Genomic DNA, 144179 nt, shown 5'->3' on the forward strand with positions numbered 1-144179 from the left:
AAGAGAAGGGTTTGGAAGGATTGGGGAGAGTGATGAAAAGGACATCGATCAAGATGCATTGTACTTATAAATTGATTTGTTGAATAATCACTCCTTTGTATAACTATGACAATAAAATATAATTTTAAAAAGCTAGATGTATAATAGGGAGGCACAGGCACCAGCATAAAACTCTTAAGATCAGTATCATTAAGAATTTGGATGAGAACACTAATTAGCTAACCATATCCTTTCTCAAGGCCTAAATTTCTTTAATACTAATATAAATTGCTCTAAGAGTCAGCTGACAAAATTGTAGTAATAATGGCCATGATTGTCATGAAGTTCTCTGGTTGGATTTTCTCACATAGTTTACCAGCTTACTATAAATAAGCCAAATCCTTAGAGTGGTATGCGGGTGCTAGGAATATTCCTGATTCTTTCATACTAGCATGAGATAAACCAGTTACACTCTTATTTTTCTGAAGTCACTTTTTATAAGCTCACGTTTTCTTACCCCAAATGCAAGGATCCAGCTTATATTGTTACCCCTCAAGATTATGCTTTTACTAAAAAGTACCAAATAAGTTGATTTGTATGCATTCTACCTCTCTTCCTCTAGGCTTACAGCATTTTGGGATCCTTTCTCATAATATATTGGTACTGGGTTGTTTTGGAATATGAATAAGTTGGAATAGATAATTTCTGGTGTTCCCTTCACTGTTAATGCTTTCTAGTGATTTTCTCAGGCTTCACAAAGTAGTTACCTTCATTATACAGCAATGATTTTTGACTCCCCTCACACATGCTGCATAGAGCCACAATTCTATAGCATGGTGGACCTTTGTGGTTTCTAAACATACTGGAATGGTGACAGAATAAATACTACAGAGGAAAAAAAGAGTAAAGGAAGATACAATGATTATTATTGACAAGTTGCGCCATAATTTATAGTTTTCAAATAGGAAGAGAGCAAAAGGTAGGGATATTAAAGGATGAAAAATATCAAGGGGCATCATACACACAGAAGACATGCCCATGCATGCACATGCACATGCACACACATGAAAAATAAGGCAAAATGGGTAGGGGAATGGGTCAAGTGGTATAAAGCACTTGCCTAACAAATGCACGGTCCTGATGTCAAGCCCCAGTCATTTCCAAAACATTAATGCTTATATTGGTATAAGAGTGTTATATTGGTCATCAATACTGTACTGTACCTGCCATAGCCTGGTCTTGCACCTTAGCTTAACAACTATTCACACACACACACAAATATACATAAATGAATGCAGCGTAACAAAACCCACAAAATGTTGTTCGTAAAGCGAGGAGAGAGGAGGGAGAAGTGAATGTACATATAATGGAGTGAATTAATTTGTTCAAAGTACTGTGTATATGCATGGAAGTATCAGAACGAAATCCCCTTATAAATGTATGTTATTTCAAAAATAAAGTAATAAAACTCATGTTAAGCTAAGTGTGGTTTGTGCCTACAATTATAGCATTCAGGAAGTGGAGGGCAGGAGCATCATGAGTTCAAGGCTACTTTGGGGGATAAATAGCAACTTATTGACCAGCCTAGCTACATGAGGAATACCTGTCTCAACAAAAATTAGGGCAGGCACTGTAATCCTAGCTACTCAGGAGTTGGAGATCAGGATTCTGGTTCAAGGCCTGCCTACACAAACGAGAACGGCGGTGAACAATATAAAAAAGAAAAGAAAAAAGAGACCCCCATCTCTGGCATGGTGGTATGTGCCTGTGGTTTGAGCTGTATGGGAGACTATAGGTATGAGGATTATTGTCTGAAGCCTGCTCTAAGAAGAAATAAGAGATCATCTCCTCTAATGAAAAATAGCTAAGGCAAAATGAGCTAGGGGCATGGTTCAAGTGGTATAAATCACTTACCTAGTAAGTGTGTGGCCCCAATTTCAAGCCACGGCCATTGCCAAAAAATTAATACTTGCATTGGTATCGTCATGAGCGTGTTATGATGGTCAGCAGTATTCCATACCTGCCATTGCCTGGCCTGGCATCTAGATCTAACAAACTCTTATTGTGAAAACAGATAAATACCTCATTTTAAGTAAAGTAGGTGTAGATTTCTCACATTCAGAAGAGAAAACAGATTCAGAAGGTGATTGTCTCAGATCACTTATCTTAAGCAGATGATTTATGATTTGACTGTTCTTTCTATCTCTAAAACTTGTGCTTTTCTATACCATCATCCACAGTATGGTAGATTACAAAGAAATGGCCATGAATTCTTTGTAGCTCCTCCACCCAAAATGTTGGGTCTTTTCCCTACCCACTGAATTCTAAGGTTGACCACTTAATTTTCTTTGGTCAATGGATATTGGAAAATATAAATGGAAACTTAATTAAAAATACTTGTACACTGACCTTGCCTTTCTTGTCACTGGAAACTCTTCCACAATCATATAAAGAAACTTGGAGATTGATGAATCATAACATGGAAAGAGGTGCCCTAGCAAACTCAACTGTCCACCCATCCCAACTAAAGCTCCAGACATTTAAGTCAGGGCATTCTAGACCATCCAGTTCCAAGAAAGCTAGTTCAGAACAGAAGCTACAGAATCTTAATCATGGTTCTTTTAAAGCTACTAAATTTGGGGTTTGATTTGTTACACCCAAAAGCTGACAAATACAAACAGCAGCATTTCACTACCAGTGCCTCTTATGATGGAAGAATATTAATTGCAGAATTCCATTTCAAGCTAGTAAACATGGAGAAAAGGTATAAGAAAAGGAGCACAAAGGGTGAACCTCAACAGACCAACAGGTTTTATTTGGTAGGAAAGTCTAGGAAGGGCAATCAAATTTCCTTTAGCTCAGCTGAAGGGGAAATGGCACACACACCCCTACAACTAGGGTTCATTTAAATATTAGGCAGAAAAAATGAAGTCAGGGGTTGGAGGGCAGATGGAGGTGGGGTGAGAGCACAATCTTCTTTTGACTGAGGAGTTTAAGGTTTCAACAGCATCTGTGTCTGACAGGGGTCTCAGCATCAGATATGACCTAGAGCTGGCTCTTTTCTGAGGCTATTGGGTATATTTGTTCAGGGGATATGATTCAGTGGAGTCAGCAGCAATGAAAGTTCTAAGATATGGCTATCAGGGGGAAAGGAAAGTGTTTTCAGTTTAAGTCATTTTCCATCAGAAAGAAGCCTCCCTCCCCCCATTATTTTCTTTTTTGTGCTGGTCCTGAGGCTTCAACTTGGGCCCTGGGCGATTGGAGCTTTTTTGCTCAAGGTTCGCCATCTACCACTTGAGTCACAGTGCTACTTCCAGCTTTTGGGTGGTTAATTGGAGATAAGAATCTCGGAGATTTTTCTGCCCAGACTGGCCTTAAGCCATGATTCTCAGATCTCAGCCTCCTGAGTAGTTAGGATAACAGGTGTGACCTGGTGGAAGCCTTATTTTTTGACTGTTTGCACAGTAGCCCCTCTTTTCCTGTACTTGGCTTTCTCTGTAATGGGCATGTGCAGGAGATTGCAATGGTGTCATCCAGGCCACATACTACAATGAGAGCATTTGGCTAAATGTGATAATAAAATACGAGTATCTATTCCAGAGAATGTGTTCTCTGTTTTTACAGTACAATTTAAGAGGTGAGAGTGCCTGTCATTAATGAGTCAGTAAAGTTCAGGAGAGAAAGCAGGGAAGGAAGGAAGCAGGATTGAGTAGTAATGTTTGCTAATATACCAAGTTCAAAGTCTCTGCTCTTTTTCCATTGTGCAATCAAGAGTAATTCAAGAAAATATTTGCAATCACAGGTCACTTTCAAAAAATTTTGGTTCAACAGTTGTAACTTTGTATGTTACCTTATCACTCCATTAGAAGAATAGGCAGGACAGGCGAATGCCCTACCTCCACCAAAACACAGCAAGTTTGATGAGAAAACTTGGCTTAACTGTCGAAGAAATAACCTGAACCTAAAGATGACAGATAACAGCAGACAACAAGGAACAAGAGGCAGCAAACACCTAGCTTGATGATGATGGCAGTTCAGTCATGGATGGATTCATACTTCCAAACATGAACTGTCCCCAAATGAGGCTCATTTGGAATTAGTTTAACTTTTCTCCCTTGAATATCAATTTTATTTCAAACACGCCAAAAAGTTTAACAAATTTTACAGTGAACACCAAGATTCTACAATGAATATTTGTTCCAGTTTCTTTCTTATATATTCATCTTCTTTTTCATTCATTAAGTCTGTCTTATTTTTGGATACATTCCAAAGTGAATTACAGTCATCAATTCACTTTCCCTAACAAATGCATTTGGATACATAGCCTTAACTAAACTTCAATTTTTTTTTTATCATTTTCCACCTCTGGACCCTTCAGTTTGTCTTGTAGTTGACTAGAGAATGTTTGCCTACAAATTGCCAAGGCTGTTTCTGGCCTCAAGTGAAATTGAATTTCTCCCCTATCAGCCCAGGGTTGCTGGCAACTTAGGACTTTAAGATCAGCTTTGCCATGTTCCATAGAATCCATGTGGCTAGTCACATATATACTATATGCATGGATACTCCAAACACGTTTTGAAAACATTAAGAACCAAAAGTTTCCTGCTATAACACATGGGAAGTCTGGATAAAGTACTGCCCTTCCTTAAAATGTTCAAGTAAACTCAACTTGGAAAAAAGAGAAATGCTTACGTTCCAGGTGAGAAGGGGGAAATGAAAACCAGATTAGTGACTAAATGCTGATATGGTGTTCCCTGAGGAACTTCAGATATGGGCTCCAAGGACCAAGATGGGGCTTTGACATCTTCCCCCACAGCAGTTGTTCTGGTTGCAGGCACAGTGAGAGCTTTAAACCTTCATAAAGCTGGGAGACTCAGAAATATCCTATCTATTAGAGGAGTACAGAATTATTCTTTCCAATGGAAATACTTACTGTGTTCTTGGGCCTCAATCAAGTGAATTAAAAAGGCACCTATAGAAAGAAAACTAACCCACTATTTTTTTTGTGGATGTGAATATAGAAAACCCGAGATGAGAAATTAACATAAATACTTGTCTAGGATTGGGGAGATCTTCAAATCTTTGCAAAATCAATGTGGAATCTGAAGACCACAGGTATGCACACAGAGGGAAATAAAGCTGAAGATATGCTCACAATAACAAAAAATAATAGCTGCACAAAGAAATAAATTCCATAGGGAAAGTATATTAATGAGATTGAAAGAAATATGCATAAAAGCAACCTGATTGGAAATAATAAACTTATAATATCCATAATGGCTTGTAAAAATAATAATTAAAATTTAGAGTTAATTTTATCATCCCACAGCACAATGTAAGTGAAATAACTTCTGTAATATTGGGTAGCATAAAGAGACTAAGAGAGAAAAGGAGAAAGGGACAATGAAACACCTAAATGGTAAGCTCCCAGAGAGTAGATCCACACACAATTTTCTATTTGATTTTTCATTTCCTTGCATGTCTAGCTAACACATTGACTTGAGAGGTTCAAAAAATGTTTGTTAGCTGGGTGCCAGTGGCTCATGCCTGTAATCCTAGCTGCTCAGGAGACTGAGATCTGAGGATCACGGCTCAAAGCCAATCTAGGCAGGAAAGTCCGTGACATTTTTATCTCCAATTAACCACCAGAAACCAGAAATGGCACAGGGGCTCAAGTAGTAGAGTGCTCATCTTGAGCTGAAGAGTTGAGGGACAGCACCCAGGCCCAGAGTTCAAGCCCCATAACCGCCAAAAAAATGTTTGTTGAATGAATGCTGTAACAAACAAACATTAAGCTGCAGGATTAATGAGCAATGGGGAAATTTTTCCATAGGAGCATTCTACACTAAAATATACTTCCTTCCTTTAAAGCCCAATATACCTACGAAAACTCATTCCATCTTAGCAATGACAGACATTCATGGGTCAAGGTCATTTATAGACATCTACAGACAGCAGATGTTTTTCTAGAAAGTATTTGCAGAGGGTTGCAGATGAGTTCATTACCTTTGTAGATTTTGATCTCACTGAGAACTGCACTCAGATCTGCATGGATCTGAGCAAGAGTCTAGGGGAAGAGAAATATCTCAGACAATAGAAACAGTTGGAAAAAATTATTCAGAACAAAGCAAAAAGGCTATGCTCTGAACACTGCACATTTGCTAATAAAAGGCCATGAAGTGCCTGATCTCAATGGCTTGTCAGTAGAAATATGATCTGCCTGGATGGGACTGGTAGCATATGAATGTTGAATCACATCAAAGTAAAATGCAGAGAACCTGTTCCAGAACCAGTCCAAATACACACTGATAGCTTATTCATAACATTAATAGTAGGAAGTAGTAGCACTTATACAAAAATCTACCCTGACATGTTGCTTCAAATTTTGTTCTCAGTTTATCTTTTAGTTTGACAGAAAATCCACAAGATTTTCCCCAGTTATCTCTGCTCAGTAATGCTCCTAATGCTCTTAGATTACTCAAGGTATTAAAGCCATGGAAACAATTCCCATAAGGCAAAGCAACAATAAATTCAGATGTTATAGGCAGCACCATATACACTTCATAAGAGATTATCATTCTAGATGTCCATGTTTCTGGGCCAGTTGAAACAACATGGAGATATGAAATATGTCAGGTGACTTTCTGGTCTTTCATTTTTATCATATGTAAAATTATAATGAAAACGTTCAGGGCATAGATTTTGTCTTAGGCGGAATAGGATTTGAAGCAGTCCTGTCCAATCACTAGTTAAGTGACCTAGGTGGGTTACCTAAACTTTCTAAATTCAACTGAAAAGAAGATAAAAAGTATTATCAATTGGATTTCCTTAAGTTGTAGTATGTCCTGACATGATGGAGCAGCTGGGAATACAAAATGCCATAATGCATGTGATTATAGTTACTCAGAGCACCATGAGGACCACTGTGAACACTCACCGTGTAGTTATAATGCATAGTTATTCAAAGTCCCACGTGGAATTGGAGAGTCCAAAGTTCTCAACTGTAGAATTCACAGTATATGTTCCTTTCCACCTCTTAGCCCAACAAAGCAATAACGAATCTATCCCACATTTCAGTGCATAGATTCTTATACATGGAATAATGTACTTTCAGAAAACACATATGATTAAATGCATACCAGAGTGTATTAGAAGTCACCTCTAAAGCAGTGTTTTAATATTTTCGAATGTGACCTTGCAGTACATTGAAGATAACGTTGCAAATTCTTTACTATTCTGAGAAGTGGTGTTTAATGTCCCACTTGTTTTATCTGAGCTCTCCCTAATAATTTGATTGGCAACAGTATACAATGGAAATTACATTCTGGAACTTCTGAGACTATATTATGGGAAACTTTGCAGTTTCTTCCCAGGTGTCAGGATGCTTGCTTATAAGAGTTACTGTGTTAGGAGTCCAATTATCCAGTGGCTATCACACCATTAGAAAAGACGCTTGCAGTGACCATGTGAATAGGCCTCAAGGCCACAAAAAGAAAGAAAAAGAAGTGTCTAACTAGATCATAGGCCTTTGGATCATTCCTAGCTGAAGTTCCTGGAACTTAAAGAGAACAGTCGTGTTGTCCAATCAAGCCCTGCCTAAAGTGCAAATTTGAAAAACAAAAAGTACATGTTAAATTCTGCTAAATTTAGTGAGATTTATTACAAGTGATATGGTTTGAATATGAAATGTCTTCTTACAGGCTCCTATTTTGAATCAGTGGTTCCCAGGTGGTGGCATTATTTTAGGGAGTTCTAGAAACTTTAGAAAGTGAGGCCTAGTGAGAAGAAAGAAAGTAGGATACTGAAGGTAGCACTCTGGAAGTATCTTTTCCCATCACGTTTCTGTCTCTCTGCTTCCTGTACACCATGAGATGAACAGCCTCCTCTTCCACAAGCTCCTGCTGCCATGATATTCTGCCTTACCACATGGTCCAAAACATGGATCCAAATGACCACAGGTTGAAAGTTCTGAAACCGTGAGTTAAACTATAAATTTCTTCCCTTAAGTTGTTGTGTCATGTATTTTGGTCATACTATGCAAAAGTAACTAATATACATAGAAATACATAACTACTAAAGAATGTATTTATTTATTGTCTGATATAAGAAATGTATGAGTCTTTTAGTTTAAAAATAAAAGAATAAAAAATGAAAGATAAAAAGAAAAGATACCTAAAAGCCAACACACACCTGAAATCCTAGCTACTCAGGAACCTGAGATCTGAGAGTAGCAGTTCTAAGCCAGTGCACGCAGGAAAGTCTGTGAGACTCTAATCTCCAATTAATCACTAGAAAACCATAAGTAGCACTGTGGCTCAAAGTGGTAGAGCACTAGAGTTGAGTAAAAATGCTCAGGGACTGCACCCAGGCCCTGTGTTGTTCGAGCCCCACAATTGAAAATTTTAAAAAAAGATATCTACTCTTCATATCATTAGCCTCCCCAACAACTTTCCTTCACTTTTCACTTAACTTGGATTGTAAGAGGTTAAGCTGTTTTCTCTTCTGAAGAAAACCACTGTGTGATGTCTCCTTTTACCTCCTGGAAAATAGATCCTGTTCCAAACAGCCACAGGTACAGGGCAAAGTACTTTATAGATTCTAAGATGAGACCTTGATCTCCTTTGAGTCTGTTAAAACATCCCAGATGTGTTCCCATGCACTATCTAGAGTTATCTTGATTCATAAACTGATTGACTGAAACCTTGTAAAAAAAAAAAAAAAACAAAGGAAGAGTAATTTTCTCAGTGTGTAGAATCTGGAACCAATATGGTGTGATTTAAGAGAGGGTCAATCCTGCCTATTAGGAATGTAGTCTTTAGGACTATCTCAGGGACTTCTTCTCCTTAATTGAAAGATTATTCATGTCACTTCTTAGCTTCTGCCTCCAGAAAACAAAGGGGCTTGACCTGATGGTCTTGTATCCCTCTTATAGTTGTGGAGTTTAATGCATGAAGCTAGAAAAGAAGCCAAGGTCTTACTTTGCAATGTCTCTGGCAAATCAACTTGGAAAGGAGAATTCTGGGATGTGATCACAGACAGAATGTACAAGTTTCAATGTGACCTTAAGGAACCTTCTGTCCTTCCTCTATCCCTTTTTGTGAAGGCCCAAAGTTATATATAAAGAACTTTTAGAAGTAAAGGAAGTAACAATTTGACATAAGTCTTTGTATTCTAAAGGGGAATAAAATGTAGTTGTCATTTTTCGAAAGGAAGATTTGGTGTTTGTGACACGCTAAGATAATTAGAGATTGGAAATGATGGCTTCTTGGTAGCAGAGTGGTTTGGGGATTTCTGGTGTTTCCTGTACTGGCCATTTTCTATTCTTCACTAATCAGCTTCTTTTCCTAACAGTAAAGCAGGAAGGAAGCAGATTTCTGACAGATTGAACCTCCTCCCCGACCCTTTCAGTGTAAGAATTCCCTCATCAGTTAAATGGAAACTCAGATCACCCACTGAATTCTAATGAGGCAGCCTCCTCACCTGTCAAGAGTCCTCCCTGCTGAAGAAGAAAGCAAGCCAGAAAAAAAGATTGCACACAACATACTGAAGTTTACTTTCCCATACCAAGGGACATGAATAGAACAACTTCCATGACATTTATACTCACACACACAGCAGCAGAAAACAGTGGAACAAGTTACCCTAGGTCTTAGGATTCTTGCAAAACATGGCTGTAGACAGACAAGTTTACAAAACTGGCTAAGAATGTAGTCATAACATTCAATGTATATCCTGTGAAAGTAGGAAAATTGAGGGGTTGAGTGGGGTTTGGATGGATGAGGGAGAAACATGAAAAAGTGATATTGATCAAGACGCATTGTACTCACAAACTGACATATTGAATTGTAACCCCTTTGTACAACTACTTAAAGATAATAAAAGTATAATTAAATAAATAAGAGCTTCAAAGTATGGAAAGGGGCTCATATTAATTCATCTCCTGAAAAGCTTGAGTTTAAAATATACATATAGGCAAATCATCCTTTGAACACCAATTTGGAATTGAAATGGCTGATATTTCAACCTTAGTCCCAAGAGCAACTGATTGAAGGTCAATTTTACTATTAGCTGAGAAAGCCAGTGAAACCACTTACAAAGATAATGCTGAGAAATCTAGGAAGTACACCAGAATCAAAGTGGCAGAGGTCCTAGACTGACCTTGGGTACTGGTTTTCTCATTTTGGGAAAGATAGGTAAAGAGTAGGCCTGTGAAACAAGGGATAGCAGTGATTGGTGAGCCAAGGAATAAACCCTACAACTTGCAAAAGCAAGTATTTTAAATATTGTTCCTTTGCCATTTGAAAACTCTTCTATTTTGATTTGTTTTTTGTTTGTTTTATGGTAGTATTGGGGTTTGAACCCAGAGCCTTGCCCTTGCTACTCTCGTATTCTACCACTTGAGCCACACCTGCAATTCCTGTTTTCCATTAGCAACTTGGTGAGATATCAAGCAAAATGTTAAGTACACAAGAATTTTAGCAAATGTATGTGCCTGTATAAAAACCACCATGATGGAGCTATAGACTATTTTCATCCTCCTCTAATTTTTATTTCTGCCCCTCTACAGTTAATATACCCTCCAGCCCCAAGAAACTGAGCTGATTCTAGTGACAAAAGGACAAAAGGAGATGGCCTCTAAGTTTCTTTTATTTCTTTTATTTTTTTTTGGGGGGGGGGGTGGGATCCGGTCATGGGGCCTGAACTCTGGGCCTAGGTGCTGTCCCTCAGCTCTTCAGCTCAAGGCTAGTGCTCTACCACTTGAGCCACAGTGCCACTTCCGGCTTTTTTCTTTTTGCTTATGTGGTGCTGAGGAATCGAACCCAGGGCCTCAGGCATGCAAGGCAAGTGCTCTACCACTAGCCTCCTTACCAGCCCCTGTTTCTTTTATTTTTAAACTAAAAGGAACATGCGTTGCTTATAAAAAGTCAGATAATACAGATTCAATAACTTAGATATAGCTTTTGGGAGGTTCATTTAAATGAATACAATAGTATGTGCGATTTGATGTCTGGCTCTGTTTGCCACAATGGTTTTGAGATACATTTGTTTTGTGCATCAGTTGTTTATCTTCTTTATTGGTAAGTAGCATTCTAGTGTATGAACATAGAAGACTTTTAAACTGGTCTCCATTGATGGACAGTTATGTTGTTTTAAGTTTAAGCTATCATTAAGGCCTCTAGAACAAGTATTTTTTGTACTAGAACTAGTACCTTCTGTACAAGTATTTTTGTGGACACGTTTTCATTTCTCATAAGAGAAGGATAGCTGAGTCCGGTGAGAAATCTAGGTTTAATTTTTGTAATAAATGATTTTTTTTCAAAGTACCCCTACCTCTATACATTCCTATTGGCAACTATTTACATTAAGTACAAATAGAGTTGACTTACATAATGTATAGAGGTTTCAATTCCTTACGAAAAATCTTTAAAAAATTATACAAGGTAATAGACTCATGTTTTGGAGTTTGCAGCATTGTAATATATGAGTCTGTCTATATGTTGTATATTATATTTCCAATAATCTGCCTATGCCTGATTCAGTGGTGCATGCCCATAATACCAGCACTTAGAAGGCTGAGATAGGATGATTATGAGTTCAAAGTCATCCTGGGTTGCATAGCAAGACCCTGTCTCTAAAACAGAATAAATAAAACCTCAGTAATAATCTGCACATGTACTTTAGTATTTGTAGCAATTGCTAACTGTGTTTGACATAGTATAATTCTGCCTATAGTTAACTATAAAGATACAGTAATAAGAGAAGGCTAAAGGATGGGAATTTAAAATGTTGTGTTTAAAAATCCTTTCTGCAATTGAGAATGAATCAAGTGGTTTATTTGTTTTTAGCACTTGCCTCACCCTAAGGAAGCACAGTCTGAGACAAAGGCTTATGTACAGGTAGTTTATTTGGAGCAGGAGTAAAGAAAAATGGAATAGAACAGGGAGGCAGAGCACTCCTTAATAAGGATGCATTAAAGAGTTGGCCACCGTGACAGGTGACAAGTGCTTTAGACGGCTGGATTCTTTGGAGCCTTATGACATATATACCTCAAAAATACCTGCTCAGGGTACAATGAGGGAGCATTCATTTGTCAGGCTTAGTTCACTCTGATGAAGGGTAATCCAAGGGCATTTACTCTACTGTACTTCGGATAGTATGCATCTGAACACAGAGTGCACCCTTGCACATGTTCCACACCACAGCATCAGAGAATGCCTGGGCCAGACAGACTTCATTAGCCCATGAGACAGGCACTGTCTCATTACATCTGCCTGAAGCCAGTCAAAACCAGCAAGGAGACAGACCCTGGTGGTTCTCACGTTTCAGAGTAGCTACTGAGGAGGCTGAGATCTGAAGATCACAGTTCGAAGCCAGTCCAGGCAGGAAAGTCCATGAGACTGTTATCTCCAATGAACCACTAAAAAGCCTGAAGTGAAGGAGTGGCTCAAGTAGAAGAGTGCCAGCTCCGAGTAAAAAAGTTTGGGGACAGTTCCCAGTAGCTGAGTTCGAGCTCCAGGACTAGCAGAAACAACAATAGCAACAACAAACCAGCAACCTTACTTCACAAGAGCTTGTTCAAGATCTGGGGCCAAAGTGGAATCCAAATTACAGTACATTACACAGGAGGTATCCTCCAATCATATGGTAATCTCCCTTCTGTACCTTCTGGTATAGGCAGGTCTGTCTCTTTTCTTTGCTTTTCCAGTCAAGGATACCTAATATAAGCTGAAGTACTTTTAGTGAGTGTGTAATGTGATTCAACTATATATGAGGAAGTACATTTTTTTGAAAACGATTTTTGAGATAAAGCCAGACACAACAAGTTTGCATTTAGGCTATTTCCCCAAACCCACCAAAGTGACAGGTAGCAGGGGTAGGAGGAAGGATATATCTTCATTGTTTGTTAGTGTTTCTTCCTATTAATGAAGGTTCAGAGAAGCTTTTGTGGTTTCCAAATTTAAGTAAGACCTTTTTGATGATTTTGTTTCTCTTGGATATTCACTCTTGAATAAAAGTGTGTAATAAAAATATTGCTTATTACATGCATACATAAAGCCACAGATTCTTAATCGTATAGTTGGTCTATCTGTGTCTTTGAAGCCTTGAAACATTTGCAAATTAATGTAAGCAGAATTCCACCACCACTGCAATTCCAACGACATTGATTGAAGATAATAGATGATATTGTTTTTTGCTGAAAAGAAATTGCAACTGGCACTAAGACTCTAAGAGGGAAGATTATAACTACACTACCACAGGTTAAACAATGGCTTAATTTTTTTCAGTTCTTTGCAAATTATTTTCCAATTACTAGGAAACCTTGGCAAAAGCAATGTACATTCAATGCAAATACTTGATTTACATATAATGTCTGCCTTTGTCGTTTTTTATTAGGCAAGACAAGTTAAGTGGAAATACTTAGTGCAGATTGGGACATAAACACCACACACACACACACACACTGTCAGGTGTCACCATTATATCCCCAGGGAGTGAGAGGAGGGAGGGATGGGAGAGAGGGAAGGTGGAATGAAGGCCTTGACCAGAAGCCAAATACTTTGATCTGAAATGAAAGACTCCTGCCTTCACAAAATAATCAAATATTTGGAGCCAATTAGACAAAATACTGACTTTTTAAAAATGTTTGAAGCTCTCAAATTCCCATTTGGCTTTTGGCAAGTGTAGACACAACTAGACACAGTCTGCAGATCTCCTCAGGAGAGAGCCTGGGAATGCAGTGAAGCTGCAACAACAGGAGGAAATTAATCAAGAAATAGTGAGAAAGCCTGGGAATATGACATTGCTAGTGATGTGTGGTTTGTTCAACAAACAAATAGAAAAGCTCTAGGGAAATGAAATTCCTCAGGACACAAAACCAAATGTGCCTTGTCAGCAAATGCAAAGGGAAACAAAGAAGTAAGAACTCTCTAATGGGAGGATGGACAGTACAAGAGTTTGAGGACACTAGAAGAGAATGTAATAAAGAGAGCTTAGAATTTCAGTGGGATGATCTAGATGTAGTGGCTCATGCCTATGAGTGACTCAGGAGGCAGAGATTGGAAGGATCGTGGTTTCAGGCCAGCCTGGGCAAAAAGTTAGAGAGATTTCATTTCAATCATCAAACCTGGCTGTAAATTCAGCTATGAGATAGGCATACATAGGATGATCACAATCCTGGATGTCGTAAGCATAATTGTGTGACTCTATTCCTCTAAGACTAGCCACTGAAGAAGCTGAGATGTGAGAAATGTAGTTCAAAGCCACCCTGGGCAGACAAATCTGCCCTTATCTTCAATTAACCAGCTAAAAGCCAGAACTGGAATAATGGTTCAAGTGGGAGAGAGCTAGCTGTAATCGGAAAAGCCAAGTAAGAGTATGAGGCCCTTAGTTCAAGCAACAGTACTCGTGAGAGCATGCGTGCGCGCGCGCACACACACACACACACACACACACACACACACACACACACACACACACACAATATGTTACACCAAAAATAACTACATGAGGGAAAAGGACTCCTCCTCAGTTCAAGCAGCAAAGTGCTTGCCTAGTAAACACATGCCCTTGAGCTTACCAAAAGAAGAATTTGAGTGGATTGGTACACTTATAAAATATTTCCACATCAACTCCATTGCACGGATAATAATTGTGAGCTCCCACTTAAGAGCAAGAAACTGATGTTCACAAAAGCAAAAATATTTTCCAGTGGAAAAGATACTTTCTGACTCTCTTGAGTCATAAAGAGAAGAACTTGAGCTGAGATGTCCTGTCTCCTGGTTCAAGCTCTCTCCAGTAAGCTAAAAATCAAAGATCCAAAGACAGAGCAGTCTAGTGGTTAAGTGTATACAAGATAGCCAAGAGTCTAAATGTAGCACTCACTGCCTGGGGAGATACCTGGCACATCCTCTTCTTATCATCTCATTATACAATGAGATAATGCATGTGATAGAACTCAGTGCTTGGCACATAGTCAGTTCCCACTAAATGTAGTTATTATAGTGCTAAGAGTATAGGGATTATGCAAGCCAATGTAGACAGAAGTGGATGAATTATAAGTAATCACTGAACCAAGTTACCAAAGCTTTGAGGGATCAATATAACTGTATAGCGTGGACACAAATTTGATGATAAAAGAGTTATAAAAAAATATAAGAATATACCATAGAATTGTGGCTATTAAAGAGTGGAGAATGATAGTTCTTACCAAAGGGGAATAAAAAAGAGAGTTGGGGACCAAACTGAATAGCAAGATTAGATTGGAAAAGTCAACATTAACAATTACTCTTTTATGTTGTCATTCAAATATCTCATGTGTAAAAGAAAGATTAGTTAATAGATGATTTAAACTTGCTTATTACTGTGAATGTAAGGAAATTCAAATGAAACTTGTAGATACTTTAAGTACACTGGATTGAGGGGGAAATGTCTAATGAATGAATAAAAGACATTTTGTAATGCTCTTCTCAGGTAATTTCAATTCTATCCTAGTCTCCATTTATCGAGCATCCAGGTTTTGGACTGTTTTGGTCTGCTCTTTGCTATATCATTGAAATCAAAGATGAAAATTCTTAACTCCTTCCAATCTAGTAGCTGCTTTAAAAATATGACCATGTAGCCGGGCGCCGGTGGCTCACACATGTAATCCTAGCTACCCAGGAGGCTGAGATCTGAGGATCGTGGTTCAAAGCCAGCCCAGGCAGGAAAGTCCGTGAGACTCTTATCTCCAATAAACCACTAGAAAACTGGAAGTGGAGCTGTGGCTCAAGTGGTAGAGCACTCACCTTGAGCTGAAGAGCTGAGGGATAATGCCCAGGCCCAGAGTTCAAGCCCCACGACTGACCAAAAAAAAAAAAAAAAAAAAAAAGTCTGCGCTAGCTTTGAACCATGGAGCAATGGGGTAATATCATAGTCTTCCCATAGTGCTGGGGTGTCTGCATGAGATTTGGAAGACCAAATTATTGGCTCCAATTTGTCAATTCTCTTATTACACATGTATGTATGCAGCTTACCATGGCCTCCCTATGGGTGGAGTACTTTGCAGGCTCCTGGAATCTTGGGCTTAGCTATGTGATTGACTTATCCCAATGAAATGAATAAATATGATGTGATCAGAGACTTAAAATGAACTTTCCCTCTTGGGCTTCTCATTGGCATACAAACAATATGCCATCTGTGTTTTGTAAGTCCAAGCAGGATAAGAAATGAGAGATGACCCATTTCCAACTCACAGTCCAAAAACCAAACGCAGCCTAGATTAATCTCTAGCGAATTCACATACACCTAGGCAACAAGTCATTGACTCTGGGGACAATTTGTTATACAGCACTGTGGCAATAGCTGCCTGAAATATCTCACAGGGAATGTGATGGAGATAAACAGGAAGAAAGCTTTATTGTAGGTCTTTGCTGCCAGCATACTTCCCCACACTTCCTTCACATAAGCACATATGGCAAAGAAGAGTTGTAGGAATTCTTGCCATTGCGTCTGTAAATCACATTTTTGCTTCATTTGTGTTGAGCCAATGGTGGACCCATGTACAAACCTTTCATAAATGTTTCTAGAGCTAGGCGCCAGTAGCTCACTCCTGTAATCCTAGCTACTCAGGCGGCTGAGATCTGAGGATCGTGGTTCAAGGCCAGCCTGGGCAGGAATGTCCATGAAACTCTTATCTCCAATAAATCACCAGAAAACCAGAAGTGACACTGTGGCTCAAGTGGTAGAGCACTAGCTTTGAGCTGAAGAGCTGAGGGACAGTGCCCAGGCCCAGAGTTCAAGCCCTGTAACACACACACAAAAAATATTTCTAGAGAAAAAGGATAAGAAATAGAATCTCAAGCTTCATCTAATTTGAAGCTCTCTTTCTTGCTCTACTGAAACTGATGGCTCCTTCAGAAAAGTATGTGTATGGTACTGACTGTAAGTAATGCAGTCACAGCAACTCCATCAACCAGGAAAAGCTGAAGATGAATTGGCCCAGGAACTGTGGCCAAATTTTTGAAATTGTCCTGCAACCATGCCTAATGCAGAAAGTAAGCCATGGATGGAAAGTAGTTATACTTCTCTCCTGGCAGAGAGAGTGGGGGGGGGCAGTTAAGAAAAGCTAAGCAGAGTTCATGATGGTCAGGCAGGGTGGGAAGAACAGTAGTAAGACAAATTTAACTCATACCACAATGAATATGGGACTATTCTTTCCAGAGCACTGAACAATATAGGATGATACACATTTCAGATGCACAGGGTTTTTTTTGTTAGAAGTTTTCTGTTAGTTAATTTAAAAAAGAATTTAAGGAGAGGGTTTCCAACTAAGGCAGATGAGTCCCGCAGTATTAATACAGTTAAGCAAATATTGGAGGATCATAGGAAATGAGGTTGAATAAATTACACGTTTTATCAGACATCTTTGGGCTTTGAAATTGCTGACAGCCCACTGTGGAATATTAAATCTCACATTTCTCAATTTGATTTTTTATTGATGTTGGGGAGGAGGTTGTATATGAAAATTTTCTTCTCCCAACATTTATAAAATATTATGTATGCATTAACATATGCGTAAATATTTATTTTTGAATGTGTTTTAGGCTAGATGCCCACGAGGCTGCCCCAAGACAAAGATTGGGTGAAAGTAGCTTATTGAGGAGGTGATTCCAAGAAGCACTGGTCTACTGGCTGAGATGTAGGGAGAATGCATCAGGAGGGGAAATAAGCCAATATAGTCCTCATTCATCACCACATTGGGGAAGCCTGAGATCAGCCCTAATTTAGGGACCACCAAGAGATGCTATCGAAGTTTGTCCTATCTGAGAAGGGGGAAGCTAAAATTTGTACAATGAATTCCCAGCCAATATGAGGATGTTCCCAGGGTGCTAACATCCCAGCACTTCCAATCTGTTCCATGATTAGGGCCTGAAAAACACCTTGAGGAAGAGAGTCTGCAGCATATGCAGTAGGATGTGACTGGATGACAGGATTGTGAGTCCTAGAGGGACAGAGGCCAGCTACCAACTGTGTGTGCTATAAAGTGAGTAATTAAGTCCATGTGTCAATGAAAAAAGATATATATATCTATATATATTATAGATCTATGAAGTCATCTACTTGTCTAGCCCATGAGTAATGTTCTCTTGGACCACACTTAGAATCTGACTTGAATTACAAAACCTTTTAGTTACCGGAGGTTCTTGGGAACAGCCAATATAGTCCAGGAGAATGAGGAAGTGGCAATGTACAGAGCCCAACCTTGTCAATGTGTTAGGAATGAAGAACTCTGGATCCATATTTATCTGCTGACCATAGTCGCTGAGCTAAGTAACTTGTCCACAGATACAGAGAGGTAGTGTAGTAGGGACTGGAGTATACACTTCAAACCTCTGTCTTTTCCTATCAGACAGTTGTAGGAAGAGCATGGGTGAGTCAGGCCCCAATTTCCTTTCTCATAATAAAAAGGAGCCATATATTTTGCGGAAGGAATGATCCTAAGAGACCAAAAGCATGAAAGGCTTCATAACACCTGCCAGGATGGGGACAGAGAATAGACTTCCTTGGTTGAGGGAGCTCATTAAGAAAACTATGATTCTCTTTCCCTCAACACAAACTCATATGAAAAAAAATCAGTGAATAGGTGGATGCTGGTGGCTCACACCTGTAATCCTAGCTACTCAGAAGGCTGAGATCTGAGGATCCTGGTTTGAAGCCAGCCCGGGCAGGAAAGTTCATGAGACTCATCTCCAATTAATCACCAGAAAACTGGAACTGGTGCTGTGGCCCAAGTGAGAAAGCCCTAGCCTTGAGCTGAAGAGTTGAGGGACACAGCACCCCACTATTGACCAAAAAAAAACAATCAGTGAATATTAATTCAAGAGCTGTGTAAATCATCTGAAGTCCTTTAGAACAGCCTTGGTTTCACTACAAAATGGTTATGAACTATTGATATTATGTGGGTTGTGATTTTTAACACTTCCAGAAATAATTTTTAAATTTAAGAAAATTCCTCAGGAAGAGATTTTTCTTAAGATTAACTCTCTCCCAAGATCAGTTCTATATTGGGTCTACAATTGTATCCAATGCAATAGTCTTGAGTAGCCCCAAAGATTCCAGGCACTCATTCATGATTAGATCTGGTAGGTTTCTTCCAGTCTCCACTTATGCCACAAACTCTGCCTATCCAAACTAGGTCAATCAATGTCTTTGAGAGGTTATGTCAAATAGACATTAGCTGGGATCAAGGAATATACCAAATCGATTAAGGAGCTTATATCAGAGAGACTGAAGCATTAGAAGCAATCAGAGTGGCTGGACTCCATACTCCAAAATAGATGTCTTTCCCAACTCTTACACATTATTTAGAAAGTTGCTATTCTAGTAGCCAATAGGACTTGAAAAATGTAGTTCAATGATTCCAGGCAGACTTGATGCCATGTCCTGTGACACCCACAATTCACTGTGATGATGGGCAAGTTAGGTTATCTCTTTTCATATCTGTGCTGTTTTCCTTTCAAGGCTGATGGAATTAAAATGAGAAATGAAGGGAATGAGTGTATATGTCTTGCCTTCATTTAAGTGTGTCTTGGTTCTAATTCCCTTATTATCATAGCAGTCATGTCCTGAAATAGCCTAGTGATACTTATAGTGAACAAAAGTAAAATAAATTAAAGTTAAAAATGAAAATGTTTCCTTGATTATTCCTGGGTTCATCTTCTGCTGAAGACATGTTTACGCTGGTCAGAATTAATTGCCACAACTCCCCCTGGAAGAAAACATTTATATTGAACTGAGCTCCAACTCTTAAATGATAGTCATCTTATTTCAACCTACAGTTACCAAATTATGGAACTACTGAGATAGGTAAGAAGAAGCAAAGAATGCTTCTAATTTTACAGTGAGCAAGTAAAGCCCAGTGTGGTTAAATGTCTTGCACAAGTCACACAGCTATTTAATGACACAGTGGAAACTGGAGTTAGATCTCTGAATTTTCAGTCCTCGGTTCCTTCTGTTATATGATGTATTAATAATTACTAATGAAATTAAAGCCCAATGAAAGACAATTTGAAGTCCCTTTAGAATTCAATGTGATGAGATGTTATTTGTACCTAGAATATTCTTGGGAGAGATTGAATAGGAAGTAAGTGATGTGTAGTGATATGTAGTAAGTTATTCAATATGTGGTTTGGGATTCTCATTAGTTCCATCTGTTCTGACATCTGGATCAGTCCAGTCTAGAAGCAGGTTACATGGGTAGTGGAGAAAGCAAGCAGGATGGCAGACTTGGAGTCTAACTCCAGATCTTACCAATTTAATGTGTAAGGTTACAAAATGTCCTTGATTTTCCTAAGCCCCTGTTTATTTATCTGTTAAATAAATGCTCCCATGAATAGATGTTTCCAGATTCTCATGTTCAAGTTTCCCAAGAAAATGTCTATCTTCTTCATGGCCTTATGCAAACTGTCTTGAGAGTCTGATAGCTTATAAGGGAAGAAATGACATCAAAGTTAGAAAGAAGAGGAGAGACTGAAAGAGAACAGATCTCTGTGGGCACAAAGAGAGAAGCAAGTGTTGGAGGAGGTGAAGGAGCAATGGAAAGGTAAGGTGCCTTCCAATTGACCTGTCCTCAGGGAGGCAGCAGCTTGAGATCTGGCTTGTAGCAGTATTTATACTCAACACCAAGACAAATTCACTTATGTTCATTTTCCCCCTCTACTCTGTCATTGCCTTTTCCTTTCTATTTAGTAACTTCATTGCGATAGAATGCCATGTCATATAATTCACCCATTTAAAATGCCAGATTTGGTGGGCTTTCATAGATTCAGTGATGTCATCATCATGATAGTCACTTTTAGAATATTCTCATCACCTCCAAAAGAAATGTTGAACTGAATATTTACCTATAATCCAGTACTAATCCAGGTGGCTAAGACAGGAGAATCTCAAGTTCAGGATCAACCTCAGCTGTGTAGTAAGTTTCAGATCAGCCTGTGCTACATAACAAGATCCTGTATCAATTTAACCAAAAACATTTACTCTTTTACTATATTCCCCCATATTTCCAACCTCCTTCCTAGCTCTCAGCAACCACAAATCCACTGTCTTCATAGATTTGTCTATTCTGGACATTTCATATAATGCATGAATTGAATCTTACCATATTTGGCCATTTATAAACTAGCTTTTTGCTGACCATAATATCTTCAAGGTTCATCCATGTTTCAGTAGGTGTCAGTACTTTATTCTTGTTAATGGGTATATAATATTCTCTTGGAGGAGTATACCACATTCTGTCTGTCTATTCATCACCTGGTAGACATGTCGTTTGCACTGACATGAACGTTTGTGTCCAGCTCATTGTGAGGGATAAACCAATTTTTGAGGCCTGTTTCACAGTAAAGTTTCTGGGACCTAGACATAACAAAAACATAGATAATCATTGCTCTCGACAAAATTACAATCTGAACGGAGATATAGCTGAGTGTTAAATCACTTGCCTAGCATGAGTGAGACCCTGGACTTTAGCCTCAGTACTGAAAATTTTTAAAAAGTCTTTACGAGAGAGATATATTTATTTCTGCAAAGCTGTGATAAGTGTCATATAATATATGGGATGCTCTAAGACAGGGAGAGAATTGATGCTTTATATGTGTGTTAGAAGTTACTCAGCTTCTAGTAATGGATAGAAGAGTGTGAGTTACAAGTTATAAAAATGACATGTGCAAAGACACATGTAAGTGTCGAAGAGAAGGCCGTGTTTGGGTACTTGTAAGTAATATCTATGTTATGTTATCTTCTATGATGTTTGCTATGTATTTTGTACTATTTATAACACTTTATTTGTAGTAGTAACTCATTCACTCCCCACAGTAGTCTTTTGAGACATCATCCACTTTTGTAGCTCAGGCTGGCCTTGAACTCAGAATCCTCTTGCTTCAAGCTCCTAGAGATACTGGGATTACAAACATGAACCACCATGCTCAGCCTTCACAGTAGACCTATGGTCATACTATTTTTTTCTCCATTGTCCATATGGGAAACGTAAAGCATAGAAAATAAGTAACTTTTCTGAATCTACAAAACTACTGGGATCCTAGATTCAAGCCAAGAGAATCTGGTTCCAAAACCTACAATATGAGCCACAATGAAGGCTATGTCTACTGATTTCCAAGTTGTCCTGGGAGGTTGAGTCATAAGATGTCAGAATGGGTCTGAGATGATGACATTGGAAATGGTAGACCATGCTAAGACATGTAAAGCAATTCTGAATCCTAAAGCAAAAGGATAGCATAGAAGATTCCTGTATGAGACAATGACAGAGATGAGAGTTTCATTTAGAAAGACATATGGCAGCCACAAGACTATTGATTGAAAACAAGGAGACACTATGGGTCTGTTTCACTGTGTTGGTAATTACTGGAAAGCAAACAATGTCCCTGCCACCCTTTCCCATACAATATGCCTATTACAGGTGTGAAATTGCAAAGGCAGTATTGGTTGTGCTCTCCTGCATGCAATCTTTTCAGAAGAATGCCACAGCCCAGACTTTCCAAGAGATAGTTTTTATTTTCCCCTCCACTTTCCATATTGCAGAATTGAACCAGAGTTTGAATGAATCAGAGGTGAAGGTTACCCTAAATCTAACCTTGCAAAGGGAGAATTTTCAGTATACAGGATTTCAAAATTACAACGAAACATGATGCACACAAAAGGTTTGTGTGCCAGAGGACTGTCTGATTGGGTTTCTTCTATGCATACATTATTAAAGTCTTTGGCTTTCAACACATCAATACCTTGTTTCCCCTATTCTCATGATTGAGATTTCATTGTAGGTGCACCTTCCAGCAGAGCCCACCTCGAATACAGAACAAGAATGGGAGCTCCAGGGGCACTCTAGAATGAGTTCTAATAGAAAACAGGAAGTGACTATAATACCTACACAAGGCACACAGAAAATGGGCCCTCTATTGTTATCCTTGTGCCTTATAATCAGGTTGTTTTAGGAAATGTAGAGGATGATCTTTGTTCCAGAAAGAGTTCATATTTAACTCACAAATCTTCCAAATCCTCTTATGAAGCCACTGTGATCATTTCTATGGCACAGATGGAAAGTCAGAGACAATAAAGGACTAGTGGACTGATCTATCATATTCAAAATTCTGCAGGTAAAATATATGAGACTGGGTAAATAGCACCTCATCCTCTCCTCAGATTTTTCTATATTTCTGTTAACATTATGAAGTGTTTTCTTAGCTCAGCAACTGCAATACTTGTTATACACATACATAGAGTCTGACCATGTTAGCTGGACTCAGGAGAGATTTGCAGCAACTATCTATGGAATGAATTAGTAATAAATTCTGGGTGTGTATATGTGTGTGTGTGTGTGTGTGTGTGTGTGTGTGTGTGTGTGTGTGCACATATGTATACCCATAGAGATATGTATACCCATAGAGTTGTGGGCACAATCCCATATATACACACACATATATATACATACATACATACATACATATATATGGTGATTTTTTGCAGTGCCTTTTGTATGCTCTGAACTGAGTTTTTATTTTGGAACAAGGCTAAAAATATATATATTAGCTCATTTGGTTCCCACAACAACCATTTGTGAAAGGCATCATTTTTTCTATTGTACAGATGAAGAAATTTAGGCATAACAAATTTAAACTTAAATAATTTATTTGCCCTTTTCGTGTTATTAGGTGGAAAACTAAAAATCTGAACACAGGTAACCTGGCTCTATGTCTGAATTATTTTTTCCTGAGTCTTAAATTAAAGATAATAGTAACTTCTGAAATTATTGAATAAGAGAATTATATGAATTATAGCCATCTCAATTGCTATTTGGTTTCCCCAAAGAGCAATTGGTCATTTACCATGTATGCCTTGATAACCTGATTGTTTGCAGTCCAACCCAAATAAAATGGGGTTGCCTTGAGGCCAGTCTCTATCTCAGCACTATGATATATCCAAAAGAAACAAAAATCTAATTACCAAGAGTCTTTAAAAGCATTAATGATCTCTTGAGGTGATGAGGATGAGAGAATTATATCATGAAACATACAAGAAGACTAATTAAAATCTAACTCATACAACTACACTTTTGAAACTCTGTCTTCTTTTCCTCTGTACCTCCACCATTCTAGCCCTAATGCTGGCTCATCTTAATCTCTCTGCATTATCTGCACTCACATAATTCTGTCATTCTCCTTCCCATCCCTCCTTACTCTTAAGTAGTTGGTAGAGCTCTCACGAGCCAAGTAAGCAGTAGAACTTTTCTTGCTAAAAGACCAGAAATGGGACAACTTAAAAACACTTGAATATTATTTCTTTAATTTGTAACATATGAAAAATGGAAGTATGGAAAAGTAACTTTTCAGAGAGAGACAGACAGAGAGGGAGACAGTGAGAGCGAGTGAGCGAGTGAGCGAGCGAGCGAGAGAGAGAGAGAGAGAGAGAGAGAGAGAGAGAGAGAGAGAGAGAGAGAGAGAGAGAGAGAGAGAGAGAGAGAGAGAGAGAAAATAATCTGTTGCCTCTAGAATGTGGCCTCTTGGGGATTTGTATTCCACTTTCAGGAAGACATTCCCAAATTGTCTTGAGTAAAATATGACAGAATGTGGACCATGCCAGATTGTATTATTTACTATGAGAAGATAAGCACTATGGGTCTAATGGAAAGATGGCAGAGTGTGAGAAAATTGTTAAGAAATTGTTAGAATATAAAATTTCAGACTTTGAACACATTTTTCTTGTTCATACCCTTTAAAAGAAGCAGATTTCACTGAGTGTTGGTGGCTCATGCTTATAATTCTAGCTACTCAGGAGGCTGAGATCTGAAGATCATGATTCAATGTCAGCCGGAGCAGAAAAGTCTCCAGTAGACTACTCAGAAAAAGCCAGAAGTTGTGCTGAGGCTCAAGTGGTAGGCACAAACAGGTTAGGGACAGCTCTCAGGTTCTGAGTTCAAGCCCTGGAATTGGCAAAAAAAAGAAGGAAATATCCTATCTGTCCAATCACATGTAAAATTGAGCAAGAGAGGAAGGAGAAAAGGGAAGAGGGAGAACAATCTAAGCAGTGAAGACAAGCATGCTACTCTGACATCTCACCTCTTCAGAATCCTCTAATGATTCCAAGACCTTGAGAAGCTTATCTTCTCTCTACTTTTTCTATGTCAGGGAGTATTGTTAGTGGACAAAGGAAAATGAAAGGTTGTTAATACTAAACACTTGCAGAGGAGGATTGAGAACATATCCTATACTCATCCAAAAACTGTTAGAAAGCCTACTCCTTATAGACAACACTAAGACACAATAGTTATTGCACTAGGTTAGGACTTGTTCAATTTCATGTAAATAAATCCCAACTCCAAATATTTCAATTAAAATAAAAATAATTGCCTTAGATGACTAAAAAGTCTAGAGGTAGAGTATCAGTCCCTGCTGTTCAACTCAGCCCTACTTTCTTCCATATTGCTTTATTCCTGTGAAGCTGTTATCAATGACGAAGCACAAGGAGGCACATGCACAGTAGGTTTACATGGTTTTTACATTTTACAGTCTTAATTAAAGTACCATAAATGACTCTTATTGGTCCAAATTGGGTCACATATCTATCCCTAAACCAGTTACTATAACCAGTGGGATAGAGGAGCCTAGTAGATTATGTGAGGCCTTATGTCCTCCATGTAGAAGAAATAGGACATTATAGTTGACAGCTCATCAAATAGAAAAACAGTTTCCAGATACACAGTACCTCTGCCCTTAGGAGGTTCTAAGTTAAATGAAAGTAATAGCCAAGTAATTAATGGATGAGCACTGTGAGAAAAGGGTAAGTACTGAGTGCCTTAGTTCCTTAAGGACACAGAATACAGAAGGAGTGCCTGTGATTCGCTTCAGAAAGGAAATAGCATTTCCAAAACTGTAACAAAATAACTAAGATAAACAAATCTTAAGAAAGAAATATCTACTTTGCCTCATGGTTTCAAAGGTTTCAGTTCATTGTCATTCTAATAAAACATCATGGCAGAAAGTGCATTGGTGCATTGCTAAGCTATTCATCTTATAGCTTCTGAGATGCAAAAAAAGGAGAGTTGGTGGGTGTCAGTATCTCCTTCAAGGGATCCTTCCAATGGCCAAACTTCTTCCCACTAGATCTCAACTCTTAAAGGTTCTACCACTTCCGAATAGCACCACAGGCCAGCAAATCAAGTGTTGAAATCATGGCCTTTGGAAAATTTTAAGATTCAAGCTGTAACAAGGAGCTTAAATGAGAAAATAATGAATTCTGTTTTGACACACTTTGAGTTTATGGGGCCTGATGGTAAGTCAAGTGGAAGTATATTCTAATATATGTGACAAGAGAGATATATTTGGAAGATATCTGTAGTGAGAATGTAAATAAAGCCTTGGGATAAAACATTGCATTGAAAATATACTGAATGAAGAGAGAAGAAAGAATGGCTATAATCAAGAACTCTAATAACAACAGATGCTGGAGGGGATGGGGACAGAAGGGAACTTTACTGCATTGTTGGTGGGAGTGTAAACTTGTTCAACCACTTTGGAAAGTAGTATGGCGGTTCCTCAAAAAACTCAACATAGAGCTCCCCTATGACCCAGCAATCCCACTTTTGGGCATTTACCCAAATGATCACAAACAGGACCATACTAAAGCTACCAGCACAACTATGTTTATTGCAGCATTATTTACCACAGCTAAGATATGGAACCAACCCAGATGCCCCTCAGTAGATGAATGGATCAAGAAAATGTGGTATATATATACACAATGGAATTCTATGCCTCCATCAGAAAGAATGACATTGCCCATTTGTTAGGAAATGGAAAGACTTGGAAAAAATTATATGAATTGAAGTAAGCCAGGCCCAAAGAAACATAGGTCCCATGGTTTCCCTTATTTGCAATAACTAGTATATGTCTGAAACAAGCAGAAACGGTCAGATAAGTTGATGTTAGGTGAAATGAACCCCAAGATAAGGACTCAAATTTTTTTTCTTTCTTGCTATTGTTTCTAACATATTTGTAAGATATTTCTTTGTTGCTTTGTATATCCCTCTCCCACGGTATAACCCCTGTTTTCACTGTATTTGATGTTGGTATAATTTGTGGAGAGGAAGGGAAAAAACAAATTGTTTAAACAGGGATACAGATGGACCCATTGCAACAATGACATGTACAAGACATTACATCGAAAAAACAAACTTTACAACTTTGGCAGGGGGGCAGGGGGGGTGATGATGGGGAGATGGGAGGGCAGGGATGGTAAGGGGACACAAAGGCGGCAACAATGCTTGATAGGAAATATACTCATGACCTTGCTCATGTAATTGTAACTCCTCTGTACTGTATTTTCACAATAATAATAATAATAAAGAACAGGTAACTTAAAAAACAAAGAAAAGTAAGAATGAATCCTTGAGGAATGTCAATTGATAGTTATTGAGCAACTGAATAGAGTGACTAAGGGTGTTTATATCTTTCAGTATCAGGTGGATATGGGGCTGTTTGGAGAAGTAAAAACACACATTGAGAAGAAAAAAAAGCAATTTGGCCATGGATTGTTTTCTTGTGATTTTGGTGGTTGTTATTGAGGTATATAGGTAATGTCACACTGTAAAGAGGTAAAACAGACACTTTAACAAAATCCTCTTGGAAGAGTGGCTTATGTTGAGATCTTCTCACAAGAGTGCCAAAGTTAAGATGATATGTTTAGAATTTTGAAACCTGGTGAACTACATATTTTTAGCACATCAGAGTCTTTCCAATGACTCAGCACTTGAGAATTACCCAGTCGTAAGGAAGAGGCTGAGCTTTTCTTAGGACTAAATTAGTTGTCCCAACAGGGAAAATTCCCTTTTGTTTACAAGACAAACAAGAATGAGATCAGGGTTATATTAAAAGCACAGTTAAAGTAAATTCTCATCATTTAGCATAATTTTACCTTGCCTGATAGTACCATCAGACAAGTTAATTATAAATTTGTTCTTCAATCATCTATTTTTCTCCTTTTATAGAAAACTTGAAAATGAGGTTTCCATTTGGCCTCACATTTTCATGAGTCACTGAATCACAAAATTTTAGGCCAACTTAGACCTTAGAGTTCAACAATTTTAGTCTGTACATTTGGATATAGATTTCAATGCAAAGAAGTTAAACCAGAGGTCTTTAGTCAAACAGATCAGGCAGATAACCTCACTGAATACAGCTGGCCTTGAATTTTCTTTTCAAACACCTAATTTTCACTTTCACTATGAAAGATGCCCTCTTTCATTGTTCTTAAATTTCTGTGGCCATTGTGTTCCAGCCACTCCCTGCATCGCAATAGTGATATCAAAACACTCAATGGTGATATCAAAACACTCAATGGTGATATCAAAACACTCAATGGTGATATCAAAACAAAATAAAATGTCTAACTAGAGGGGGTAAAAAAAACATCAGAAGGATAAAACAAGATAAATGAGATATAGCTTTGGTTTTAAAGCTTTGTTATCAACTAAGTAGACCAGCTCTGTCCAGAGTTCAGCTTCTCCCCAGCTTCAGTTAATAGTTGACTTGACAGACTATGAACCTATTTTGTCAACACCTTCCAAATACATGTACTTCTGAACCTCTCTTTGGCCTACAGGCTGTTGCTTCTGCTTTTCATACGCATTGATTCATCTCCTGAAACTGGGGTGTTGATTATGAAAAAAACACTGACAATTTTTCTAGCACTTTCTTGTTGTTCTTTCAGAAGCTGTTTTTCTGTTAGGATGGACAGAGAAAATTCTAGTTTTCTGTAGCCTAGGTCTTTTGAAGCTTAACACTCTTATTTTGGTTTTGGTTTTCTATGTCTCCCCCTGTTTCTTTCCATGTGGGTTTTCCTGCAATAATTGCAAACATCAAACCAGACAGGTTTTAAAGAATGATGTAGTGGTTTCATCATAGTAGATAACGGAGTAAGTAACCCAAATGGTATGACAGGGACATTTTTCCAGAAATTCATGGTTTAAAGTTACATATGATTGTCAGACAGTTCAAAATGTATTTCCTTCTTAAAACTAGATTGCCAGTATCTGTACACTGCAGGTAAGTCCCACATTAAAAGCCAAGTTTTTAGGTATATTATTTGTCTATTGCTATTACAAATGACTCCAAAATTTAGATGCTTAAAACACCATAGTTATTATTATAGTTTCTGTGCATTGGGAATCTAAGAACAGATTAATTGAATACTTTGTTTTAGGGCTTCTCATGATCTGCAGTCTAGGTATTGGCTAAATCTCTGGTCTAATTCCAAGGCCTAGCTGGGAAAGATCCATTTCCAAACCTATTTATGTAATTGTCAAGTTCTAGTTCCTTAAGGGTTTTTGGGCTGGGGTCCCCAGTTCCTTTCTTATTACATGAACCTCTCCAATATGACAGCCTGATTCACTAAACCAATCACTGAGTCTTCTAACAAAGGAAACACGTTTTTGTAATCTAATCATAGAAATGACTTCCCATCATCTTTGTCATATTTGGATTGGTAGAAAAAGTCACTATGCCCAGGCTATACTCAAGGGAGGAGATTTTACAAAGATGTAAGTTTCAAGAGCCATTTAGAAGTCTACCTACTAAATTATGGATCCAAATTAAAATTGTTATTGTAAAGGTAACGTACAGAGGCGTTAGTCAGGTAATGAATACCCTTCTTTTTGGTCTAGGTTACCTCAAACATACATTTTTTCTTAGGTCCAAGCCCAGAACTCGAACTCAGTATCTGACATTTTCACTCATTGGCTTGCATTCAACCAACTGAGCCATACTTCCAACTCCCAAATATACCTTTGACTATATCAACTAGAGATAAGACATTCATGAGTATTGCTGTTGCATTTGTTCTACCCTTGTATTTTGTCTCAACATTTTTTGTTCCCCCTCCTTTCCCTAATTCAGATAAATATATATGCAATACCCAGGGTACCAAAATCAAACACAGTGGCAATAGTGAATAAACCCTCCATAGGGGGAAGAACACATAAAAGAAGCAAGATACCATGTAGTACATTAAAAACAACAAAGGAAAACCTCTTATGTCCATGCCTTGTGGTTCATTTTGCTTAGCATCATCTTATATGGTCATATGTATATAGCTATTGAGCTATTCTGCTCATCTGCTAGGATTATCCTAGATATATACTAATTATTGCAAATAAGGGAAACCATGGGACCTATGTTTCTTTGGGTATGGCTTACTTCACTTAATATGATATTTCCAAGTCTTGACGGGGAGGAAAAGTGGGAGAAAAATGAGGGAGAGGGTAACAAGTTCAACAAGAAATGTACTTATTACCTTACTTATGTAACTGTAACCCCTCTGTACATCACCTTGACAATTTAAAAAATGTAATAACAAATAAAGAAAATAGTACCCTGCTCCATGTGATTAGCTGTCTTGCTACAGCCTTACTCAAAGAAGAAAATATATTAACTTAAAATATTTCTCATGAATTAAAATGCAACAGGAATGAAAAGATTCTCAAGATGCGTAGTCTTCAGGGAGATGCACATCAAAACCACACTGAAGGGAAGGGAAGGAAAGGAACAGAGGGGAGGGAGAGTGGTTTGGAAATAAATGTTAAGGACAATGGAGATATTGAAGCCCTCATACACTACTGATAGAGAAATAAAATATGCTGTCAATATGTGTGAGAAAACTTCTGAAAAAAAGAAATTTGGACTTTTTCATAATACTTGAAACTATAGGAAGCTTCTTAAGTACAGATATGTTAATTCAGATAACACTGGCCATTGTAACAAATAACCCTGCAAACATTATTGGTTGCACACTTACTGCTAATATAATAATCATGCAGTACGATGGTCTTAATCAAGTGAGTTTTCTTAAAGTGTTAAGTCAGAGACACATGCTCCATCCACTTTGCTGTTCAGTTATTTTTTTCCTGGTCCAGGGGCTTGAATTCAGGGCCTGAATGCTATCCCTGAGATTTTGTTTTTTATCCTCAATCAAGTACTCTATCACTTGAGCTACAACTCCACTTCCAGCTTTTTGGTAGTTAATTGGAGATCGAGTCTTACAGACTTTCCCGCCTGGGCAAGCTGCGAACTGAAGTCCTCAGATCTCAGCCTCCTGAGTAGTTAGGATTACAGACAGGTGTGAGCCTGGCTTGTTCAGTTATCTTTAAAGTGGCCTCCAAGGTCATTCTGAAGGTTGTCTCTATTCCAGGAATCCAGAAAAGGGAGAGGAAGAATAACAGAAGTTTCTTTGGGACAATTATAACATGAGAATTTCACTCGATTCTTATTAGCTACAAATGCACAGGTCATTGCTAGCCACAAGGAAGGGTAAAAATTATAGTCTGTCTGTATACCCAGGAATAAAATGAATTAATTTGGTTAATAGGCAATGTTTGACACAGAACTGTTATCAAATTCATTGATTTAACAAGATCCTGATAGGTGCTAGATACTGCCCTAAATACTGTGAATGGATAAATATTTGAAGAGTCTTCTTGTCATATTCTTGAATTTTCTTTCTGTGTCACTGCTATTGTTGTGTCATTTTCTTCACCACTTCATTCTATTTGCTTTTTCTATAATTTGGTATATTATAAAGAGAGTTGACAACTAGTCTTCTCACATTGGAATGCATGCTGCTGCTTTCACTCAGAAATAGAATCTCTTTCCAAACCATATGATCTATAGCAATAGATAATTAAAAATAATTCATTCATCTTTGTTTTCTTCTATATTCTTCACATTGCTAGTGTGTTTACCAGATGAAATTAAGATAGAATTACCTCAGATTATAGGAAAATAGATAGCACATATTAGCCAGTTTTCTATCATTATGAAAAAATATCTGAGATAATTAACTTACAAAGAAGAAGGGCTATTTGGGGCTTATGGTTTTAGAGGTTCCAGCTCCCAGTCAGGTAGAACCATTTTAGTCTTCATGTGGGGATACTGGCTGGCAAAGATGAGAGGCACATATGAGAGCAAACTACTAACTTCGTGGGCAGGAAGCAAAAGAGGAAGAGGAAGGATCTAGGGTCCTACTACTCCCTTTAATTTCACCCTCCACCATTGATGTACTACAAGCCATCCACTGAGTACTACTTCCTCAATGTTTCACCACTTACCAATTTTGTTACCTTATGGAACAAATCTTTAACAAATGGGCCCATGAGAGACATTTGCTATCCAAAGGGTAACACATATGGCAGTGTAGAAATGTACATAACAGGTATCCTGAGAAATCCCATTTCAAATCATTAAAACAGAATGGGTAAAAGTGTTTATTTCCTTTCTAGAAAGTATAACCATTAATAAAATGTTAAATGAAATCTGGGTATAAATTGTTCCCTTCTTAGGCTGTGACCTGTGATAACCACATACTGGAGCTATATATATATATATATATATATATATATATATATATATATATATATATATAAATAAACTGTACATTCTATAGTTCAAAAAAACAAAACTGCAAGTTGGTACAGTCATGGCTTCAGAATGTCAATAGTACAAGTAATTTGAGATTGACATGATACCTCATTCTTGACTTTACAGAAGCATAAGTGCCCCCAAATACTGATGTCCTTCCTTTATTTTGTCTGTTTCTCCTGAGCTTAATCTGTATTGCTTACTGAACTTTGAAAAGGGAGATATACAAGAAGGCACAATTCCAAGAGAAAACTTGACAGAGATATTGCTGTCTCATGTCAAGTCCTATGAGCAAATATACCCTCTTTGTTTGCAAAAAGGAGAAATGGCTCTTTTCCAAAGGATGAGTAGAAATGATTCTACCATTGGTCCCTCTCCAGCTTGAGCTAAGCTTTTCTCATTGCTTCTGTCCTTGAGTACCCTGGATGGACATTTCTCTAGCATCTCATTAGCTATTTGCCTCAGAAAGGTAGAGTGACAGTAGGAAAGACAACACCAGAAGGCACTCTTTATTTGCCTTTCTCCTATAACATTATACCTAATTCATAGGCACCACCCACCCCTCAGACTCTGAAGGGTTAAGCATCACCGGGCGTCATAACACAATCTGTCGTTTGTATAACATTTTCTTCTTCTGAACAGTTGGTATCCTATGTTTACTGTACCTGTAATAACCTAGACATCCTCATTACAGCAAATTGTCATCAGCCAACAAGGCAAGACACATCTTTTTGCCATGCAGGAGAAACACAGAATGGTTTCTATGCCCAGAATCTCCATATCAAGTGAGAGTCAAAGATTATTTGAAGCAGGAACAACCATCTAAAGAGAAGGAGATGTGAAGAATGAATAATTTCTGTGCAATGTTAACTGCACTTGTATGGGTTATAGGAATTGAAGACCACAGGGAATTTCTGCTTTTAGATCCAAGGGTGAGAATTTCAACATTTGTAGTCAGGTAGCACCTGGGACAGGAGTCCTCTGAGCTTAACATTCAAGATTGACTTCTTTTTAACATAGATCCCATGGTTTCCCTTATTTGCAATAACTAGTATATGTCTGAGTCAAACAGAAAAGGTCAGATAAGCTGATGTTAGGGGAATGAACCCCAAGATAAGTATTCAAATGTTTTTTTTTGTTTTTTTTTCTTTCATGCAGTTGTTTCTAACATATTTATAAGATGATTTCTTTGTTGCTTTGTATGTCCCTCCCCCATGGTATAACCCCTGCTTTCACTGTATTTGATGTTGGTATAATTTGTAGAGGGGAAGGGAAAAAAAACAAATCATTTAAATAGGGATACAGACGGACCCATTGCAACAATGAGATGTACAAGTTGCTATGTCAAAAAAAGAACTTTACACCTTTGGTGGGGGTGGGGGGAAGATTGGGTGGGGGGGGGGAGTATGGGAAGGGATGGGAAGGGGAAACAAAGAGGAGACAACAATGCTTGATAAGAAATGTACTTGTTATCTTGCCCATGTAATTGTATCTCCTCTGTACGGTATTCTCACAATTAAAAAAAAAAGATTGACTTCTTTAAAATTTAAATTTTATTGCAAAGGTGATATACAGATGGATTACAGTTACATAAGTAAGGTAATGAGTACATTTCTTTTTGAACAGTGTTACCCCCTCCCTCATTTTCTCCTACTTCCTCCCTTCCGGCCCCCCAAGACCCCAAGTTGTAAAGTTAATTTCCAACATAGTATCTCGTGAGTCTCACTGTTGAATTGGTTCACTTTTTCACCCACCATTTCTGTGATTCCCCCTTTCCTTCCCCAAATTAAATAAACCTATATACAAGAAAATGGGTACAGAAACCCAAAACAGTGACAACAGGGAATAAACCAAAGGAGAAAAAAGAAAAAAAAAGAAATAACTGCAAAGAGTACAAAAAACCCAACTTGTTTCAATTTCCTAGAGTTCATTTCGATACGCATCATTTTATATGGTCATATGCACATAGCAATTGAGCCATTTGATCCTCTTCTAAGAATATTTTCCTTTGTTCCCACTGTGTGAATGCTTAGAGTGCTGTTTAATTAATCATTCCAAGTGTAATTATTTGTCTTTTACTATTCATTGGGTTAACTTGTAGATTTATAGACATATTCTAGTTATTACAAATGAGGAAAACCATGCAGCCTAAACTTCTTTAGGTCTGGCTTACCTCATTTAATATAATTTTTCCAGGTCTTTCCATTTCATTATGACTGTGGCAATGTCATTGTTTCGACAGAAGCATAGAATTTCATTGTGTATATATCAAGATTGACTCCTTTACCTAAATATTCATTCCAGTGTTGTCTCTGTCTCTTTCTCTTTCTGTCTCTGTTTTTGTCTCTGTCTCTGTCTCTTTCTCTTTCTGTCTCTGGCTTTGGCTCTGTCTCTCTGTTTCTGTCTATCTGTCTGTCTCTTTCTCTCTAACTCTGCCTTTCTCTTTTTCTCTCCAGAAGAATGGTCTAGACTTTTTACAGGGAAGTTCAGAGTCAAGGCAAATGGTCATACTTGACCAATATTCTATTGGTCAAAGTAGTAGACATTAGCCCAGATTTGATGGTGAATAAGAACAGTTACCACCTCAAAATATAGAGCCATAGTGTGAATTACAGAAGAGAGGACATTTTGTGGGACAGATGATTCATGTCCCTTTTGTTGTCAAATTTTCCTCATTTATAAAAACTGTATCTTTAGAAGTCAGGAGAAAAGGTCTACTTGAAAGAAAGTGATAGAATATGAGGGGCATCTGGGGTTTGGAGAATATTCTGGTCATTTTACCTAATTGTTGATTGCACAGACATATTCACTCTGTGAAATTCATCAAGCTGTTCACCTACAATTTATTCATTAGGCTTTATGGATGTTACACTCCAATAAAATATTTTATCCAAAGTGAAAAATAGCCACAGATAAATTAGAAGGTTACTAGGCCTGTTACCCAAGTCCAGACTACATTAGAGAAGCCAATGAATTCTTCTGAAGTTGAAAGTGGAGAGAGACCATGATTGTGGAGAATGGGGCACTCAAGTTTTAATGTCAGTCAGCAGACTGTCCTGGGGAAGTATAAAGGTGCAAGCCTTTAAGCAAGCAGTCGTTCTGGGAATTACCAGCACTGCTAGTATTAGAGGAGACAGAAAGTACACACATTTTCCCTGTGACAGGTGTGGACCCTGGAAGTGAGCAGATTTGAGTGACCCAAATTTGACGTTTTCCATAAGAACTGCTAACAAGGAAAGTTGGCTCCACCAAGCAATAGACTGCCCCCAAAGTAAGGCAAGGGATTTGAACCTTCATCAGAGGCTTGCTAGTGAGAGATTCCCAGCCCCAAGGGACCATGAAATGTACTAAAATAAGAGTCAACCTTGAACATTCTCTACTCTGTCCCTGTCCGGTAACAACTGCTCATGTCTAATGAGAGGGTTTCTGCTCAATCCTCTCTTCCTTCCTATGCTCCAACTATGGAAGGACTAAAATTGGCAGCTTGGAGACTGGTGGGGGTGGCAGTGAAAGGAACAAAGCAGAACATGTCTTAGTCAGAGGCAGGCAGCCCAGAATAAGGGATCAGAAGGTGTTTGAAATTGAATAAAAGATTGAAGTTTTCAGGTGAGACTGGATGGGACCTTTTATGTACTGAAATTAGATTGCACTTGAGACTAAAGGGGATTGAAAACCTATGGGACTGCCTGAGATTTCATCTAGCAGGGAGAAAGAAGTATCTGAGAAATCATGTTTGATAAGACGATGTGAAGAAGAATGAATTATTTTTTTTCTTACATCCTCACAAGTAAAACACAAGTTAAAATCTATGTCGCAGACCCTGGTAGGTAGTAACTTCAAGTAAGATGGCAGCTCTGCATTCTGCTCAATATTAGGCCGTCAGACTGCTCCAACCCAATTGTCAGAATTAGTACCCATGAAAACATGCCATTCCCTAGGTTATTTGGGGGAGTACCCCGTGGTACTGACTCCAGTGTACTCCTGAAGAAGTCTCTGTTTCTCCATGCATACATCCTCATTTGCATCTTATGCAATACTAATGACTGAGCTACAGAAGCTATTGTGTGTCTGAGCCCTATACTTGGACAAGAGGAACAATAATCTTGGAGTCTTTTTTTCCATCTGCCTTGACTGGGTGGTGGCTTTCATATTGTTTGGGGGATAGACAGGTGGATTGGTTTGAGTACACAGATCTAGGGACAGGAGCAGGGGAATGGGAGGAGGGAGAGCATACTGGAGGAACAAACAGTACTAGAATGAAGGACAGAGGTTTTTTATATCTGTACAAGTATCAAGATTTAGTGTTTCTCAGACAGTCTCAGAAGAAATTGCCTAGGCCAGGGCCTGGGACAAAAGTAGAAGCCACCAAATATCATTGAAGTAAGGAGAATTAGAATACATTGAATAAAGGTAAGTGAGAATCTACTACTCAAAGACTTCCAAAGTAGACACTGTTCATTGATCAAAGAAAAAATGGCAAGTGCAAATAAGGCCTTCCCCAACATTCATGTGATTACCCAATATGTTTGCACACATACTCACAGAGGGGAATGAGGCAATCTCATACAGAACGAAGCAAAAAGAATAATAGACAGCTCTCACACTGTTGATACCTATGTGCTTGGTACTCTTCAAAGCACATTCATAGTAACCATTTTAGCCTCACAGCAAATAAATGAGATATTATTACCACTTTATGGGTGAGAAGAACTGAGGCACAATGTGACATATCTTGATGAATAGGCTTTTATATTATAATTGTGACAGGGTCAACTGAATCCAGTACCTGGTCAGAATTCCTCTGTTAAAATGTCATTTTCCGGAGAAAGTTCTGGAAAAAGTATATTCAACTTCACTAATAATGCTTAAAAGGAAAATGAACTCAAAGTGTAAAACTTAAAGCCTTAAAATATGTGCTTCTATCCTGTTTATTCCATTGAATTTGACTTAGGCTCACAGTCTCTGGCATTGTGGATGGATAGGAAGACGGATGAAACCACATAGGCTGTCATAAGAAAGAGTAAGGCCTTCCTTCCCATAACTCTCACCTGTCCCTGCTCCAGAGAATAAACAGAAAGTGCCAAATAGTCTCATTTTTAAGATTCTTACAAGATGTTCTGACTTATCACTGACTGGCAGCCACCCCTGAGCTATGCTCAGCTGCTTAATCAGCATGGCCCTAAAAGTCCCTTCATACCAGAGCAGTGACCTGCCAAATATAGCAGACACCCTATTTTTAAAAAAGGTTCAAATGAGCTTGCAAAAGGCTGGCAATTCATAGCATTTACTCCATTTTATAATATGCAGACCAGCCCATCTGCATGGCATTCAAATGCTAAGACACCACAGTAGCAATAGCAAGAGTGGCAATAAGACAGACTTGTGCTTAGTGACAGTTGGCTATTGAGGAGAGTCTCTCTTTTCATCTTGGCAACAGTCCTTAGCAGAAGTTTTATTGTCCCCAATATACAGATGGAAAAAAAAAACAGTCTCAGAAAAGTCAAATGGCTTCTCTACTTCACATAGCCAGTGATCTACTAAGCATCTGAGAGCCTTGAGCCATTTGTTTTATTTGTGACATCATTGTGGTTCATACAAAATTATCAATACAGTCAAACTGGCCCTGGGCAGCTGCCAAAAAGCATTATGTGTCTGTCCAGTCACTTATCAAATGATTTCATGGGTTTCACATTGCCTGAGGGTTGGACATTTCCCATCCCTGTTCCATGTACTGAAGACCAAAAAGTAGATGAACCTACTGGCAATGTCTTTTGCTGCCAGCCTGCCTTCACCATCAACATGAACTTCCTTCTGAGTTGTTGGAGGCTCAAAGGCTTCAAGAATGAAGCAAGGATTCAAATATAAAATATTAAACAATAACATTTACAGGGATGAAAAGGGGGAACACCTCTGTAACATTGGAGTAGGCAAATATTCCTTGATAGCAACAACAAAATAAACCATACATCATAAAAGTAAAACTAGATAAATTGGTCTTCATTAAAATGTAAAATTTTAACTCAAGAAACACCTTTACGAAAATGAAAACTGTAAGTCACAAACTAGGAGGAAATATTTATAGCTCATATATTTGACAAAGGACTCACATCCAGAGTATATAATTCTTCCAACTCAATAATAATGCAAGCAAACCCATTAAGAATGGGCAGATACATTCTCAGAGAGAAATACACATGATCAACATGTACATGAAAAAGTGCTCAACGATAGTTGAAATTCAAATCAAAGTCAATGGGGTGGCCATCTATACCTGCTTGTAAGGATAAAATTAAAGGTTTGACATATAAAGTGTTGACAAGAACATAGAGCAAATAGAATTTGCCTGATCTACTGGGGAGACTGAAATGTTACAGCTACTTTAGAAACAAGTTTGCTAGTTACTTATAAAGTTAAATATACAGTCTCCATATGACTCCATTGTACCACTTCTGGGAATTTGCTCAAAAGAAATGCAAATATACATCCATCCTTGTGTAAAAATGTCTGTAGGCTAGGAGTAGTGGCTCACACCCTTAATACTAGCACTCAGGAGTTAGAGGAAGGAACCAGAGCAGCCTAGGCTACACAATGAATTCCAAGCTATCCCAGGCTGCATAGTGAAGTCCTATCATACATAAAGAGAATAATTGTAGAAGTTTTATTCATAATAGCCAAAAGCTAGCAACAATTCAAATGTCCATCAATGGAAGAAAAGATTGCATACATTTTGATATGTGCACACAATGAAATACTATTCAGCAATAAAAAGAAACTATCAAGGTATGCAACATCAAGGTAGATTCTCAAAGTAATTATTCTTACTGATAAAAACCAGACAAGAGGAAAGAGTGCATAGGGTAAGATTCCATTTATCTAACCTTTGAGAACAAACAAAATTAATCCATAGTGACCGAGAGCAGATCAATGGGTGCCTGGAGCTGGAGTTTGGAGTGGGGGTAGCTACAAGCTGACAGACACAGGGAAATGGCCATAGGCATGTTGGAAATGCTGATTGCTTTGGTTATACCCACATACAGATTGTAGCCCTTCAAACTATGCGTTTTAAATGAATGCATTTCACTATATAGCTATAATACCTCAGTAAAATAATTTGGAAAAAAGTATGTAGAGAAAGGCAGTAATTCAGATATAAGGAAAGGAGAATTGGCAAATGAGTGGAAGTATGTAATGAGAGCAGAGGAAGCTTCCAGTTCTGGGTGCTAACCCAGCTCTGCCATTTGTCACTCAGACCTTCAGCCAGTCTGTGAGGCTTTGGGTAAGGAAATTAACAGTGAGGGTGGTAGATTTATTTCCAATAGTCCCTTCCAAGGCTGGCTGCCTTCAGATCTGATGACCTCCTGGACTCATTGTGGCTTTTGCATCACAAAGCTAGCTGCTCACTGGTACCAGACCTTTTGCACTAGAAAGGCAAGACTTCTGAGAAGCAGGTGATTGGTAGGAAGCATAAACCCTACTCCTGCTAGTTATAGCAAAAAGTAATTTTTCCCAAGGATATATGCAGTTACACATCTGCATCCATTCACCCATTCATTCATTCTTCATTTGAAAAACATCTGTAAGCTCCTCTTGGGCTGGCTTTCCATTGTTTGTACACCATTGGCCCAGAGCCTGTGCCTTGTGAGGCAGGTGCTAAAGGCAGTTACCAGGCCATGACAGTCTGGTATGGTAAGAGCCAGTCTTCATTCACATTCCAGCAGACCCATTTTACCAGTTCCTCTAGAGCCTACACTCAAAGCTCTTTGATTCATGTGAAGATCAGCCTAGTCTCTTTGTCAGAGCTCTGTTCTCAGGCTGCTGGATAGAGCCTGCTTTGCCTGTACAACAGAAAGTCTGAAATGCCTGAGAACTTTGCTTTCTATTCCCTTAATGAATGACTGTTGGATGTATAAATACTTCATAAATAAATAAGTGCACACACTCCAGATCCTTGCCCCCAATGTGATACTCTACAGTGCCTTCACTATCTCCAAATTCCTCCTAGGATGGAACCAAAGTTATTCACCCCTTTGAGGGATTTGGTTTAATAATGCACCTGGTTCTACTTCCTCCTCTTCTGCTTCCTTCTCCTCTATCCCTGGAATACTTCATACTATAATGTTTTCCCAAGAACCTTCACTTCAGAGTCTTCTCTTAGGAAATGTGACACATGTTTTCAATTAAAGAACACCAAAGGAGTACTGCATCTTGTATATACATTTTTCTAATTTGGGGAGGGGAAGGGAAATAACAAAATGTTGAAATAAGGATGCAGGTTGGCCCATTTTAACAATGACATATACAAGACACTATGTTGAAAACGAACTTTACAATTTCGGGTGGGGGGAGGAGTTTGGAGGTGGGGAAGGGAAGGGATGGTAAGGGAAAACCAAAGGAGGAGGTAACAATGCTTGATAGGAAATGTACTCGTTACCTTACTCATGTAACTGTAACCCCTCTGTACAGTATTTTTACAATAAAAATATATATGAAAAAAGAACTCCAAAGGAGGGCTGTGGACTAGCAGTGTATTAATTTGATGTGTGTCTGTGTGTATGTATATAAGCACATCTGTGTGTATACTTATGTGGGGTAGGTTGAAATGTGGGATCAATTTGTAAGCAAAAGGACAATCAGGTCCCAAGGCCTCAAGTTGTGGTCAACTTAGGAAATAACAAGTAGTTCATTTGAGCTGTAGCACAACATACCTATGGCAAGATGTTGGGAGATACACTGAAGGGATTTATGGACTAGAAATTCTGAAACTCAGGGTCACATTGAGAACTTTTCTTTACGGTGATAGTGAGCTGTTGATGGTAGTGGTAAGGTCAGATTTACTATTTAGAAAGATCCCTATTGTCAATGGGATGAGCATATTTCAAAGGGAGAAAACCAGAAGTCTGAGAGCCGTTAGGAGACATTTGGACCATAACTGAAAAGAGACAGTAAGAGTAGAGTGGGAATCCACAGAAAGATCTTTCCAAGTCACAACGGGCAAGGTACAAGTGTTTATTGACTAAATGATTATGTATGTACACACACACAGAAGCACGCGCTCGCACGCGTGTGTGTGTGTGCGCGCACACACACACACACACACACACACACACGGGAAAGTAGGGTAAGACAAGGGTTGGAAATGGTTCCTAGACACTGTGACAGGTCCAGCTCTCCAGGTGGAAGACTCTGGTTGTGAGGTTAGTAGTATGCAGAAAGTTTATTCAAAAGTGCCCTCAGGATTAATCCCTGCTCAGGGTAAGGGAAGGAAGCCAAATGGGGCAGAGGGAGAAGTTAGAATGTGATAAAAAGTAAAAGATTAACATGAACAATGAGAAGTGGCCCAGATACACAGACTTCTGGGGTACCATACCAGCTTTCTCCAACTGGATCCCCACTGAAGCCAAGGAGGAACTAGCTGCTGTCAGGGAACTTGGGAGTTTTTTTTCTTTTCTGGCAGAAATTCTGAGTTCCCCAGCTACTAACTGCTCTGACAATTCAAAGACCCAATGGAAACACTTGGGGTTGTCAATTGTTGGTGGGCAGTTTGGGAAATTAGGGCACACCCATCAGGGTGTTAGGATAAAAAGGGATAGTTAACCATTCATAGATTCAGTGACAGATCTAAAAAGTACCTTGAGAAAACCAAGCCACTTGCCTTTGTGCCCTAAGAATGTCTCAATTAAAATGCCATTTGGCTAGAAGAGGCAGCAAGAAAAACCAAGCCTCTCAGCTATAATTTTGCACTGGGAAGTTACATGCAAATCAGTCATGAGTGTCAAAGGCCTCAAGGTCTGGAGCTGTTCTCTTGCAATATTTACCCATTGACCATTGAAACGGTTGACCAAGTTCCTTCCGGAAAATGAAATTCTAAGTCCAAGTAGCAAGTTCAACCACTTTAAAAATAAAGTGTTTGGCTTGAGTGAAGCCATGAAGTCTGGAGAGAGACCTTACAAAGGCAAGGGGGTTTTCTCAAAGTTGGATTGTATTGGTTTTTGTGGTTGTTACTGTGGTTGTCAGGTTTGAGTTTGCTCTTCAAAATATCTCTTGCCCTTGGCCAAGGAGTTGTCAACCTCAAGGGACAAAATACAGTGCACACAGATCTGAGGAAAGGCTAAAAGGAACTTGGTGACCTTGGTAAGAGGTGGAAATGAGCAATGCTTGCAGTAGTCCCTGCACAGCCAAGGCTTGATAAACAGCTATGTGGTGGAAGCTGCTGTAGCTGATATTTTGTAGGCAAAAACCACAGAGGCCATTGCCCCACACTGGGGAGAGTCAGATGGGCTGATATGGCTCATGTGTTTATTCATATCTTTACTAGATTATTAAACTTTGGAGTGTAAAGATTGTAATTCTTATGGCCCTCTGGCCCATGCTCCTATGTTGACCTAATCATACACATGCATACTCTAGGTTGTACCCTAGATTGATCTATTGCTCTATTACCTTTTATTTACTTTATTTTTTGAAGATTTGGGTAAAACAGAGATGGGGGCTCACAGATTTAAAGAAAAAGCAGAGCTCTGGGTTACTTTCATGACTTTCTACTGCTGAGTAATCTCAAATGAATTAGTAAATTCCTCAGAGTTAGTTTTCCCAACCAGAAAATGGAGAAATCCCCCCCCCCCCATTTACAAAAGCACTCTGGTAAGACAACTGGAAATATAATCAAAAGTTTATCAAGTGAGATCTCTCAAGTAGAATAAAAATTAAACCATGACATTTGGGATAAAACTCAATATTTTGTTAGTCAAATTCCATTGAAATTATACTTAGGTACATTAACTTAATTTGAGAACTAGTGGCAAATTATATTACTATTTGACACATAACTGCTCTGCATAATTATTCAATCAGAGCTCCCCCGAAACAAATTAATGCTGATACAACCTAATTTTTTAAATTTGAAATAGTTCAAGAATACAGAAAATATCCAAAATAATATAATGAACACCCATACACCTGCTATCCAGCTTTGTTAAACATTTTACTATATTTTCTTCACACATTTTCTTGTGAAATCAAATATTTGAAATCCAGATGAAATTCCCTGTAGAGCCCTTTATCATCCCAGGAGTAAGAACTCTTCTTGCTTAGAATAAGAACTTAGAACAAGTGAGACTGTGTCACGTGCCCTCAGTACTCCTGTCTCAGCTATTTTGGCAGTACCCCACTACCAGGACCCAAGTTAAGTCAGTGCAAATCTTTTCCATAAAAAAAAATTAACATCACCAGAAGAAACATCAATCAAGATGTATTGTATTAACAAACTGATTTATTGAATAATAACTACTTTGGAAACTACTTAAAGATAATAAAAAATACTATTTAAGAAAGAGCCTCTTCAGTAAATGGTGCTGGAAAAATTGGTTAATCACCTGTAGAAAACTAAAGCTAGATCCTTATATATCACCCTGCATCAGGATCAATTCCAAATGGATCAAAGACCTCGAAATCAAAGCAGAGACCCTGAAAACATTACAGAAAGGAATAGAAGAAACCATAGATATCCTTGGTACAGGCCAAAATTTTCTTAATAGAGACAGAGAAACACAATAAAGCAAAGAAAGGCTGGACAAATGGGATTGCATAAAGATGCAGAGCTTCTGCATGGCAAAGGACATATCTAGCAAGATCAATAGAAAGCCCATGGATTGGGAGAAGATCTTCACGAGCCATACAACGGACAAGGGTCTCATATCTAAAATATACTTAAAACTCAAAAAATTAAATCCCCCAGCAACAAATCCCCAAAGAAACAACTGCCCAATAAATAAATAGGCTAAAGACTTAAAGAGAAACTTCTCTGAAGAGGAAATAAGAATTGCCAACAGACACATGAAGAAATGCTCAACTTTTCAATCCATAAAATAAATGCAGGGGAAGTATGGGAAGCCATGGGAAGAAGAAACAAAGAGGAGGCAACAATGCTTGATAAGAAATGTACTGGTTATCTTTCCCATGTAATTGTAACTCCTCTGTACGGTATTTTCACAATAAATAATAAAAAAAGAAATACAAATCAAAACAACATCGAGATACCACCTCACCCCAGTTAGAATGGCTATAATCAATAACTCTAATAACAACAGATGCTGGAGGGGATGGGGACAGAAGGGAACCTTACTTCATTGTTGTTGGGAATGTAAACTTGTTCAACCACTTTGGAAAGTAGTATGGAGGTTCCTCAAAAGACTCCACATAGAGCTCCCCTAGGACCCAGCAATCCCACTTTTGGGCATTTACCCAAATGATCACAAACAAGACCATACTAAAGTTACCAGCACAACTATGTTTATTGCAGCATTATTCACCATAGCTAAGATATGGAGCCAACCCAGATGCCCCTCAGTAGATTAATGGATCAAGAAAATGTGGTATATATATACACAATGGAATTCTATGCCTTCATCAGAAAGAATGACATTGCCCCATTTGTTAGGAAATGGAAAGACTTGGAAAAAATTATATTAAGTGAAGTAAGCCAGGCCCAAAGAAACATAGGTCCCATGGGTTTCCTTATTTTCAATAACTAGTATATGTCTGGGACAAGTAGAAAATGTCAGATAAGATGATGTTAAGTGAAGTGAACCCCAAGATAGGGACACAAGTGGTTTTTCTTTCTTGCTATTGCTTCTGACATGTTTATAAGATATCATGTGATTTTTTGTTGCTTTGTACATCCCTCCTCCATGGTATAACTCCTGTTTTCACTGTATTTGATGTTGGTCTAATTTGGGGAGAGAAAGGGAAAAAACAAATTGTTTAAATAGGGATACAGGTTGGGCCATTGCAACAATGAGATGTACAAGATGCTATGTTGAAAAACGAACTTTACAATTTAGGTGCGGGGTGGGGGGGGATGTAGTTGAGGAGGTGGGAGGGAAGGGATGGTAGGAGAAAAACAAAGGAGGAGTCAACAATGCTTGATAAGAAATGTACTTATTGGAAGTGGCGCTGTAGCTCAAGTGGTAGAGCGCTCACCTTGAGCTGAAGAGCTGAGGGACAACGCCCAGGCCCAGAGTTCAAGCCCCATGACCGACAAAAAAAAAAGAAAAGAAATGTACTTATTACCTTGCTCATGTAACTGTAACCCCTCTATGCAGTATTTTCACAATAAAAAACTTATTTTTTAAAAAAAGAAACACCTACCAATGGAGAAGGTACCAATAGATAGTTGTCCATCATTGGTTGTAGAACTGCACCATCCCACCATGCCAAAATCCACAGATGTTCAAGTCTCACATAATATGGTATTTTATTTGCACAGAACCTACATATATATATATATATATATATATATATATATATATATATATATATACACTGATCATTTCTACATCACTTAGAATACCTAATGCAATATAAATGCTATGTAAATAGTTAAAATTCTGTGTTAAGAAATAAGATGAGAAAAAATTTATATTGGTTTGGTGCACATACATCATAGGCCTATTTTTTTTTCTTTTTTTCTTTCTTTTTTTATTGTTTTGGTCGGTCATGGGGCTTGAACTCTGGGCTTGGATGCTATCCTTGCACTCTTCAGCTCAAGGTGAGTGCTCTACTTCTTGAGCCACAGCGCCTTCTGGTTTTCTAGTGGTTTATTGGAGATAAGAGTCTCACTGACTTTTCTGCCCAGGCTGGCTTTGAACCATTATCCTCAGATCTCAGCCTCCTGAGTAGTTAGGATTACAGTCATGAGCCACTGGCACCCAGAAGGCTTAATTCTTTGTGTGTGTATGTACTAGTCCTGGGGCTTGAACTCAGGGCCTAGGCACTGTTCCTGAGATTTTTGACCAAAGACTAGTGCTCTACTTGAGCCACAGCTCTATTTCTGGATTTTTCAAAGTTTATTGGACATAAGAGTCTCATGGACTTTTCTGCCTGGGCTAGCCTCTAATAGTGATCCTCATATCTCAGCCTCCTGAGTAGCAAGGATTACAGGTTGAGTTACTGGCCTCCCACTTTAGGCCCATCTTTAAGGTTTTAATTTGTTTGGTTTATTCATTATTTTGATCTTAGGAAGGAAGATGTGTCATGACATTATATGATCATCTAAGATTTTGCCACTATGATTAAGAATTTATGTCTTTGTCAGCATATAATCATATGACTATAGTAATACATGTAACTGTGTAATTTCTTAATCAGTGAAGCATAACAAAGTTTGAAGTACAAAAAGTAGTGAATTCAACTGAAGCACTACCAGAATTCGTGTAATTACATTTTTCCTGCTAGCACTCGTATAAGAATAAGAAAATAAGGAGCAAGTAAATTAATTCAAAGAGCGAAGCAGTAAACTCAAGGTATCTGTGTAGTGATCTAAGTTCCACAAATATATACAATTCTCATCTTTTGGATTGATGAAATAGTATATTTAACATATCATAGCTAAGTTGATTGTAAAAAAAATACCATTAGTGTGAATTCACATAGCAGATTAGTGATGCTGTTCCCATCTGTGAACATGCCTAGAAACTAGTAAATGTGGATCTCCTTCTGGAAGAAAGGAGACAGAGAAACTCATTACTCATCTTTGTAAAGGATGCTGGCTTCAAGGGCACAGGAATCATACTCTGGGCAAAATGTCATCCTGCCTAGCTGATCTATACACTGGAGAAAGTTACAAATCACTCTCTTCTGCTTTTAGAGGCATAGAATCATTATTAGAGCTGTCTGAAACATTCACCATTTCACACAGAAGATGAATAAGCTTCTCAAACTCTGTATTTGGAAGTCCGAGTTGATGAAGAATCACTGGTGAAAGTTGGCCTGTATTCTGTAGATAGTGCTTTAGCAAGGAGGGTCTTTCCAATGAGTGGTAAGACCAATCATCAATACTCCTTTCCATAGCCCTCTAAAGGCCTTTAAGACTACAAGCATCCACACTTGTACTCCTGCAGCTTCATTAAGCAATGTTTTTGCTTCTACCAAGTCATCAGCATCATCCCAGTATATTTTCCAGAACACAAAGCCAACCTAACTAAATCTGTGCTCAAATGAATGCTGGGGAGAACCTGAGCCTCCATGCCACTCCTTTGTATGGATTTGTCATTGCACTTGGCACACAATAAATTCAAGTTTTGCTTTTTGGAACATTTTTGGATTTTCCCCCTAGTATTGCCTAGATAAGGTTAGCTTAAATCTATGGATGTGGAACCTATAGATGCAGAAGGCCAACTCTGATATAGTCCTTAAAGGAAACAATTCTGAATAGCTACAGTACAATTGAGCTCTTTTGCTCCAAGCAGTGACCTCAACAGCCAGCACTCTTTTTTGGCTTTTCCCTTTTTCTTGTCTCCCTCTACATGCTTCCTGGTCTTCCACCACAGTCCCATACATTCTGTGCCCAATGACCCAGTCTCCAGATGTGTTTAGACACTCAGTGTAAAGCACATGCCTATAACTTTATGTTGCCTGTTAACACAGTTTGATATTTTTCTAACTCTTACCATATGGACTTGCAGATATCCAGAAATTATAGTATTATTCACTTGCATGCTTAAAATCCATACTACACTCATGTAGTATGGATTGCCATGCTACACTCATCTTTTTTGTCCCCTTTGTAACTTATTTATTCATTTTGTGGCTTTCCAGCATATGACAAAGTAACCAAGCACAAAACACACTGAGCTTCCAAATATGAACAAATGTATTCTATCTAATTCATTAAATTGCATGTTAACTGTCTCAATTTATTAATACATTAGCATTAACGTTTAAAGGGACTTCTGTTTTCTGGTACTGAAGCTTTAACTTGGGTCCTCACACTTTTGTTCATCTTTCTTATGGCTCTGTACATTTGAGTTACACCTTCAGCACTGCTTTTTGCTGGATAATTTGAGATGAAAGTCTTGCAAATCTTTCTCCTGGGCTGGCTTCAAACCATGATGCTTTAGATCTGAGCCTACTGAGTAGGTAGGATTACAGACATTAATCACCAGGGGTCCTGCTAAAGGGACTTTTGAAATTAAAAATCTCAGAACAGAATCAAATTTCCAACGAGATGCAAATATTTATATACATAGAAGATTGAGAATAATATTTTAACAAGAGCATCAATTTCCTAGGGTAAAGAATTACTTCATTGTGTTGAATGTGCATTGAGTATAATTGTCATGTCCTAATAACAATTTTTGTTATTACTGCCTGTTCTCATTATGCAATTTTACCTCTATTAGCACAATCAAACCTCTGAACTCTATGAGGGACTGATTTATTGGTTTCCTACACAGGGAACTACACACAGTAGGTACTCAATAAATATTTGCTTAATGAATGAGTGATTGGCTTTCCATTTTATTTATAAGAAAATTAAAGCCCTAAAAGAAAAAAAGAATCAATACACAACTAATGAGCACTGGAGCTGGAAGTAGAACTCAGATCTGGGAGCCAAAATTGAATTCAGAGCACTTTGAAATCTATATAATAATATGTTTTGTTGAGTATTTTCTGTAATTATTGGTTACACTGGTTTTGCTACAATAATTTCTTTTGTTTAAGAACCAGTTGATCAAAGCAGCAGAATAGCAAATTGTCCTTTAACAGGGAATGCTGGAAGAATCTAGAGTATAATCCAGTCTCCAAGAGAAAGAAACTATTATCCCCTTCAATTCTTTTTAAATTGTGATCTAACTTACATATAATAAAATGAAAAAATATTATGAATTTTTATATTAATTCATCATCATATCATTTCCAGAATTCTTCAAATTATCTTTATGTCCCATCTCAGTCAATAATCTTTTCCTAAAACATAACCATTATTCACACCTCTATCATCATAGATTATTTGGGCTTCATATAAATAAAGTTGTGCATCACCTATTTTTTTACTTTTATTTTTTTCCTTCCATTTATATTTTTATTGTAAAAATACTTTACAGAGGAGTTACAGTTACATGAGTAAGGTAATGAGTACATTTCCTATCGAGCATTGTTGCCTCCTCCTTTGGTTTTCCCCTGCCATCCTTTCCCTCACTACCTCCTCAACTCCTACCTCCCCCCTCCCCACCAAATTGTAAAGTTCGTTTTCAACAGTGTCTTGTACATCGCATTGTTAGAGTGGGTCAATTTTGTATCCTTATTTAAGCATTTTGTTATATCCTTTCCCCTCCCCAAATTAGAAAAATGTATATACAAGACGCAGGACACCCGAATCAGATACAGTGAAAACAGGAGTTATACTGTGGGGGAAGAACTTCACCATAGCTAAGATATGGAAATAACCCAGATGCTCCTCAGTAGATGAATGGATCAAGAAAATGTGATACACACACACACACACACACACACACACACACACACACACACACACAATGGAATTCTATGCCTCTATCAGAAAGAATGACATCGCCCCATTTGTTAGAAAATGGAAAGACTTAGAAAAAAATACACTAAGTGAAGTAAGCCAGGCCCAAAGAAACATAGTTCCCTTGGTTTCCCTTATTTGCAATAACTAGTACATGTCTAGGACAAGCAAAAATGGTCAAAAGTTATGTACATATGACCATGTAAGATGATATTAGGTGAAATGAACCTCAAGACAGAGACACAAGTGGTTTTTTTCTTGCTTGCTATTGTTTTTAATGTACTTACAATGCACTATGTGATTCTCTTACTTTTATTTCTTAATTTTACTGTTAAGTTGATGTACAGAGGGGTTACAGCTGCATACGTAAGGTAGTGAGTACATTTCTTGTCAAATATTGTTACCCCTCCCTCGTTGTTCTCCCATTTCCCTCCCACCCAATGCTCCCCCCCCCAAGTTGTAAAGTTAATTTCCAACATGTTGTCCTGTGAGTATTGCTGTGGTTTGCCTTTTGTCCTTTGTCTCACCATTTTGTTGATCCCTTCCCTTCCCTAATTTAGATTAACATATATACATTACACAGGGTACAAAAATCAAATACAACAGGGATAAACCATAGGAGAAAAATGAAAAAAAATCTCAGGAAAAAAAGAAATAACTTCATATAGTGCATTGAAAACAGCAACATCAAAGAAAAACTTCTTTTTTTTTAATTTTATTTGAGAACACACTGTACAGAGGGGTTACAATTACATGGGCAGGATAATGCATACATTTCTTACCAAGCATTGCAGCCTCCTCCTTTGTTTACCCTTCACCTCCTTTCCCAGCCTCCCCCCTCTCCCCCACCCAGTCATACCCCCCTCCCCCCCCCCACACCGACATTGTAAAGCTGGTTTTGACATGACATTTTGTACTTCTCATTGTTGCAACAGGTCCACCTGAATCCTTAAACGACTTGTTTGTCCCCATCTCCTCCACATGTTATACTGACATCAAATATAGTGAAAGCGGGGGTTACACTGTGGGGGAGGGACATACAAAGCAACAAAGAAATAATCTTATAAATGCGTTAGAAACACATGCATGAAAGAAACGAAGACATTAAAATACATATTTAAGGGTTCATTTTCCTAACATCACATTATCTGACCTTTTCCGCTTGACTCATACCTATACTATATATTGCAAATAAGGGAAACCATGGGACCTATGCTTCTTTGGGCCTGGCTTACTTCACTTAATATAATTTTTTCCAAACCTTTCCATTTCCTAACAAATGGGGAAATGTCATTCTTTCTGATGGAGGCAGAGAATTCCATTGTGTATATATATACCACATTTTCTTGATCCATTCATCTACTGAGGGGCATCTGGGTTGGCTCCATATCTTAGCTATGGTAAATAATGCTGCAATAAACATAGTTGTGCTGGTAGCTTTAGTGTGGTCTTGTTTGTAAACATTTGGGTAAATGCCCAAAAGTGGGATTGCTGGATCATAGGGGAGATCTATGTGAAGTCTTTTGAGGAACCTCCATACTGCTTTCCAAAGTGGTTGAACAAGTTTACATTCCCACCAACAATGAAGTAAGGTTCCTTTCTGTCCACATCCCCTCCAGCATCTGTTGTTGTTAGAGTTCTTGATTTTTGCTGTTCTAACTGGAGTGAGGTGATATCTCAATGTTGTTTTGATTTGCATTTCTTTTATGGCTAGGGATGTTGAACATTTCTTCTTGTGTCTATTGGCCATCCTTCTTTCTTCTTCAGAGAAGCTTCTCTTTAAGTCTTTCACCCACTTATTTATTGGGCAGTTGTTTCTTTGAGGATTTGTTGTTGGGTGGTTTAATTTTTTGAGTTCCAAGTATATTTTAGATATGAGACCCTTGTCCGTTGTATGGCTAGTAAAGATCTTCTCCCAATCGGTGGGCTTTCTATTGATCTTGCTAGCTATGTCAAGAAAAACTTCTTGTGTCCTTATCTTGGAATTCATCTATGCTTCCATCAAAAAGAATGGCATTGCTTCATTTGTAAGGAAATGGATAGACTTGGGGAAAAATCATATTAAGTGAAGTAAGCCAGACCCAAAGAAATATAAGCTCAATGATTTCCCTCATTTGTAATAATTAGTATATGTCTAGGATAGTCCTGAAGAGGATCACAATAGTTCAATAGCTATGCGCATCACCTATTTCTGTGCCAAATTTCTTTCAGCCAGTGCTATATGTATCAACCATATCATTGTTGTTTCATATGTCATAATCACTTTTATGCAGTACTGGGGTTTGAACTTAATGCCTCATGCTTGTTCAGCTTGTTTGCTCATGTCTAGCAGTCTGCTTTTTGAGGTATGCCCCCAACCCTGCTGTATGCTAGTTAACTGGTGATGGTGTATCCTGGAGTTTTCTGCCCTGGCTAGCTTCAGACCACAGTCCACTAGATCTCACCTGCCTTTGAGTAACTAGAATTACAGGCATGAGCCACACTGGTGCCTGACTTTAGCAGTCAGGCTTTTTCCTTGCTGCATATTTCACTCTATTAACATACTTACCATTTTATTATGGATGGACATTATCTGTTATTGCTAGCTGAGTGCTATTATGACTTTTCTTTAAAATGCTTACTTAAAAAGGTTGGGGTGGGTCAAGGGGAGAGGAGTAGACAAGTGAAGAGGAGAAGGGGGAGAATGAAGTCAAGAATTCAATGTAATCCTACTAATGTTTTTCAAAAAGTGAGGGAAGGAGAAAGATGGGAGGAAAAGATGAGGATGCTAGAAGGGGTGCATTGTATTCATCACACTTTGTTAAGTGGCAACTCCTTTGTACATCTACATAAAGATAATAACAAAAAAAGATCTTCACTAGCCATACAACGGGCAAGGGTCTCATATCTAAAATATACCTGGAACTCAAAAAATTAAATCCCCCAACAACAAATCTTCAAAGAAACAACTGCCTAATAAATAAGTGGGCGAAAGACTTAAAGAGAAACTTCTCTGAAGAGGAAAGAAGGATGCCAATAGACATATGAAGAAATACTCAACCTCCCTAGCCATAAAAGAAATGCAAATCAAAACAACATTGAGATACCACCTCACCTCAGGTAGAATGGCTATAATCAAGAACTCTAATAACAACATATACTGGAGGGGATGGGGACAGAAGGGAACCTTACTGCATTGTTGGTGGGAATGTAAACTTGTTCAACCACTTTGGAAAGCAGTATGGAGGTTCCTCAAAAGACTCCACATAGAGCTCCCCTATGACCCAGCAATTTACCCAAATGATCACAAACAAGACCATACTAAAGCTACCAGCACAACTATGTTTATTGCAGCATTATTCACCATAGCTAAGATATGGAGCCAACCCAGATGCCCCTCAGTAGATGAATGGATCAAGAAAATGTGGTATATATACACAATGGAATTCTCTGCCTCCATCAGAAAGAATGACATTGCCCCATTTGTTAGGAAATGAAAAGACTTGGAAAAAATTATATGAAGTGAAGTAAACCAGTGTAGAGAGCTGTGAGAGGCCGCACCTGGAAGATGGCGCTGGCTTCCACCCTCAGCCTTCCCGATGGCGAGTGCTCTCGTGGTAAACAACTCCTTATATGGCTAAGGCAAAGAATCTGGCTTGCATCCGCACACCTGAACCTATTGGTGGTTCCCACGTGGTGTATCAGGGTTGGCTACCCAGCGGGTACTTGAGGCTGTGGGGAATGCTCCCCGGGGTTGGGGTCAGAAGATTACTCAAAGGTCCTGAATAAACTGCAGAGAGAAGAGTCCGGTGTCGAGTCTTCCTTGCTGGTCGAGGCGGTAGCGACACGTGGTGGCCCGTAGGGGGAACTCAGCCATAACCCCAACGAGGACTCAGAACTCTCTGCGGTCAGGGTGGTGCACCGGTAAGTCCCCAGGTAAAAGGGGAATCCGCGACAAAAGCGGGGGTAAGTCCCCAGGTAAAAGGGGAATCCGTGACAAAAGTGGGGGTAAGTCCCCAGGTAAAAGGGGAATCCGCGACAAGAGCGGGGGGGGGGGGGATTTTTGCTCTTCTCGGTAGATAAAGAGAGAGTGAGAACCCGGGACTAGTCAATAGAGTAGCCAAAAGTGAAAGTAAAAGTTTGTTTACCAGCTTTAAATGTTTAAAACATGGGCACTTCTTCTTCGCACCCATTTTTTTGGCTCTCAATGAGCTATTGCACTCAAAAAAGTTAAAAATAAAAAAGAGTACTTTAGAGAGATTTTTGAATGAATGTGAAATCGTTGCCCCGTGGTTCGCTGTCTCCGGAAGCCTCACGGTGGCCTCTTGGGAGAAACTAGGGAGGGACCTAGATTTTGCCTCTGAACAAGGAACGCTTAGGAGCGGAGTGAGACCAATATGGAAACTGATAAGAGGCTGTCTCGAGGACCAGCGTTGCAGTGAGGCGGTAGAGAATGGTCAGGCCGCCCTAGAAATGCTGCAGGAAGAAAGATCGGAAAGGGCAGACAGCGAAAAGGAGGAGAGCAGGGGGGGTTATACCCCGATTTTGCCGAACTAGAGACCTCTGAGTCTACAGACTCAGAGGAACTACAATCACTCATAGAACAAATAGAAAAAACAAAGATAAGAAAGAGGAGGAAAGGGAAGGAGAGAGAGGACCCAGATAAAGACGAATGCACGCCCTCCGTGCACCGGGCCACACCTTCGGCCCCTCCGCTCTATGCGGAGGACCCCGGAAGTGGCAGCCCCGGCTGTTCTTTCAGCCCAGGCGTGTGGAAAGCGGTCAGAGCCGAGTTACATCTAGCCTGTCCAATATTTCAGGATCCACAGGGACAGCGGTATCATGAACCCTTAGATTTTAAGGTTATAAAATCTTTAGCTGAGTCTGTGCGGACATACGGAATCACAGCCTCCTTTACTGTAGCCCAGGTGGAGGCCCTAAACAGACATTGCATGACACCCGGTGATTGGAGTGGGCTCGCACGAGCTTGTTTGAGCCCAGGTCAGTATTTAGATTGGAAGGCCTTTTTGATTGAATTTGCTAGTGAAGAGGCTGCAGCCAATCAGGCTGCGGGGAACCCAGCTTGGGACAGAGATATGCTGCTTGGACAGGGGAGATTCACCAATCAGCAGATAGGCTACCCGGTTCAAGTTTATGAACAAATCAATAAAATTGGCATAAAGGCATGGAAGGCCTTACCAAATAAAGGCGAGGTGAGTGGCAATCTCACCAAAATCCTGCAGGGCTCTATGGAGCCGTTTTCGGACTTTGTTGCCCATATGGTCGAGGCCGCTGGCAGAATTTTTGGTGACCCAGACACAGCCATGCCATTAATTAAACAGCTTGTTTATGAGCAGTGCACTAAGGAATGCAGAGCCGCCATAACCTCATATAAGAATAGGGGACTAGAAGCATGGATGAGAGTTTGCAGAGAGCTGGGCGGACCACTAATTAATGCTGGATTAGCTGCTGCTGTGGTGCAATTAACCCAGAAGAAGGGGGCTGGGAAGGTGGCTCAGTGGTAGAGCACTTGCCTTGCATGCTGGAGGCCCTGGGTTCGATTTCTCAGCACCACATAAGAAAAAAGCCGGAAGTGGCGCTGTAGCTCAAGTGGTAGAGCGCTAGTCTTGAGCTGAAGAGCTGAGGGACAGCGCCCAGGCCCAGAGTTCAGGCCCAGGAAAAAACCTATTTAAAAAACGCTGCAAATTTGTCTAAACAGTTGTCTAGTTATCTTTTAGGTAATTGAACTGGGGAGTTCGACAGCCTGATGGAACAGCTCAGGGTTACCATAGTCATGGTGAACTCGACCCGAGTGGATGCCGGATTGGCAGAGGGGTTATCTTCATGGATCTCCGCTGCTATGAATCATCTTAAGGAATGGGCGGGTTTAGGAGCCCTGACAGGCCTTCTGGTGTTAGCCTCCTTGGTATGTCTGTGGTGCATTTGCCAAATTAGAGGTTCTCAGCGTCGCAGTGCAGCCATGATTATCCAAGCCTTTACAGTCATTGGAGCAGGTCAGTCCCCCCAAGCGTGGCTTGCCACCCTAAAACAATGAACACAGATTGCAAAGCCAAAGTACTGCAGTCGAGAGGCATGAGTTTTGCCCTCGAGGAGAGCATGTTTGATTGCACACGGGTTCGATTCGCCTTTTCCCGTCCTTGTGAAAAACGAATCAATGGACAGGCTGAGTCATCCCTAAAGAAGGTACCCTCTGGGAGAAGGCTTGTGTGCAGTCCTTGCATTGCACAACAGGGATCAGACCTCTGTTCTCATCTGTGTTCTTTAAACAAAAAAGGGGGAACTGTAGAGAGCTGCGAGAGGCCGCACCTGGAAGATGGCGCCAGCTTCCAGGTGCGGCCTCTCGCAGCTCTCTACAAACCAGGCCCAAAGAAACATAGGTCCTATGGTTTTCCTTATTTTCAATAACTACTATATGTCTGGGACAAGCAGAAGAGGTCAGATAAGTTGATTTTAGATGAAATGAGCCCCAAGATAAGTATTCAAATTTTTTTTTCTTTCTTGAGATTGTTTCTAACATATTTATAAGATGATTTCTTTGTTGTTTTGTATGCCCCTCCCCCACGGCATAACCCCTGCTGTCACTGTATTTGATGTTGGTATAATTTGTGGAGGGGAAGGGAAAAAACAAATCATTTAAATAGGGATACAGGTTGACCCATTGCAACAATGAGATGTACAAGTAGTTATGTAGAAAAACAAATTTTACAACTTTGGCTGGGGGGGAGGGGCTGGAGGGAAGGTGAAAAGGGATGGGAAGGGGAAACAAAGGAGGAGGCAACAATGCTTGATAAGAAATGTACTCATTACCTTGCCCATGTAATTGTAACCCCTCTGTACGGTATTTTCACAATTAAAAAAAAAAAACAAAATAAAACAAATAAAATGCCTTTTGGAAAACATAAAAATCTCATTTCCATTAGTTATATACCCAGAAGTGGATTTCTGGGTCTTTGGATTGCCATATGTTTCATTTTAATAGATATATTACTTGGGAGAATCCTTGCTAAGAGTTTCTCTCACCTTAGAAGTCTGGCAGAAAGTAGAGCTTCTGTTACCAAATTTCTAGTCTTTGAGTGGAAGGTATCTTAAAAAGGCAATGATATGACTGCCCACAATAGACCTGTGACCCTTCATAGCTAACTTGAACTAGGTTATCAGTGACTACCTCCAGAGAACCTTGAACGTCCTGCCCAGTCCTTGTGGCTTCCACCCATTCTTTCCTTTAAATCTCCCAGGGCTCAAGTAGGACTATGCATTCTCATCTGACTTGTGCCTCATCCTACACCCCCAAATCTTTCTTTTGGCAGTGTGTAGTACTAGAGTTGGCTCAGATAAGAGCTAAATCTGTTTCCAACTGAAGATGCATTCAGGAACACTGCAGCTTCTGTCAGTACTGAGGGAGATGATGTGTAAAGTAAGCAAAGGTGTTGTGTGATGACAGGTTAGAAAAGTCATATTATCTACTCAAGTATCGATTACCTCACTGTTGGTATCACATGTCGAGAACTTTCAAATTCTTTGAGGCCCTTGGAGATTATCCAGTAGAAAATATATCCAAACCTCAAAGTACTTCCAAGCTCCTGTGTAAGCACATCCAAGGAAGAGAACATAGCTCACTCTGAAACAACCCACACTCCACAGTCAAAGAGACCCTCTTGCCAGAAAGTTCATCCTTCCTTTTGGCTTGATGCTGCCTTTATTTAAGTTCCATCTATCATCCCTTATTCATGTAAGTATGATTTTTTTTCATTTAGCCATTCTGTAAATATTATAGGAGCCCTTTCTGAACTAGAGAAAGCCGTCCTCATTCAAAAATGAAAAGATGGAGATGGAGATAGGGGCTTAGACGTGGCAAATGTTTCACACCTTGGACCTTATAAGTTGTGGTTGCTTACTAGAACTTTGCTATTATTAATTTTGTTATGGCTTCACTGATCACCAAGGAAAGCATGTGCATCCTTGTACTACTGTATCAAGGACAATGTCACCTCTGTCTTCTCTTAACTCAATGTCCTTGTACTCTGGCAGTTTTGAGGAATAGGATCTGGCCCACCTATAGAGCTCTCTGGGCTTATCTGTTTGGCAGTCTGGTGTGTGATAATGCAAACCAAATATTACTTTTGCAGTCAAAATAACATATCTAAATTTAGTGTGCTGATCTAGCTACTTCTTTCAACTTTGCTTTACTTAAATGCAAAAGCTAGCTTTTAATACTCAATTACTCCTTTGTACAACTTCTTAAAGACAACAAAATGATAAGTAATAATAAAAACAAAAACAGGGAGGACAAACTAATAGAAGCTAATCAATACATCTTATCATTACATGGAAAAAGAACATGCTAAGAATGAGTTATGCTAGTGTATCTGAAGTGCATGGCACCATGCAAGATACACAAAAGATCCTAAGAAGTGTTCCCTTACCTGATATTTCTTACCATCTCTACTCTTGAAATCATGTATACTCAACCATGAAGAGGAATTATAATATTGTGCCATGTTGAAAGATCTGTGATCTTATTTTCTATTTTAAACCAGATTGCTAATTTTATACTATGAGACCTTAAACTACTAGATTTCTTAAGAAAGTTGCTAAACTTCTCTGAACCATGTATTTTGAGTTGGGTGTTTCTTAGTCTTGGGTGTACCTTAAAAAATATACAAGATATTATTTTTCTGAATATCCACTAACAAATTTTTGCAAAGGACACTATAAAGTTCTTCAGTTTTCCATTTCTAAAATCAACTCTATCAAAAGCAAATTTTTTTCTAGGTAGTCTGTTCATCTGAGTACTTCCATATAACTTTAGCAGTTTGAGGGTACATTTAATCTGAAATAATACTTTACAGCTTAAGAATATCCATGGGCCAGGTACCAGTGGCTCAAGCTTGTAATCCTAGCTACTCAGGAGGCTGAGATCTGAGTATCACAGTTCAAAGTCAGCCTGGACAAGAAAATCGGTGAGATTCTTATCTTCAATTAACCACCAGAAAACCAGAAGTGGTACTGTGGTTCAAGTGGTAGAACACTAGCCTTGAGCTGAAGAGCTCAAGGACAGCGGCCCAGAGTTCAAGCCCCACAACGATTTAAAAAACAAACAAACAAAAAGAACAACCATGGTTTGGAATCTTCTGAAGGCCCCAAGTACCAAGGAAATTCAGCAACCTTTAGCATGTATTGGCTCAATTGATGAGAGGAGATATTTTTATACATCTACAGACTTGATAATAGGACAGGAAGACTGCAAGGAGAGTTTAAGGTCATGCTTAGGTATGTAATACTGTTAATACAGTGGCCCTGCCAACTGTCTCTGTGGGTTGAGCTGGCCCTGACCCCTGGCATGCAGTTGGTAACTTGATGATTAGGAATGTGTGACCAAGCACAGTTGAGGTTAGTAGCCAGACAGTCCTCAGAGTACCCCGAAACAGTTCATTACACCCCACACTGAGAGCTCTCTCAACAAATGCAACAGTTGTGACGGTGTCATAGTTTGTCATGAATGCCTCCTTAGTCTATCACCCATTTAGTCAATCAGTAAACATTTGCTGTGGCTTCTCTGCTTTCTTTTTACAGAGGAACTGGAAAACAAATCCCATTGGTTTCACGGCTTGCAGTCTCCAGTTCTGTGCTCTTTTCCCCAGAAAACGTCTTATTTTTATTTATTTATTTATTTAGTGCTAGTACTGAGGTTTGAACTCAGGGCCTGTAATTTGTCCCTTAGGTTTATTTTAACTCAAGGTTAGCACTCTCCCATTTCATCCACAGCTCCACTTGTGACTTTTTGGTGGTTAATTGGAGATAAGAACCTCACAGATGCCGGGTACTGGTGGCTCACATGTACTCCTAGATATTCAGAAGGTTGAGATCTGAGGATGATGGTTCAAAGCCAGCCTGGGCAGGAAAGTCCATGAGACTCTTCTCTTCAATTAACCACCAGAAAATCCAAAGTGGCGCTGTGGTTCAAAGTGGTAGAGCATTAGCCTTGAACACAAGAGCTCAGGAACAGTGCTGAGGCCCCAAGTGCAAGCCCCACATCCAACAACAACAACAACAAAAGAATCTCATAGACTTTCCTCTCCAGCCTGGTTTTGAATCCTGATCCTCAGATCTCAGCCTTCTGAGTAATTAGGATTACAGGTGTGAACTACTAGTGCCTGGCTGAGGAGAACTTGTTTTTAGAGAACATGTGTCCCCAGTCTAAACCTCATCCCACAGGGCACACAATCCTTGAATTATTGAATCCTTAGATAGATTGTCCTCTTCTGCATAAGGCTGTACTTTTGATTTCCCAGAGCTGGGAAGAGATACAAGGTAACCCTTCAGGACTTCGTTGATATTACCCAGTTCTCCTTGTCCTCAAGTCTTGTTATTTGCCTATGGGGCCTTTGAGATAACTCATCCATGGGGGAGGGTGCTCATTTATTTCACCAATTCAAGCATTTCCTAGGAAAGCAGTAAGAAGGAAAACAAAATAAGCCATTCACCTGCCAGGAATGAATGAAAAGGCTTGGTGAAGGGGACTGCATCCTAACATTCTAACAAGAGAGGAGAAGAATCCATGTCGTGTTACAGACAACACAGCATCACTGATTTGAAACAGAGGTTAAGCAAGCCTGACAAAGTGGTTCATCAGATTGAAGGCCAACCCCACATCTATTGGATCTCATTAGATCCCAGACTAGTTTATTGTCAATCCCAATCAATGTAGTCTGCCACGTGGCACCTTTGTCTCTCTACACTTTCCTCTGCCTTCCATCTACTGGTGGCCTGACTCCATTCCCAGAAATAATGTCACTGTTCCTGTCACACTGACTACTGGCTGTCTGTTGAGAATCCTAAAAGCCTGTAGGTGGTGAGCAGAACAACAGCTGGTGAATCTCATTTATCGAAGGTCTTTCTATTTTTAATTTTTGAAAATATTCCATGCTAACGTTTCCCTTCTCTCACTCTTGCCTTTTGCAGTATTTTTAGGCTGCACAGGCTCTTCAGAACAAGCATCTAGCTTGCTGGGCACTGCAAATAGATTTTCTCCTCACCTGCCAGTCACGGTGTACTACAGGCATGCGTCATGTGGAGAACTGGTCCTTTCCCTCCAGCCTTTTCTGTGGGCTTTGCTTCTATGTGCTGCTAATCTGTCTAAAAATCAAAGCCACATCAGCCTCAAAGGGGAGGCCCTGGCCCACAGCACCCTGCCAGGATTATTATGAAGCCAATCCACCTTGTACCAAGAGCTCACTGGGAACAACTGGCGGCAGACAGTGGAAAGCCAGAGATCAGGGATCTGAGCAGGGAAAGGCGATTTGGGTGAGAGGTGGGTGGGATGGGGCACAAGGGATCAAGACTTGAAACGTGAAAGCACCCTGGGGTTGCTGCAGTCCTAACTGTTTTTGGACAAGGACAGACATGAGAATTATCAAAGAGGGCTGTGCTGGGGAGACCAAAGGTCCACCCAGCCCAGGGTCCCCTCTGTCAGGGGTCGCTCAAGAGCTTCTATGGGTAAGAGAGAGGGGTGGAACAAACTGATGTGCCATTCTCCTCTATATCATTCTCCCCATCACTTTTTTCAGGCTCAGAGAGAGGCCTTGTAGCTGCTTAACCCTCCCTCCAAAACTACCAGAAATACACAGATAATAGAATCTGATAGGGCAGTGGTTTCCATAGTATGGTCTCCAAGCCAGCAACATCAGCATCACCTTGTAGAAAAGTAATTTCCCAGGCTCCTTCCCTGTCTTTCAGACTCCTTCCCTTTGAGTACAGCTGAGTACTCAGCATTTTAGACATTCTCCAAAGGGTTTTGATACATACATAAGTTTAAGTTTGATAATCACTGTAATAAGAAAAGCATGGCAAAAGTGTATACTGGACACTCAGTTGGAGGAGAGTTGTTTGTTGTTTGTTTTTAAAGGAGAATGTAAGGGAATAGGGCAGAAATATTGAGATGCATAATCATATTAGTTCTTTTTTAAAAAAATACTAACATTTGAACTCAGGGTTCTCAAAGCAACCACTTTATCACTGAGTCACATCCTATCCTTTTGCTTTTTTAGTTTTTTATTTTTAATTTTTTTGGGAGTCAGTCATGGGGCTTGAACTCTGGGCCTGGGTGCTGTCCCTGAGCTCATCAGCTCAAGGAGAGCACTCTACTACTTGAGCCACAGTGCCACTTCTAGTTTTCTGGTGGTTAATTGGAGATAAGACTCTCACGGACTTTCTTTGCTCAGGCTGGCTTTGAACTGCAATCCTCAGATGTCAGCCTCCTGAGTAGCTAGGATTACAGGTGTGAGCCACTGGTACCCAGCTATTTTTAATTTTTAAACAGAGAATCTCATACCATTTCCAGGGCCATCCTTGAATCATGCTCTTTCTGCCTCCACCTCCCAAGTAACTGTGATTGTAGGCATGCATCACCACACCAGACCCTCATATTAGTATTTCTGAAATGAAAAGAAAGTGAGTGAAATGTATGTCATTAGTATCTGAAAGTGCAAAATAAACATAGGCAAAGGAAAAACAAAAATGCATTTTAAAATAAATACAGTGCAAACAAGACTCCATCTAAGGTTTCTCTTGGGAGAAAGAGGTAAATGTTCCATTGAAAAATTGCAAGCAGTTGAGACTAGGATTATGAAGACTATGAATTTGCAGACTGCCTCTCAAAAAACTGCTTGAAATGTTATATACATGTTATAGTGATAACTGATGTTCAAAAGAAACACCTGCAAGGACAATTTTTAAATTAAACTTGGCTGTTCAATGAAGTAGAATAAGGAGAAAAACTCCCTTCTTTACCCAACTCTCAGTTTTCCTTCTCATTTATTGAGAAAATGACAAGTCATCAAAAGTGAAACACCACACAAGCCTACTGCCATCTAGCCTTGGAAAAGACCTTCCCACAATGCCTCAAAGGAAACACTTATCCTTGTGCCCTGGAATCATTAACTCCTCAAAAATGTCCCACCTACAAACATCAGTGTTCCTTCTTCAACTGGTAGGACCAGCCGCATAGAAACACCCTGAACTGTTCTCCACCTTTAACCATTCTGTTACATCTGCTGTTAGCCCCACCTCCCACTCTACCTTCCTGCTCCATAAAACATATTCAAGCTTTCTATCTCTGCTTTCTTTTCTCCCACTCTTTCAGAATCCCTTCCTAATTTGGCTTCCAGCTTTATCCACTGTACTGGAATTACCCTCCTGCAGGTCACCAGCAACTTTCAGACTGTCAAACACAGTGGCTCATGTTCCATTTCACCTGGCTTACTATCTCAGCAGCATTTGACAGAGTTCTCACCTCACTGGTCATACCTGCTGTCTCTTTCCTCAGTCTTTCTTCTTCCTGCCCATTCTGAAATTTGAAATATCCTCCAAAGTCCTTGTTGATCCTACTATTTACTCTAGTTATATATCTTGCCTTAGTGGGCTCATCTGGCACTATGGCTTTAAATAGACTCCACCAGGAAATCAAAAATGTGTGAAGTTCAATCACTTCTTCCCATCTTCACATTACCACACTGGTCTAAGCCCAGAGATTACTGCGATAACTTATTACCCTGTTCCTACTGATCTTCTATTACATTGCTCTGTTGCAAAGGCAAGTCAGACCATGTTGTTTCTCTGTTCATTACCTCATCAACTTATCCCATCTCACAAAATACAAATCTATACTTAGACTTGTGAAAACTTGCATGACCTTACCTTGGCTTTTTCTAGGACTTCCCCTTCCAGCAACCCTCTGACAGGGTTTCAGCTGCTCTGGCTTCCTAGATAGCCCTTCAACCTGCCAAACTGCTCCCACCTTAAGGGTCTTTGTATAGGTCATTTTCTCTGATGGAATACTCTTTCCCTGATAATCTAGATTTCCTCCTTCTTCACTCTACTCACATATCTCTTGTCTTACCAGGGAGACTTTCCAAGACTTCTATGTCTTCATTCTGTCTAACCCCACCATCTATTTAGCACTTATCACTGCCTGAAATGTTACATACTTGCTTATTGCCTACCACATAGAGAATGCAAGATCCCTGTTCTCCCTGCATATAGAACAATGTGTGGCACACAGTAACTTTCATTAACATTTTGTCCAGTGGATTAATGAATAAATGAACTAAGTGTTTTGGTATTATCTATCTTACAGGATGAGAAATTAATGTTGGGGAATTTCACCTAACAAATCAATTACCAATCCCCTGGAAAATTCTACACATCTCTCTCTGGCCAAGTAGAGAATGAATACTTATGGCATATGAGCTTTTTCATCTCTTGATTCACAGTGGAGTCAAAAGAGTAATCGTGCTTAAAAATTATGAGTGCATGGAAAAAAATGTCCAGGGCCAGTGACATATGCCTATAACCCTAACTACTCAGGAGGCTGAGATGTGAGGATCATGGTTCAAGCCAGCCTGGGCAGGAAAGTCCATGAGACTCTTATCTCCAAGAAGCTACTCAAAAAAGGCTGAAAGTGGTAGAGGGCTAGCCTTGAGCACAAAGAGGCTCAGGGACAGCACTCAGGCCCTGAGTTCAAGCCCCAGGACTGGCAAAAAAATATGAATCTCCAAAGTACATCCTGATTTGAGAGCTTAAGATTGGGACTCTGAAAAGCAGAATTTTAAGAATATAGTTCTATGGTTAGAAGCATAGACTCTGGAGCCATGCTCTTAATCTTAAACTCATCATGGCTGCAGGGCGACTGCAATACTTCAAGCCTCAGTTTTCCAATCTTTGAAGTGGAGATAATAATTATATTCTTACATCAGAAGATTGTTATGACAGTAAGTACACATGTGTGTGTAGTCCTTAGTATCTAATAAGCACATGCTATTATTATGTCCATTTTAGAATTTTCTTGGGAAATTCTGGTACACATCCAGCCTAGAGAATCATTGTGATTGCAGACTCCACTAAGTAAGAGAAGGGATGGTTTTTGTTCTGAGGAGTAGGGAAAGCCAGAGGCTAAGGAGAAACAAGAAGGAACACACACAGCTGGTTTCTGAAGGGTGAACAGGACAGACACTATACTCTCCAATGGATAATCAGTAGATCTGTGGCTGGTCTAGAGGAATTATCTCCTTCCAAATTAAATTGTAGTTGGCATATCTTGCCCACAGGGCCAGATAAAAACAGATTAATTGCCTTCTCTAACCAAAGATGGTGGTGGAAAGACCCACATGCTATACAGGGGGCTGCTATAGCCTAGAATTTGTGCTCACATCATAGGGTATAATCCATAATGAAGGATAATAAGCAGAAGTAGTCTATCCTGTAAGACTCTAGGAGCTCCTAGATTAATCACAAAATATCTCCAACCTACTTCCCCATATCAGAAATCGCTTTAGTAGGGAACACAAATGATGATGAAAATTCAAACATTTCCAGAAGTAGCACAGACATAAAATGATAGCAATGCATTGAACCAGAAAAGGTCAGTCTTTCTGCAAGGGGTTTCTATTCAGAGAAGAGTACTGTGATGCATTCAGCTACACTTCACCAAAACCCTGGAAAATATTTAGCAGCTAGAAGAGTTAGCTTTCTATTTCCCATCCAGAATGGACATCATGATTGCTCCAAGATTTAATTCACTCAGAGTTGCACCATAAATGCCAGATAATGATTGATGTCTTTGTAAGTCACTTCTTTTTTGGGTAGTGGTTTCACTTAACTCAAGGATTTGGCAGAGCTTGGCCAGCCTTCTATTTCACTTGCAAACTAAAAGCTGTGTTTTTATTGTCCTTGTTATAGTTTTGTGAGGTCTGTGTGTGCTCATGCGTGAGTGTGCACAGGCCAATGTTGTGGTTTGAAATCAGGGCATTGTACTGTCCCTTCGATTTTTTTATTCAAGGCTAGCACTCTAACACTTGAGCCACAGCTCTACTTTAGCTTTTTGGTCGTTAATTGGAGATAAGACTCTCACAGACTTTCCTGCTCAGGCTGGCTTTGAATCTTTTCAGATCTCAGCCTCCTTAGTAGCTAGGATTGCAGGCATGAGCCACTGATGACCCAGCTAAAGCAAAGCTTTATCTGGTGAGTGCTAGTGCAATGTGTGTATATAATCTTAATCCAATGGTTCCATCAGCAATTATTCACGGGGTTCCTACCATTAAATACTCTAGAGATAGCCAGGATAATACCTTGACAGTTCAAAAACTGACTCAAAGCTGTATGTTTCTCCATGGAAAATAGCTCTGGCTTTACAAATCAAACTTTTCCAAGTCCACCATTGAAAGACTTCCTCCCACATTCAGGTGTAGGCCCATGGAGAAGAAACTATTGTGCTTTATCTGAAGGTGATGGAATGCTATCACTTTTCCAAGCCTCCAGATGCTCATCTCTCCTCTCCCATGTTTCTCCTTACAGCTCCTACAGAACCCTTCAGAATCTGCTCACCCTGTCCAGGGCTTGAATGACTTCCTGCTCACTGGACCTGGCTGCCAGTACTCAGTTTTCTTCTTTTGCTCCTCAAGTATACTGTCTGCCTTTGCAGCAAAACTATATGAGAAGAATTGTAGCCATGACTTGGAAAAGAATGGCCTAGTCTAATGGGATGTAGTGAAGTACACATTCTTTCTTCTGAGATAGTAACAGATTTTTCAAGGGACAGCATGTTAGTGAGGCAAGCCTGAAAAAAACACATACCCACATAACTTTGCCAAGCCTTCCTCTCATACCTGTCTCTATTCATTTTGTCATGATTGGCTTTTCCTTAAGTGGCTACAGGTCAATTCCCAGGTCACAACAGATCATACCTAAGCAGTTCAAATATCCCTGAAAGTACATGGAACCTGGAAGTAGAGCAGTGTAAGCCACCCTTCACGGGGAGCTGCTTATATTTGTAACACAATGACTATCATAAGTTGTATACTTGCAAATGGAAGTTCAAAGTGTTAAGTGTTTACACAGATGATCTCATTTAATCTTCTTAGCCTCTCTAGAAAACAAATATTGTCACCTTTGTTTTACAGATTAAAAACTGAGGCAATGGGAAGGGAAGGAACTTACCAAAATCATACAGAGAGCCAATCCTTTTGACCACTCTGCTGTCTTATATACATTGCAAGCTATAGAAAGATTTGTGCTCCAAAATGACTTGAATTGTCCCTTCACTAACATATACACACAAGTGCACATCACACACACACACACACACACACACACACACACACACACACACGCACACACACATCAAGCTCCTATTTCAATCAACAAACAGAACTAGTAACATATTAACCTAGAGGAATCCTTACTTTGTATAGCTTGTGTTTTATATAAACTGAAAGACAAAGACAAAAGCAAAAACAAACAACAACAAAAAGTAAACTCTTTCAGTTTTGAACCAGGAGTCCAAGGTCTTGGGTGATTATTGCCTGGCCACTTACAAACCCTGTTTCCTTTGGAAATAATGAAAAGGGAAGGGCTTTAAAGACTTCAAAGTGCTTTGCAATGAATTTATGAAGGCAAAAGATAATAAATGCCTTTGTGCACTCAAGGTTTTGCAATTCAGACAGTAAACTTTATCGTCACAAATGTGAGTATATGAAATTGTAATTTTTTAATTTTCCTGGAAACTGGACTTAAATCCTATCCAGGGCTCCCATCTGTCTTCCAGAAAACAGTCTGATCTCTAATAAGCCGTCAGATACTTCAGTGGTTTTCTTAAGTCATCCAGAAGGAAGCTCAAACAAACTCTGAATTCCCTATGCTGTTCCTTCTCCTTCTTCTGGGCTAGAGCTCAGTTTGTGCCTTACTGGATGTTGTGTGACTATCTGTAGGCAGAGTGCCTCCCTCTTGATCTCCATCTGTTACTAAGTCTTTTTAAATGTTCCTTTGTCCTCATTCTCTGTCTGGCTGCCTGACTGGGCTGTCCATTATCTGCTGAGTTATCCTCCTGGGAGACACTGTATCTTCTTTCTCCTCCTCATCCTCCTTTTATTCTCCTTCTTTCTCCTCTTGCCCCTCTCATCCTCTTGTCCTGTAGTTACTTTGTTCAGCTCATTTTTAACTCTTGCCCCTAAATGTGGGCTCGTTTCAATATCTGTGCTTAGTTTTCTACTATTGTTCTCTACGTTGTTTCCCTCAGGCAATTTACCAACCTCCCTGTCTGCTTTCATCCAAGATGAAGATCCTAAATCAAAGTTCTGACCCCAATTTTTCCCTAATCATCATAGAATCATGATGTTGGTGCTGCAGGTAACCTTCTTCTTACAAAACTTTATACTTCCAACTTCCTAGTGGCCATCCCCCTCCCACCCAGGTTTCTTCCCAACCATCACAAATTCACTGTGACTAAAATTAAATTTATCCTATTCTCCAAAGATATAGCTCCCCTCTCTGCTACTTTATGTCTTCAAACTTAGAGTCTGGATTTTTTTATATCCCTCTCTTCACATCAGTTTGTGTCTCACAAGTTCTCGGCATTTAAAGTCTCTGGAATCTTGTTTTGCCTTTTCAGTTGTTCTACTGACACTGGAGTTCAGACAATTATCATTTCATACATCAATTGTTAAAACTATATCCTGTCTTGGGGCTGGGAAGGTGGCTCAGTGGTAGAGCGCTTGCCTTGCAATGCATGAGGCCCTGGGTTCGATTCCTCAGCACCACATAAGAAAAAAAAAACTGTATCCTGTCTTTCATGAAAGTGCGCCCAACTCACATCTCTTCTCCACTCCTTGTGACTCCCAATCAATATTTATGGAATCTTAAAGGTTCCTTAATAGGTGGCACAAGGTCACATAGGGGCTGCAGAAGAAACAAAAAACCTCTAGAATGATGTAAAATATAACTTAAACCATACCACTGGAAATTTTACTTCAAGTGCAAGTGTTTATCACAGAGAAACTTAAACTCACACCTAAAATGCAGTGCAATGGCTCATGTTGATATTTCTCTAGAGATCAGATTTGAAGGAAGAGAATAAAAGCTAGAGGCCTGAAGGCTGATCAGAGTTTGTCCTTTTTCCACTTGAAGGAATGCAAACATTGGAGTTGGATTGGACAGAAGAGCTAGGTCATAAATCCCGTCCACCCCCAATGCTTATATTACTTCCAAAATACATTCCTACCCATCCTTCTACATTTTAGGAAGTGGTCTAGCCCTAAGAATACAAAAAAAAAATGAATAGAGTTAAGTGACGTGATCTATGTAAAGATACCTAGAATTGGGCCTGAATCAAAGTAGGAATTCAAAATCATTTGCTAAAAGAATAATCATTGGGAAAATAGTACTGAGTGCTCAACTTAAAGGGTTTATTTTGCTAATACAGAGGGTCTTATAAGATAGCAGGTAGTCCTGAAAAGAAGGGTCTCACTGTTGGGCCAATCAAAGGTGCTTACATTACACATAAGTAATTGAACAGTGAACAACTATAGAACCAGAAGTTGGTTTCTATCTGCTACATTTCCTTTTAATGAATAGCCATCAGCTAGATCTGGCCCAATCTATAATTTTACAGGTAAAATTGAAACAAAAAAAAGAAGAAATAAAGAAGATCAGCTGTTAACCATCCTATCTGAGTGGTAAAATTACAGGCTATTTTTTCTCCTTCCCTTTTCTTTATATACTTAAGGTTGTATAAAGAAGATGAAGGACTTTTATCTACAGAAAAGGGCAACATTATTGAAAGAAACAAACATGGAAGCAGTACTCAATGTCCTGGGTACAGAATTTTCCCCTTTATTTTTTCTTCTCTCACAGAGACCTGCACTCTGCTGAATAATGTGTCCTTGAACCAAGTGGTGCTGTAACCGATTGTTAGAGAAGCTCTATCTCACAGAAGAACACAATGACATTCCCTAAGGCCTGAGACTTGAGCATATTGTACAACAAAAATCAGATACAAGTTTTTAGCCAAAGTCAAGTACAATTATAAGTCTTTATGAAAAAAGCTAGCCTGACAGGGGCCTGCAGGCTGGTTCAAAGTATTTAGTGTAATTCCCTTTCTGCCAAGGAGGCTGATGGGTTTCATTACTACTCATTTTATTTTTTTCAGGGCCAATCTGGGTTTTTAATTAATCCTTCCTTCATCCTTCTGTCCTTTTCAAAGGAGAAGCCTCAGACTGCTACTAGCTCTGGGTACCTTAGAAGGGAATTCTTTTCTCAGGCACATCCGGTGGCTGTGTAACACATCATTGTTTTTGTCTTCTCACTGCTCTCTCAGTGGACAATTTCCACTGGTAATATGATACATCAAGGAGCCACTGCAGGGAGCCCTGCTCAGATATCTCATTGGTGATTTCCAGCTCACCTCAAAAGCTTGCACAGAACGACATCTATTCTCGCCTTTCTTTGTCTTTGTCTCCAGGTGACCTAGTTTCCTCCACATTTCACCCCCAAAAGAGGCATCAGGGATTTTGTCAAGTGGACTGATATAGCCAGAGCAGCAACAGTAAATGCAAAATTCCAAGATTTGTGTTGTCACTTATGATTTCTTTCAGAGCTGAGAGGCAATCTTCTAAGCCCTTCCCCCCAAAAAGAAAAGAAAGAATATTTATGGCATATTTAGTCTTTTCGATTATAAAAGCAAGAAGATTGCCAGGTGCTGGTGGCTCATGCCTGTAATCCTAGCTCAGGAGGCTGAGATCTGAGGATCATGGTTCAAAGCCAGCCCGGGCAGGAAACTCCATGAAACTCTTATCTCTAATAAACCACCAGGAAACCGGAAGTGGTGCTGTGGCTCAAGTGGTAGAGTGCTCACCTTGAGCTGAAGAGCTCAGGGGCAGAGCCCAAGCCCAGAGTTTAAGCCCCACAACCGACAAAAATAAAAATTAAATTTAAAAAAGCAAGAAGATCATTCATTTCGACTTTTGCATCTCATTTCACCCTTTCTTCCCCTTCTTCCCACTGGCCAAAATGTTCTTTATTTTCCTTCCCAAGTCTTCATTTCTGCACCTCATTTGCTTCTGCAGCCTGAGCAGAGGCACAATAGCACCTGTGCTGATTTCAGAGTTGCACAGTTTTCCTTTCTCCAGACCTTCAAGGGAGGTCAGGAATAAATGGTGCTTCCTCTGCAGTTCCATCTACCTAAGGCACAGGGCTGTGACAAGCCTTGCTTTTCCAGTCTAGCTCCCCTACTACCTGCTTCTCTTTAGGCCTGCCTACAGGTTGAAACTCTCCTTCTGGGCTAGAAAGATGGGAGACAGGAAAATTAACATGAAGAAACAGATGCCTTCACTGTGGGAGCGTTTATAAATAAAGTTCAGAGGACAAATAGCTCGCTGGAGGCAAGGGAGATCATTTTTAACACAAGTGGCTATGGTAGCATTATAATCTCCTCAGAAGCAAGTCTACCCAGCATGGTTAGTGATGGAAATGACAAATTGTAAGGGACTCTGTGCATATATATATATATATATATATATATATATATATATATGTATGTATATGTATATATCCTCCATATGCAAGCAGAGGAAACAAATTTGGGGTATTTCAGGGGTCTGTTCAAGTCTAAGTGTCCTCTATTTTATGCCCCAGCACACCTAAGAGTGCAGGTGGCCACAGGAGCTATCTTCAGAATCTCAGCCTGAGTTCAGGCTCATAATGGCAATTGGAGAACATAATGTCCCACAGTCATCATCAAAGTTTCTATCCCTTGTCCTTGGAGAAGGTAAGAAGAGAAGAAAGACATACATACAAGCAGCAATGTTAGAGTAGGAGTTTTAACCTGGACTCTACAGAGGGATTTGAGGAAAGATTACAGAGATCTGTGACCTTAAATGTTAAAGGGTCACCATTTTTATGTTCACAAACTTTTTAGAACATTTAGCAGTTTCTTTGTTTAGGAAATGTTCAAAACAGACCATAGTTATGTGAGTAGTACCTCTTTGTCACCAATATATGTCACAGACTTATTCGAAGTACGTTGTACTTTTCCATGATAACGTGATAGATCATTTATCCTCATCTTTGCTTCAAAATCATGACACTTAATAGATTTACCACTATCTCTTGATGAATATATCAATAACAGATTACTACATCACAAGTATGCTTATTAATATGTTGATAACTGTATTTCAATGTCATTGCTTTCCCTTTTTAGCCCTACATATCGGTGCATTTTGCAAACACTCGAGAAAGAATCTGCTGGACTAATCAGAATGCTGCGCCTCTCTCTCTCTCTCTCTCTCTCTCTCTCTCTCTCTCTCTCTCTCTCTCTCTCTCTCTCTCTCTCTCTCTCTCTCTCTCTCTCTCTCTCTCTCTCTCTTCTCTCTCTCTCTCTCTCTCACACACACACACACACACACACACACACACATTGTGATAGATGCACCTCTGTCTTTGACTATTGAAGCCAAGAGCCCATAACGAGTGAATATGGACAGCCCATTATGTGTAATCACCACATTCCCACCAGCAAATTTATTACCAACCCCACTGTGTGAATAAGGAAATTGAGGCTTGAAGCAAAATCTGTTTGACTTCAAAGGTTGTCTTTCTAGTACAGCACCCCTCCCCTACACACACACATCTTTTTATGACTCCCAAACATTCAGTCAAAAATTCAATTAGCTCAGATACTACTGGCCATCAAAGTAAACTAATCAGTGATCTGTTTCTGTGATGCCACAAGAACTCGTAGAAACAATGAAAAAAATCAATCTAACAGATGTTTTTTTCTAATTGAATTTATAATTTGATGGCCCACCCCCCACTGGCCTCTGCCCCAGAATGGCTGAGTAAACTAAGAATTTCCTGCCATGGGATACAAGGTGAATGAGCCTGTCCTTTGGTTATATGTGGGGACAGATATCCCCTTCATCCTGCTGGGGCTCTGACATCCCGTCTAGACCTCTACAACCCTCCTTTTTCCACTATGGACAATAATCTCATTTTACCTCATCTAATGGCTTTTGGACTGAATTATTCATGAAGACAAGGGAAGTGAAAGGAAGGAAAGGGGAAAAAAGGAAGAAAAAGGAAAGGCTCTAATTGCATATTTCCCTGGGTGCTGAGAAGAAAACAGAGTGATATTTATGCTTATAGAATTAACATTAAATATTTGAGGACCAATAAGACACAAATAAACCCTCAAATAATGGATTCGTTCATAACAATGACAAGGAGTGCCACAAAAAGGAATTCAGGGCTTTGTACAGCAGAGGTCCCTTACCTAGTCTGGGGTCTAAGAAAAGATTTCTCTGAGGAAACAATGTTTGCGAACTCATCTTTTGTAATATTTATGGTTTTAATATCCTGCTGCTGTGTGACCATCCTTTCATTACAATATGAAATACAAGTTAGGCCTCACCTCTGCTGGCTCCTCTCAAGTAGAAGAGTGCTTTTCCCACCATTTCTACTTCAGATTTCACTGTTAGGATGCAGAAACTGATGGTAAAGGTGTCTGTCACACGTGGCCAGTTCATAGCCCCAAAGAGCTTGAGATAGCCCTGGTTTGCATCATCACAAGAGACTGAAAAGTGTAACGTGCCTGAGATGGTTTGACCCATTCCCTAGCACTGCAGCTTGCCTTGCAGGCTGGGAGCCACCAGCCTCATGCCTCATATGGCATTCAGATAGCCTCCTGTGAATCCGATCAATCAAACTTTACAGTCCAGTGTCCCATTTGTGCATGCTGTACAGCATAAATCCAGTGTCTTTTCAACTAGAAGCATAACGGTCACAGTTATGATGAGGAATGGTTGTGGTGAGAGGCAAACGGGAGCTCTGGCCGACCCAGGAAGGGAAATTTCCTTTTTCCCTAGAGACAAAGATTCACTTCATGAAGGTTTAAAATTCTTGCTTGAGAGCAAAATTGCAGTACATTCAATGGGAGTCCTGATAAATTTTCCTGTGGCGTTTTTTAATTCTTCTTTTTCTCCTTCCTGCCATCTTCAGACATCACTGATATTGGATGCTAGGCAACATGGGAAAGGGAAAAGAAAGAGGAGCAAAGACGTTAAAATCAGAAATAATAAATTGAGTTGTGTACAATATTTCTAATAAGCACACAACTATATTCAGAATGAATTTTTTTACTCACCTGAAGATAGCTTCCCAATTCATCTGCTTTATTGATAGACATAAACATACCATGTCTTGGAGGAAAAGTAATATACTTCCTGTGTAAGAAATATTTTTATTGTGGAAACTTCTGACCTCTACATCTTCATTTATTGTCTTGCTGAATACATCCCAGGGGTCAATATTATGTACAGAAATTCTTATTTAATGTTCATCATTACCTTGCTCATGTAACTGTAACCCCTCTGTATAGCATCTTTACAATACAATTTTTAAAAAGATTTTCTTGCCAGACACCAGTGGCTCATGCCTATAATCCTAGCTACTCAAGAGGCTGAGATTTGAGGATCATGGTTCAAAGCCAGCCAGGCAAGAAAATTCACAAGACTCTGATCTTCAGTTAACTACTAAAAAGCTGAAGTTGAGATGTGGCTCAAGTGGTAGAGTGCTAGCTTTGAGCAAAAAAACCCTCAGGAACAGCACCTAGACCCTAAGTTCAAGCCCCAGAACTAGCACAAAATATGAGTTGTGTTAGACACTAATATGAGAAGCAACTCATATTAGTAACAGTAAAAATGTTACTCACAGTGTCTTCATGGCACTTAGAAATTCACATGCTATTATTTTCTAGGCACAATGAAAATGGGATTCACTGAATTAATAAGATTTGATTTAATAAACTACTCAAGTAGAAAAATAAAATCATAATCCACCATTGTCTGTCTTTTCTACCTCCTTCTAAATTATACAACATGAAATTTTAAGAACAAGATAAAACTATACCTCTTTTCTTCACTTAGCACATCGTTGGGTCTTATACTTGCCACTTAAAAGAAATTATTTTATTTAACTTCATTATTACACTTCTTAAAGGCAAACTCATATACTTATTTGAATGCTATTACTAAAGAAATGTATCGAACTCTACCAATTTTAAATATTTTTCTAGGTTATTCACTCTCCTCAGCTTGCTTTCTTGTACTTGCAGCTGAAATAGTGAAGTAACTTGCTCTAAAATTGGAAAGTAGATGTCCAAGTCGGTTTGAACAACTATATCAAAATACGTTAGCCTGGATAATTTATAAGCAACAGACACTTACTCTTTACAGTGCTTGAGCCTGAAGAACACAAGTTCAAGGTAACAGTGGAATGAATGCGTGGTGAGGGCCTCATAAATGGCCACCATGTGTCCTTACATTGTAGATCTGAAGGGGCTCTCATGGAATCTAATCTTGTTCCAGTGGCTTGACCTTCTAATATTGTCTTGATAATTAGGTTTCAATTATACACATTTTTAGAGGAATGTACACATTTAGATCTTAACAGCATATTTACTTTTAAACAGATTGTGTAGAATGCTACAGAAGCTTCTCATGACTTGGTGTCATACTAATAAAGTGGGTTCTAAGGTGAAATAAGATCACACACTGTGAACTGCTGTATGTTCCAGGAAAGTTGCAAAACCACTCAGTATGTTAAATGCTCTTAGGATTTTATCTTTAAGAAATCTTACATACTTGAATTTGAGGAGCATTTTCAGGGCTAATTTCTCCGAAGACTTTCCCTCATATCCCACTGCACCTATACTTACAGATTAGAATGTGGTTTGGGAAATATTACAACAAGTGATGGCTGGATCTCATACAAAGAAAACCATGGTTTTGCAGGATATTTGATTCATCCAAACTCAAACTAATATTTAGTTATGAGTTGTTAACTGGTTGCTTTCAAAATAATTGCACATTCGACTTAGCTCAATAATTCTTTGGTTACTTCTTTGATAAAATCAGTTTCTGCAGATTAATACACTGACTATTCCTAAATAAAGTTGGAGATTCAATAGAGATAATTTCTCTGGAAGAGTACACCCTTTATTTCAAATTCCTGCCTTTTAACTCAATTCTAGTGGCTCACAATTAGCAGAGTCCCAAAACTGGGGAAACTAGAAAGCCAGAACATTTGAGCTTGAAAAGCTTTAGAAACTTATAGTTCCACCCAACCACCTTTTTTTTTAATTCAAAAAATGCTATTTAGGCCAGACGCTGGTGGCTCATGCCTATAATCCTAGCTACTTCAGAAGGCTGAGATTTAAGGATCATGGTTCAAAGCCAGCCCAGGCAAGAAAGTCTGTGAGACTCTTACCTTCAATTAACCACCAAAAAACCAGAAGTGGCCCTGCAGCTCAAGTGGTAGGGTGCTCACCTTGAGCTAAAGAGCTCAGGCATAGCACCCAGGCCCAGAGTTCAAGCCCCACAACCAACAAAGAAAACTTCTATTTATTTAGTGGTCATTTCTGGAGGTGCAAAGGCATTGCCTTTGCAGGACCTCATAGCAGTATAATGGTGATATACATATGGGAAGAACAGATCCTATCTTCACATCACATAATCAGGGCTCAGGCTCTTATCATAGCATTCTTACAAGAACCAACTCAGCAGTCTCATAACAACTCCCTTATCTCTTCTGAGTGCAGTACATCAAGTGACCTAATGATCTCCAACTAGAGTCTACCTTTCCAAGACTCCATAGCTCTATTCATCACCAAACTTTTAGTCTCTACCTTTTGATTGACAGATGAGAAAAATGAGGCTCAAGATCCCATAACAAATTAGTGACTGGTCAGTCCAAGAAATCAGACCCTTCCTCTATACCACTCAACCCCAATTTCACATGTTTTCCTTTTCTGTTTATGTGTGCTGATATCAGCACTGTTGGAAGATTCATGCCCACAGAAAACACAGAGATGCTTAGGTACACAATTTTATAGGTTGCCAAGTTACTTCTGATGAGACAAGTCTTCTTGGTTTAGAGGGTTTGATAGAATAGGGACTGGCTCTCTGAAGGAAATTTAACATCACAGTGTGAAGTCTTACCATCTCACATATGGACTTATTTCTTCACTAGGGTCTTGTAATTAATTCTAATTAAGAAAAACATTAAGTAATGTTTTCCAATTAGCCCGCAAACAGTTTTCGACCCACGGTAGAGTGCCTGTTTGTTCTTTGCTGGAGACATTAATATTATTAAACACTGATAAAAGACAGCATTATTGCTTGCATCCTGTGGCAGCTTCAGAATTGCCTTCTATAGAAAGGATATAGATACACTGTGTTTTTCATTCTGGAACTAAGCATTTGTTTGATTTGGTTTTGGTGGTTGGGGTAGGTGGCCAATACACATTAGAGCCCAACTCTAAACTTTGGCTCATGCTTCTCTGCTCTCTCTCTCTCTCTCTCTCTCTCTCTCTCTCTCTCTCTCTCTCTCTCTCTCTCTCTCTCTCTCTCTCTCTCTCTCTCTCTCTCTCTCTCTAGCTTGCTCACTCACTCTTGCTCTTGCTCTTGCTCTTTCCCTCCCTCCTTCTCCTCCTTTTCTCTCTTGCCCTCTTTCCCCCCCTACCCCACATTTTTCCTCTCCCTCCTCCTCCCTTCCTTCTGTCCCAGGCTTGCCAATCACCTAGCCAGATATCTCTGGCACAGTGATTCTTTCTGAAGTCAAATTCTACAGGCAGCACAAGGAAGACCATAGTATATTGGAAGCAATCGGCTGTTTGCAGGAAGCACAATGATCTGTAGTCACATCTCATTAGGAGAGCCTGGGCCCCGTGGTGCACAAGTGAAGCAAACGCTGCCAATGTAATTTGTTTTATATGCCTAATTCTCTTCCTTATAATTAACATCTGAAATTCAAAAACAAACGAGTGTACTTTGTACGTGTCTAGGATCGGTAGAGCACTTTCAGGAAGCCTGGGACTTGGGAGCAGTCTTCATTCTTCCTACAAACCAGTATGACCTGGGGCTGGGACTGCTGGAGACCAAAGAGAGACAGTGTTAACCCTGAAGAGCTAACTCACTGGGATCAAATATGGTGAGGAATGAAGAGAGCTCAAAGTCAGCCTTAGCTCCTAGTTCATATATGGATTTAGTTGTTGTCATCTTCTATGGATTGAAGCAGCCAAGCAAAACTGACTCAACAGTGGGACAGTGACCAGACAGATATATTGTCCCAGGCAACCATCACAATTATTTTCCCACTGTATGTCTTTATTATTTTGATTGCTATTGTTATTGTAGAGGTGATATACAGAGAGGTTATAGTTACATGAATCAGGTAATGAGTATAATTCTATTTGAACCATGTCTCCCTTTCCCTCACCCTCTCCCAATTTTTCCTTCCTGTCCCTACCCACAAGATGTACAGTTCATTTTCCATAGTGTCTAGTGAGTACCACTGTTGTATTGTTCATCCTCTGTTCCACCTTTTCTGTGCCCTCCATTGCCCTCCCAAATACAAACAAAACAAAAAGAAAACAAAAACATCAACAACAAGTATCTCTTGTTTCCTTCTCTTGGAGTTCATGTCATAAAAAATTATTTTATATGATCATATGAATATGGCTATTAAGATTTTGTCAACAACTCCTATGCATGTCCTCATACACACACATACACACACACACTGCTAATGATTGGATAGTCAAAACGATCAGACATGGAAGGACAGAAAAAATATGTGGTATGATAGGTTGAATTTTATTTTTTATCTTTTATTTTTCTATTTATATTTGCCATCAACCACTCTGGTATGCATGCAGAGTATACTTCCAGGAGAGAATGTCACTCACAATATCTTCATTGTGAACCAGGCTGTGCAGAAAGTGCTAAATATAGGCCATAAGTGCCGAGCCTAAAATACACATCTATGATAAGCCATATGACACTGGTCTATAGTAAACTATGGACTATGGTTGTGTCAGGTGGCTATCTTGGTTGCAAACACCAGAAATCAATTCCAGATAATGCCAACTGAAGTTTGTGCATGAGCTGTTGACCAGAAAAGCAAGAGAATAAGATGAACAAAAACACTAGAGGCCATCAGCACTGACAAAGTTGTGCAGCAAGACCAGCCTGGTAAGAGTAGCTCAGGTAATGCCATCATCTAATACCACTTCTGAATGATGCCAGTGTCACTGGAATAGAACATTCAAATAATGGGTACCACATACTTCCATATCACTCAGCAAACTTCACTCAGGAACACAGGAAGAAGGCTCAGGTGTAGAATGGCCAAAATATAGCAACTTTCTTACAACATTGGTCAGCATACTGGGGAGTATACTGGTCATTCATTCAGTTAAGGTATTTGTGCTGAACTTCAGAAGATCAAAGGCATGGTAGGAGATGTACAATGGCAGATATGATTTCAAATCTCCTTTGGTAACCATCTCCACTATTACCTTTTACTAACTCCTTTCTATTTTTCACAACAATATTGATAATCATTTATTGAGCAACCATGTGATTTGTTAAATGATTTACATTTGTCATTTCATTTAATCACCATAAGAATCTATGAAGTCAATGTAATGACTCACTTTTTTAGGTAAGGAAATTAAGGTATTAAAAGTTAAGTAACTTGACCAGCAAATCCATGAAAGAAGTGCAATTTAAATCTAACCCTGGCTGGTTTCAAAGTTTAAAGTTTGAATGGTATAACACCAAAATATTCATGGACACCAATGAGATAACAGTGTGTGTGTGTGTGTGTGTGTGTGTGTGTGTGTATGTGCGCGCACGCGCGCTCAAGCGCATATGCGTGGCATGCCAGTCTGGGGCTTGAACTTAGGGCTTAGGTTCTGTCCCCAAGCATTTTTGATCAAGGTTAACACTCCATCACTTGAGCCACAGTTTGACTTCCAGCTTTTTTGGTGGTTAATTGGAGATAAGAATCTCATGTAGTTTCCTGTCCAGACTGGCTTTGAACCATGATCCTCAGATATCAGCCTCCTGCGAAGTTAGGCTTACAGGTATGAGCCACAGGCACCCAGTAGTAATAGTCTTTATAGTATACATTTATTTAAAATATATAGTTACAAAAACCGTGGTAATTCAGTAAAAATTATTTTCTGAATACACTAAATTTTATTAATCACAATAGAATCTACATGCATATGTGAAAGCTATGTTACTTATCTAGTGTTTCACAAGTACTCTCACTCATAGTACTTAGAGTAATTATATACAATTAGTCCACCTACTAAGGGACAGGATGTGTGTGACTTGGATTTGACAATTTGCTTTGGGACATTTTGTATGAACCATAAGTTTTGGATGACTAGAGTAAATGCTATAGTTCTCTGTCTTTCATTAAATGCCCATAACAAATGTTGAAGAAAGAAAGGATGTAAGAAAGGGAGAGGAAAAATGAGGGAAAATACAAAGGGAAGCAGACAGGACAGGGCAAGTATACTCATTAAAAATAGGTAGGAGAAGCTAAGGCATCCTGAAGATCAATGCTAACAGGTTCCTTATGTTCAGAGTCTGTTCCTTATGTTCAAGTCTGAAAAAGTCAGCCAGCACTGGAGTTGCAGACTGACTTCATGAGTCCTGGTGAAACAGAAGTCTATAACCTAGAGGCCCAGGAAAACTGTCTAAATAACTGGGCAAGAGCAGAAGCACTAACAGATCTGAAAAAAATAATAATTAAAAATATCAACACCAAACCCACCATTCACCACTGGCTGCCCAAATGCAGGGATTCTTTGATCATCCAGTAAGGGTTAAAACAACTTTAGAGTTCCAGACAGTCTGAGTCTTTTCATGCTCCTTGGAAAACAACATTTCCCAGATTGTGATCCCTGGAACACTTTTTCTTTGATATCTTTATAGAGCTTTCCCTTAAGGAAGACTCTGTAGGTGACTTCTGTTCCTATTGCAGATTACCAAAAGCACATGCTCACCTTTGTTGAATATGGGTGTTTCTGAAACCTCTTTGACCCTAGAAGCCTAATTTTGCAAACTACTCAGGAAGCAAAAAGGTCTCAAGACAACAACCAAACACTGCTTCACAGCAATGCTTTTGTAGGCAGTGTGGACTCTTCTTTCACAAAACTATGTTCTGGAAACTCTCACCATATTTGGACATCTTGACATGACCAAGGGAGTTATTTTTATAGCTGTTGTGTCATCTCATCTGGAGGGATTTTCTTGTCTTCTGCATTAACCCCACCTCAATCCACTGAGCTCCAGCTGACAGGTACATGGTCAGGGTTAAGATGAAGAATACATACTTTGTATCATAGTGCCTGTTTAAATTCTGGATCTGCCCATTCACAGTTGTGTGATTTGGGACAACTAAGTTAACACATTTGTGTCTCTACCAACCTGCTTGATAGCATTGCTGTGACAATTTAATAACTTAGTATGTGGAAGCACTCAGCCAAGTACCTGAAAGAAAGAATACCATCTGCTTTCTATCTTTCCACATTTTCCAGTCTTGATCACACTGTCCACTCCTCTACTGGATTGTGTGATCTTTTTTGTTTTGTGTTTTGTAATTTAAGATTATTTTATTGTAAAGGTGATGTACAGAGGGGTTACACTCACATAAAGGTAATGAGTATATTTCTTGTCGGACTATCTGATCTTTAGAGCAAAAGTTATGCCTTTTATCTATGTGATTCCTGGTTCTAGCACAGTGCCAACCTGCTGACATCATCATACCATAGACACTGATGAATAGTCTTCTCTGATTTTGAAAGGAGCCAAATGGAGACCAAAACTTGTTTTCTAGCAAATTCTAGCGAATTGAGAGAAACCAGCTGATGGTTTTAAAAATACATAAAATAAAAAATAAACCCACAAAAATAAAACCAGTTTACATGTAAAGTTATAACAGATGTCTGGTTCCAAAATCCTATTGCCTGTTTGATTATTCATTAGGAAAGAAACGTTGTCTTATTTATTTGGCGGTCTTCTATTAATGGAGAATTGGATTTCTCTCTCTTATCAAAAATTTTCCATGGCCATACAAAAGGGAAAATAAACTCTTACATTTGCATGTCAAATGTTTGGATTTTTATTATAAAATCTGTCTTTCTAAGACATTCTAGAAATGGCAACAGAATGGATGCCTGGATTTAGGATATGTTTTCCAACCTCTCAGCAGGTGAACTTGCACACATTCCATTCTGGTACCAATTGAGTAGGAGTTCTGGAATGCCTAGACTTTTATCTGTCTTCTTGGTATGAGGGAGAAATAAGAGCTATTTTGATTCCTGACTCTGGGTTTTCTTAACAAAATGATTGTTAAGATTCTGTGCCCTTCTACTCTCCTCCTCCAGCCACAAGGAGAGAGATATCATTTAATGATTCTTACTTGTAAAGGGAATAAAAATAAAAAGCAGAGAAAGTGGTAAAGGTGGGAAGATCTCCAAAAGTCATAGCCCCATTACTGTGTGTTCTAACTCTAGCCACAGATACAGCTTCAAGTCCAAAGAAATGCCTTAGCAATTTAAGCAAGATGCTTTTCAGTTAATCATATACTATAAACCGTAAAACCGTTTTCAGTCTACTAACCATTTTTACAGTTCTTCACTTGTCTTTTTCTTTTTTTTGCCTTGTGGTGACAGATTCATCTTCCTCTATCCTGGTCCTAAACTCAGCTGTGACAGTGGAAATGGACAAAAATGCAAAGACAATCATCAAATATCACAAAAGAAATATCAGAGCCCATGTTGTTCCCAGTTGCAGCTTTTAATTCACTTGAGATGCTTTGAAGCTACAAAACTCTTTTTTTAAACAAAAAGATATCTTTTTAATGTGCATGCAATTTTTATAAGTTTTATTTTGTTTTGTGAGTTGGGGTGATATTTGCTGGTATTTTTTATTTTGTGCTCTTCTACTGGTTGTTTTAGTGAAATGTAAGAGAGAATACTTAATGCTTAAAATGTCCTAGTTCAGCATCTCCAGAATTCCTTGCTATTGTGTAAGGGGCTATTGTAGGGGGGCTTGAAAAAGATTGGTTGCTATCTCTACGCAAGTCACCCTAGCAATTTACCCTACTGTTTTCCAAACTTGTAAAGCAAACGCAACTTGCTTCCCTCCCCCCAGATAAGGTACAAATACTTTCAAAAGTTAGTCACTCCCACCAACAATGCAGTAGGGCTCCCTTCTGTCCACATCCCCTCCAGCATCTGTTGTTATTAGAGTTCTTGATTTAGCCATTCTAACAGGGGTGAGGTGGTATCTCAATGATGTTTTGATTTGCATTTCTTTTATGGCTAAGGAGAAACTTGTTGAACCACTTTGGAAAGTAGTATGGAAGTTCCTCAAAAAACTCCACATAGAGCTCCCCTACGACCCAGAAATCCCACTTTTGGGCATTTACCCAAATGATTACAAACAAGACCACACTAAAGATACCAGCACAACTATGTTTATCACAGCATTATTTACCATAGCTAAGATATGGAACCAACCCAGATGCCCCTCAGTAAATGAATGGATCAAGAAAACGTGGTGTATATACACAATGGAATTCTATGCCTTCATCAGAAAGAATGACATTGCCCCATTTGTTATGAAATGGAAAGACTTGGGCTGGGAAGGTGGCTCAGTGGTAGAGCGCTTGCCTTGCATGCTCGAGGCCCTGGGTTCGATTCCTCAGCATCACGTAAGCAAAAAGAAAAAAATCCGGAAGTGGCGCTGTGGCTTAAGTGGTAGAGCACTAGCCTTGAGCTGAAGAGCTGAGGGACAGCGCCCAGGCCCAGAGTTCAGGCCCCATGACCGGACCAAAAAAAAAAAAAAAAGAAATGGAAAGACTTGGAAAAAAATATATGAAGTGAAGTAAGCCAGGCGCAAAGAAACATAGGTCCCATGGTTTCCCTTATTTGCAAAAACTAGTGTATGTCTGAGACAAGCAGAAACGGTCAGATAAGTTGATGTTAGGTGAAATGAACCCCAAGATAAGGACTCAAATGTTTTTTCTTTCTTGCGATTGTTTCTAACATATTTGTAAGATATATCTTTGTTGGTTTGTATGTCCCTCCCCCACGGTATAACACCTGTTTTTACTCTGTTTGATGGTTTGATGTTGGTATAATTTGGGGAGGGGAAAGGAAAAAACAAATCGTTTAAATAGGGATACAGGTGGACCCACTGCAACAATGAGATGTATAAGACGTTAGGTCAAAAAACGAACTTTTCACACACACACAAAAAGTTAGTCACTCTGTCCCTTACCAATAGCTCTACAAAAAGTGGAAAATAATGTTAATGTTTTAACTAGTTCTAGTCCTCTGGCCTGTGCGTGTTTCAAGCTGCTTCATCATCCGTTCAGAGCCTGTTCTTTAATCTTCCCCAGGAGCCTGTGTGCAGGTTCAAATGGTGATAATTACCATAAAACAATTGTGTTTTCCTTCTCCCAATAAAAATCGTTCTGTTAATCAGCCAACTCGCAGCCCCCTTGTCTGAGGACCCTCATGCCAAACTGGCAGGGTAGAACGTGGCTACAGATAAATTAGCCCACGTGTGATTGCATGAAAAAACACATTGATTTAGGAATTTTTTTCCTCTCTCATTCAACCTGACAACTTGTCTAAATAGGCTTCTGCCTTAACCTGACAGCTCGTGGACAAGCTGTGTACAACAGGCCATTAAAACTCAATGCTCTGAATATGGAGAGTACAGCGCACAGACAAAGGCACAAGACTGAAAGATTAAAAGGATGAACAAAAGAAGTGGGGGTGGGGAGAGAAGATAGGGTCTGAAAAGTTGCCCTTGCATTGGACTTTCAGGCTTTGTTACAGGCTGGATTCTCTAGAGAAGCCCTGGAGATGGAATTTGGGGTGAGGTCTCTTTTTGAAGATCAACACCTAGAGAAGGAAAAGAGGCACAAGTAAGAGTGAGCAGAGGGAAAAGCTAGGGTACAAAGCAAGCTGGGTAAAGTCTCTGCTGCTCCCCTCCTCCCTATGGAGCTTTGCAGTCATTCTGTATTGAGATGAAGTGACTAGGCCCTTGATTTCCCCCTCCCCCCTTTTATCAATCAAAGACAAGGTATACTTGTAGGCTATGCTGGCTTCCTGCAGCAGCGGCATAAGCCTGACAGAGCTGACAACTGGGATCCAAAACCTTTCCTTAGAAGAGGATCTGGACCACACATCTTCATGTCCACCACACAGATACAATTGCCTACTAGATCATAGCCCAGATTTCTGTATCTCCACAGACATTTCCCTGTCCAGATCAAGTTACAAATCTCTATTTACCACAATATAATAAACATTCCCTTTATTATACACTAATTAGTTCCATGTTATGAGTTCTACCTATTTCACTTCATGTAATTCTCATAACATTCTAAGAGGGAGGTATTTTTACCAATCCCATTTCACAGGTAAATAAAGCCAGGCCAAGAGAGATGGGCTATCAAAGGCCATATAACTACTAAATGGCAGGGCTGTTTCCAAAAAGCCATTTGTTTAACTAAGGCACTGTATGAATTCAAATAAGTATATGTCTGTAGATTCTATGCAACTCCTTCTCTGACCCCTATCCGCAAAGATTTAACAGAAAACATGTCTAGTAGTACTGTTAGAACTTATGAAAACCCATTTCTTGGGCTTGGAGACAGCTCTGTGCACTTGTGGATCCTTCCCTATCACTGATGGCCAGGTGCAATGCTTTATTCAACATGTACTTTATTCAGCTATTGCTGATCCTGGAGATCAATTTAAGGTGCATCAATACCTGAGGAGAGGATAAGAAAGAAGCAGGAACAGGCAAAAGGAAAAGTTAAGCTACCATGCACTTCCAGTTAAGTGTTCATCCTGCAGGAAGCTCTAAAGCTAAAATGACTCAACCAAGTTGTTGTGTGTTAAGGTAAAGGAATGAGCCATAGCTTAGTGTACGAAACAGTCATCAGCTATAAAATAGTCTGGGAGTATGACTTTATGCTAAGTAGATCTCTCTCCAAATTTGTAGAGGTAAATTATAAAAGGACACTGCTGAAAACTGTTAGCTGTCAACATTTCCAAGATGGGGGTTCAGTATTCTGTTCCTTTGTCCCTTGATTTGTCTGTTTCCTTTCCTCAATCCATCTATTTTAAGCTTCCCGTGTTAGCTGAGATGACAGGTGTGTGCCAGCACATCTGGCTTCCCTCTGTTGAGATGGAGTTTTTGCAGACTTTTCTATTTAGGCTGGTCTGGAACCACAATATTCCTAGTCTCCACCTCCCGTGTAGGTAAGATTATTTATGAGGCACCAGTACCCAGCTAAGTGCTCTATTCTTTAAAGTGAATTCATATGACTAATCATAGCAGTAGATAGCATGTAATTTTTGTTTCATTCATCTTACAAATATTTATTGACACTTTGTATGTTTCAGGCCATTTTTGGTCCTAAGAATTTAATAGTGAACAAAAAAAGGATCTCTAGTCTCATCCAAATAGTATTTTAGTGTTGACAAATCATATTTTAGCAAAAAGACCAAAACAATTGTATATGTTTGTCTATTTTAGCATAGCCATGTAAAACTTTACTTGGTCTGTAAAAAAAGATCATTTAAAGTCTGTTAACACATATTACCAATTTTTTTCTGAGAGTGTTAAAAATTATAAATGTGCACTCCTTAAGTTTTGAGAATTGGGAAAGGGGAATTCAATTTGGCCATGAGGAAGTGTTTGGTATAAATCAATCTCGAACCTGTTAGTTTTCATCTAGAATCTCAAAAAGCACTAGAGATAATAACATCTAATTCTTCATCTTTTTATTGCAAGCATCAACAATGAAAATCAATTCATCAAATCTTTTTGCCAAACATCTATCTCATTAGCCCATTTCCTATCTAAGAAATTGCTGCTTCAGAGATTAAGTCAATTATTTCCAGATGCAAGAGAATAAATAGTACAACTGAACCAGTTCTCCTGAACTCTGGAATTGTATTATTCAATAATTTCATTCTTAACTATTTGTTGAGCACAATCAAAGTGGTAGATGACTTACCACCTATAGCTGTCAGTGCTTTTAAGATGATACTGGCACTGAGGCACCTGAACTCTCCACTAGCTTTCTTTTGGATAGAGAAAGGTTAAGGGGGGGGGAGAGGTACCTCTACCCTGGTTTCTCATTCAGTAGTCATAGGGTATATCCTGGCAGCACATTTTCAAAGTATTTCCCTTACTCATCACACTCTCAAAATGACAGCCATGGCCTTAGCATCTAAACCTTTCCATCTTTTTCTCCCTTATAGTGTCTGGTGTCCCATCAGGGCAGGCAAAGATTTTCTTAACCAAACTACCAAAGCTCAGGTTTTAATGGGTGATCATTAATTGCACTGATATCTCTCTGAGTTAGCATTTGCATATCAAGTGCATTTAGACCTGATCATTTGTTGACATGTTTTAATGGTGGATTGGAATTTCAGTGGGCTTCCTACAAACAAAATAATATAGGGATTCCAAGACTCCTTGAATAGTGGACATGATCATGGGTATAAAATGCTATTGTTCCAGGGACTGGGAAGGTGGCTCAGTGGTAGAGCGCATGCTTTGCATGCCTGAGGCCCTGGGTTCGATTCCTCAGCACTACATAAGCAAAAAGAAAAAAAAAGCCAGAAGTAGCGCTGTGGCTCAAGTGGTAGAGTGCTAGCCTTGGGCTGAAGAGCTGAGGAACAGGGCCCAGACCCAGAGTTCAGGCCCCATGACAGGACCCCCCAAAAAAATGCTACTGTTCCAAATGCCAGACAGAATGGACTTGAAATAGGTCTCATCACCCACTATACAAAAGGGAAGAAGGCCATTCAAGTGATGGTCAACAATGTGTTTTTGTTGCAAGAATGATGCTGACATTGCCTGGGGAGAAAAAATAAACATAACTCTACAACTTGTATGTAAGTATGGAACTGTCAGGCTAGAAAGGAAAAAGATTGAACCTGAAGCAAATATTAACTCAGAAATGACCAACAAATTGTACAATTCTCATATCACTTATTCTGAGCAGCACTTGCTCAAGGGAAAAGCCAGGAATTAACCCTAAGATCATTTGTAGCAAGGAAAAATGGTCACAGTGGCTCAGAAAGCAGAATGAGGCTCATAAACTGGTACTTTCCATTCCTTTAGATTCTTTTATCTAAATCCATACATGCCTGCCAGAAAGATGAGTAGCTGGCAAAGCATGATCCAAAGATCTGGTGATGGTATTAGGTTTTCAAGAGAGACACCTTGAGGAAAGTGTTGGTACAGTGATCTGGAACTTCCTACCACCATAAAGAGTTAAGTTGTTTCACTAAAGAATAAAAATTTTTCTGGATGCAGGTAGCTCATGCCTATAATCCCAGCTACTCAGGAGGAAAGATATGAGGATTATGGTTCAAAACCAGCCCAGTCAGGAAAACCAGTGAAACTCTTCTCTCCAATTAGTCACCAAAAAAAGCCAGAAGTGAAGCCATGGCTCAAATGGTCAAGCACTAACCTTCAGCAAAAAAAACTCAGAGACAGTGACTACACCCTGAATTCAAGCCCTAGGACAAGCACAAGAAAGAAAGCAAGGAAGCAAGGAAGGAAGGAAGGAAGGAAGGAAGGAAGGAAGGAAGGAAGGAAGGAAGGAAGGAAGGAAGGAAGGAAGGAAGGAAGGAAGGAAGGAAGGAAGGAAAGAGAGAGAGAAAGAGAGAGAGAGAGAGAGAAAGATTTATCAGTAATAACAACCAAAATTCACAGCAGATGCAAATTTCGTTCACATCCATATGGAGGCTGGACCATAGAAATTCCAGTTACAAGGATTGTAGGTATCTGCCTCTTTTTTAGAACAGTGTCATGATTTCTGTCTTATTAATTATTTCTCTCTACAACTAATAAAGAAATAAAAACATGCAAAAATCAGGAAAAATATGGAAGATTTGAATAATACCAATAACAAATTTGATCTCATTGGCTTACAGTTATATATATATATGTATATATGAACATATACATATATTAAATATTATATATATATATTTAAAGTATGCATAAAACATTAAATGTATACTGGGACATATGTACATTAGGACAGATTCTGAAATACTAAGATCATTTAGAATGTACAAATTAAGATAAAAATTATTTTTTCTTTTTTTTGTAGGTCATGGAGCTTGAACTCTGGGCCTGGGTTCTGGGCGCTTCCAGTTTTCTGGCAGTTAATTGCAGATAAGAGTCTCATGGATTTTCCTGCCCCGGCTGGCTTTGAACAGTGATCCTCAGATCTCAGCCTCCTGAGTAGCTAGGATTACAGGTGTAAACCATTGGTGTACAGCTAAAACAAATAATTTTTAAAATACATAGCTAGAAAATTTCAGATTTTCATGAATTGAATATTATATTTCCAAATAACCTAAGGCAAAATAAATCACAATAAAATTAGCAACTACTTTTGAGTAAAATAAAAAATATAGTTATGAACCATGTAAGAACATTTCAGTCAGTGATGAACTGAACATATGATGGTGGTCTATAAGATTATAATGGTGCTGAAAAAATCCTGCCACCTGATGATATCATGGCTATTATAACATCATAGGGCAATATATTATTTACATATTTGTGGTGGTATTGGTGTAAACAAGCCTACTTTGTTGTACAAAATATAGCATATACAACTTTGTATATTATCTATTTATTGTGATAATAGACAACCTTGTTACTGATTTGCATATTTATTATATTATATATATTTAGACTTATAAAAATATTATTATAAAAGAGTATGTCAGATGTCCAGAGGAAGATGGCTAAGGAGAAGCTGGGGACTAAACAAGCTCATGTAGAAACCAGTTTTCGTGTTCCAGTGAAAAGTCCAGAGCTAAAGAGTCACACCAAGTGTGCATCATAGTACAGAGAGTTTGGCCACAGAGGAAAAATTCAGGCAACTAGGTTAAAGAGACAGATCCAAGCACTCAACAGTGTCTGTGGGGGCAGCTGCTGCCACAGCTGCCATATAAGCAGAGAGAACCCAGGACAAAGGCATCAGAGGTGGTGTGCAAGTGGATTCTACTCACCAGCAAGAACTAACAAGGAGCAGAAGTCTTCAACCTGCCGACCACAGACAGTCACAGACCATGGACAGCCCAGAAACCAAGGGAAAGGCGTGAGTAACACACAAGACATTCTCACTACTTGTCACAGAACAGCAGTGGGAAGGTAGCCCTTCCCCCACCACGGGAGAATTCCATCTTTGATAAAGAACTCCATCTTTGATACTGACAAAGAGCAGCTAGCAAGTAAGGCAGGCCTTGGAAGAAGACAATAGGAGCCATTGAACAAGTCAGAGGAACCTGACCTGTGGGGCTCAGCTCCACTCCCCACCCACTCCCCCACCAGGGAAAGTTGCACTTCCCATGCAGAGGTTGATCCACCCATGGAGGAGTGACTTTCTTCATTGGGTAAAAAGAGCTAGAGGTTGCCCCACCCCACGGCAGCACAGGCAGCAGACCCAGGAGGGTAAAACAAAAACAATTGGAAACTCAGTGAACATAAATACTGAGTATGGCTCCAGGGTGGGCTGTGTGAGTGTCTCAGGAGCTAGCCCCTCAGGGAAAAGCTACTGATTGCTGACAGGCCTCAACCCTACCCACAACCTAGCCCCATCAGATCTTTCAATCTTCTGCCTTCAAGAGACACACCTTGCCCACAAAAACAAACATATTCTGAAAGTGAAATCCTGGAATAAAATCTACCAAACAAATGGCCCCCATAAACAGGCAGGAGTTGCAATCTTAATATCAGATAAAATAGACTTCAAATTAAAATTAGTGTTGAAGAGATAAAGAAAGTCATTACATACTAGTGAAGTGATCTCTCCTTCAGGAAGATATTACAATTTTAAATATCTATTCACAAATAATGAAGCACCCAAATTTATGCAAGAAACACTACTTTTCCTAAAATCTCACATAGATCCAAAGACATTCATTGTTGGGGACTTTAACACACCACTATCCCCACTGGATAAATCAACCTGGCAAAAACTCAACAGAAAAACCTCAGATGTAAACAACTACATAGACCAACTATCCTTAACAGACATCTACCAAATATTTCACCCAGCAGCATCAGAATACACATTCTTCTCAGCAGCACATGGAACATTCTCCAAAATAGACCAAATTTTATGTCACAAAGCAAATTTGTCCAAATTCAGAAACATTGAATTTATGCCCTGCATTCTCTCAGACCACAAGGGAATAAAATTAGAATTCAATACCCAAAGCCACCAAAGAAAATCCTGTAACACATGGAGGCTGAACAACACATTGTTGAACCAACACTGGCTAATGGAAGAGATTAGGAAGAAAATTCAAATGTTCATGATATTCAACAAAAACACACAAATTACCAGCTCTTCTGGGACACAGCAAAGACAGTACTAGCTCTGAGTTCCTACATCAATAAATAGGAGAGATCTGAAAACAATAATTTAACAAAGCACCTGAAACTCCTTGAAAAAGAGCAACAAGGTAAAACCCCAATGCAGTAGACAGAAACAAATAATTTAAATTAAATCAGAATTAAATGAATTAGAGTCCAAAAAAATATACAAAGACTCAACAAAACAAAGTGCTGGTTCTTTGAAAAGATTAACAAAATTGACAGACACTTAGCAAATCTTATCAGAAAAAGAAGAGAATACACACACCCCAAAAAAACAAACTCAAGAGATGAGCATGGAAATATCACCACAGAAACAACAATGATTCAGAACGTTACAATGGAATACTTCTCAAACCTTTATGATAATAAGTTTGAGAATCTGGAAGAAATGGATGAATTTCTACCAAATATTGACGTGCCCAAACTAAACCAAGATGATTTGAACCAACTTAACACACCCATATCAAGCATCGAAATAGAAACAGCAATAAGAGACCTCCCACCCAAGAAAAGCCCAGGACCAGATGGATTTACAGCTGAATTCTACAAGGCCCTCAAAGCAGAACTCACACGAATACTCTTCCAACTCTCCAATGAAATTGAAAGTGAAAGCTCACTACCAAACCTTTTCTATGAAGCCAACATAACCCTCATCCCAAAACCAGGCAGAGACTCATCAAAGAAAGAGAACTGCAGACCCATTTATTTGATGATCATCGATGCAAAGTTTCTCAAATATATTTTGGCCAATTGACTTCAACTCATCAAAAAAATCATACACCAGGATCAAACAAGATTCATTTCAGGGATGCAAAGCTAGTTCAATATACACAAATCAATTAATATAATTTATCACATCAACCAGAGCAAGAATAAGAATGACATGATTATCTCAATAGATCCAGAGAAAGCAATTGACAAGATCCAACACCCCTTTCTGATGAAAGCTCTGGAGAAACTAGGAATCCATGGAACATTCCTCACTATAATAAAGGCTGTGTATGACAAACCTACAGCCAACATTATACTTAATGGTGAAAAGCTGAAGCCATTTCCTCTAAATTCAGGAATGAGACAAGGATGTCCATGCTCTCCACTTCTCTTCAATTTAGTATTAGAATGCCTAGCTACAGCAATAAGGCAAGATGTAAGCACAAATGGGATCCATATAGGGAAAGATGAAGTAAAACCCTCTCTCTTTGCAGACGACATGATCTTGTATTTCAAGAACCCATGAATTCCACTCCCAAGTTAGTCGAGCTGATCCAAACTTTGGCAAAGTAGCAAGGAATAAAATTAACCCTCAAAAATCAATGGATTTTCTGCAAGCCAATAAGGAGAAGAGTGTGGATGAAATAAGGGAAGCAACTCCTTTTATAATAGTCCCACAAAAAAATAAAATACCTAGGAGTTAACTTAAAAGAAGTGAAGGGGGCTGGGAAGGTGGCTCAGTGGTAGAGCGCTTGCCTTGCATGCCTGAGGCCCTGGGTTCGATTCCTCAGCACCACATAAGAAAAAAGCCGGAAGTGGCGCTGTGGCTCAAAGTGGTAGAGCACTAGCCTTGAGCTGAAGAGCTGAGGGACAGTGCCCAAGCCCAGAGTTCAGACCCCACGACCGGTAAAAAAAAAAAAAAAAAAAAAAAAAAAAAAAAAACCAAAAGAAGTGAAGGACCTCTATAATGAAAACTTTAAAAACCTGAAAAATGAAATTAAAGCAGAGCTAAGGAAGTGGAAAAACTTCCCATGCTCCTGGATTGGGAGGATTACCATCGTGAAAATGGCAATACCTATGAATATCCCAACCTCATTCTTCAATGAAATAGAAGAAGCAATCCAAAAATTCATGGAATAATAAAAGACCCCGAATACCATAAGCAATCCTTAGCAGAAAGAACAGCGCTGGAGGAATATTAATACTAAATTTCAAACTCTACTATAAAGCAATAGTCATAAAAACAGCTTACTATTGGCACAAGAATAGACATGAGGACCAATGGAATTGAACTGAAGACCCAGAAATGAACCCACAGACCTATAGCCACTTAATCTTTGATAAGGGAGCTAAAAAGCAGAGTGGAAGAAAGACAGCCTCTTCAGTAAATGGTGCTGGCAAAATTGGTTAAACACCTGTAGAAAACTAAAGCTAGATCTTTATATATGACTCTGTACCAGAATCAACTCCAAATGGATCAAAGACCTCAAAGTCAAAGCAGATACCCTGAAAACATTACAGGAAAGAATAGGAGAAACTCTAGGATTCCATAGCACAGGCTGAAAATTTCTTAATAAAGACCCAGAAACACAACAAATAAAAGAAAGGTTGGACAAATGGGATTGCATGGAACTGCAGAGCTTCTGCATGGCAAAGGACATAGTCGGAAAAATCAATAGAAGCCCATGAATTGGAAGAAGATCTTCACTAGCCATACAGCAGACAAGGGCCTCATATCTAAAATATACTTATAACTCAAAAACTTAAATCCCCCAACAACAAAACCTCAAGGAAACAACCGCCCGATTAGATTAATAAGTGGGCTAAAGACTTAAACTGAGACATCTCTGAAGAAGAAATAAGAATGGCCATTAGACACATGAAGAAATGCTCAACTTCTCTAGCCATAAAAGAAATACAAATCAAAACAACATTGAGATTCCACCTTACCCCAGTTAGAATGGCTATCAAGAACTCTAATATCAGCAGATTCTAGAGGGGATTTGGCCAAAAGGGAACCCTACTGCATTGTTGGTGGGAGTGTAAACTTGTTCAACCACTTTGGAAATCAGTATGGAGTTTCCTCAGAAGACTCCACATTCAGCTCCCCTATGACCCAGCAATCCCACTTTTGGGCATTTACCCAAATGATCACAAACTAGGCCATACTAAAGGTACCAGCCCAACTATGTTTATTGCAGCATTATTCACCATAGCTAAGATATGGAACCAACACAGATGCTCCTCAGTAGATGAATGGATCAAGAAAATGCTCTCTCACTATAGATAGATAGATAGATAGATAGATAGATAGATAGATAGATAGATAGATAGATAGATAGATAGATAGATACCACGTTTGTTAGGAAATGGAAAGACTTGGGAAAAATTATATTAATTAAAGCAAGCCAGGCCCAAAGAAACATAGGTCCCATGGTTTCCCTTATTTGCAATAACTAGTATATGTCTAGGAGAAGCAGAAAAGGTCAAAAGCTATTTACATATGACCATATGAGTTGATGCTAAGCGAAATGAACCCCAAGATAGGGACACAAGTGGTTTTATCTTTCTTGCTCTTTTACTTAATATACTTATAATGTACTATGTGGTTTTTTGATTCTTTTGAATGTTCTTCCCCCATGGTATAACCTCTGTTTTCAGTGTATTAGATTCTGGTGCACTGCATCTTGTATATACATTTTTCTAATTTGGGGAGGGAAGGGGAAATAACAATATGCTGAAACAAGGATACAGATTGACCCATTGTAACAATGAGATGTACAAGACACTATGTTGCAAATGAACTTTACAACTTGGGGAGATGGGGAGGCAAGGGATGGTAGGGGAAAAACAAAAGAGGGGATAACAATGTACTCATTAACTTACTCATGTAACTGTAACTCCTCTGTACAGTATCTTTACAATAAAAACATATATTAAAAATTGAATAAAACAATATGCCATTCCATATTCTGCTGGGAGCAACCTCATTCATACCATATTATTGACTGCCATACCAAATGATTGACCTACACCATCTAGGTTTGTGTAACTTTACCCTATGATAGTTACATAATGACAAAATCACTTAATGATGTATTTCTTAGAATATGTACTCATTGTTAAGTGATGGATGACTGTACAGCACAACAAAACATGGGATGCAGCTAAAACCATGCTTACAGGAAAAATAATAGCCTTAAAATTCAAAAATTATAATATAAGGCTGAGTCAAGTAATTAATTATTCATTCTAAAACACACGGAAAAATATAGCAAATTTAGCTCAAAGAAAGTAAAAGAAAATAATAGAGACAGACAAAAACACCCACAAAGGTACAACAGAGAAACTCAACTGTGTCAGACATTGATTCTTTGAAAAGAATTAATAATATGGGCAAGACTGGTGTAAGTTTTGGCTTGCTTGAAGGCAAAACATGACATATACCCACGCCTCAATCAAATGTTCCTGCAGTGTTCTTTGTCACAGAAAGTATTAAACATGCTTGTAGGAAGTATGACTGTGCTCTGATTTGGAAAGCTTGTAGGAAGGTAAATTGGGGAGTTCCATGGAACCTGGGGAGGGTTGGGAGTGTGACTCAGAACCCAATCATCAAGCAGAAGCTGAGGCGTGAGTTTCTAGAGATTTCATCAATCAACCTGGGACAGAGTCTTGAACTGTCTGGTGGTCTTTACCAAAAGGAAAATTTTCACTTTCCTACACTTTAGTTTTCTTATTCTCTTCAAAGTTGCTATAGCATCACATGCAATGGACTAAATCTTTAGAAGGCAATATAATGATATGTATTTTCACATCAGTTACTCCATTTAACAGAAGTAATCCCCAGACCACTATTTCTCATCAAGATTTAACTTGGGAACAGGGCACCTGGCTAAGGGGTAGGAAATCTCAGTCAGTATTAGTTCTAGGCCTCTGAAAAGCTTCAACTGGAACTAATGCCTGCATGATCCCTTTCTTGTAAAGGGATTCTCGTGATGTTCACAGAGAAGAGGGAAATTATTGTCTGTTGAGTGCCCATTGTGTGCCATAGACTTTAAACTAATTACCCCGCCAAATCTCCACTATGCCTGTGAATCATTTTTATTTTTGGTTTCACAGAGGACAACCAAAGACGAAATGCTTGAACAACATCACTATGATCACAGAACTTAGACTGAAGGTTTTTTTAATTTCTTATTAAATACATTTTTATTATGAAAATACTATACAGAGGAGTTAAAGTTACATGAACAAGGTAATGAGTACATTTCTTATCCAGCATTCTTGCTTCCTCCTTTGTTTTTCCCCTACCATCCCTTCCCTCCCATCTCCTCCACTACACCCCCCATAACCCTGCCCACCCTTCTCCCCTCCCCCTACCCCTGCCTAAATTGTAAAGTTTGTTTTTCAACATAGCATCTTATACATCTCATTGTTGCAATGGGTCAATCTTTATCCCTATTTAAACATTGTTTTCTCCCTTCCCCTCCACAAAGTATACCAACATCAAATATAGTGAAAACAGGGGTTACACCATGGGGGAGGGAAATTTAAACCAACAAAAAAATCACATGGTATCTTATAAATACGTTAGAAACAATAGCAAGGAAGAAAAAAACACTTGTGTCCTTATCTTGGGGTTCATTTCGCTTAATATCATCTTATCTGATCTTTTCTGCTTGTCTCAGACATATACTAGTTATTGCAAATAAGGGAAACCATGGGACCTATGTTTCTTTGGGCCTGGCTTACTTCAATTCATATAATTTTTTCCAAGTCTTTCCATTTCCTAACAAATGGGGCAATGTCATTCTTTCTGATGGAGGCATAAAATTCCATTGTGTATATATACCACATTTTCTTGATCCATTCATATACTGAGGGGTATCTGGGTTGTTTCCATATCTTAGCTATTGTAAATGAAGATTTTCTTTTCCTTCTTTAGAGATGATCAAGTAAACCAAATTAAGAATGGAGTTTGTAGGTAGAGAGCCAGTTCTGGCTTAAATCATTAAATCATTATGACCCTAGTCAAGTCAGCTGACCTCTGTTGAACAATAAAGCTAGTACATGGGACTAGCATGGGACTGTTGAAATAATTAAATAAAAATAATTTGGAGAAGTGCTAAGTACAGTGGCACACACAATAAATGGTTATTTCTCCTACTTCTACCCTGCTATTTCTGCTGTTTTTGCTGCTGCTAGACTACTATATTATATTGCCTATCTGGCTTATTCTGTTTCCTTTTAGTTTCAGCACTGAACCAATGACCATCCTAGCTCCATGTAATGTTAGTTTAAAAGAGCTGAATTCACCAGCCAGAAAAAGAAATGAGGAAGTTACGGCTGGTGGTGAAGCACAGGACTCAGAAGTCAGGTCTCATGGATTTTGTTTTGACCACTGAGTCACGCAGTGACCAATTGCCACAAGCACATTGGCCAGCTGTCTGTTTTCATCAAGAGTAAAAGCATAAACAAAACCAACTGCTTTGTCCATGGAAAAGCACCACCTGCTTTAAAACCACCTTGGGGAGGGAGATGTAAGAACCAAAATTAGTGACTTTTCTTGATGGAACTGTTTCATTCTCCTATCAAGCTTTCCTTTTAACTCCTTATCTACTTAGGCTGGGTTTCAGATATGTCTCTGTACAGCTGGTGGGATCAGGGATGGGGAATAGAAGAAGGCAAGACAGAAATGTAACTACTATGGAATCAAAACTGCATCCAGTTGAAGTGTCTTCATAGGGCTAGATATTTTTCAGATGAATGTGACAATTCTGTGGCAGGAACTGTGTAGTCATTTATTGCACCCAAAGCACTGGGACACAAAATCTTATTCTTTCAGCATTTTTGGCTTTGCTTTCTGTTCAAGCCCACAATATTTCATGTCAGAGGGCATAATCTCTTTGCTGGAAAACCTTCCCAACTCTGCTTTTGGTAGTAGCCAGCAAAGTACTAGGGTTTTCAATTCTTTCTGTCTGGCCTTTCATAGCATGTATCCCAATTAATAATAAAGAAATTTGTGGCTGAATTCCCTGATTGATCTAGCATCGAGAACCAAAATGAATACTTGCTGAATACCAACTGACTGAGTGAAAGATAAATGAATGAATGAATGAGTGGACTGCCTTCTCTCTGCTTGGAGCTGGTACTTGTTGTAGATTTCAACTTATTGCTGCTGTAAACTCTAGTTTTCTTTGTTAGGTTTGATCTCCAAAGTAGGCTGAGACATGCCACTTCTACTTTGTTGAGTTTTAATTAGGAAACCCATGTGTTTGTGTGACATTGACTTTCTCGTGTACTCTGAACCTCACCCCACTGTCACTGAGGTGTTCCAGGCTCCTCCATTATTCTCCAGGTATAACGACAAGAAAGTAAGCACTTTCCTATTTGTCCACACGTGACTCATTTTGCTTTGACATCACTCCCTGCTATAATAGTAGAGAGACAGGACCAGCAGAGCCACCTCCTAAAAATCAAATACACTTTTGGCAGAGCTCACTTGCTTCTATCTCCTAAAGAGAAGGAAACATTATCTAAATGCTGATTACATCATGAGCTCTTGGCGTGGCAACATTTCACTGTTGAGCAAATAGACTAAGGAGCTAGAGAACCTTTAGTAAGCAATGCCTTCTGTACATCTCTCTTCCTTTCCCCTGTGGGAACCGATATGGCCAGAAGGAAAAAAAACAACTTAGGACAAAAGTTTTAAAGAAATCACCCTGGCATTGGTGGCTCACACCTGTAATCCTAGCTACTCAGGAGGCTGAGAACTGAGGATTGAAGTTCAAAGCCAGCCCAGGCAAGGAAGTTGTGGAGACTCTTATTTCCCATTAACCACCAAAAAACCAGAAATGGAGGTGTGGCTTAAGTGGTAGAGTGCTATCGCTTGAGCAAGAAAGCTCAAGGACCACAAAAAAAGTTTTCTAGAAATGAAAGTACATAAGTATGCCAAGGAGGGTGACAGAATGGACAGCTGAGTTAGAAAGGACACCATTGCAAAGGAAATCTTAATATTTTCAGCCTGTCCTGGGATAATTGCCAGTGAGGGAGCACAGACACAAAGAGTACTCGTGGGCTGATTCAGACTTCTAGAGCTCATGGATACATGTAAATATTCTTGATTTTGACCAAGAATATACAGGAAGCTCTCTGCTTGACTTCTAAAAGCCTTAGTTTTTCAGCTTTAGTCTGGTTTGACTACAAATAAAAGCCTGGCTAGAAAAAAAAAACATTGGCATTGGTATCCTGCTCAGATTCCCTTTCCAGCAGGTACACCCAGTTCCCAATTTCTGTGAGTTTTTGGCTGCTGAGAGTTTATGGCTGTAGCCTTTTCTGGAGGATTGCCCTCAGCTAACAGGAAGAGAGTCCCCAGTACAAGAATGCTGTGCCCTCAGTATCCCATAGCCAATTACTGATTGACACAGGGGTCTTTAAAAAAGCCAACCTCTTTGCTACCCAGAAGGGTATCTCTGGTGCCATTCATGCTCACTATGGGATCAAGTTAAAGCCAGGCCTCACCTAAACCATGTCCTTTCCATTCTCTGCCCTGCCTTGCTTTCCTGGCCTTCATTTCTCCCGACAGTATGATTTCAATTGAACTTGAATAAGCATGTCCATCTCAGTCAGTAACACAGCTACACACAGCACCTACCATGTGTGTGAGAGCTATACATTATCAACATATTGAGTTCTCACTAATCTATACGTTACTATTATCCATGTTTGGCAGCTCACACATTGAAGGACAGGGAAGTCAAGTCATTTGTATTGTAAATGATGACACCATAATAGGAAGCCAAGCAGTCCAATCCTTAAGTACAATTCTCACTGATTTTCATAAATCTTGTTCACAGTATTCTCCAGAAAGCAACTTTAGATTTCATCCATGCTTTCTGCCAATTTTTAATATGCAAGGAATCAAGAACATTTGGAAATTATATATTCACCTAAAATGTTTAAAGAAGCATTAGCTATATAAGAAAAAAGCTAGAAACTACCTAAATGTTCATCAAAGACAGGATAAGGTCAAGTATGGTGGTACACAACTGTGATCCTAGCTCTCAGGATGCTGAGGTAGGAGGAATACAAGTTCAAGGCTAGACTGGTCTATATAGTTAGACACTATCTCAAACAAATAAATAAGAAAGTAGAGAGGATAAGTGAACTGTGATCTTTGCACACAATAAATGTCTCCATGGCAATGACAGTAACTACACCAATCCTATTCATAAAAATACATGGAAATTTCACAAATATAATACTGAATAAAAGGAACCAGACTCCAATGAGCATAGGCTACATGATTCACTTACATTAAGTTCAAAATCAGATATAACTCATCTATTGGATGGAGGTGACTGGTAAGGAACACAAAGTGATTTTGCAGACTATCCATCATATTTTATTTCATGATGTAGGTATCAAATGTCTAGGTATATGTCCTTTATGCAAATCTAATTGTACATTTATAATTTATGCACATCCTGAATGAACACTACACTTCAATAAAAAGCTCATGCTCCTGTACAGGATAATTTTGTTAAAGGAAAAAGAAGAGCTACCTACAAACAACTTGTCATTTTTCCTTTACAGGGGAAATTATGTCAATAAAAACCAAAGTGTTTTTCTTCCCAGCTACCACACTTGGGCTTAGGTTCCTGAGAGAGATATTTACCTGATCTCTCAGAGACCTCTCTTTAGTATTCATCTTCTACTCTACACTTATCACCAGAATGTTTTCCCTGTTCCAAAGCACCAGGCCTAGACCATTTACTCAATAACTGGACAATAATCAAGAGAGGCATTCATTAACCAGCAGAATAAAATGGCTCTGCCCCGCCCCATCCATGTTTACTCAGGGCACAGGCTGATGTTAAGAACAAGCAAGCAAGCAGAGCAGGGAAAGGCTTTGCAGGACATGTAGCTGGTGCCAAAGTAGCAGGAGGCCTTGGCAGACAACAGCTTCCTCGGGAGGCTCCTCCAGGGCCCCATCCATTCTGATGATGTTCCCCACCTCCTTTCCTCAAGTCAATGAGCAACCTCAAAGAAACCAAGAATCCACCTTCCGGTAACCCCATCAATTTATTTCAACACACAACAGGGTCCCTGATGTGGAAAAATCAGATTTCCAGGCCTCTTCAATGTCTGTTTCTGGCAATTGTAAGGTGTGCTCTTTCTTCATTTAAGAAGCAGCTGGCTAGTCATCAGGCCATTTCAAATGTTTTTTATGAGAGAGATAACAAATAAAATACATAATGGTTTCTGAAGAGATTATTTGTGACCTCACCAAAGAGGCACCGACTCCCTTCTACCACACAAAAGATCTTCCTCCTCTATTAGCAGGAAGACAGAAAATTCCATTTTTAATTAATTAATTTGTTTATTTCATTATTTGTTATTACATATTATTATTTTTTATTATTTCTTCAAGTGGTTGTACAAAGGAGTTGCCATTTAACAAAGCAGTTTATGCAAACAATGCATCTTGATCAGTGTCACCCCTTTCAACATTCTTACCTATATCACTCCTTTGCATACCCCTTCTCTCACTCTTCTTTTTTTTTTTTTTTTTTTTTTTTTTTTAATTTTTTTTATTGTAGAGATACTATACAGAGGGTTACAGTTACATGAGTGAGGTAATGAGTACACTTCCACTTTCTCTTGAACATTGTTACCCCCTCCATTGTTTTCCGCCTACCATCCCCTCCCTCCCTCCCTTCCCCAAGGTTCTTCTTTTTTTTTTTGATCGTGATTAAGTGATTACTTAATTTCCGGAAATTCACAGTATTGTGGAATAATGATGCTCATTTAAAGTCACAAGTTCATTCTAACTTTCCTGGAGCAAATTGTCTATCACAGTCTGTAATATATAACGGTGCTCATATGTTATATACCATATATGTGATCAGCAGCATGGGGATATTTAGTAGTGGTTCAACCAGATGAGTGGGAGTTCTTTGTTTCTTAAGTCCTGTTAGTTTTGTCATATCACCTAACATTTTGGATTCATCATCCGCTTATCAGGGAGACCATGTACTGTTTGTCTCTTCGTTCTTGGCTTACCTCGCTCAACATGATTCCTTCTAGCTCCATCCATTTCCCTGCAAATGCCATTATTTTGTCATTTCTAATGGCTGCATAATATTCCATTGTGTATAGATACCACAATTTTTGGATCCATTCATCTGTGGTGGGGCATCTAGGTTGTTTCCATATCCTAGCTATTGCGAACAGTGCTGCAATAAACATGGAGGTGCACGTGTCCTTGTATATTGGTTCCTGTTGTTCAGGGTAGATGCCTAGAAGTGGTATGACTGGGTCATAAGGGAGGTCAATCTTTAGCTTTCTAAGGACCCTCCAGACTGCTTTCCAAAGTGGTTGTATGAGTGTACATTCCCACCAGCAGTGTAATAGCGTTCCTCGTTCTCCACATCCCCTCCAGCATTTGTCGTTGGCTGATTTGTGGATGTGGGACATTCTGACTGGGGTAAGGTGGTATCTCAGGGTTGTCTTTATTTGCATTTCCTTCACCACCAGGGATGATGAACATTTCCTCATGTGTTTCTTTGCCATTTTTATTTCTTCATTTGAGAAGTCCCTCTTTAGTTCCCTTGCCCATTTAGTAATTGGTGTGTTGGGTTTGGGAGGGATTAGTTTCTTGAGTTCCCTGTATATACAGGATGTTAACCCCTTGTCTGATATATTGCTGGTAAATATTTTTTCCCAATTAGTTGGTTGTCTTTCTAGCTTGGTTGTGATAGCTTTATCTGTGCAGAAGCTTTTTATTTTAAGGTAGTCCCATTTGTCGAGTCTCTCTCCAATTTGTTGTGACCCTGGGACTCTGTTCAGGAAGTTCCTTCCTGTGCCTATTAGTTCAAGTGTCTCTCCTACTCTGTCCTGCAGTAGTTTCAGAGATTCAGGTTTAATGTTAAGGTCTTTAATCCATTTTGAGTTGATGTTGGTGCATGGTGATAGGCTGGGGTCCACTTTTAGTTTTCTGCATGTGGCTGCCCAGTTTTCCCAGCACCAGCGGTTGAAGAGGCTGTGTTTCTTCCATTGTATGTCTTTGGCTCCTTTGTCGAATATCAGCTGGCTGTAGGCCTGTGGATTTATTTCTGGATCTTCTATTCTGTTCCATTGGTCTTCGGGTCTGTTTTTGTGCCAGTACCATGCTGTCTTTGTTATTATAGCTCTGTAGTAGAGTTTGAAGTTCGGCATGGATAGCCCTCCCATATTGTCTTTATCCCCTAGAATTGTTTTGGCTATTCTAGGTCTTTTGTTGTTCCATATGAATTTTTGGACTGTTTTCTGTATTTCAGTGATGTACGTCATTGGGATTTTAATAGGAATTGCGTTGAATTTGTATATTAGTTTTGGAAGTATTACCATCTTTACTATATTAAGTCGGCCTATCCAGGAGCATGGGAGGTCTTTCCATTTCCTAGTGTCTTCTGCAATTTCTTTCTTTAACTTTTTATAGTTCTCATTAAATAGTTCTTTTACATCTTTGGTTAGGTTAATTCCTAAATATTTTATTTTTCGGGAGGTTATTGTGAATGGGGTTGCTCCCTTTATTTCCCTCTCTTCCTGTACATTATCAGTGTATAGGAAGGCAACTGATTTTTGTGGGTTTATTTTGTATCCTGCTATTTTGCCAAAGTGATTTATGATTTCTAAGAGTTTGGGGATGGAGTTTTTGGGATCGTGGAGGTATAGTATCATGTCGTCTGCAAAAAGGGATAGTTTAACTTCTTCTTTTCCTATGAGGATCCCTTTAATATCTTTTTCTTGCCTTATTGCCCTGGCTAAGGGTTCTAGGACTATATTGAAGAGGAGTGGAGACAGTGGGCATCCTTGCCTTGTTCCTGATTTTAGGAGAATTGGTTGTAGCTTTTCCCCATTAAGTATAATATTGGCTATTGGTCTGTCATAAATGGCTTTTATTGTTTTTAGAAATGTTCCTTCTATTCCTATTTTCTCCAGAGCTTTTAGCATGAATGAATGTTGAATTTTGTCAAAGGCCTTTTCTGCATCTGTAGCGATAATCATGTGATTCTTGACCTTGGCTCTGTTGATATGTTGGATTACATTTATTGACTTACGTATGTTAAACCATCCCTGTGTCTCTGGGATGAAGCCTACCTGGTCATAGTGAATTATTTTTTTTATGTGTTTCTGGATTCTGTTAGCTAGAATCTTGTTAAGGATCTTTGCATCTGTGTTCATCAAGGAGATTGGCCTGTAATTCTCCTTTTTGGTTGGGTCTTTGCCTGGTTTGGGGATGAGTGTGATATTGGCTTCGTAGAATGAGTTTGGGATAGCTCCTTCCTTCTCTGTTTCTCTGAAGAGCTTGAGGAGTATGGGTATTAGTTCTTGTTTAAAGGTCTTATAGAATTCTGCTGTGAATCCATCTGGTCCTGGGCTTTTTTTTGTTGGAAGACTTTTGATAGCTTCCTGTATCTCATTATAGGATATTGGCTTATTTAATTGGTTAACTTCTTCTTTGCTCAGTTTGGGCAACTTGTATTTCTCTAAAAATGCATCCATTTCTGCCCGATTTTCTTCCTTTAGAGAGTATAGCTTTTGAAAGTAGTCTGTTAGAATTGTTTGGATATCTTGGGTACGTGTGGTGATGTTTCCCGTGGCATCCCTAATCCTATTAATATGGGTTTCCTCTCTTCTTTTTTTAATTAATCTAGCCAATGGGCCATCAATTTTGTTTATTTTTTCAAAGAACCAGCTTTTTGTTTGGTTTATTTTGGTTATGGTTTTCTGATTTTCTAATTGGTTAATCTCTGCTTTTAATTTGGTTATCTGGCTTCTTCTAGTAGCTTTAGGTTCCATTTTTTCCTGTTTTTCTAGCTGTTTTAATTGCAACATGAGGTTATTTACTTGGTCTGTCTCCATTCTCTTGATGTGGGCACTGAGGGCAATAAATTTGCCCCTCAGGACTGCTTTTGCTGTGTCCCACAAGTTTCTTTGTGAGGTGTTTTCATTTTCATTGAGTTGTAGGAAGTGCTTTATTTCTTCTCTGATCTCTTCTGTTATCCAGGCATTGTTAAGGAGTGTGCTGTTCAATTTCCATGTATTGGAGAAATTTCTGCGGTATGCTTTGTTATTGAGAGCTAGCTTGATTCCACTGTGGTCAGATAGGATACAGGGGATTATGTCAATCCCTTTGTATTTGCTTAAGTTCCTTGCATGAACTATGATATGGTCTATTTTGGAGGAAGTTCCGTGAGCTGCTGAGAAGAATGTGTACTGTGTTGTTTTAGGGTGAAATACTCGGTAGATGTCAGTTAATTCCGCTTGAAGTATGGCCTCTCTTAATTCGGTAGCTTCTTTGCCAATCCTCTGGTTGGTAGACCTGTCCTTTGGTGAGAGTGGTGTGTTAAAGTCTCCTAGTATTATCGTATTGGGATCTATTTTATTCTGTAAGTTTGAGAGCATTTGTTTGACATATCTGGGTGCACCAATATTTGGGGCATATAAGTTGATGATGGTTATATCCTCCTCTTGGATTGTTCCCTTTATTAATATGTAGTGTCCGTCCTTGTCTTTCTGTACTGATTTTAATGAAAAGTTTATTTTGTCAGATATCAGGATAGCTACACCTGCTTTCTTACTGGGGGCGTTTGATTGGTAGATCCTTTTCCACCCCTTCACTCTGAGTTTGTTTGTATGTTTGGCTGAGAGGTGGGTCTCCTGAAGGCAACAGATGGATGGGTCTTGTTTTCTTATGCAGTCCTCAGTTCGTTTTCTTTTAATTGGCGAATTCAGCCCATTTATATTAAGAGAAAGTATAGAGAGATGCATTGTTGTCCCTGCCATTCCGTTTTCCTAAGTTTTTCTTTTTTCCTTTCCTCCTGTGCTTGCTCAGTTAGACTTTGAGTAACGCCTGTTTGGGGCAGGCCCCAGTTCCTGGCTGCTTTCTTCAGGTTGTGTCCCCCCTCTTAGAATTCTTTGTAATGCTGGCTTAATGTTTATGTATTCATTTAGTTTTTCTTTGCTATTAAAAGTTTTCAGTTCTCCATCAAATGTGAATGCTAGCTTTGCCGGGTAGATCAGTCTGGGTTGGCAGTTATTGGCTCTCAGGGCTCGTATGGTGCTTTCCCAGGCTTTTCTTGCATTCATTGTTTGTGTGGAGAGATCTGCAGTAATTCTTATTTTTTTCCCATTGTAGTATAGCTCCTTCTTCATTTTTGCTGCATGCAGGATTGTTTCCTTATTATTCAGATCTATCATTTTTACTATAATGTGTCTAGAAGTGTTTCTCCTGGGGTCTTGCTTGTTGGGTGTTCGATAAGCTTTTGTGATGTAGTTAAGATGGTCGTTTTTGAGGTGGGGAAAATTTTCATTGATTATCTTGTTAAATAGGTGTTGCATTCCCTTGCTCTGGAATTCCTCACCTTCGTCCACTCCAATTATGCGAAGGTTAAATTTTTTAGCATTATCTGCTTGCTCTTGAATATCCCTTTGGTTTAATTTGAGTAATTTTTCCATATCTGTCACTTTTTGGTCCAGTTGGTGTATTCTGTCTTCTGTATCTGACACTCGACCTTCCATTTCATTCACTCTGTTGACAGTGGCTTCTATTGTGGTTTGCATGGAGGAAATGGATCCCTTTATGGATTCAATGTTGGTTCTCAGAGTACTGATCTCACCTCTCAATGAGGTATGCATTACCTCTAATTTGGCGTTTATCTCACTTCTTATTGAGGTTTGTGCAGCTTCTATTTTTGCATGCATCTCTTGTTTGATACCCTGTATCTCTTTGGATAGTTCATCCTTGTGCTCTTTCAATTTCTGATAAATTTCTCGCTTTATTTCTTGAGTCATTGCCTCCAGCAACCCTTGGAAGTAGCCTTTGTCTTCCATTCCTGCTTTGCTCCCACTGGGGCTCTCCCCTGTGTGGCTGCTGGCTTTTGAGGTGAGCTTGCTGTCCTGCGTGGTAGTAAACCTTGTGATTTTTCTCTGTGATTTTCGCATGGAGGTTCAGGAGACTGTTCTTCAATTTTGTTTTGGTGTGTCTGTCTTTGCTTGGTTGCTGATTCTGTATTGGTAGAGAGAGTCTGTGCCTGATCTGGGTTCTGTTGGGAGCCTATTTCCAGCTGCTATTCTGACTTACTTAGGATTCTCAGCTCTCTGCTGTAGATTGCTGACAGTTCCCGCCTTTGGAAGGGTTGAGCAGCCTAGACTGCTTGTGTTTGCTCCTACGGGTGCTCTTGTGAAGAACAGATGCTCTGGATGCACTCTCCCAAATGCTGGAGTCTGCTATGGGCTCCTGATGTGTTTTTGTTTATTTGTTTTGGGCTGGTTGTGGGCTTGAACTCTAGGTTTGGGTGCTGTCCCTCAGCTTTTCAGCTCAAGGCTGGCACCCTACCGTTTGAGCCACAGCACCACTTCTGACCCTTTTTGCTTTTGTGATGCTGAGGAATCAGATCCAGGGCCTCATACATCCAAGACTATCACTCTATTGCTGAGCCGCCTTAACAGTCTGAGCTCCTGCTTACTATCAGGTGCTGGCAGCCTGTGTTGCCCAATTCCCAGTCTAGGGTATATGGGTGGAGTTTTGGTGGGGTTTGGGCTTCTCTTGTCCTGGGCCTCCAGGTCTTTTGTTGTCACAGGCGTGCTTCCCGGGGGAGTGTTGTTTCCTGGTTTTCTCCCCTCTGTTGAGGCGTATGCTCAGCTTTTTACTTCAATTGGGAGGAGTTGGTTGTGTTGTTCAGGCGCCGGATCCCCGGGCCTGGTTCCGGCCCCAGCCTGGAGCGCGCTTGTTAGGCCTGTGCTGATGTGTATACCACCTAGGTTATGCAGCCTGGAGCACACTCGTTAGGCCTGTGCTGATGTGTATACCACCTAGGTTATACAGCCTGGGGGACACAGTTCAAATTTCTTCTACTGTTGGTAGTCTTGACCCAGGGGCGCTGTTCCTGGCTTGGGCATTTAAGCTCCCTTCCAGGGGTGCTCTTGCTCTAGCCTGGCCAGCTGAGTGTGCTCCACGGGCTGGTGGAGCTCTCAAACAGTTCCCAGTTTTAGTGGGTCCTGTGGTCCGGGTGTTGGGGTAGGGAGTCTAGGTCAGGGTCTGGGGATTCCCTCCAGCTCTGGTCTCCCTTGAGGGATACACTTCCCCTGTGGGGTACTCACCCTGGAGCTGGTTGTTTCTGTGTGGTGTAGGTCGTCAGTTGTTGTTGCAATCCGGGCTGGGTTGGGCGGTGGTGGCTCTGTGTGATTCTTTTCTGTCTCTGCCTCTTTCGAAGCTGTCGGGTCAAGAGTGTCCCCGCTCAGACAGCTTCTTCGCGGTACCTCTGGGGCCCGAGTGGCCCCGCCGGGTCGTTGCGATCGTGATCGGGCGGGCGGGTGGGTGGTCTGCAGACAGTTCCCTTTGCGCGCTGCTGGCGGTTTTGGCGGGATGGAACCTCTCTGCTCGGGTAGAGAGTGCCGGGTCGTTGCGATCGCGATCGGGCGGGCGCGCTGCTGGTGCCGAGCGGCTTTGGCGGGATGGAGCCTCTCTGCTCAGGTGGAGAGTGAGGGGTGGGGGTGGGATCCTCGTGGAGACTCCCGGCTGGTAGGCTTCTCTGTTCCTGGCGATCCGCTGTTCTGTAAACCAGTACCTGGTGATCTGAAAGCGGCCCCCTGTGTCTCTGCTGTGTCGCTTGGGGCTCCCGCAGCCCCCGCCGGGCCGGCTGGCCGGCGGCTTGGCGCACTGCCGCGCGGCCAGTAAAGGTTGGGGGAGGGGTCTTCGCTTTTCTTCTGAAATTCTTCTTTTCTTCTGTTTCTTTTTTGTTATTCTCCGCCTCTGGTTTTTCTCTGAGTGTTCGTCTTTTTGTTGTTGTCGGTCTCTTGGGGAGATTAAGCGTTGGAGCTCGAACTCTCTTTTTGGTTGGAGAGAGCTGTGGCGTTTCCCTACTGCCCCGTCGCCATCTTGGTCCCCCCTCTTCTCACTCTTCTTAATAATGTAGAATATTCACTGAATTCTTGACTACCTTCTCCCCCTCTCTCCTCTCCATTTTTGTGACCTTGTCCCCTTGACCCCATCCTATCCCTTTCAAGTACCCACTTCCTAGAGTTTATTCTGTTGACCTTTGACTTCGCCTTTCTAAGGCATTATGCTATTTGAGTACTTAATACGTTTGTGAAGATGCGATGGTAATTTGTCAGAAATGGCCTGTTTTCTTTGCCTGTATGTCTGGGAGGTGTCCAGTATTTATATTCTTTATCTCAAAAATATGTACTGAGCACCTACTATGTTGTCAAGCATTGGATAGGTGCCAAGACCCGGGCTGTGCACTAGACAAAGACTGTATTCTCCCTCTGGAAGCTAAATCTCTCATGAAGGACTTAGAACAAAACAAGGTGCAGTGCCAGGGCCAAGCTCCTCCAGCAAACTTGGATTAACTAGAATAGATGACCTCATTCAGCAAAACATGTCAAAGTCTCAATCTCCCTGCCACCCAGTGGTCTCCACCACAGCTGCTGTTAGTCCCCCCAAAGCCTAAGCTTTATCCTCATGGTGTAATTGTGGTTGCAAGCAAAGATGGAGTGTGTTTGTCATAAAAGGTCTCAGGTGACCTGACTCCTGCTTAGCTCCTGACCCTGCCACCCCCATAGACTTCACTCATGGTTCTTAGGTCCCACTGGCATTCCTTTTGACTCTCAAATATGCTGAGTTCTTGATCACAGGACTGTTCTACTAGCTCTTCTCTCAGTTTATATTCTCTTAACCTAGATTTTCTCAAAAAGTGGTTAGACAATGTGTTCTTATTAAATGCCACCCCTTTGAGCAACCTCAAAGAAACCAAGAATCTATCTTCCAGTAACCATCAATTTATTTCAATATACAAGTGAGTATCATCTAAGGTAGCCCCACCTATCTGTTCCCATCTATCCCCATCTGAGTATCTTGTCTACAGACATGTGCACTGTTGTATGTGTCCCATAGAATATAACAGAAGGGATCACATCTGTCCAGGTCATCCTTGGGGTCCAAGCAGCTAGAACAGTGCCCGTCATGCAATGGGGCCTTCAAAACATACATATTTAACAATTTGATGAACAAAAGAATGAATGGGGAAATATTAGAACTAATACGAAATGCAACCGTTGGAGCTTTATTAAATAATTTTGGTAAATCTCGATAATGGGCTACCACCTAACCAATAAAATTGACTAATGTTTTTTAAAGCACAATTGATGATTTAAGTGTGGCTTATAGAATATTCTAACAAATCATGAATAAGTATATTGTATTACAAACTATCTCATTACAAAGCAGAAGAGCAAGTAACAAAGTATACTGTACATTATAAGGACAAGTATTAGATGACTCTGTGTGTGTGTGTGTGCACGCACATGCGTGCCTGCATGCACACAAACATGGGTGTGGTTAGTAGGTAGCAATATAAATATATTTTTTTACTATGGCCATAGCTAGGAAATTTGAAAGTCACTGTTGTAAAAGACTAACAATGACAAGGAAATATAGTCAATGCATTAAATGGAAAAAAGTAGATTGTAAAAGAATAAAGGCAGTGTCTTTATGTAGGATAAAATAATACACTGAAACATAATTAGCTTAAAAACTATGAACAGGTATAAAAACACTAACTTTTAAAAAACTAACTGGAAGAGACTTTTCAGGGTGATTTCTTTGTTTTCTTCTCTCTATTCATCTGTTTTTTTAAATATCTGCACTGAACATGAATATGTAATTTTTGAAACTTAAGTGATTTCTAAAGGATAGTGTATAATACTTTTAAAAAGCAGATTTTTCTTTTATAAAAGTATTTTAGTGTTGATGCCATAATGGCAAATAAGCTATTGAGTGCCTACAGAAAATGTAATTATGACCAGGAGTTCTTCATACAAAGTGTCTCATCTCACATTATCTTCTCCTCTCTCCATAATGATACAAAAGGGAGAGAAAATAGCAGGCATTTTTATTCATATAAGAAGAAGCTGAGGTTAAGTGACTTGTCCACATCAAGTTAGTGGCCAGCCTGGCAAAGCACTCAGGGCCTCTGATTGCTAATACACACCCTACACTCCACCTATTTTACTACAAGCCTACCACTTTATTGTGGGACATAATTACTCTCTTTCACCTTTGCCACTGAAGAAGAAAAGTACTTTCTCTTCTTCCTGTCCTATTCCTAGAGGCTGCCAGCTCTGGAAAATGGCTTAGCCACTCCCTCAGCCATTTCCTGTCTCTAGGGACATAAGAGTATTGTCATTTCTGTGAACTCATTTCATACCTTGGAAGCACTATCATGGGAGTCACCTGAGTTTAAATTCCAGCTCTGCTACTTAGATGCTTTGTTATCCTGGGCAAGTTATTTAAGTCTGGGCCTCAATTTCCCCATTAATAAAGTGATAAAGATGATAAGGATTAAATAAATTAGGTATATAATATCTAGATGGTATCAAGAATTATGCTCCATGATCATTATTGCAAAGTATTACTGTTATTATTATATAATTTTCAAGCATACTCTGGGCAAAACATTGTCCTTATTGTTCCCTTCTCCCTAACATCCACAGTGAAATTTCCTCTATCTCCCTTCTACCTTGTGAAGAAATCTGATTTATCCCTCTTGGGTTTGAAGCTATAGCTGCCAATGCTGACTGTTTTCTAGTAGTATGTATGAGTCCCTCTGAGGGGCCAGATGTACCGAAAAAGACAATTGATGGCTGTCTTTCTCATGGGTATTCTATGTGTTTCCCAGTACCTGGGATCCCCTCCTTCAGCAATAGTCCACCTATTTTTCCCAAGCTTAAGTCCAAATGGTGTAAGTGGGTCCACTTCTCACATCACAGGAGAGAAAGAGAGAGAGAGAGAGAGAGAGAGAGAGAGAGAGAGAGAGAGAGAGAGAGAGAGAGAGAGAGAGAGAGAGAGAATTTCTGGTAACTTCTGTCAAAGTTTTCCTGTGGTTGGATTAGCAAGATTTGGTGCAGAGAAAACAAGGAGAAGTGGTGAAGTGCCATATCACCTTGTAAAATCTGAGAATAAGGTCAGTGGAGAAAGTACAGTATAGCCAAGCCTCCAGATGGAAGGTCATGGGTCTTGGTAATAGCACTGGAGTCTCTGAATTGAACTTTACCTGAAACCAGTTTCCTTTCTGAACTTCTCAGTTATGTAAAGTAGAATTCCCTGTACTTTTCCCTTAATACAACTGGAGTTGGTTTAAAAAAAAACACTTGGTAAGAGTCCTAGCTGATAATTCCTTTCAACAAAAATATCTTCAGGGCCATTAGAAAAATTAGCTGAGGTAGCTTACAGGCAAATGAAGCAAAATAAATGCTTGTGCAGAGTTTAACATAAAACATGGCAAAGGAGTATACTCCTCTCTACATAGCTCTGAGAAAATTCAAGTTCAAGGGTTCTTTGTATGACTCTAGTTTGTAACTGGCTTCATTTCATTTGAACAATGTATCTTCATTTTCAGAGTTGCATAAAAACTTTCCACCTACAGTAGTTTGACACCACAAAACAACAGAAAAATGCCAGAATATCACTTCAGCAAAGATAATAAGAAAAAAAGGCTGTAACAGACTCAAAATCACAGTAAAGTTGTTGACACTCCACATTCAAAGACCCTAGCTCAGTATTCCTGAGATTTAACAGCTATCCAAGGTCAAAGAGTAGTAGATAGGAAGTTTACAGGATTCATGATTTCATCTTAAAGGCCAAAGCTATTTTGGCTCCAGCCTGTAGTCCTTGGAGGGACGACTTTGACTGAGTTCAGAACATTTAAGCTGTTGTACACAAGCAGCATCTGGAATATTTGTACTGTGGGCTGTAATGGGCAAACCTCCCAAGAGAGGTTGAAATCATTTCAATAATTTCATCTTCATTGAAATCATTTAAACAAGGTCTGTACAGACATCAACAGTGGATAGTGTAGAAAGAATTTTGGATTAGGGAAGTGTGTGTTTGTGTGTGTGTGTGTGTGTGTGTGTGTGTGTGTGTGTGTGTGTGTGTGTGTGTGTGTGTGTAATACACAGCCTAGCATATGAAATTGAGGGACCCATTAGAGTGGACCCTCACTCACTCCTGGCTCCCACTCACATGCTATAAGGTTTGGTTACTTATTGGAAAGGCAGCATTTTATCTCAATACCATTTTCCTTTCTCCTCATCTCTGACATGCAAGGTCAGACATTTCCATTCCTGCTAGTGGCTAGTAGACTAGAATGGTAGCTGTCTAGGCAAAATGCAAGTCACCATTGGCAGGACAAAGAAGAGAGCTGGGATAGGTGGCTCACCTTGTTGCTTTCTCACCTTTTCTCTATTTATTTTTAAATACATTTTTATTGTAAAAATACTGTACAGAGGGGTTACAGTTACATGAGCAAGGTCATGAGTACATTTCCTATCAAGCATTGTTACCTCCTCCTTTGTTTTTCCCCTACCCTCCCTTCTCTCAACTTCTCCACTGCCTTCTCGGCAGGCATAGACTGGAAAATACTGTTTGTGTTGCCATTTGCAGATCAGCCCCATGATGTCTGTCAATCACTTGACTATGCTTGATCTCACATCCAAGAGGGTGACCCAAGAATGGATACAACCATGATTTGCTGCCAAAGAAGGAAGAGAGGAACACTGAAATCCATCTTGGGCTGCATCTCAGTGGCTTCACAATGGATATCCCAGAGGATTGGATTAGTGTCTTGCCCAGAGAATTCAAACCATATCTGATGGAGATCAGATGTAGTTTTATTTCATAATCTCCAAAGCAAGATGGAGGCTACTTCTGAGATATGCTTTAGGGGCCCACAATGGTAATCAAAGTCCACTTTGGTTCCTCCTGATTTTTGAATAAAGATGAGAAAGGTGAGGTAGAGGGATTTCTCCAGTTGAGACATTTCTATAAATGATAATTTTATTCTCCTCCTCCTTGCCTATATGAGCAGAATCCCTCCTATCCAGATTCAGCTTGGGAAGAGTTTTTAATCATTAGTTCACAAGTTATAAATCTAGACTTTTTTCTAAGACAGAAATCAGGGAACTGATGTGGGTGTTCAAGCTCCATAACCAACAGAAAAGAAAAAAAAGAACCTTGGTTTGCTGGGTGCCAGTGGCTCATGCCTGTAATCCTAGTTATTCAGGAGGTTAAGATCTGAGGCCCAGAGTTTAAGCTCCAGGTCTAGCAAAAAATAATAATAAATACCTATTCTATTCATTACCCAAATACGTTTTCAAATTCTACCAATAATTCTTATTAGTAAGAGGCACTTAATTAGCAGTCACTTTCTCAAACTGATAATTTCCTCAGTGAGCTATGTGAGAGAAGTCACAGCAAGTGTCCAGGGTCCTCCAGTCCAACCTCTGTCCAGGGAGGTTTACCACTGTGCTAAACCTCCAAAGATATGCAGGGAATTGAACAAAGAATACTGCTTACATCTCAGATTCCATGCCCAAGCTACACTAAAGAAAGCTAAGGACAAGAGATTAGTCTGACTTGGGAACAATGCAGATAACAAAGATGAGTTCTAAGTTAACAGAAACAAAAAGGAATTTTCCTTTATTCATATAAAGAAATAAAAAGAGCTACTTTTCTGATTATCACTTAATTGTGGTTATATATACTTAGTACTAGCTTCTTGAAAGTTCTAAAAAACTTTCACATGAACTCCAAAGTTCCATTGGTATCAGCTTAAGGGTTTTTTTTTTTTTAAAAAAAAAAAAACAAACTATTTTTATTAGTATACCTTAGCAGTACAAGGGGGATTCATTGTAATAATTCCATAGATGCATATATTATACTTTGAACAAATTCACTTCCTCTAACTTTTTAAACTAGTGTTGAACATGATGAATTTGTTTAACTTTGATTTATTGTAATTACAGTTGAGGTTTTTAGAGTATTTGTAAACTATAGGTTCATTCAATACCTTGTCCTTCACTAACATATATTACACCATTCATCTGTATTGTCCTTTGCCTATTTTCTCTCCAACACAACATTTTGCACCACAAAACACAATAGATATTTCTAAGTGATATGAATGGCAGTCCTAAGGTAGTGTAACTAGACAGAAAAGGAGCCTAAGATCCTTATGATTGAGGTGGTATCTTGTACTTTGGTGGGTTCACAGTGCCTATTACATTCCTTCATAAAGGGCTGGTACCTAATAAAGTTATTTAAATTGAATGCGTAGGATTTCATGAGCTCCAAGCCATTTGTGAGTCACCGGTGTCTGTACAGTTAATTGATAGTCATGACCTGGGCTATAAACAGAACTAGGCCACATAGGGACTGGGAGGTCACCCTCTTTACAGAGTAAGATTTCTGCAAGTGTGACTCTTCAAGCACCAGCATCAGAATCACTAGTGTCCTTGGGCTTTGCTTTGAGTGGATCAGAATTTCAGGGCTGGGGGTCATGAATGTCAGAAACTAAGTTGGAGAACCTGAGCTTTGTACCATGCATTGAGCAGATCTTCAGGATAGAATGCTGTTTCTCTTGTGAGCTTGGGCTCAAAGCAAGCAGTATAGTGGGATCAAGATAAGGCAGAGGAAGGCTTCTGTGAGGAAATCCTAAAAGAAATCCACTAAATAGCCATGTGGTTTAGGAAGACTCTCCAAGCACACAAAAGAATGCAGGTTTAGGGAGCCTCGGTAGCCAGACACTCCAAACTTGGAATCTGTCTTTAGGAAACAAAGGGGGTCATGCTGTGCTGGAAAACCTTGGATGTCTTTGCACTTTCTCACAAGCAGGCTTACCCTGAACATCTGCAGGACTGAGCCTGGAGAACAAACAGAGTCCCACATACCATATGCCTGAATGTTTAAAAGTTATATATCAAACTAACAAATGTTTAAATTTAAAAAGGTTCTTTACTTCTATCTTGACAAACAAACTGTCATAACAACTTGGAAGGCCAGGTGTAAATTCACAGTTCGGGGGCTCACTGGAGTTCTGTGCTGGAATTTGGAGTTGCAGAGAATTGGCACTGGCCATTTTTTTTCTCTCTCCTGCATCCGCACAGGTTGACCCTATGCTGAAGGATCTTTCAGCTGCATCTACAATCTTCTTCCACAGATCTCCCTGCTTCTCTCATCTAAACAGCTACACCTTTAGTCCTAGGGGACTTAGTCCTCTTTAGTCCTAGGAGACTAAGTACTGGCTGTACAGTCAGCTGCAGGTTAGTCCCTGAAAGCAAGCTCAAGAATTTGGGCAGTTCCACCAGAAAGAATGACATTGCTCCATTTGTTAAGAAATGAAAAGACTTGGGGAAAAAATTATATTAAGTGAAGTAAGCCAGGCCCAAAGAAACATAGGTCGCATAGTTTCCCTTATTTGCAATAACTAGTATATGTCTGGGACAAGTAGAAAAGGTCAAAAGCTATGTACATAGGACCAGATAAGATGAAGTTAAGCAAAATGAACCCCAAGATAGGGACAGAAGCAGTTTTTTCTTTCTTGCTATTGTTTCCAACGTATTTATAACATACCATGTGATTGTTTTTGTTGCTTTGTATGTTCCTCCCCCATGGTATAATCCCTGCTTTCACTGTATTTGATGTCGGTATAATTTGGGGAGGGGAAGGGAAAAAAACAAAATGTTTAAATAGGGATACAGGTTGATCCATTGTAACAATGAGATGCAAGCTATGTTGAAAAACAAAGTTTACAATTTAGGTGGGGGGGGGGGAAGAGGGGGAGATATAGTTGTGGAGGTGGAAGGAAGGGTTGGTAGGGGAAAAAACAAAGGAGGAGGCAACAATGCTTGATGAGAAATGTACTCATTACCTTGCTCATGTAACTGTAACCCCTTTGCACAGTATTTTCACAATAAAAAAACTTATTTTAAAAAAAAGATGATGATAAGCAAAATGAACCCCAAAATAGGGACACAAGTGGTATTATCTTTGTTGCTGTTGTTTTAATGTATTTATAATGTATTATGTGATTTTTTTTTGTTCCTTTTGTATGTTCTTCCCCATGGTATAACCCATTTTCAGTGTATTAGATTCCAGTGGCCTGCATCTTGTATATACATTTTTCTAATTTGGGGAGGGGAAGGGAAATAACAAAATGCTGAAATAGGGATACAGGTTGACCCATTGTAACAATGAGATGTACAAGACACCATGTTGAAAATGAACTTTACAACTTCAGGGGAAGGGGGTAGGAGGAGTTGGAGAGGTGGGGAGGGAACGGATGGTAGGGGAAAAACAAAAGAGGGGATAACAATGCTTGATAGGAAATGGTACCTTTACAATAAAAAATATATACAAGAAAAGAATTTAGGTGCCAGCAACCCAAACACTGTTCAAGATGATGAGCAAGTTCTAAGTGGGCACATTTCCTTTGATCCTTCCTAATTCTGATTGCTGAAGAATGGTGTGTCTAAAGGCCTTGAAAACAATGCTTTTCAAAGTTCAGTGTACACAGCATGAGTCAGCTGGGATTTTATTAAAATGTGGATTCTGGATTCCTTAAATCTCTAGGGATACTCAAGTATCTGCATTTCTAACAAACTCTCGAGTGATGCAAATGCTGCTGATCCATGGACCACACTGTGAAAAGCAAGGGTTGAAGCCCTGGGACCCAGGGCACAGTTCTTCCTAACTGTGGTCTAAAAGATGGATGGTACTTCTTAAAGTTGTGGAACCAAGAAAGGGTTCATGAATTCTTTCTGGGTTGTATAGCTGCTTAATAAAAATATGGGAGAGAAAGGAGAAAGAGGGAGGAGACAGAAGGAAGAAAGAAAGGGAGGGAGGGAAGGCGGGAGGGAGGCAAAGAGAAAGATCTGTTCTTTAGAACTAAACATTGTTTCTTTTAGTACAATAGTTTGTATTCATTGTGACTTACTTAATATTATAGCCTTCTCCACGTTTTCTTTTCTCCTTGCTCCTCTCCATTTGCCTTCTGGTTTTCTATGTCCTCTAAGGAGAATGACCTTCAAGGACAATTCTAGTATTATTCTTTTCCCTAACTCACTTCAATAAGCCCTAGACATAATCCCAGGTATCCTGGATCATAGCCTGTCCTTACCCATCCACACATATACACACTACATATGCTACATAGAAAAAAGTCATTAATTTGAACAGGCTGCGAATCTTCTGGAAATTTCCATATCACCGAAGATTCAGAAAGTCAGTTCACATTCCCTTTGTACCCTTTAGTTATTAAATCATAAACTTTAATTCAAGGCATTTAAAGGGCCCAAAGGAATTTTAATTTGATGTGAATGACTTTCAAATCTGAATAAAAATCGGATCATATAAAACTGTGCAATCTCTATTACTTTTAAATAATAGAATGAGTTTAAAAATAATCAACAGTCAATGTAAGAGTCCTGTATAATTCAATTGAACCCTTCTTTCCTGGACTAATGAAGGAGGTAGTGAATGAAGCAATCCCCAATCATTTGTATGTGACTTTGCATGAGGTGGGTGCCCCTACTTGGATATTATTGAAGTATCTGTTTAAATTAGTGGCATTCTTTAAGAAAATGACAGCTATGGTAGTGCAACCTAGGTAATACCTTAGAGTTATTAGTGGATAGCTTATAGTAATTCAATCCACATGAATAAGTGAGCATTCATGACTTCATCAGAAGGTAACCATCGTTTGTCAAAATGAATGGTTTGCAGCATAGACATATCAATGTGTTTTATTTTACATCTACTTTAGGAATAAACATGTGGTGACCACTTGTTGTAGGAGTGTTAGGGTGTTTGAGGAGAACAAATATCTTGTCCTACCACCTAGTAGAACAGTATCTAAGAAAGCAGTTACCACTGTACCATATAGCCTGATATAGTCATTAGAACAAGGAACTTGTTGCACTCAGCATACCCCCAAAGTTGCAGGCATAGAGACCCATTGGATGTACAGAGTAACCTCAGTCAAGGATCTGGGACACAAATGTGAAGAACATGTACTTTCAAACTCAGCCATCAGAGTCCTAGGTTATAAAGACACAGGGTATTGGGCCCCATCTCAGAGGTTTTGATTCAGCAGGTCTAGAGTAAGACCTAAGAACCAACATTTTAGTGAGTTCCTAGGTACAGCTGCTGCTGCTCCAAAAGACTGTGTGTTTAGAACCATGACAACATTCAAAGTTAACTGTATCTGGTCCATATCCTTTACCACCATTAGCATTATTTGCAAAATTCAAGATCTACAAATCATCCTTCTGGTTCTTAATGGGATCTTGACAAGTTCCCCTACATTCTACCATCAAAGATCTATTTCTTTGGACTTAAGATTGATGTCCCCTTAGAGGTTGCTCTTAAAATATGAAAAAAATCTAACATGGATCCAATCATATTAACCACTTCAGGGTAGAGTTTCTCAATCTTGGCCTTCTGAAATGCTTAGCAAGCACTGAAAAGGGTGGTTTTTTTTGGGGGGGGGGGTCCAGCCCTCAGTGATTCCAGTTGGATCAAAAACTACTGGTTTGCATGGTCATTCTAACTGACTGAAGCTTGAAAAGTTCTGTTTTAGAAGAAATCAAATAAGGTATCTCCATGGCCAGATCTTTTAGGAGTGGGGAATTAGGCGTTAAGATCTGCATACAACTAAGTTGAAAAGCATCACAACCAACATCAACTCCTTCAACGTATACTAAAGCCTAGCTTTTGTCTAACAGTGTAGATTTGAAGCGAGGATCCTTGACCTTGAAGTCTTGCACCATTCAAGCATGGGAAGTAAGTGGTATTGTCCAGTTGGCTTGGTCATGTTTGTCGTCTTTAGAAATGTATTTGCTACAAGGACTGAATTCTGTCTGAAGAGACATCATGCATTTTAAAATTTAATTTTAATTGACAGCATTATAGGTTTAAATTTTATCTTATTTGACAGCATTATAGATTTTTATTGTGTGCAACATACTGTTTTGAAGTATACATTGGAGTATGTACATTACAGAATGGCTGAATCTTGCTAATTAGTAAATGTATTACCTCTCACAACTGTCAATTGTGTGGCCAAAGCATGTAACATCTACTTTCTTTTCTTTCTTTTTCTGATGGTACTCAACCTTGAACTCGGAGCCATACGAGGTGAGTACTCTACCACTTGCGCCACACCTCCAGCCCTCTCTTTTCATTTGTAATGAAGACAATGTCATTATTAACTATCATCGTTTTGCTGTACAATAAATCTTTTGAAATTTATTTATATTGAACTCTATTTACATATCCTTTGACCAACATCTCTCCTTACCCTCAGATCCCCTAAGTACCACAAACTGTGATCATCACCACTTGTGTGCTACATACTTCTCTAGATTCCACATGTGAATGAGAGCATGTGGTGTTTGCCTTTCTCTTCCTTATTTATTGCACTTAACATAAGTCTGGCAGCTTTATCCATGTGGTCACAAATGGTATAATCTCCTTTTTTACAGCTGAATAGTGTTTTATTCATTATACAGTATGGTTTTTTTTTTCATCTATTGATGGACACTTAGATTAAGTCCATGTCTTAGCATGGAGTATACATGCCTTTTGGACACAATGGCATCATTTACTTTGGATATAGCAGTAATTGCAATAATTGCCCTAGCAGTAATTGTTGGATTGTACAGTGGTTCTATTTTTTTAATTTTTGAGGAACCTTCACATTATTGGCATTCAGAAATTTTAGGTCTTGCTTTCTCTGCTGATCTGCTAACCAACACCTCTCTGATTAGCACTATCTCAGCTACAAAAAATAAAACAAAATAGCATAGTCCCTTACTGTCATCTACTCATAGCATGGTTAGTCAGGAGCAGGGTAGGAAGGAGTTCACAAAAACAATATACATGCATCAAAACAGTCAACAAAACAGCCACAGTATAAGTGGGCTTCCACTTATACCTCTCCCCTGTTATACTCTTCTCACTGGAAGATTTAGTCACTGTTTTTACTTCTCCTTACTAGCTTAATTCCTAGTAATATTGTAACCCAACAGAGTTGTTCCTTTCAACTATCCAGCGTATATCTTTTTTGTTTGTTTGTTTTCACCTCACAGGTTTTTGTACATTTTTTATTGTAAAAATGCTATACAGAGCTATTACAGTTACATGAGCAAGATAATGAGTACATTTCCTATTGAGCATTGTTGCCAGCATATATCTTTGACCTTTCTCCTCCAGTGATTGAGAGGGCCCTGCCCTTCTTTGGCCATTTACTCCCATGATCACACCCTAGACCTTATCATGACTAGTGACTATGATCCCCAATATAATCTCAATTTCAGGTATCCCAATTTCCAACTACCACTTCCTCCCGTTCCACATCATTCTCTTTAATCTGTCAACTCCCAATAATTCTTGGATCTGGCTCACTGATCCTGTCATCTTTTTGCTACCCTTAGTCCCCTTTGTAGCCTTGCTGTAGTTTGTGTGCCCTGAAGATAGAACCTGAGATGAGAGTTCATTGGGAAATATCTTATTTGGGAGGTGATGTCATGAGGTTGCCCCTTAGGCCACAGGCACTCAGTTCCACTGAGACCTTCTTTGGAAAGAATATAGAGTTTGTAGAGCTGAGCTTATCTGTGATAGTTAACACAGCCACCCATCTAGGCCACACTGACCTGTAGATTGAACCAGTCTGGGAAGCCTCAGGGCAGAAAAATGAGAAAACATGTATTGCACACTTAAAAAACAGATGCTATGGACAGGAAGGAAATGTGAATTTAGAGGCCACTGTCCACTGGAGTTGAAGTTGAAATTAGAAGTGGGATGATGGAAAGCATTACTGAGGATAAATAAGTCTGATGTATATAGTCAGTAGCATGTTTTCCCATAAGGATACAGGATGACACATTGCAACAATGAGATGCACACGACAGTATGTTGAATATTAACTTTACAACTTTGGGGGGGGAGTGAAGGGAGGAGTTGGGGAGGTGGGGAGGGAAGAGATGGTAGGGGAAATATAAAGGAGGGTATAACAATGCTCAAGAGAAATTGACTCATTACCTTACTCATGTAACTGTAAACCCTCTGAACAGTATCTTTACAATAAAAATATATACTAAGAGAAAAAAAAGAACATAAGCTATTGAGCTATTGTAATCCTCTGCTAGATCTAGCCTAAGCATATACTAAGTATTACAAATGTGAGAAAACATGGCTCAAAGCTCAATAACTATGTACACATGACCATATAAAATGATCAAAATGAACTCCAAGATATAGAAACAGAGGGGTATTTTTTGTTTTGTTTTTAGCATACTGTTTTCAGTTATTTCTTTTTCTTTCATTTTTTCCTTTGGTTTATCCCTGGTTATCACTGTTTTTATTTCAGTACACTTGTCTTGTATCTAAGTTCATCTGATTTGTTGAAGGGAAAGGGAATCACAGAAAGGGTGAGACAAAGGACAAAAGGTGAACCAATGCAACAGTGATACTCACAAGATACTATGTAGGAAATGAACTGTACAACTTGGGGGTAAGGGAGCCAGGGAAGAGAAGAAGGGAGAAACCAAGGGAGGTAGTAACACTGTTCAACAAGAAATGTACTGGTTACCTTACTTATTTAATTGTAACCCCTCTGTACATCACCTTTAAAACTAAAAAAAAAAAAAAGAATGCAGGCTGCTGAGTTTTTTTTTAAGTTAGACTTCTTAAGATACAATTTACATACTGTAATATCTAGCTTTTTAAAGTGTAGTGTTCAGTATGTTTGAGAGGTGTATTCAGTCATATAGCCATCATCATAAACCAAGATATAAAACATTACTGACACCCCCAAAATTACCCTGTGCCCCTTTGCAGTCAATCCCATGCAGCCACTGGAAAACTATCTGCTTTCTTTCCCTATAATACTACCTTTCCCAAAGTCATGTACTATGAATGAAATTATGTAGTCTAGTATCTGGCTTTTTTCACTTAGGATATTTTTTGAAATTTACCCATATCATGAACTTCCACTTTTTTTATTGCTAGATATTCCCATCATGGAACTGAACAATAGCTAGTTGATCCATTCTCCAGTTGATAGACATTTGAGTTGTTTTATAATGAGCAAAACTGATATAAACAGGTGTGTACAGGTCCTTACATTGATCTGTGTTTTCATTTCTTTTGGATGAAGCTGTAATATAAGCTCTGCTATGTATGATGCTACATTTTTAGTGTTTAGCTTGTTGCTTGGCACATAGTAAGGTCTCAATAAATATTTGTTGAGTGAATGAACACAGAAATAGTATATTCAAGGTTATGAAGAGCAATCTTCCTGCCCAAGAGGATTCAGATAAAAAACTGTGCATTACACTACCTGTTATACTCCATAGATGTTTATAAACATCTTATCTGAGTAGCTTCTGGGACAGCATTTATTTCCATTATGGAATTCATGGAACAGCACTCATCTATCTCATCAACTAATCCGCAGACCTCAGCAGGCTCATACTTACTACACAGAGGTATAGGGGTTTTTAATGCTCTGCCCTGCATACCATTTGTGCTTTGGTTTGCTTGTTTGATTTAAATTCTAATTCATCTTTCCACCACTTGATTTCTTTCAGGCCCTAGGTCTCTAGTCTCATGCTGTCTACCATGGCCACATTATCAATAGATGTAGGAACAGTACTGTTAAAATAAATTCATGTCCTCCTATCCTGTACAATTTCTCACTAGTTAATGGAATCCCATGGGTAGCCAACCCATTCTAGCAGCTTATGAACTTTTAAGCAATGTTTCCTACCCTTGGGTGCTATGTTCACCACACATTTTCTCTCCCATATTGTTACTACTTGAACTCTCTCTGGCCAAGCCAGAAGTCCTGGTAGATTTATACCACAAATAATGGCAGATGTTTCAGACACTCCTGTCTCAATCTGTAGCACTTCTAGAAGACCCAGTGGAGTCTCACACATGCCTATGACCAAGTTTGCTCAGATATCTCTGCATCTATCTGCCACCCCCTCACTGGGAAGCATATTTGTTCTATTACTTTCTACTGAGCCCCACCATTAAAACCTGAAACCCTGAGGTTCTGACAGAGCTCATCTGTGTGGAACAGCAGAGAATGTGGCTTAGATATTTTAGATGCTGTCTGTGAGCAAGGGGTCCCATAGCAATATGATTTATATGCTTCTTGATTCTATTACTTTTTATACACAGCCATTTTGTGAATGAGTCACTCATTAAGCACTTATGGATTATCTATGGTATGCCAGCCAGTATTCCAATGTTAAGAGCAGAGAGAAATGAAAAGACAGGAAATGGATCACACAAGATTCTCTAGGGAGAGAGAACTAAAGGTGTGTGTGTGTGTGTGTGTGTGTGTGTGTGTGTGTGTGTGTGTGTGTGTGTGTGTGTGTGTGTGTGTGTGTGTGTGTGTCCATTGATGATAGAGCCTGGAACAACAGCATTGCAATACACACACACACACACACACACACACACACACACACACACACACACACACACACACACACACGAAGAAAGAGAGCTATATAAGAGAAGATTTTTTGGTTTTTTTTTTTTGGGGGTCCGGTCGTGGGGCCTGAACTCTGGGTCTGGGCACTGTCCCTCAGCTCTTCAGCTCAAGGCTAGCGCTCTACCACTTGAGCCACAGCGCCACTTCCGGCTTTTTTCTTTTTGCTTATATGGTGCTGAGGAATCGAACCCAGGGCCTCAGGCATGCAAGGCAAGAGCTCTACCACTGAGCCACCTTCCCAGCCCAAGAGAAGATTTTTTTAAGGGAATTGACTTATGTGATTTTGAAGACTCAAAAAGTCCCCTGATAAGTCATTTGAAAACTGGAAACCCTAAGATCCCTAAGATGTAAGTAGCATGGAATAGTCCAAGTCTAAGGACCTCAGAACAGGACAGCTGATAATGTAACTCTCAGTACAAGGCCTAAGAATTATGGGACCAGTGGTGTTAGCATTGGAGTTCAAAGGCCAGGGATAATGAGGTATTGATATCTAAGAACAAAGGAAGAAGAGGGTGTGTCCAAGCTTAGAGGATAGACACATTTGTCTGGGATCTTGGTGGATTCAATCTGCCTGTTCTCCATATTGAGGATAGAATTTCCTCATCTCATTCACTCAGAGTCAAACACTATACTCCTCTATGCACTCTTAAAGACACAGACAAAATAATGCTTTACCAGATTTCTAGGTATTCCTTAGTCCAGTCAAAGAGACACTTAAAATAACCATCACCAGCAGCATTCCTCTGTGAGACACCTCATATTCATTCAGTCTCATTTCTGACCCAGCACAGCCACAGTGAACAATTGAGTTTCCATCTATTTTACCTTCTTAGTTACAAGTTAGAATTTCCCATTAGAAGGAACCTAAGTGAGACTGGAAAGACAGAAGTTGGGAGTGGCCAAAAGGCCATTATTCTTCTTAAGCACAAAAGGTAGATGTGACAAGATTTCCTAGAGAACTTGTGAAAACCAGTCATTGCAGTGCTTTACTCAAAGTTCAGTCACCAGTAGCTAGCTACCTAACCTCTCAGCTTCTATCACTTTGACCTAAAAACTCCTCCCATGTTCCTGTAAGCTCTGATCCCTATATCCCCTTTGTTTATTTCTGTAGGACTTAAAGGGGTTCTATAGTCTAATGCAAAGGACTGATACAAAACCCTTGTCTCAGGCTTTTTTGAGAGGACAGTCAATCTAAAGCAGATCGTCTGTCAAGAGGAAAGGGACAATAAATGAGTAAGCAAACAAGGTCAAGTCAGCCTGTGATGGGTGAAAGTCCTGAAGTATGGGAAGGGCAGATACTCTAGATGGAGGCCTAGAAAACAATCTGATGAAGATGATGTTTGCAATGAGATCTGGAGGATGAGAAGCTATCCTCCAAGGTAGACTATTCAGAAGAGAAGGAATAGCAAATCAATAAACAGTGGGTTAAGAATGGACCTGGCTAAGGAGAGAATGAAGGTACTGTGGTTGAAAACTCATAGCAAAGGGGAAGGAAATACAGCTAAGTGGGGAGAACCAGGCAGCAGCTGCTCAGGTAGGAGCCTGTAGGCTCTCAGAAGAGGTATTTTCATTTACTACTAAGTGAAGTAGAAAGACATCATTTTTAAGCAGAGGAATGATCTGATTTATTTTCTGAAAATAGTTATTTAGCTGCTATATGGCAAATGGAACATGGAAAGGGGCAGGAATAATAGGACAAATCTTACCATGACTCAGACTTGAGTTCAGAGTCTGCATCAGGGTCAATTTGGAGTAGCAATGACCGTGGGGCTTGTACTTATACTGCACCTCCCTTCTTTCATCCACAGCTCTCTTAGAAAACCACACTGCTTAGGCCTGGCTGATTCCTCCCTGTCTTAGCCTTCTCCCAGAGCCTTCTCATAGGGCTTGTGCCCCCAATAGGAGGCTACTTGGCACCTCAAATACAAAGACATCAGGCTGGCTTGCTTTTTCAGTCCTCCAGATCTCAAAGCCATCAGAGTACCAACTAAGCAGCCATTGGCACCCTACCTGTATATCAGGAAGACTCATGTCAGGCATCCATAAGCATGGAAATTGCTCTGGCCTAGTTAAAAGAAACAACAACAACAACAAAAAAAAAAAAAACAGTGTCCGACATTCAATGAAAAAGGAGCTTCTCATGCAACCATTTTGTCAAAAGGAGATGTAAAAAGTTGTTAATAGTTCGGAATCACAGGAAATATGATGGGATGGAAGCAATTCTGGGTCTGAGAAACAAAAAGAGGAGTGGCTAGTTTTCAGGACACAGCCCCTATTTCCATAATTATGGGCAGTTGTACAGGTTACTTAGAAAGTATGTGAATCAGGGCTGGGAAGGTGGTTCAGTGGCAGAGTGCTTGCCTTGCATGCATGAGGCCTTGGGTTCGATTCCTCAGCACCACATAAGCAAAAAGCCGAAAGTAGTGTTGTGGCTCAAGTGGTAGAGTGCTAGCCTTGAGCTGAAGAGTTGAGGGACAGCGCCCAGGCCCAGAGTTCAGGCCCCACGACCAGACCCCCCCCCCCAAAAAAAAAGTATGTGAATCAGAAGGTTGGACTGTTTCTAGATCAGGCCATAATTTAGATGTGGGAATTGGTTTCACATTTTTGTGCCACCAACACAACATACACTGCGCTTCAATCTATCAGCAGCTCAAATTTGATCAGCTTTTTTAACCTCTTTTTTTTTTTAAAGAAATGTGCAGCAAATTGCTTTTCCTAATTAAGGTAGATGAAGACATAAGCACGCATACTACTTACCAATCTGGGATAAAATTGACTTTCAAATGATATTTAATGGACCAGCCTGGTGGTAATATTCTGTAGATCCAGGCAGGAGGCCTGGATTTGATTCTCTCATTGCAGGAAGAAAGAGACGTGTGTGTATGTGTGTGTGCGTGTGTGTGCGTGTGCACGCATGCATATGTGCATGCATGCATATGCATGTATTGATATGCATTCATAAGTATGCATATGCGTGGGCACATGCACGTGTTTACAGTGGTAGAAAATGGGAGCCTAAAGCTTAAGACTTTCTCAAGAAACTTTTTGTTTGTAAAGAAGTCTAACCTTTGTAATTGCAAAGGATGGTGAAGAAGAGGAATGAGATGCAGTGAAATAGTCAAGTTTTTAAATTTTTATGTAAGAATATTCTGAGCTTTTTATTTTAATAAAAACATAATGAAACTCTCTTATTAGGGGAGGTTTAATATAATCATAGTGACCATAACCACAAGATAATAACAAGAGCTCTGTTGTTGAATACCTGTTATGAACCACAAACAACAGCATAGACTTACTCAGTTCATTGGGATATATCTGTTAATACATTCATTAAGAAGCACATACATTATTATTTACTCCTTTGATTCCTAAGGGGTGTGTGTGTGTGTGTGTGTGTGTGTGTGTGTGTGTGTGTGTGTGTGTGTGTGTGTGTGTGTGTGTGTGTGTGTCCTAGATCTTGAATTTAGGGCTCAGGAGCTGTCCCAGGGCTTTTGTGCTCAAGGCTAGTGCTCTACCACTCGAGCCATGACTCTACTTCTGACCTTTTAGAGATAGAGTCTCCCAGAGTTTCCTGCCTGTACTGGCTTTGAACTGTGATCCTCAGATCTCAGCCTGATGAGTAGCTAGGATTGTAGGCATGATTCACCAATGCCCAGCCATTTCTTAAGATTTTTGATGACAAAATTTCAATGTAATTGGCTTCCTTTGAGAGTCTATGTATTGTATTTTATGCATTTGAAAACAAGATTCTGACAAGAGGTCTAAAACTTTTTTATCAGGCTGGCAAAGGGATCAATGGCACAAAAAGATTAAGAAACCCTCATTTGATGTGATGAATTTTTATGTGAATTTACCACAATAGAGAAAGGAAATTCTGATTTCATGAAAACGATCTGTTTGAGAAGGCTACTGTGGTATCAAGAAACTTCATTTTCTTTAACTGGAGTTTGAAAGTTTCTCCATAATACTTGCAGTCAGGTCTACAAAAGGAGCTTAAAGCAGTTTCCATTCACTTGCCCTAGGTGGCCTTGGATATAAGTATTATTAGTAACACCAGAAAGTTTAACTGATGGGAGAGGATCTAGCAAGCTCCCTGGCTTCTTTGGCCACTGGATTCCAATAAAAACCTGCTTTTGTGGTTTCCTTTTTCTTTTTACCCCCATAACCCAAATGCCTTGCTTGATGCAGACAAACTGTGCCAGTCACAACTAAATTCTGGGCTCACTTAGTTTTCATTGACAGCACATAACATCCTTCCAAAACCCCCTTCCCCATCTGAAGTTTACCCCATTATTATATTGTATTTATTCTCATTTTCGCAACTACTCTGTCCTTGTTCAAAAGCTGGAAGTCCTTCAGATCCAAGATCCATGCTCAACTAGAAAAAAAATGTAATAAGCCAAAAATTTAAATATAGTGATTATTTATGAACAATTCAATAGAGAGTGATCGGTTTCCGTTTGTCTTCTATTGACCAGTACTAGTTAGTAACTTGAAATAGGGAAGACTGGAGAATTGGTGCCGTGATTATGCATCACCAACTGAGAGCCCACACAACCCCTGAGATCTGACATCATAAAACCCACCCTCTATACTGAAAAAAGTAGAAGTATGTGGGAAGAGGAAAAGGTCATTTTGGAATAATGATGTGCTACAGTTGGATATCAATGCTGTCATCAAATTTCCCTCCATTGTTATAATTATTATCATCAAACTCATCATATTTTTATATTTAAATTATTTTTATAATAGCTAAATTACATTCTGCTAATACATTCTGAATCCATTTCTGTATTTCTTTTGTAATTTCATCTTTCCGTTTTTTTGTTTCGAGCACCATGTGAAATGTTGGTGACAATGAAAGCATTTAAGTAAAACATAGCCATGCTTGTCAATGAGTGTCTTTGTGGGCCTGAGAATGAAGAAAGCAGTGGTGGCCCAGTAGGGAATCATATAAATTTTCCATTGAGAAAAGGATACTTATGTGAACTGAAACAATCATCTCTAAAGGCTCTCTCCCAGGGACAGCATCAGAACAGACCTCAAGAGATTTCAATACATAACCACAGCGAGGAAACGTGATTTGTGGATTCACATGTTATAAAAGCTACTTCTGTTGATTTTTCTGTAAATGTCATGTGAAATAAATTGCTGTATTGCTTGAAGATTGTTTTGCAAGTACAAAAATGTTTAGGATGGCATTTTCCTTTAGAGGAATGCATTTCTACTGAACTAAAAGCATGAACGTCTTTTCTATTCTCACACACTTGTTCAGGCTGCAGTCCATACATGCTGATCATGTTTTGTTGTCCATGTTGAAACATGATAGTGTTATTATATGACCCATGAGCACGGGGTTTGCTGCACATGTTGCCACATAGACACTACTTCTTTCTACCTTTTAGTAGGTATCTGAGCCTTTGTCTTTGATTCCTAGCTACAATCATAATCCCAAACACCTGTTTCTTATTACTTCAATAATGGGTGGTCATTTTCTGTAAATCTTCAAGCCAGCATGTATCTATTTATTTCCACAAGGTAAATCACTAAATAGCCATAAATAATGAATTTTTGCCATGATGTTTTTACAGCTCAGGGGCCTGCAATCAAAGGTGGCTAATGGCAACAATATTTTCTTAGTTCTGGTTTCCTAGAAAATAGATCTTCAGAAAGGGCTTAGATTCAGGTAATTTATGTGGGAAGTCATCCCAGGAAGCACAAAGAAGACAAAGTGAGATAAGAAAAAGAGAAAAAAGCCAGGTGCCAGTGGCTCATGCCTGTAATCCTAGCTACTAAGGAGGCTGAGATCTGAGGATTGTGGTTTAAAGCCAGCCCAGGCAGAAAAAAAGTCACTGTAAGACTTTCATCTCCAATTAACTATTCAAAAACTGAAAGTGGCACTGTGGCTCAAATGATAGAGTGCTAGTCTTAAGCACAAAGAGGCTCAGAGACAGCGCCCAGGCCCTTAGTTCCAGCCCCACAACCAACCAAACAAAAAGGAAAGAAAGAAAGAAAGAAAGAAAGAAAGAAAGAAAGAAAGAAAGAAAGAAAGAAAGAAAGAAAGAAAGAAAGAAAGAAAGAAGGGGAGAAAAAAAACAGTGCTTAAATGGCATGGGAAACTGGAGCTCGATTCTACTGGGATCCTTTGAGAATCTTGGTAGAAAACTGGTAGAACATCCTTAGAACTGGGCATTTGGAAACTGGGTTATTTGTATATCATTTCTTATTTCTATCAGTTGAAGGTTACTTCTAGAACCCTTTAAAATCCCAGGATTTCTAGGCTTCCAGGCGAAGAAGTGTGCAAGTTCCACAGGTACCTGAGGAGTTCTTAGTGCAGAGAAGCTAAAGAAACCCAGTTCTCCAAATGGACAATGATTGATATGCACAGAGGCAGTTGATATGTACAGCTAGGCCAAGGAACATGGCACAAGATGTCAATCGTGCCTATAATCCCAGCTATTCAAAATATGGACATAAAAAGACTGCAGTTCAAGGCCGGGCCTGGCAAGAGCATGATACCATATCTAAAATACAAACCCAGAAATAGCAAATTCTATGACTCAGTTGGTAGAGTGCCTGCCTAGCAAGCATATGATGCTGAGTTCAAATCCTAACTTAAATAGTGTCTGTTATGTAACACACATGATTTATTGAGCTTTACTATGTCATAAGCATAGTTTTAAATTCTTTACCTGTATTAATTCATTTTTAAGAAGGATGTTTTTAGTGCTATGTCTTCACATATCTTTAGCTTTGCTCCTTACAAAGACCATTCACTAGGCTGGTGCCAGTGACTCACTTCCATAATCCTAGCTACTCAGGAGGTTGAAGTCTGGAGGATAGCTGTTCAAAGCCAGCCCAGGCAGAAAAGTTTGTTCAATTCCATCTCCAAAATATTCAGCAGAGGCAAGCCTGGAGGTGGAGCTCAAATGGTAGAGCACCAGTCAAGCATGCTCAAATCTCAGTACAAAAAGAACTATACTATTTGTCATGCTGAAGGCAATTTCACATTGCTGACTATTTCAGGCAGTAGGGGAAGCAAATAATGGACTCAGCCCCAGCTGCTTTTTCAAAGGCCCAAATGAAGACATCTCTTTCTGGTAATGAGAAGTACAGAGTAGCAAGAGAAATTCCCAAGCATAATCTTACAATTTTTGTTGGAGTTCTAAACTTTCTTTGAAACTCAAATTCCATTTTCTCTCTGCTTTGGTTTCCCTTGGAAGGAAAATACAAGCCTCCTTTCTAAAAGCAAGCTTACAGAAAAATATATCCCTGCTTCTCAAGAGACAGTCAAAAGTACCTTTGCACAGCACAGTCATTGTTATGTAACATCACATCCGGGACACTCAGTGCTTTCTATCAATAGTTTCCCATCTCCCATTTCAGTAGTGTTGACAGTAAAGCCAATCCAAGTTTTTCTGGAATTTGTGTTTGTCTTTTATCATCATTCATGCCACTCTCTAAAGTGACAGCCCCAACAGCACAGTGGTATCTATCATTCCCTCTGCTGGGTACACTGTAGAAGCTAAAATTGGGTAGAACTTTCCAGGCAGCAGTAAATCCCAATCTTAGATCAATAAGTACAGAACCTGGCATCCCTTATCAACATCTCTTCTGGACCAACTTGTACATATACAAAGTCAGTTAATAACAAAGTTTTATTGATGATATCTGCTCAGCATGATGGACTAGACAAAGAGAGGATTTTTTTTCCCTAAAACCTCTTTGTCCAGCTCTCTAGGTAAGGTGACTGCTCTGATGAGCAACACAGTAGGTACTGATGTTTTTTTTAATATTTTCTTTCCATCTTAATTACCATAATTTATGCTGGTCTGAAACAGGCCCAGTGTAAATTTCAATGATACTTTTCGTGAAACTAATGTGAAAAGGGAGCAACCCTTGGCCTAGGTTTATTGTCATGTAACATCTTAACCTCTGGCCATGATACAACAGGCTCCCAGTATAAAAATCCCCAATAGAAATTGGAAAATCAATATATACTGGAAATATATGTCACTCTCTAATATATTGTCTAGTGGCCACATGCAGCCAGTAACATGGAAGATGGAGTAGTCATCCTTTTCACTTAATATGGCCATTTTGATGCATACTAACCAGGTTGGGAAACCATCATGACAAGGAAGATCTTCTGAATCCCATAAAAGGACACCTGTTTACCATTTATATGTATCAGATGGTACAAAGACCCATTCCCCTCTACCAGAGCTGTTGACTGCTAGCAATCTGATTCTGGAGACTTTGGATTTCTAAGTAGATCTTTTAAAAATATAATTATATTGTTATTATTAAGTTGTTGTACAGAGGGTTTATCATTTCATACATCAGGTAATGAGTACATTTCTCTCTTTTCTTGGACAATAACACCCCTTCCTTCACTTTTCCCCAGTTTCCCCTTCCTGCTCCTGATCATAAGTTATATAGTTAATTTTCCACAAGAATTTCAGATTTACATAAAAATTGCTACCATTCACTTGCAAATAATAGTTTCCATACACCCCACACCCAATTTTCCCTGTTGTTAAAGAGTTTCACTAGTGTGATACAGTTATGTAGTGATAGTTAATAAACCACTGTTGATAGATTAATATTAACTGGAGATCCTTTACATTTTTTTATGATGTCCTTTTACTATGAAAGATCCCACTCAGAATAACACCTTACAGATAGTCATGTTATCTTTCAGTTCTTGGCCATGACAGTTTCTTAGATTTTTCTTGCCTTTCATGACCTTAACAGTTTTGAAGAGTCCTGATTGGTTATATATTTCATAGAACGCCCCTCTCCTGGAACTTGTCTGTTGTTTTCATGCTTAGACTGGAGCTATGTGTTTTGGGAGGAAGACTACAGAGATAAAGGACCATTCTTTTCATTGTTGATGCTGACTTTGATCACCTGGTAAGGTTGATTTGTCAAGTCTCTTCTCTGTAAAGTTACTCTTTCTCCTTTCCATATAGTACTCCTTTGAAGGAAGTCATTATGCGCAGCACATATTTAAGGAGAGAAGAGATGTTCCATCTCCTTGAGGGTTGAGTACACACATAAAGTACTTGGAATTCATCTGCACAGGAGATTTGTCTCTTCTGGTCATTTATTTACTCAATTACCTATTTATAGCAGTATACACTCATGGACATTTAGTTTATACTTTTGATTCTAATCAATATTACTTGTTTTTGTTACTCAAATTTTTCTGGCTTGATCTACTGGGAGCTCCTTCAGCTGGCCTCTTATCCCTTTCACATAATCAATTTTTTCAATGCCTCATTAGTGTTTTTGTCCTAGAAGATGCTCTGGATTCACTGTGGTTGTATGTATTTCTTAACCCCATCCTAGAGAGCCACTCGCACCTTTTATTTTATTTTTTTTTATTTTTCAGAGAATTCTATATGAAACCAAGATCTTGGGACAAAGTATGCTTTTGCTAATGGAATGTCCTGGCTTCAATCCCCTCTCAGCTGACAGGGCAAGAAAGCTTAATACATTTTAGCCAGTGTATATTTGTATCTATAAGTATGTTTTATATGTAATCATGTGTGCCTATATATCTATATCCATCTATCTATCTATCTGTCTGTCTATCTATCTGTGTATATGTGCATGAAAAGCTAAACATTAATTTCTATTGATATCTTCAATCGGAATCTACTCTCATCTTATTTCCCCATTTCCTCCAATATGACTGTTTCTCACATCTGTAATACAGTTCAATTATTTTACCAGTGTCCACGCTTATCTGGGTTCTCTACCTGAAGATATTTTTCCTCCAACTGTGAGAAAGTTGGCTCACATTATCCTCAATATTTTACTCATTTTCTCACACTTAGAATGTGTAAGTACTTTCAGAAAAGTTAATTCTTGCCAGGCACTAAATGGCTCACACTTGTTATCCCAGCTACTCACAAGGCTAAGATCTGAAGATCATGGTTTGAAGCCAAGCTGGGCAGGAAAGTTAATGTCTCATATCTCCAATTAACCACCATAAAAACTGGAAGTGGAGCTGTGGCTCAAGTGATAGAGTGATAGTCTTGAGCACAAAAGCTCAGGGACAGTACCCAGGCTCTGAATTAAAGCCCCAGCTCCAGCACTCTCTCTCTCTCTCTCTCTCTCTCTCTCTCTCTCTCTCTCTCTCTCTCTCTCTCTCTCTCTCTCTCTCTCTCTCTCTCTCTCTCTCTCTCTCTCTCTCTCTCTCTCTCACACACACACACACACACACACACACACACACACGTGCGCGCTAATCTTTATGATGACACAAAACAAACTTGTTATAAGTAGATTTGGATGGTTCTTTTCTTTCGAGATAAAATCTGCACGTGGTAATTTGGCCAGATCTTAAGTACCCAATTAACTGGATTTTTTGACAAATGCATGTACCTGTGAAGTTGATAATCACATTAAGATGTAGATTATTTCATCACCCCAGAAAATTCTTTATACCCCTTCACTGTTCATTTTTCCTCTAGAAGTAACACAATTCTGATTTTATTTTCATCCTAGATTATTTTGGGGGGTCCGGTCATGGGGCCTGAACTCTGGGCCTGGGCGCTGTCCCTTAGCTCTTCAGCTCAAGGCTAGCGCTCTACCACTTGAGCCACAGCGCCACTTCCAGCTTTTTTTTTCTGCTTATGTGATGCTGAGGAATCAAACCCAGGGCCTCAAGCATGCAAGGCAAGTGCTCTACCACTGAGCCATCTTCCCAGCCCTCTAGATTATTTTGCCACTTCTAGAACTTCATATAAATAGAATAATGCAGTATGGAGCATCCTTTGCATGGCCTCTGCCTGCCAGAATAATGTCTGAGATTCATCAAATGTTGTATCTGTAGCCTTGTCATAGGTTAGTTGCTTCCATGAATGAAATCAAAACAGTGATGTGCTGGAAAATATTTAACAACCATCTATCTGAAGAAAAAAAGAAGTGACTTATAGTTATTTGCTGATTTTTGCAGTGCAAATACTTCTATCATTGCCAATTTCAAGCTACTCAAAAAAAAAAAAAAACAGGTTTCTCTTGAGAGTCAGTATAGTCAGCTTCAATAGGCCACTGACCACACAGGTTAGTGGTCATCTTCCAAAGAATCAGTTGAACTTTTATTGTGTTATCTTCTTCAGTATTATAGCAATTGGGCAGTTTTCAGGATTATAAGTCTGCAAATGCTAGTAATAGCATACGCAGGAAGTCAACCATTGAGGACTACCATGTATGGTGGCATATAACTGTGGACCTAACTACTTTGGAAGGAGAGGAAAGATGATTGAGGTCTGAGGATTACCTGAGTAAAGTAGGTACAAGACCCTCTATCAGAAATAAACTAAAAGCAAAAGGGATGAGAGTTTGGCTCAAGTGGTAGAGTATTTCCCTAGGAAGTGTAATGCCCAAGGTTTGATTCCCAGTATTGCAAGAAACAATGAAGGCCTATTTTATACCACCTACTACTAGATTTATCTTTCTGAAAGATCCTTTTTCTATTTGGTATACAATTGTCAGGCCTTCTCTTGGTGGTAGACTTGAGCTACTAAAATTTGGGGCCTTGATTAGGTCTATGGAGTTGTCTTAAATAAAAATTCCTGTGAGGTCTTTTAAGAAGGGAATAATCCAAACCAAACAGTTAAAATTAGGAAAATGTGTCCTGCCTTCGGCCAGGGACAAAATAAGAGTCAGGTCCAACCAAAGTCAGACAAGAGGGAAAATACATCATGGCCATGTTGAGGAAATTGTCAAATAAATGGTCCAGAGCAAAATTCTTAGACACCTAAGCAGGCAAGAATTCTTTCTTCAAGGCCTTGACTCCCTTTAACGCCTGCAGCTTTGACAAAGAGCCATTCAAGACAGATTTTTTTTCCCCTAGCTGTTTTTACTTCTTTTCTCTAGGTGCTTTTCTTTTTTATTTATATTTAACTTACGTTTTATTATCCTGAAGTAGCTGTACAAAGAGGTTTCAATTCAATACATGAGTTTGTGAGTACAATGCATTTTTATCAGTGTCACCCCTTTCATCATTCTCCCCCATCTCTCCCAGCCCTACCCGTCCCCTCAATTTATCTAGGTGCTTTTCTTAAAGATGCTGAGAGTAGAGGAAATGAAGGACATAGAAATGGGGGGTGGAAAATGCTTATAGAGGCTCCTTCAGCCACAAGTCCCTTCTGTTAAGGGGCTTCATGTGTCTCTTGAGTGTGTTACACTCTCTTCAAAACAGCACATGACAAAGAAAACCATCTTTTCACCATGCCAATCAATGAATTTGGCTTTTGTGTATTTATAGGTGAGTGTGCAACTGGGGCCTTCCAAAGTGTGATGAAGCAGTAGAACAAGCAGATAATGCAATCCAAAGACCTTGACCTTGTCACACTAGTGCTGCTTGATGGATACAAAGCAATAGTTTAATGTCTTTGCAATCCACGCTATCCTTACTAGAAAGCTTGTTTTGAATATAATTCCTCTCTGGTTATTTCATCACTGTTATTCTTAAAAATCACATGTTCCATCTTTGCTGACTGTATCTTTACTATTCCTCTGTGGATACAGTTTCACATCAGACCAGATGCCTCTGCTTTTGTTAGAAGGCAATGGCCGTTATGTTTTCACCATGGTTGATCCCTGCCCAAGAATATCTTGCCAACAAACTAGCTAAATGATGCCCAAGTGTGACCCTTAACCCCATGTTCCACACAACCTCTGACCTAGGCCCAAGGACTCTTCCTTCTCTGACTTATTCCTGTTAGCCAAGATTTTGTTCTCTATCTTCAAACTAAAAGCTTCCCCTCTCCAACCAAGGAAACAACTCTACCTTGAACCTCCACTGAAATCTTCCTTTTTAGCTCTAAAGATGATCCCTCTGACTAATAATTTCCTATCATCTTTGCCTACAACAGTATCTTGACCTTCCTGCCCCCTAAAATCCAGCAGAAATAAGCTATAATGGACTTCAAAGATCTGTCCAGATTCTAAGATTAATGAAACTATAATATAATCTGGATGGGGAAATAAACAAACAAGGATGCTCTCAATATCAAAGATAATGAAACAAGTGGACAAGGCCCTATCTTCTAACTTGCCTTTGCTCCACATAACTGCTCTCCAGAAGGTCAGTGGTCTTGAAGTGTGTGTGTGTGTGTGTGTGTGTGTGTGTGTGTGTGTGTGTGTGTGTGTGTGTGTAAGGGTGTGTGTGTGTGTGTGTGTGTGTATGTGCACATGTGCACATGTGCATGTGCATGCACATGCATGTAATGTCTGTGGCTTATTTAGGGAAAAAAAAACACATCTTCATCTTCGTCTAAAAATTCAGCACAATCTGCATCCTTTGATTTCTAACTGGACGACTGAGCTTACTAAAGGTACCAGTGCAAAAGGCCTGATCAAAGATTTCAACAACAGATCGCACACAGAATTTTTTAAATATTCTTATCCCAGCTTAATATACTGTCAACTTTTGACTGTAGTTTTTCATGTTTATGTGCTGAATTTTGTTTCACCTGAGTTCACGTTGCACTTTTAAATTTATCTTTTGGCTGGAGTGCTGCCATATCATTACAGAGCATTTTCTGCATGAATTTCTTGAGGGCTGAGTCTAGGCCCTATCTGTCTTGAATATTCAGTATTTAGCATAGATCTTCTACAGATCCCTTACACAAATGTGGCCAAATTGCTGTTAAGTGTTTTCCCACAGGATAACGGCTGGCTTCAACGTAAGTACTCAAAAAAGACTGAATTGTCTCTTTTATTGCCTGCACAAAACCTAACCCAGGCAATGAAGAATTTAATGCATTCTTTTAAAAGTGGATGCTATAACTTGTCTTGACTTTTACTCCCTGCTTATATTTTCTATGTGTTGTTTCTTTTGTTTCTTACACATATACATGAGGTGTCAAAAGGCAGGGAACCAGAAAAGCAGAGATATCTTGCCTGCTACCTTTTAAAGCCCAACACAAACAAATCAGTCTCTGTGACCTCCCTGTTATCTCCTTTGGAAATGAACATCAAGAACTATGGTTTTCCATGAAACGTGAATGAATGACACTAAGACCAGAAAAAGCCTTCATAGATGATTGAGCCCATTTCACCAGCTCCCCCAGGCCACCTGCCAGCATGAGAGAAGAACATGCAGTAACCCTATCAGCCAGCTTCACAATTAGAATGAATTCATAAGAAACAAAAGATCTTGTTTTCATGGGAAAATATCCTTTGTGATATCCAACAAAGGGAGAATAATTTTGAAAGCATGTGACTTGGGGTCCCATCCTGCAGTTCTTGCACAGACAAAACTCTCATTGACTCTATCAATAGAATTGTTGCTACATAAAAAGTCTTTTGCAAAATTTCCATGATGCTTCAAAGCACATTTGAAGTGCATCAGATCCAGTATCCCACACCCTCCCCATTTTAATAAAGCTGGAGAAGGTTCCTCTTAGATTGCCCTATTGTGCAACAGGAGCCAAACACAACACAGGATTGGAAGCCAATGGATACCCCCACTCCCTCCACTGCATATATCACCATACCAAAATCTATGGCAATATATAGAAGGTCAAATTTCTACTGGATTTTTGAGCTTGAATTTTTCCATTTCAAATTGCTCTTCCAGGTAGATAGAAAACGGATTTCTTGCAGGCTTCAATAAATACCATCTCCAAGTAAAATCCACATTTTTCAAATAGATAACAGTATAATGATTGGTATTGCTATTCCAGCTATGGTTGAATAGCAAGCAGTCCATTCCTTTTTATGTAGTATGCTCCTTAAGAGCCTCAAAAGATAAAATTGGGCCTTCAATACTGATGGAATGAAGGACAATGGACCCCATCTCTTCTTTTGAATTCTCTTAGCAAATGTACTGTATAAAATAGAATGCAGTCCTAGGAAAGACTTTCCTCCTCAAAAAAATAGCAGGTAGTATCTGTTCTAATAGGTAGATGATTCATTCTTATTCTCACCTGTGTTGTTGTTCACTCAATTGGGGCAATTTTAAGTAGGGAACCATATTCTTAAACTAAGAAAAAAAATTACTTCAGTCCATGAGCATTCACCCTAAAAAAGCTAATCCTGATAATGTCACCAACGGGCACAAAAGAAAATTGGCCAGTGTGTGATCTTCCCCCTGGAATTAAAAAAAAAAAAAAAGATCCTTATCAGCCTTTGTTGGTATAGGCCTGCAATTAGCTTCTCCAGGACATGGAATCAAATTATGTGACCACTCACATAACTTAAGGAGAAAATTTAAATATTCTCTTGAAGCCTAAAGCCTGAGGTATTAGTACTCCTCTCTTTCTCTCTGTTTCTCTTTCATACATACACACCACCACCACCACCACTCATAAGCAATTTAAAGATTTTTTTCAATCCTTAGCTTCTTATAAAATATACACTCTGTCCCATAACACCTGGCTCTTAATTGCACATCTATTCTAAATTTATTTCACATCTATGTATCTTGTCTTCTCTGTCAAAAGAGAAGGCTCTGTGTCTTTGGCCCAGAAAAGGAATGTATCTTCAATCACAATTGCACTCTTTCACAGATAGTAGTATAATTAATCAGAATAACAATCAACATAGATTGAGTGCTTAATATATATCAGATGTTCTTACAAGTTTTACATACATTATTTCACTTAATATTCATAACACCTCACAAAGATACAAACCCATGTTATGAATGAATAAAATTCAAATAGAAGGTTTGTAGTAAATAATCGTGAGTAGCCTAAATAGATGGAGCCCTGTGGAAAGTTCCTAAAGCTATTAACCAAACTGTTGTGCCAAGTGACATTCCCTTAATAATTCTGTATTATGTTTACTTTGGGTGACTAGATATAATAACAGAGACAGCTATTAGCTTTCCAAAATCCATTACCTTCTTTTTCATTAGAAATGAAGTCCTGATCCCTATCCCTCAAAATTCTTTGCAGTTTTGTATGACTTTGTAGCTAAGTTCTCATCAGTGAAATGTACATGGGAGATCTTGAAATAACTTTAAATTGAAGGAAGCTTTTCCATATTCTCCTTCCTGCTGTTTAGAATATAAATGGAATACTGATGTAAGGTGGTCATTTTGGATCAAGTGCCCTTGAGAATTAAAGGCACACTGAGCTGAAGAAGATAAAAAAAGTATAGACACCTGACATTGTAAGGCTATCATGCCACCTCTAGTTGCCTCCATCTAAATTTCTTTTATGTAAAAGACAGACAGACTCATAGTTTATTAAAGCCACTGTTACAAGCTGCCAAACCCAGAGCAAACTAGGAGTTGACATATAAATGAAAATAAGTATGTTTCTTTGAGATATGTAATAAAAATTATGTTTACATTCAAAGGAGATCAAAAATACTTTTATAAAACAAGTAGTGCTTGGAATGTATCTCAGTGGTAGAGCCATTGCTTAGCATGCACAAGACCCTTAGTTTAATCCCCAGTACCAAAAAGTCGCCAAACTACACAAATAACAATAATGAACCACAACAAAATGCAAGTCATTTTCATGTTTTCTCCATAATGATTCTTTTCTTATTTTGAGAGTAATATATCTCCATTTGGAAAAACTTTTAAAATATGGAAAAACTATAAGTAGAAAAGTGTCTTAGTGCCTTATCTCTCTATCAGTCAGAACAAATGTTATTAATACTTGGGATTTATATAAACCTCTAAAATTCATATGTAACTTATCAAACCTTATAGTTGAAATGAACTGTAGAAATCATCTTGTCTGACATTTTACCAAAGCCAGAATCTTGTCTAGATGCTTATTCAGTCAGTCCCTTCTTGAATCTCTCCAGCAATGAAGAGATCAAAAAAAATCATTAAAGTTCTATCTTAAATATAATGCAAGTTCTATCTTATGTTAACAAAAATTTACCTCCTGGATATCTGAAGAAACCAAAACTAATTTAGTATTTCTAAGGCATTTAAGTTCTATTAAATATTTAAAGGTAAACAAAGCAGTTGTATTTTCCATAGTCGGTTAGAAATTATATGCCAAGCATTATGGCATACATGTCATGACTAAGAATAAACCAAGTAACATGTAGTAATGGTAAACTAGGCGCAGTAGGGGTAAAAATAAATATCTTCAAAAGATCTTTATCCACAGACCTGTAATTTATATGCAATTTATATGAACTGTAATTTATACACAGACCAGTTAAATGTGGAAGTTCAAAGAGCCAGGCACTAAGGTAGATGCTGCTTCTTCAATGACTGTTCAAATAGCAACCAAAGCTGCTATTTGTAAATGGGTGGTTGGAGTGGTGAGGGAAGAGTGTCCAAAGAAATGAGTTAAATTTTGAAAATAAGCTTTGAGGTACCCGTGGAACATCCAACTAGAAATATGTAATGGAGTAAAAACTGGATGGCTAGAGTATAGATTAACTCTTGAAACTATACTCTCAATCCAACTGTTAGAGACAATAAAGGATTAAGGTACTCTGCTCTTGATTTGTATTATAGACCAGCAATCTTAAAATATGTATATTTTGCTTTAAATACTGTCATTCTTCCTGGCATTGTTCATGAAAGAAATATAATCACACAAATAATTAGAAAGTAAAAGTGAAAAAAAAAACACTAGCACTTACTTAATATAGATCTCAAGACCCTCGAAAGGCATTCCGATAGTTAGACTGCACCATATGGAACATCATCTTTGTCCTGGGTTACATAGTTTAAATGCTTCTGGTCCAAAGAAGGCTCTGAGTGAAGCCTGCTAATGTGTCCCTTATCTCCAAATTAGAGATCTTACCATACTCTGGCCTCATGTAAAGCAAAAAGAAAGGTATATTAGTTGGATACACTTTAGACAGATAGATGCTGCACTGGACTATCAGTCCTGCCATAGAGATGGGAGAGAGAAGAGTGCCTACCACAGGGAGTTGGTCTTTAACCTTTCAGCAATGTTTCAAAGAGAGTAGTGATAGCCACACCCGAGTACTGACATGTTAACATATAATGACTGCCCACTTGAAAATATGAGATAATCATGGCTCAGAATCTGTTCTCAATTCCAAACAATTCCCCACCCAAATACAGGTTGAAGGGAGGAGAGCACAGGCCATTCCTCCTTCAGTAATTTATATAGCTAAAGAAATTATAGCTTTCAGACAACTTAGTAGACTTGCTGTGTTTGCATTAAACATGAGATCAATTCAATCTCCCAGGTGACTTTGATAAAAACTTCTGAGCTCTTCTCCATTTTATACTCATATGATTAAATTATGAACTCTTTTTTTTCTGCCAGTCCTGGGGCTTGAACTTGGCCTGGGCACTGTCCCCGAGCTTCTTTTGTTCAAGGCTAGCACTCTACAACTTGAGCCACAGTTCCCCTTCCGGCTTTTTCTGTGTATGTGGTACTGAGGAATCAAACCCAGAGCTTCATGCATGCTAGGCAAGCGCTCTACCACTAAGCCACATTCCCAGCCCAATTATGAACTCTTAATGAAAAACTTGTATTTATCTGTTTTTTTCTTTAAGTAGTTGTACAAAGGTGTTGCCATTCAACAAAGCAGTTTATAAATACAATGCATCTTGATCAATAATGACCTTAACTTTGGATCTACATTTCATCACTAAACATTCCTGATAAACCATCACTCTTAGTTTTAGCTCATTTTTAAATTTACCTCATATGTCTTTAAAGTCTTCATCCAAATAACTGATAAAGGTGAAACCAAGGTAAGGTCTCAAAACTACTACCAAGATCCTCTTGAACTGCATTCTAAGTTGACACAGATTTATATGTATGTATATATATATATATATATATATATATATATACACACACATATATATACATGTATGTGTGTAAAGTATATGTATATACACATATATGTATATTATGTGTGTATTATACATATAATACATGCGTCTATGTACATATAATACAAGTAGCCTGTACACCAACAGTACAGTTTTGATATTCAAACTTTACTTTTCTATGTTGTCCACAGACATTGTGACTACCATATCACACTCTTGTAGTGGCCCTTCCATTATTCTTTCAATATTGGGATAATACATTTTTAAAAGAAATAAACAGTTTATTTTTATTATATATGAATACAGTAACAAAGATAAAGGTTAATATTAATCAAAGTCACTGTCTCCAACAATTCACCTTTACATGTGTATATTTAACAGATTACATCACTAATCTGTTTTGTATCATGCCTGAGACAGAGATTTTGTAACTAGTAGCAATATTTTTCTTATGTACACTTGCCATACAGAAGCTATTTTAAAAAGGCAGACCAATTAGCAATTTTATCAATTTGTTCATGTATTTGCATTTTGTATATATTTGCATTTCATATTTAATTTGATGCCCCATAGCTGTTAAAATTAACAAGACTCAACAGATAGTTTTACTTACTAGCATTCTGAGTGATGTGCCCTTAAATTAATAATTAGATCTTAGATAAATAAACAGAAGTACAATCAACTGGAAAATTGTTCTTCCATGCAGTCAATATTAGGTGCAATTTTCTTTAATATACTATATACATGGAGGTAACTGAGATGTGCATATCAAAATATAGTATTTATTTTTGGCAGTGCTGGGAATTGAACTACTCTACTACTTGAGCTATCCCTCTCACCTTCAAAAAGTAATAATCTACTATTAAAATTTTAAACATTTGTTGAATAATTTGAGGGGCTAATAATTTTAATTAAATCTATAATTTTTCTACAAGTCCTCTATAGGAAATATTAATACAAGATCTTTTGTCTGCACTATGCTTATAACTGAGCCCTAGTGTCCAAGTCTCTTATCTGATACTTTAGAAACACTAAGCTATTCACAGAGAATTACATTAAAGCATATTTCATAGAAAATCTTAGAGCCATCTAACCTATCAAAAGCCCATTCCCTTTCCAGCTAAATTAACTGTTTTTCCCAATGTCACCTCCATCTTACTACATTGGACTCTCCCATCTCTGCTAAGAAATATTCCCTACATAGCTCATCTAAGCTTCTATTTCCTTACCACCCACATTTGGATAAGGACTTGGAACCCTCAGCAGCAGTGACAAAGAAAATATATCAACAGAGTTCCTCACTGTTTGCCTACCTGTGACCTGATTCACACACTGCTGACTTTAGGACAAGTGCTAAACTCCATGTCCGTGACAAAGGTTATGAAAACAAAAATGGCACCTGTAGCTGACTCCAAAAGGGAAATGTTTGCTTACATG

The sequence above is a fragment of the Dipodomys merriami genome, unplaced genomic scaffold (genome assembly GCF_024711535.1).
Source record: "Dipodomys merriami isolate MVZ:Mamm:240054 unplaced genomic scaffold, mDipMer1.0.p SCAF_3, whole genome shotgun sequence".
Taxonomy (NCBI): Eukaryota; Metazoa; Chordata; class Mammalia; order Rodentia; family Heteromyidae; genus Dipodomys; species Dipodomys merriami.